We start from the raw sequence: 118,874 nt of genomic DNA on the forward strand, positions 1-118,874 counted from the left end.
GATTATTTCTGATTTGGAACCAAGAACGTTGGAATTTAAATGCTTATAAAGATGGAGGACACGTCCCCACTTCCTCCCACTACCCAGAAAATAAAGCCATGCACAGGAAAGTCCATATTCCATTCACTAACATGGAGGAGGGGGGGGTTATGAACTTTATTTACAGTTTGTGGTCTGGAAAGAAATCGTAAAATCATAGAAATGTTTTAAACTTAAGACGTATTAATGTCGATTCAAGCAAACATGGAAAAAAGTTGGAAAATAAAGATTTCATAGTTGAGTACGACTAACTAGATACACCAAAAACTATAATCCTATTAATAATTGTATAATATTTAAATAAATCTATGATATTGCATCCTAGCAATATAATGTGGTAAAATCTACTAAGGACTATCTACAAAGAATTCTCTTATTCATTGATAAATTACTCTTAATGTTCACAACTGGCTTTTCTGGAGCTTTTATCCACATTTCCCAACAAAAGTCAATAAATTGTGGAGCTTTATTTGAGATTTAAAATGTATTTCATATATCATATTGTTCATACTTGAGTTCTGCAACACAAGACAGGGATGCACGTATGATGGTAAAACATATGATGAAGGAATATGAGTTAAATCCCTGATGAGGTCCAGACAAATGTAACTTTATCTCCTGCGTTAATAAGTGAATTATAGATTCCTCTTTGAAACCCCGTGTGAGCAGCCATCAGATGTTGTTCTGCTACATCAAGCTGCCATCTCCACCATGTTTGTCTTTCATAATTGGAGTTTGTGCTCAGCAGATTATTCCACTCAGTTATAACGTTACTGTGCATCAGGCCAGAACAGCCCTGCAGCTGTTTGTTAAGAAGCCGCGTTTAGAAAACCAGCGCTTCGTTCTTCTAACCGCAGCCTGATGCCTTCTCCAGATGCCGGGCGATGGCCGCCCTGCTCTCCACACCACCTCAGAACATCTGTGAAACTCCGCTCCTCTCTGTGGGTTTGTCACCTCCTCGCCTCCTCGCCTCCTCTCTCCTCTCGTACTTTCTCCTCTCTTCGCCGCTCAGCATGTTCCCGCTGCTTTGCCTCGGTGTGTCGGCAGCGTAGCAGGAACCTAATAAGTCACGGTGGATTTCAGGTGGTCAGCGAAGTGAGATAAAACAAAGATGTTCCACTTTCACTCTGCTGCTGCTGCTTTATCAGATTTTAAAGCATTAAAATAGCAGCCAAGAATAAATCTGAAACTTTAAATATTATCATTTTAACGTTAAGTTAAAAAACAAACTTCTACTTATGTTTGGAGGTGGTGTCACTTGGCCGTGCAGGTTCAGGTCAGACGAAGAGGAAACAGGGAAACAGAACATATACGATGACAATAGGCAACAGGCCTGTGGAGCCAGGCCTCCAGCAACAGAGAGGAAGCACATATTTGTTCTCGTGGAATTCTTACAGAAGTTTAAAAAAAAACATTCTCTGCAAACAAACTGAAAATAGAACAAAAAATATAAAACAACTCTACGTAGAGACGCAGGAAAAGAGAACGTGAAGAAGAAACAAGAGTAGAAAACCTCGTCAGCTGTGTGTGTGGGTGCAGATCTGCTCTCCGTGCACAGAGGTAGTGTGAGTCTGTCTTGTTATGTACTGTGTGTAGTTATATAGGTCACATTTACACATGAAACCTGCAGGATCCTCGTTTCCTTATCTTATTTTGTCAGTCTGGTTTTTCCAGGTATCAACAGTTTCCTCTGTTTTGTGGCTTCTTAGGATTTTGTTCGTGTAACTTTTTCTGTTTTCAAGTATTTTTTTTTTTGTTTCATCCGGCTCGTTGTTGCTTCCAGGTTTTATATTTATATATTTTATTTATTTTTAGTACATTTCATGGATTGTCGCTGTTGCCCCATAAGATCCCATTGAGACGATCTACTGGTCTGATTCCAGAGGTTCATGCAAGTACCAGTCACTTGCACTCCCACACTTAAAAACATAGTAAATCCCCTTTTAACATTAATGGTCGAGTTTTACTTTTGCATAATTCGTTTTCCAGAAATGAGATAAAACTCATAATAAACAATATCGTTTGAAAGCATCATTATTTTTTTAATTATTGTGAGTTATTTTTACCATTGGAAACACTAACATGTACACAACTCATATATTTAATGAACATACTCTAAGAACGAGTAAAAAAGTAACTGTGCATGAGCTAGGTTGTAAAATTCAAATCCAAATAATCCACGAGAAGTAATGTGTCATGTTCGGGGGGGTGAACACACACGGTGCTTTGATTTGAATGTGAGCTGAACTGGAAGAGCTCCATTATAGAACCAGTCATTAGAAGCACAAACACAGATTAACAACATTTGATGGAGTTTCTCACTTCGACCAACAATGGCTGGTTTGTCCGAGGAACAAAAGACACTAATGTGGAACTGCACTGGTTTGTCACAGAGAGAAGTGTGGGTGTGTGGTAGTGTCGCTTCTGTGCACGTAAGGTGCAGCATGTGTGTTACAGCCTGTACGACACGTGTGCTGTTATACACGGTGAATCTCCAGAGGACAAACTGTGTGTTTGCATGTTTGTGTTGTTTAGTTATTGATTTGTTTCCAAGGAGAAGCAGCATCACCGCTAATGCTGAGTCAGTGAAATCGCACCAGTAAAAGAAAAGAAACACACAAATCTGACTTTCCTCTCTGCAAACATTTATGTTGTGCTGCCGTGGTAACGACCAGGTCCTTTGAAACGACAGATGTTTACAGTACAGATCCAAAACGGTGAGAATCCCAAGTTCCAAAATGATTCATTCACCTGTGCTGCTTCATCTTAATCCTGTTAACGCTTCACGCTGGTTAATCCCTGCTGCTTGATATCTAGGTCACAAACTGGATGTGAGCAGTGAAATATTGTGTTTGTGAAAGTCAGGTATTTAAAACAGAGCAGATGCTGCAGTTTTACATTCGCACTGGTCTCTGAGATGAATATGAAGGAACCTGATCATAAATCATAGACTGTAAATAAATATGAATTCCTCCCGCTATCCAGACATGAAGCCAGAATATCTCCGATACAAACGCTGCCATCTTGTGCCAAAGACGCCGTTAGAGACCAACCAATCGTGAGTCACTCTCGGTCGTCAATCAAGAGATAGCTAATTAAAACCCAACTTACTGGAGACGTGAACAAACAATCAGTGGGATAAGAACAATGCAAAATGACAGGAAGTTTTATTTAACTCATACTTTGACTTTTTAGTTTGTTCCATGTCCCCTCCACTAACATGGAGGAGGCAGAGAGTTAATGAACTAAAGTAAAAGGAGGTTTTGAGACATAATTTGCCGTCTGTACCCGACTATGAGTTTGATTATTCAAATCAAATTGTTCTCAGCGCTCACAGTCATTGGTTCACACCCTCATACACTCAATCCCCTCGTCTGTATCCTGGACGTTTCACGCTTCACACTGGAGCAGATGTTTCCTGTTGCACTGGAAGAAAGACGTGTTTCTCCTGGAACAGGAGCAACAGATGGTGGGAACGGAGCAGGAAACAGAAAGAAAGGTGTGCAGCCTGATAAGGCACTGAATCACGGGGCCGTGCAGAAAGAAGCTGTCTGTCCCTTCACAGGCTGATAACACGGGACATTTAGAGGTTTGGATCTGAGGAGAGGTGTGAAGCATCTGTGGTAACTGTCACGCTAATCATCTATGATTTACCTTATTATATCCTGAGCAACTTGCATTGTAATAAAAAATATGCAGGGGATGTGGCCAAATTATATACCCTGTATATTAAATGGGTTTTGCCTGAATTTGATACATTGCACCAAAGAAATAGTGACTTGATGATCAGGACCTAGCAAGATTTTGCAAAAACTGCTGGACGGATTATTACGAGACTTGGGAGAAGGAGTCGGTATGAGTCAGGGAAGAATCAATTAAATTTTGGTGGTGATGTGGATCATGGGGCGGATCCAGGATTGTTTTTAACATTGCGAGTTTATAATATATAATATAATTCATGCATGTTGATGTAAGAAATCAAACACATTTCTGTAACTGATAACTATGAGTGTGTACAATCGGGTGCAGCTTTATTGACTTTAAGGAGACCATTGGGCCTTGGCAGAGGTTTGTGCTCTACTTAGTTTTTAAAGTTATGTTGGTATAAGTTGATTTAAATGCACTTTTTCAAATTCAATTCCTTTTCCCCTTCGTTGAGAAAAAAGAAATCTGGTTCCACTGAAAGTAGGAGAAAAACTATGTTTTTAACGAACTTAGATGTACAAAGTACTTACGTATATAAAAACGTCAGGCCAGTTTAGGATTTCACAAGTGTCTCAAAGAAGAAAAGCTGATTTGGGATCAGTTCACACCCTCGTCTCTCCCTGCGCAGCGCCTATCTGAGTCTCTCGCGACGTTAAAGTCTGACGTGGTTCTTATCAGTCTGAGAAGTGTCGTGTGCGGATCAAAGTCCGGGGCTCATTTTATTTAAATCTCTCCCGCTCGGAGATATTCTCACTTCCCTCAGGAGTCAGGGGGATAAAGATTAAGTCGTGGCGGCTATGGAAGGTCTGATAAAGAGACGTTTTAGTCTGAAATCAGGGGAACAATCTGTGCTTCAGCGCTTGAGATGAACAGTTGGTGCACAGGCAGAGAGCAGGTGCTGACCTAGAGCTTCAGGTCCAATGTGCACTCGATCATCGCAAAAAAGACGTTTCACAAAAAATGCCATCTAAGGTCACATTGGGTCTCTCCCCTCCGCGTAAGCCCTTCACTCCTCCACCCTCCGCCGCCTGCTTCGTTTCCTGAGGTCTCTATCTTTTTTTTATGGAGCTTTTTATATCCCTCCTCTGCCTCTTCTCCATCTCGATCCGTCCTTTTTTAGTATCTGGCACACCCACCACATGTGCTCATTCACCTCCTGCACGTCAGGTCTCTGTCTGTATGGATTTCTCTCACCGAACCGAGCTGTCTTTCTAAAAGTGGCTCCACAGCAGAGTGTGACGGGTGAAAAGACGAGTTCTCACCCTGACGAGCAACAGATTGAACACCCGTTAGACGCACACGTGATGTTGAATGAAGGGGAGTGGCCTCAGACTGTTGGTGAAGATGATGAAATAAAAAGACAAGAGGTCAGGTCTCGATAAAATTAAATAAAAACATTAAAATAAAAAGTCTCTCAGTCAAAATTCATGAAATACTATCATAGTTGACTATTAGAATTTCATACAGACTGAAAATAGTGTCGATAATTACTCTGTGAGCCGTCATATGCAGAACCTGGGTATTGTGTTTTCTCTTGTCTGTTTGTACAAAATAACTCAACAATGCATGTACGTAATTTCTCCAAACTTGTTGGGTACATTACTTGGAGAGAAATCTTTAGATGGTCAACTTTTGAAGATGTTGGTCAAAGGTGAAAGGTCAAAAGTCAAGCTCAAACAAGGTGTCCTCTACAGCTGCATGATTTTTAAGTTGATAACAGTCAATGATATGTTGCATCATGTTGTTTTAACTGCGTGATATCATGTTCTTTTTAACTTCCATTTAACTTTTTACACACCAAACAGGAGCAGCACTCTCAAATTCAAAGTATTTTTGTCCAATACGATGACAATAAATGCTTTTCTATTCTATTCTAATCTATTCTGTTCTATTGTATTGTATTGTATTGTATTGTATTCTGTTCTATTTTATCCTGTTCTGTTCTGTTCTATAGAACAAATCATTTTCCTCTCTAAACATTCTCCACCAAACAAAACTTCCTCGTTTGGTTTGTCCTCTCCGCAGCAGCAGTTCCCTCTTTTTTTCGAACTGAATGTTTTGTTTCATGTAAGTTTGCTTGTAAAACTAAGGCCTGTGATTATGTGACACACACACACACACACACACACACACACACACACACACACACACACACACACACACACACACACACACACACACACACTGTCCTTGTGATTCCGCTGTGAGTCTGTGCTGAACTGTCTGTTCAAGTGTCTCTTATCAAGTGTATAGTCTTTAGAATTTGTTTGCATCAGCTTCAATCTAACTTTGTGTGCTTTGAACAGATTTAACAATCTGCATGAGGCTGTTACCGTAAGTGAGATAAGAAGGGTTTTCATGGCTATTTTTTGAAAAGCCAACAGATAAGAGCTCTTTGTTGTGGTCGGAGCAGGAGACAAAATACGTGATAAGTATTTGGGAGGATGAGGAGATGAAACCAGCTTCTAACACTCATCTCTGAGTGTTTGTGAAAACATGCGATGTCAGGGGCGTTTTATCAGAAGCTGATGGATCAACTGACTCCTCCTGTTACTGGCGTTGTCCAGGGAATAAATTATGTTTAAACTGGTAAATCAGTGTGTGTGTGTGTGTGTGTGTGTGTGTGTGTGTGTGTGTGTGCGTGTCAGACAGAAGCAGTGATAGTGTCGCAGATACAGGAAGTGGCAGGGTTATCTGGTAAAGTTGGTTTCCTGTTGTGGTTTCTCACTTCTGCTTCTTAAACAAGTTCAGCAACAACTCACACGATGGATTCTCCCCAAATGCAAATAACGACTAGACAATTTAAAGCCATTTAAAGCCTTTTAAACTCATCAAATAAAACGATATAGCAGCAAATATAATAGCATTAAACAATAACCCCTGTGACACGTTTATCAATAATCTTCATGTCTGCTTACATCTTATTTATCTATCGGGGAAATTACTGACATCAGATAATAATCTGAAATCTGAATGGAACACTCTTTGAGCAACTCGTGTAAACATCATAATCCAAATAATGTCTAAATAAGATCAAGAGTCAGATTATTTGTGTTCATGTCGACGTCGTCATTGTCTCAAATTTATTTTCAAAAGAAATTCAAGCGTCTGTCGTATGAGACGAATATTTCTAATCACATTAACACACAAATACAAATACAGATGGATTTATAATATTTCATGTTGTTTACTTTTTTTTTTCTACCACCCACTGTGTGGTGTGAGATCAGCTGTTCTGATAGAAGAGGCCTTTTTTCATCCATTACTCACACATGAGGTCAGTGCGACACTCATCCATTAGACAACAACACCCACAAATTCAGGCACAGTGACGAATGTGTTTATAGGAAGCCGGAGCTACTGTTAGACACCGCGTCTGGGGGGGGGCACTCACTGCTCTATTTTTATACATGTGATCACTGCTGTATTCCTGACACTTCGCAAGTATCTGCCTGATATCTGGTGACCTCTCAGGGTCCCTGACGGCCGTGTGTTAATAAAGAGGTGTTTTTTACATAACTGAGAACTCCATCACACACACACACACACTAAAACACACACTACAACACACACAGACACCAACACACACAGATGAAAAGGAAATGAGCTTTTGCTGATTGTTATGTCGAGTGTGTCGATAGAAAGAAAGTTCAGACTGCAGACAAAATCTCTGTCCCTCCTATAAGATGTGTGTCTGAATTAGTGTGTGTGTGTGAGTGTGTGTGTGTGTGTGTGTGTGTGTGTGTGTGTGTGTGTGTGTGTGTGTGTGTGTGTGTGTGTGTGTGTGAGTGTGTGTATGTGTGTGTGTGTGTTGTTGGACAGAGGTTCTTGGCAGCATTGTGTGGCATTCAGCACCTTGGGGGCCTGGGCTGGATTAGGAGAAAACAAAGAATGCTCCTCTGGCAGTGTTTGAAATATTCACATTTCTGATTTGTGAACAACTGTGAGAGATGTATGTTTTATTTATTTAATGCTTTGTGTTATTACTATTGCTTTATTATTTTTGGCTGTCATCCCATTTTCTGCATGTTGACTTTTCTATTTTGTGAAATGTTGATATTTAATTAGATTTTAAGGCAGAGGCCTTTTTGCCTCCTCAAATGTTATTTGTTATCTTGTCATTTCTATGTATTAAACCCATAGAACAAATTATGTTATGGGTTTATTAGACATGATTAATATTCAAATGTGTAGTTGAACACGAGCAGTAGAAATAGGCTTAAATAAAAAAAGGGCTTTAATTAACATACACTGACGTAATCCCTCTCAGTATTAACTCTTTACAGTCAGTGTGTTGAGTGAAGCTGCTGCAGCATCCATCACGTTTATTGGCTCTGAAACCGTCAGACGAGTAATGTTGATGATGATTATGATGATTATTATTGTTGTTGTTGTTGTTATTATTATTATGTTGTCGCTCAGATGTAGTCATATCATTTTCTGCATGTCAACTTTGTATTTTATATTTCTGTAAATGTTTTCATTTCTTATTTAATTAGCTCGAGGCCTCAACATAGCCCACTGGGATTTCTGCAACTGTTGTTATCTTGTCATTTTCTCTGTTTCTTGGCTGATTGAACATCAACACAGTTCAAACACGTAGTCGAACACGAGCAGTAGAGTTAAGTTTGAACACAAACGATCCTTAAAGTTAAGTTTAATTAAAGATAAGCAGTATTAACTCTTCACACTGAGCTGCAGCTTCCATCTCGTGAACCCTCAAACGGTTAACAGTTGCTGCGCGTGCACACGGCGGCGTCCAGAGTGCTTGCCGGGAGCGCGCAGAGCGGCGGCGGCGGGAGCGCGGATCCTGGAGCAGTGAGAGAGAGAGACAGGGAGCGCGCAGAGTCCCGGTGACCACACGGCTCTCGGTGTCCGCGGCGCCGCTTCTCTTCCTCCGGTTGTTGGACTATCGCTACGGGGACGTGGGTTTTTTTTTTTTTTCATCCGGCGACCGGCACACACACACACACACGGACGCACGGGGCCTCCAACGCTGTCCACCATGACGGGGAGCAGGGAGGAGGAGAGGAGGAAACTGGCCGACATCATCAACCACTGGAACGCCAACCGGCTCGACCTGTTCGAGATCAGCCGCCCCACAGAGGTAGGAGCCCGGCCCGGGCCGCCAGGAGAGGCCGCGGACCTGCGGGCCCTCTCCTGCGGGGAAGGTGGTAGTGGGGGCGGCGGGGGGGGTGGAGAACCGAAAAAACCGCGGCTGGTTGACGCCCGGGGTTTGAAATCTGCGGGAAGCTGTTGCGGGCAGCGTGGTTTGCTCGGTGGTGGGTCCCGGTACGTGCCTGGAGAGAACGAACGCCAGACTCCATTGAGAAATCTGGTGATTTACTCCGTCGGAGCACACACTCATTAAACATCTATCTGTACATTAAGATAACATTTTGTGTTTTGTCACAAACCGGAAAGTGTCCACCGATTTGCACAGTTTACTCTGAATAAATTCATCTTTATTTGACAAACACTTCACACAAACGTAGCTAGCTGCTAGCTACCGCCCACAGCTGTGCTTTTAGCTAAAAACAGGAATAATTCCCAGTGTTGACCCTTCAGAGGATAATAAACATCGCCGAATGTGAAAAGGATGCTACTGGTTTCTATTCGGCATGTTGGATTGTGTTTCCACGAGTGTGTACGTGTGGGAAACGAGAGGTGACACCGAAACCACCTGATTTCCGAATGGGAGTCTGGTGCGTTGTCTCCAGTTGACGAGGGGAACGGCACGTATCGGGGGGGGCCAGCCAGCCAGCTAGCTAGGAGGCAAGTGCATTTACCTGTGGAGCCAACACTAGCCGTGTGTACGAGGGGCCGCCGGGGGCCACTAATGCCTGAAAACACAGTCTATTCGTGTTTTTAAAGGAGAAAGTTAAACGGTGGCTCTGCCCGTGTTAGCTGTGTGTGTGTGTGCAGCGGGGCTCGAACTGCAATGGCTGACGAAACCCGGGAGCACGCCGAGGCTGTTTGATACGCAGGGCAAATAGATAAAAGCTTAAAGTATTAGCAACAAGCTGGAGGTGAATGCTTCCATCAGGGGGACGCGGAGGATGCCAAGCCCCCCCCAAAAAACCGTCCCCGTGCAGCCGGTGCAGAACGTGCAACCTGCCCCCACACGTCACGTCGTCCTGCATTGTCCTGGAAACGAGCAGGCGAGCTGCTGGTCCGACCTGCGATGATCGGACCCTGCGACGTGTTGAGGGAGCAGGGCTGCGATCAGATGACCCGCCTGGGACTCGAGCTGTTTACTACACACACACGAGGGGCACCAAGAAGAGACTCGATCCAGAGAGCAGGAGCCTGGTGATGGGTTCCAGTCCCTAAACGAGTTCATCAACATCTAAACCTGCACCTTTTTTAAACTGGTGCGTCTCCTGGATAAGTGGTTCTGATTCACAGCTCTGGACTGTGATTGTGTTCTTTCTTTCTTTTTCGGCGGGCAGCCCACCCCCCCCATCTCTCCTCCAAGGAGAGGGGGGTGCATGGGGTGGGGGGGGGTGGCCACAGGGTCCCCCACTCCTCTTCTTGAGCCGATTAATTTATCAGGATTGAAGCCGTTGGCCTGGGTGGGGAAGTGCACACACAACCTTTCATTCTGAGAGGAATGATTAACCCACTGCAGCCGTTCCCTCCGAGTCCCTCACTGTACAAGGAGCAGTGCCTCGCTCGTGCGGAGGAGGAGGACGGTTCAGAGTTTAGTCCAGTTGAACATGATTAAATGTAAGCAGATGCATGGTCTTCCCTTTGCCACGCCACACCCTCCCCATATGTCAGCTGGTAGAGCCCCCGCCCCCCCCAGGCTGCACAAGTGTCCTTCACACTGTCTAGACTGCTCCCGATCGGGGCTCTGACTGAAATATACTGTGCCTTTAAATTTACAGTATCATCTGTGATTGACGCTGACGTCAGATTTGATTTGCCGCCACAGGTTCGACATATCTGATGGTTGTTCAAATGTATAATTTCAGACGAAAACTTCCACTGTGAGAGGGGCGATCATTCGTGTGATTAGATTAGCCATGGATGGCTTATTAGTCTGGAGCAAAGGTTCTCCAACTTTTTAATCTTGCAACCCCAACTGAACAAGTCCTGCTGTGGGACTTATTGTGCTGCTCATTATAACATAACAGGTACTTGTGTCACGTGGGGATTCACAGCAGGCACAGACGTGGAACTTATCCTTTTTTTTTTTTTTGTAGAATTCAATAAACACTGCGATTGAAATTCACAGAACAATAGATGCACAGCGGTTTGTTTTACTTGGATAAAAAGATTGTGGGAAAGTTTACTTTGCTTCAGTTTTGTATTTATTCTCTAGGTTCGCACTGCCTGGAATTAAAAAGTGAACATGAACACAAAGAAAAGACTGGACATAGATATTGTTGGTTAGTTTTAATATCACACATATATCGTTGCCTTCAGTAGTGTGGTTTAATTTCTTCATCTCTCACGATATGACAGTATTTAATACCAGCTACGTGTCCCCAAAAATGACGTATTCCTTCCTGTGAGGAGAGGCTCACTGCTCTTAGGGGTTGTTAGCACAGTCGGCTCCGCAGCATCCGCAGGAATCCCTCTCAAAACACAGGGTTTCTATGTGCATCAGAGTCGGAGTGTTGACAGCTGACATCCAGCAGCTCCCTGTGCTTTGGAAAGCTGCGCATACGGAAGAAGTTGTTGTCAGAATTGTGCTAAATATAACTTGTGACACATAAACACACACAGTAGCAATAATTCAGGATGGGAGGGGCAGGATTTAAAAACAGAAATCTTGTTTTTTACACATTTGGAACCATTTAAAATGAATAAATAATGTCTTGATACCTAATTACACGCGATGGGCTTTTCATTTACAAGCTTTGGTACAGGCTGTGAAGCAAGACGACTCGTAAACAAAAGTACTGGAGGTGCATATCTAAAACATTCACTGTACATACTGACACACATTTTGCAGGACAAGTAGACCTTGTATACAAGAGACAGTGGAAGATGATAGAGACTCGATGATGCGTATCATCTTACAAGTGAACTCAGCAGCAGTTCGTCACCGTGCACTCAGGCTCTATGTATCTAGCAATACAATTATGCCGTAGGAAGCGGCTGTGGCAATTATCAGGTGGTACTGTTTAAGCCGGTGATTACATGTGATGGTGTTAATCAGGCAGGTTTGACGTTCTCCTCTGCAGGGGCCTTTAGAAGCTGTGATTACATGAGGATGTTGGTGAGTTCTCCCTCAGATTAGAGCTGATGCTGATAAATCAGGTTGTATCTTAATATCAGGCTTTGAATGGAAGTGAGGCAAAGACAAATCTGTTGAACTGCACCTTTTTTTATTTGCGTGACGCGGGCACGTTTTAAAGCTCCTCCACTCGTCCTGAGTGCTGACCTCAGGGATTTTGTTCCCTTTTCTTTCTCCGACCGACTCAAAAGAGGCTTACGGTTTAGAAGTGGAACAGTGTTTTTTTTTTCTGTTTTTGTTCGTCCAGTTCTTGATGGGTTTTGCTCGAGAACTTCCAGACCAGCTCACCTCACCAGACAACAATGTCAGTAATCTGAAGAATGGTAGCAGGGTGTGTTGTACATCACGTTTGTGATTGTTCTTTCATTCACAATGAGGCTTAATTGCTTTTGAGTTTCTAACGACAGACTTGAAGAATCCAATAGCACAGTGTCTGCAGGAGATAGAGGTATTAGTTCTCTACTACTGTATTTTTAAATACATAGATGGCTTAAGTATTACAAAGTTTTATTTCCAGTAACAGGGTAAAGACACTATATACATACTTGGGTTTTTTTCTTACTTTGCTCTGGTGTTTCCTGGTGTTATTTTATTTTAAATGCTTCTAACTTCAGCTTGCTTACAGTCTTGGACTTTTCTTTCTGAAACCAGCCGATGACATAATAAGATCTCTGACAGCCACCTAGCGTCTCCTGTAATTGCAGTTTGCTGTGACAGTCACGTGATGGAGTGAATGACTGAGCTGAACAACAAGTTTACTAGGCAGTGTTTCTGCAAGGATTTATTTCAGCAGCCGAGGGGGGCTCCAATGTTTCAATGCAATGACCCACTGGGATGTTTCCCAGTATGCCTAGTGCTCAGTCTGGGCACCTGGTTTGTGTGTGTGCCCAGTAGAAATCAATCTAACTTAATCTTAATTACTTACGTCTAACTTTCTTTATTTTTTCTCCTCTTCCCGTCTGTCTCTGTTTCACCTCAGCCGTGTGTTTCCACGCGACTCTGCTTCCTGTATCTGTCATTTCAAATTAAAAGTCCTCTACAGAGTGTGTTGCAGGTGCTGCAAATTGTACAAAGCAGAAACACAGCTGTGTGTGGAGGAGGCTCACATAACACTTTGCCCTTAGATTAATGGACAACTTCCAGGTTTAGGGATTTGTTGAGCAACGTAATAAGATGAAGAACTGTGTCGTTAACAGACAATTAGAATCACAAAAATCCTCAAGTCAATACTAACTAACGAACAAATTAAGAAAACCAGTTATTTTCAAGTCTGAGGTGAATTATATTCACGAGGCGGGAAGCTCATATCCACCTTCTTTCCCATAGGATGTGAAACCAGCATTTCAGCAGACTCGCCGTGACATCAGCGACCACTCCCTCCTTTCCCTGCCACAAAGGAAGCAGGAAACTGTGCAGGAAGTGTGTGTTGTGGCGAGATATTGGGTTTCCTGTGGTCGAGGTGGAATGACTGTTGTTTTTAGAGCGATGCACGATCAGATTTTATTTTATTTTACCAGTTATTTCCAGATGCTAGGGTTCATCTTAGTTGTTTGTTTTTTTTTTGGCCACTGACGCCAGTACTGATGTAGGGTAGTGGTGTCGGGAGGTTTTATTTTGTGCTTCACGTGGATAAGCCCATAAAGATCTTATACTTCGTTCAGATTTCCAACAGTGTCAGAATCACAAATTAATGATTTTAAGGAAAACTTACTTAGAGGCTCCTAATAACATGAAAACTTGTGTCGGTTAGGTGTGAACGGCAGGTGTGTTTGACCGGCATTAGAGGTCAAACAAAGTGTGTGCAGCAAAGTGTGTGCAAAAAAGAAACAACCGTGTCACCACAGAGGGATTAAGATTGGCGTCTGGCTTGCATTTGGCTTTAAAGGCCTGTGTCAGTCTGGTGTTTACCTGCTCGCAGCAGCGGGTGACAGTCGCAGCGTGTTTGGCAGCAGCACGGTGGAGGCCTGGTTAACCCGATCTGCTGGCCTCAGCCACAACTACAATACGAAGAGGACACACACAGACACACACAAACACACACACACAAACAGTACCTGACAGCTCTGTGCATTACTCTCTGATTGCATTGTCTGTCTGTGTGTTCACCGGCTGTCCCCCCCCTCACGCCCTTTACTGTCTTTCCTCCATCGTGTCGTGTGGCCACTGGCTGTGTCCCCATGGTAACGCTGTGGCTGTGATGGGTACAGGAGCCCAGTAAAGAGGCCACTCCTTCACACACACACAGGGGTAGTTGACAGTTTTGCAAAATAAGTGTGTGTGTCTGATTTAGTGTGCTGTAGTCAGATAGTTGTGATTGACAGTATTGTTAATACAGGTTGAAAAGGCCCTGATCAGTCGGTTTGACTTAATTGTGGCGCAGCTCCGGACCTGAGGAGAACACGACTCATTAACCTGCTGCGTTTGCTGCACTCGGAGTCGCAGGTGGTTGCGGTGACTCAGCTGAAGGCTAAATTTGTAGAATCTTTTATTGTAGAATCACACATCCATCCATTACCTATACCTTGTCCTCAGGGGTGCTGATGTAATTCCACTTGGGGCGAGTAAAGCTTGAGCATGTGTCTTGGACAGACAGATGCATTAACACCTTTTTAACATCTGGCTTGAACGCACCTCCAACCACCTCCTGAGTTACTATTTGTGACTGAGTGTAAATAGGGTCCAACACTTACCTCTTCAAGTGTGGCTCTGTCGAGATTGAGATAAGTCGGCTGCTGCTTTGTTTCTTTCCTTTTACGTGTCCTGGTTCGCTGGTAGTTTGTTTTTAGCATGAAGTCAAATATCTGGAATGACTGATAACTAGTGAGAAGGTGCAGGATTAACTTCCCTGTGTGAGAATGTTAATGGAAAGGAGCCTTATCGGCTCTGGACGAATGTAAACACACACACACAAAGCCGGTGTGAAGCTCATATCATTAGTACTGATGTGACTTTGTCCAGTTTCATTTAAGATTTCAAACTTTTATATTTACTTCCACCGAGGAGGTTATGTTTTCACTACCTGGGCGTTTGTTCACAGGAAGTTGAGACTGCATTAAACAGAAGAGGAAGAAGCTGGATTGCTGCAGTCTTCACCTCTATTGATATAATGTTTGAACGATGAGGACGTTCATTTGACGCATACAGACTAGTGTTGAGTAGGTGATGCTGGTTGTAATACCATAATAATATCATAGTGGCAAAGAAATGGGTTCTCCATTGAAACAGAAAGACTAGTACCCGTGAAAAACTGACAACGCACCGACATGTGACGCACTGCTGTCTACAAATGATTATACAAAATTCTTCTGTGTGATCCCTGAATTACAATGTGAAACTCAAACTAACCAGATCAAATGAACCTTGGTTCAGACTTTCAGGTGTGAAAACTACCTGAGATCATTTGTCTGCATGGGTCTGAGAGTCCGTGTCCACCTTTGTCGTCTCTGTTGCTGTGATCGTCTGCCGGGGGGTCTGCCGGGGGGGGGTCTGCCTATCAGCCCCACCAGATGAAGCCGTAAATGTGTGTCACACGTCACATTTCATGGTCAAGCGGTGGGTGTGCCCCTAGTGTGCATGTGTGAGAGTTATCGCTCCACGGCGGTTCATTACGAAGAGGTGCAGAGGATCACAACCGCAGGTCTCATAGCCTGTCCAGCAGAGTTATGACCCATCTCCATGACACACAAACACTTAGATACACAAACAGATGGATGGACGTGATTGCACCGACCGACCAGAGCCCACTCGTGTTCATATTCAGTCCTGAAAGAACCCCTCAGTGTTTATCAGTGCCGGAGTGTTTTGTGGTTTATCTCCCGTCTTGTAAGTTGTCATGTTCACTCAGCGCCGCGGTGCACTTCATTCTGACAGTTTCCTCCAGTTTTGACGGCATGAAAGCGACTGAGGCCGTTATTTATTCTTTTTGTTTCGACATCTCAGATAATTGTCTGAACCCACAATTACCCTGTAGTTGTTTGTGTGTCTTTCAGTCAGTCGCTTTCATTTACAAAAAATCACCACTGACGTTTTGTAGAGCATCAGGCTTCACGGAACCTCTTGAAACCTAAATTCATTGGCTGAATCAGCGATTTATTTTGATATAGAGAAATTCTGTGTCATTTGTGACACTTGGACATTTCATAGACTCAAAAATGTATCGTTCAATTGGTAAATCATGAAAAGTAAATGGTTAGATCCAATTTCATCGACGTCTTGTGTAGTATTGCGGTGTCTAACCCTCAGACAGTGTAATTGATGGAGCTGGCCTCGGTCTATTGGCTGCTGCCTGTTAACTGGAAGGATGGGGTCACGCTGCCTGGACAGCCACGATATTTATCACCACTATTTCCTGCACGTTGGGGAAACCCACCTCGGCCTCCTGGGCAGTGAGTGAGGCTTAATGTGGGCGATACAGTCTTGATTATGATACGTTTATATCTGCATATGTGAAATCTAATGTAGTTATGATATTAACAGAATAAAGGCTGGTCAGTGGGTTATTTAATATATCATTTGTATGTTAATATCTTGGGGGAAATGAGTATTATAGTTGCAGTGTAAAACCAAGGAAGGTAGTTTTAGTTTACAAACTGCAGCAGCAACAAGAGCTGGCGATCATGACGCAAATATACAACTAATTATAGGTAGTTTCCATTTTTCAGCGTGTGCCATCAAGCCCAGTGTTGAGCTGCCGTACTGAATTTACAGACGGTAGAAAAAACAAGAGAAGATTTAGAAACAAAACAGACGTGAGGTGAATCCCAAATCTACTTTAACTGGAACTCATCCCAGTTCCAGAGACTGTGCGTTCCACCGATTTTTTTTATTTACACATTTGTTTGTCCTGAGATTTATCAAATAATTGATTGTTGCTTTAATTTACAGTTTGTTTAGGCCTTAAATCAACGTCAGTGAAACCTGCAGAAACCCCGGCTCCTCGTTTGAGGCAGTTAATTTTCCTCGATGGGCTGATCAATATATGTAAAAGGCTCCTTTTTAAAGAAGCCTCCGTAAGCAATCCACCGTAACACATCAGCATGATCTGGGAGTGGGTTTTAGTGTGTGTTTGTGTGTGTTTTAGTGCGTGTGTGTGTGTTTGAGGATCCCATTGGGTAATGTGTCATAGGTTTCAGGGTTCCTACCGGTGCTGGAATTCGTGGAATGTGAACGGAGTTTAGAGCAGTGAATTCCAGACGCAGACGGTCGAGTAACTTGAGAGAGTCTCCCGGAAAGATTTTGGGGGGAAAGTCAGACAATTTAACAAGCTGTTAATTTTCAGAGGAGCGGGTGTGTTTTTCAGTTGCGGTTTGAGAGGTTTCTGTGAAACCTGGGTGGAGGACACCAGAAGAGAGGGACGTTTGGGGAAAGTCATGGAAGAGTTATGGAATTCACATTAAGGCCACAGCGGGGGTTTTCTCTCTCTCTCTCCGCGGAGGCATGTTAGTTGGGAAGCACCTGTGGTTCATGATGTGCTGCTCTCTCTCTCTTCTGTCAAACACACATTCCTTTTCTGTGATTTGGCCTCTCTCTTATCTATCTGTTCTCTTTTTCCTCTTGTTCTAAAACAAGCAGTGTATTGTGTGTGCTCAGCAGAGCAGCCCGCCCTCAAAGCTCAGTGTGTGTGTGTTGTGTGTGTATCTATAAATGTGTGTGTGTGTTTGTTCCAGCCAGCCTGTCAGACCACGTTAATCCCCTCAGAGGCCAGGCCCCGACTCCCCTCTGCCTTGCCCCTCCCCCTTTTTATTTCTCCTCCGCCAGTTGATATGCTCTCCCACCTGTCAGTCACGTCCCGCTCGCCTCCCCGCGGGCCAATCACTCGGGAGCTAACCCCACGTTGACCCTGCAGGGATCAGACAGCAATCAGGGACCAATGACTGAGTGCGTAGCGCCGCTCGCTAGCAGCTCCCATGGTGCTTTGCTGCAGATCAATGTCTAAGTCGTGGCCCACAAGGAGGGAAAGCATGGAGGAACGGTCTGTGCAATCACTGGGAGTATTGGGGAGTAAACTCCATGTGGTCAGAGAGGTGGCAGCACGGCTGCAGCCGCAGTAAAAATCCACTTTATAAACGTTGATATTTCTCATATTTGTGGCCATTTTCTTACTTTTTCTTTACCTTCTTTTGGTTCCTCCTTCTCTGTGTAGATACATGTGCAGACATGGAAACCAATGAGGCCACAGTTTTACAGATTTAGTTTACACCTCCCCTCGTTAGGATTGAGTTACAGTCTCACTGCACCTTTCTCCTGGAACAACGTACAGAAAGTTATGAAACTATCCGAGCTGATTACTGGTGGTGAATTTAGGTTATTTCTAAAGGATCTGGATCTTTGTGTTTTTGCTTTACACTTTTTATGTTTGACAGATCTTTGCTGTAGCAATTACTTGATTTTGCCCCCTTTTCTTTTGCCTTTGACATTTTAAGCTCAGTGAAACTTTTACCTGGTTAAATAAAGTTCTAGCAACTAAGTGTTGTCGCAATCTAAGATAAAAACAGTAGGTTGTTCGGTTCAGCTGTCAGTCCCTCAGAATTTAAACAATGTGCATCAGTGAAACTGGAAAATCCACGATAGAGGACACCCAGACACAGATTTCTACACTTTATGAATTGATAAACGTGCTGAAACTAGGAAATCAGAAACAAATGGTGTTGTCAGGTGTCGAAGCAGCTTAGGACACTGAACCATGGAGTAACTTTCAGAGGGCGGGTTGGAGAAGCTGCTTTAGACTATGATTCTTTTTCTCTTTTGGGAATTAGTTGAACTTAACGACCAACATAACAAACCCGCCTTTGCAAATACTCACAACCACACACACTCCTCTATGATAAACAACACAACGCACAAGTGACGTTCTGTAGATCATAAGACAGGGACCACACGTTTTTTGGGCGCTGAGTTTGTGTGTGTGTTGAAATGTTTCCTGGTTTGTCGGCCTGTGAAAAGTATCAGCACGACAAACGTCTGACTGCAGATGGTTCAACTTGACTCTTCTCAGAAAAAAGGGAGTGTGATGGAACTGGACCGTGTCCACCTTAACATGAGCTTATGCTCCTGGCTCGTTCAGCTCACCACTGAGTTTAAATCCCACATGGGAAATTATCAGACCGTGAAATGTTTCTCAGATGTCTTGGAAGGATCAGTGTCACTGGCGGGGGTGTGATCCATCTGTGAAAGTATTAGTATGGCAAGAAACGCTCTGTTAACGCTGTGCTGACTTATGTTTTACTTGAACAATAGATCAAATGATTGTGTATATTGTGACAGTTATTGCTTGTAGAGATAAACGTGTACGATTATTAAGGCTGTAACGATGCTCAAAATCCACGGTTCGGTTTCCGAAGAAGAAGTGGGGGGGGGGGGATTTCTGTTGGACTTGACATCACATAAAACTCCTTAAACAAAAATAACCAAAGAATAGGAAAGAGGGTGTGTGTGTCTCCCACAGTCTCAACATCCAGAGTTTAATATGTTTATTTACAAAGACCATTATGAGCCCAACACAGTTCAGTTCAGTCCAGTTCAAACAACGATGATATGTTATTTTCTTAAGGTTAAACTGTCACTGACTCTGTTAGCAAATTCACTCCCTGGTCGTTGAGTTGTGACTGATGGGGAATGAGGAAGCATCAAAAACGCTTTTGAACCTAAACAGGGTTTCAGACGTTCAAAAACTTGGTAGTGTGGACTGCAGGTGTAGATGAACATACAAATCTAGTAATGTGATGTATTCACTACCTGCCCAGCACCAAACAGCAGAATTAAGGGGCATGGATTTCACTGGTTGAGACCAAAACAAAGCTGAAAGTATCAGGTGGTCACGTGGCTTCATCTACCAGACATGTTGCTTGTTTACGTGGTTGCCACATTCGATTTTTTGAGGTGATAATATGTCAGATGTGGTGTTTTCACTGCGTTCAGTGCAGCTTTAGTTAAAGTGTTTATAGCCATTCCATATGTTGGAAGTAAAAGACTTGAACATGACATGCATGTTAAAATAAACTGCTCGCAGATTTATCAATCAGATAAATCGTTCCGGTAAAATGAAAACAAAGCTCATATCGATCGGTTAGCTAGCGAAGCAGCACGAATACCTTGAATAGCTTGCAACGTATTTTTGAGACGCGGCCACTGCTCAGTTAGCGATGAGCAGCCGGTCGACCAAACAGAAGCAGCTTCTGCAACTTGAAGTTTCATACGGACTCGAACAGGAGGGGTCTGTGTTTGTCCAAACTCCACTCCTCTCATCTGCTGCTTGTTATTCCCCCCAGTTGAGCTGCACCCTGTCCTCACCCCGTCTCTGCTCAACCCCACCCGCCTGGTGGAGGGTCTGATCAACAGCAATAAAAAGAAAGAACAATTGAGTAATACTTGATCATAGTGTCCTGGGGACTTCCCCCACACACACTCGCAGCTCCACCCGCTCATATTTGTTGATCTTAGCTGTCCACCCCATTCCTGAAGAAGTGCTTAGACCCTCGCATAGACAGACACACAAAGACAGTGATGGTGTGTGACTGGGGCTGGCAGCGCTGATGCAAGCCCAGTTTTTTATATGTGTGTCTCAATCTTTCTGTCTGTGTACTTGGAGTTGAAGGTTCGGGCGGAGAGCGAGAAACTTTGTCTGTAACTTGCTTCTCAGTTTGTGTTGGTTTGTTTTGTGTGTGTGGTTTGAGGCTGGCACAGAGGTTGGTGCATGTGGCCTGAGTGTGTGTGTGTGTGCGTTTGTGTGCGTGTGCATATTAAGGGAGAGGCTGCAGCCCGAACTACTGTGTCTGGTCAGTTGTTTGCCTAAGGAGGCAGCGCCTGATGCAAACAATCTACATCATCCAATCCGTGGCAGCATCCACCACATAACACTGTTGATACCAGGCAATTTAGCCAACCAGAGGAAAGTATTTGAAACCTTTCTGACAGACTACTGGGATGTTCTGGTTCACTTAATCCTGCGCATGTGGAAATTAAGCTCAAACCAGGGTTTCCTCTCCTTCTTGGAGCTGGCTTTTTTTTTCGTTGGTTGAGGCGAGATGATGTCATGTGCTAATTTGGATTCTTGTGGCATCAGTTGCATCAGTTTCAGGATATCTGCAAGTTTCATCAAGACGTTTCAAAGGTTTTAATGCCAGTTTGAAGGAAATGTGAAGCCTCTGCTTTGGCTATTTTCTGATTTAAGTCACGTTTAAAGGTCAAACAATTAAGTGAATTTGATGAGGTCGAAGATTTTCAGGCCCCGCAGGCGAACTGAACGTGTTTATATAAGGCACTAGTGTTCACAGTTTATGAAGGAAAGTTGTTAAAATAATTTCTAGAGTTCGTGACGTTCATAAGTTCTATTCATGCAGAGCTGCAGTCATCAGCATTCAGCCAAAGACTTGTGCCTGTTGCCGGAAAGTTCAGCGGTTCTTGTTCATTTAGACTTCCTGTAGCTCAGAACTCGTCCTCCCCGAGTCTGAGTCAAGACCAGATTAGTCAATTGACAGAAAACTCATTTGCAGGCAACATCTGTGCCGTGTGACCTTGATAATCCCACCCTGTTAATAGTTTAAGCTCTTTATTAAGCAAAACTGCCGAACATTTGCTGCGTCCTGCTATCTAACACGAGGATCTGCTCTATTTTTAGTTTAGATTGTTTTTTTATTGCATTTAATTTGTATTTATCTAATTTACCTTATTTATAATAAAGTTGGTGGTTAATCTGTAAAGTATAAAGCATGCCTCAATTGTATTTCTTTGTCATCGCGGATAACGACACCCTAGGAATCATTGCCAAGTTTTTAAAAATATCAACTCCCTCATATCAATACCAGCATTGGCCCCAAAAATCCATAAGGGCCGAGGAGGTAGATGAAAGTTCCTGGTGGATCTCAAGTGAGGTGGAGGAGGAGGCGTTTTCTTCTGACCCTAAGATACAGTTACAAATGTTGCCCCGTATCAGTGTTGATTCATATCTGTGATTTGAAGTTTGCTCTTACTTTCATGGTCATGTGGGATAATTATTTTTGAAATATGTTTCTTATCAAGATGAATATCTCTGTCTTGGGGGTATTTGTTACACTGTGCATGCTAGTTTAGCTGCAGCAGCATATTTCGCTTCCTCCTTTTCTTTTGTTCGTCCACCTGACACCCGAGAAGCCGACCAGCGCCATGGAAACATGACACCCAGCTGAGGTGGTCACCATGGCAGCCATCGGCAGCCCGTCAGTGTCTGGTATCACCGGCAGCTATACTCTTCAGGGGAGTGTCAGCTGTTTGTCTGAGGAGGCAGCGCCGAGCTGAAGTGGACCGTCAGAAGATCTGCACTTTAGTCATGGAAGATGTTTGGCAGAAATTACTGACTTGATGCTATCACATTTTATTAGATATTTAGAAGAACGTCACCTCACTTCAAATTAATACCATGATTTACGTAGATCACCAAATGCATAATCAAGAAACTAGTTGTCAGCTCCAATCAATAATAAATGGGATGGTTATGAGAAGCAGCCTTTTAAAAACAGCAGATGACCAAACTGTCTCATTTCAAATCAACTTATTATTTCTTATTGATGCTTTTCATTGTTTCATTAACTATCTGTTACTGAAAAGGAACTTTTTCAAGCAATAAATACCAAAACTTCACTGGTTACAGCTTTTGAGTTCTGTGCTTTTGCTGCATGTCTGCGTCTTGTATGATATCAAATTGAATGTCGTTGGGTTTTGACGATTGTGAGATGTCACCTTGGATTTTTGAGATGCTGTGATCATTAATAGTTTAGTAAAAGTTGCAGCCAGAGGTTTTTGAACTTACACCAGCTCTCTGGTTCTGTCGGGGCTTTCAGCTGAATCACATGGTCTTCAGCAGACTGAGTTTGCATGATTGTCCCTGAAATGTTGCCGTTGCTTTCATTTGTACGTGTGAACATTTACAGTTAAGAGTTTGCTTTGGACAGAAGACCTGAATGATAAAGTAATATGGCACCAGGATCATGAGATATGATGTGAAACGAGCACTTCACCTTTGAGATTGTTTTTCAGAAGCAGACTTTGTGTTTCATTCAAATTTACAGACTAATTGATTTGAATGTGCTTCCTCTTCCTCTCAACATGTAGCGAGTGTCTACAACGTGAGTCACCATAACTTGCACCTGACAAGCGATCAGAGCTCATTTATAATTCAATAACCAGAAGGAAGTAAAAGTGAAACCCCCCCCAAAAAAATCCTGGTGATAAAATAGTACGACCCATTTTACAGAAGTCTCACGTTCACGTGGGACGAGCGTTATCAGATGACCTCTGAATTTCAGCTAACTTGCGGTGGGATTTTTACTCTGCAGATTACCGACGTGGCAGATTCACACAGGATTAAGCGCACAGGCGACCTCTGTGGTTATTAAAATCTTAAAAGGACCCCAGATAATACGGGTCCCATGTGAACGGGGCTTTAAAAGCTACATTACACAGCAGTTAATTACTGCTGAGGCCTCGGCTATGCAGTAGGTAATGAAAAGAGAGACTTAACACTTCCTGCGGACCTGTCGACAACCCAGGCAGTGTCAGTGTGTGTCTGTTGTTGTCAGTCCTTGGTTGTTGTACTTGTGTCTGTGTGGACAGGCTGTTTTTGGTCAGTCTGATGTAGTTTGTCACTAGCGTCCCCGTTTGGAAGCAAAGTCACTCCCCAGGCTCAGAGAGAGGGAGATGTGGGCGGATCTGCATAATTCAATGCCTCATCTCCAGCGTGTGTGTGTGTGTGTGTGTACACGTGTGCACGCTGCATTCTTGCAAGCGCTTCTCTATTCTCCGCACGTTGGGACCTTCAAAAAATGCCTGGTAAGGTCACGCTCACGTGCGTGCGTGTGTGTGTGTGTGCGTCGGCCTGTGTTTGTGTGTCACTGCACACCCATGATCACAAGGTGCCGTGTTTAACCAGCCCCCTTGTAAACCACCGCAGGCTGTTATTGATCTTGTACAGTACGTACACACACACACACACACACACACACACACACACACACACACACACACACACACACACACACATAGAGACACACACACATAGAGACACACCCAGAAGCATGTGTGACCTTTCAGGCAGTTTCTGATGTCTCCATTTTCTCCTGCACCCTCTCTTCTTTTATAGCGACTGAGAGAATGAAAGCAAAAAATATCAGTAACTGGAGCAGAAGTGAACGCCTCCTCTCATTAGTTCGTTTCTGATGCTTTTACGTTTCCACTGGATTTAGTCTGATGTGACTTTTGCCCTGCTCATACAAATATATATTCCAATATTTATTAATTGCATTCGCTGATATGACATAATTCACTATAGGTTTGACTGATTTACTGCTAAAAGCAAGTTAAATGTGTTATCTCTCAAATATTGATCCATATTTACCCACACAGCTCAGTGAGTCAGGCATTCATTTGAAAGAGGATTTTATTACCTACCTAATATCCAAATTATCCTGTATTTTTAGTATATTTTATTACATTTTCTGATCTGGTCACCATGACAGCTGAGATATTTAATGGATTAACATAATCTGAAACTACTTTCGTAGTCGATGAAAGGTGATGTCCATTTTTAAGCAAAACTATTTGATGGTTCCACCTTCTCCAGTGTGAGGATTTGTCAATATTCCTCTTATGTAGTGAACTAAATAGTTGCGGGGTTTGGACATTTTGACAATATATTATATGTTCATATACCTAGTGCCCAGAGAGTCTTTTGATTTAATAGTCTGTTTTCGTGTCCCTATTCAATCTATAGGCGTCTAATTTGTCTGTTTTTTCATTTTGTGTTAAGATCAATCAGTGAAACTTGTCTATGATCTACTCAGACTATTCCCGTCAATATTGATTATTAATATTGCAAATCTTGGCCTGGCTCAGCCGTGTTGGAACAAAGGCCTTTGAAGGCAGCAGCACAGCGTGAACTTTTCTCACATCCATATTTGAATACCAGAGCCACACTGTGCTGTGTTTGTGTCTTAACTTTGAGCTGAATCGCTGATTTTCCCTGGAGAACAATGGTGGCTCTGTGATGGTCAGCGGGCCCCGGGGCCTCTACTTATTAACACAGTTTTGTGTGTTAATATCAAAATGGACAGCTCCTGAAGAGTGAAGCCAAAATATCTAGATTGTCTCCCGCTGATTGGGGTCATAAACTCTGCCCCCCCCCCTCCATGATAGTGGATTAAAATTAAACGGTCAAAGTCCAAGAATGCATTCTCCAACGAGGCCTCTTGCCATTTAAGTAGCTTTTGCCTCACTGGTGTAAATTTTGGTTTTAAAGACATCATGAATCGTGATTTACTGAGTCTGTGTACGACTGAACGAGACAGGACAGGACAGGAACTCGTCCCCTCTTTAACGGCCTTGTGCTCACAATTACCACTCTCTCACACACACACTTCCACATAGTGATTTCCTTCCAGCTGTCTGTGCTGTTACCCGCCGTGCTTAATCCCTGTATGGTTGCCCACGGAGGCGCTGAGGCTTCGAGCAGGTCTGATTTTGGGCCAGACGATTCATACCATACCTTACCCACAATGCCTCACTCAGGGTTGCACGGGACGGACGGCGGTCGGAGGCCGCGCGGCTCGATACCGAAGCTGAAACTCACCTGAAACAAAGAGGCTTTTCTTTGCGGCCACAGAGGAAATGTGTGCACTTAGTCTTTTTCATTCATTCGGTACAACAGGCCTCCGCTGCCTCCCCTTTGTTTCCCCCGGTGGTTCAGGTTGTTTGTAGTCCGCAGGAAATTCAGTGAGACAACATTCATTCCACATTAGTGCTGTCACCGTATGGGAATTTAGACTATGATTCAGTGCTCTGGCTTTAAGGCTTTTCTTTATTATAGTTAAGATGTTTGGATAGCCTTAAATTCAATTCATGCCGTCCTTAATGGACCGGGAGAGATTATGAATTTGTCTGCAGATAAATTAATCATTTACACATATTTTATTATTCTTGAAGCTGTGGCATCAGCAATGTTTGAATATAGTTATTAAATGTTGGACATTTCTGATGAGCAGCTGACTTTATGAATAATGCACAATAAGCCTTGCATCATTCGGCCGTTTAAAGTAAGATGAAAGTAATTTTCCTGCTCCATGTGATGGGATTCTTCGTCTCCACCCTGCTCCTCCTCATCCCCCTCTTCTGTCTTTCTCTCTGTCTGTCGGCGTCTCTGATGTCTTTGAAACGTCTCTGCTGGGATCCGATGTGGGATGAATTTCCCCCTCCCTGCGTTTGAGTGAAAACCTCGGTCCAGCTGACCCTTAGACACGGGCTTAGGCAGGAATCCCCCCATGTTACTGCAGGTGGGGCTGCAAAAATATTGACTCAGGAACTCGGTTCATTTTATTAGGCTCATGTTCGTCTGCTGTGCGTGTGGAAGATGACGCACAGCAGCTGGAATCTATTCTCATTTTCATATAGCCAATCATCCAGAAAGCTCCTCTCCTCCCTTCTCTTTTAATTCATCTGCTCAATGCCAAAGAATTCAGGTATTCAGTGTCTCCTCGGAAACAAATGTTTAACTTTTGCTCTTGGTTCGCCAGCACTTGTGTTTGATTTAAACAGTGCTTCAAGAGTTATCAGTCTTAGTAGATTCTTGGTAAACATAACACTCGAGAGAGAGAGAGGAAGCGCAAAACTACCCTGAGACGCTCTCCCAAAGATCGGGGGTTTCTCCGAGAGCCGTTGGACCACGACTGCGTAACAGGAAACATTTCATTGGCTCCAATTGTTTTCATATTGCATTTCCATCACCTCCCAATGAGCATTATCTTCACTAAACTGGGATCAGCACTCGAAGCCTGCAGGAACCCACAGCTCACTGTTACAGCAGATGTGTAATAAAAGTCCAGCTCAGCAACTGGCACCCTGCTCCCACTATCGAAAATCCAAAACCCTTCTTTAAAGTGGGTGGGAAGTGCAACTTGTATTTAGGGGAGTGAGATCTGAACCTAGTGGATTTACTTTGCTGAACAGTAACAAACAGGACTACAAACCTGGGACTGCGATAATGTGGATTCATTTGGGAATGAATAGTGTTTATGTGTCTTTAATATATTTAGAAATACGTCCAAACAAACATGATTTAATTGGGTGCAGAACTTAAGGGCCTTGAAGTGCTCCTCTGTGTCTTTCTAATTTTAGACTGTGTGAATAAAGATCAGTTTATCACACTGTTAAAAGACAGTAAAAGTTGGTACTGAATCATTGTGTGTCCACTTTTTTTAAATGGTTGTACACTTTATCCTCAGTGTAGTGTGTTGGGTTTGTACCAGAATCCACTCAGACATGCAGCAATGTCAAGTCAACGCAGAGACGCATCACACCAGAGGCCAAGAGTCGTTTAATGGCTTGGAAAGGAGCTCTGGTTAGTTTCCTTAACACCTGATAACCCCCTACCCTCCATAGACACACACACACACACACACACACACACACACACACACACACACACACACACACACACACACACCTAAAGAAGGATCAGTATAAAAAGGCTCTGGGCGTCTTGCTGTAAGCAGGGGAGGGAAACAAAGATGTGGAGGATTGATAAGAGTGAGTGAGACACGATGCAGAGATGGTTGACCGATATCTGTGAGCTGGTAACGGTAGTTGAAGAAGTTCTCTGGTCAGTCGAGGGGACTCACCTTTTAAAAGCAGCGTTTTTAAACTTATTTAAGTTCAGTTTAGTTTGTAAATCCACCGACTGAAGTTGTTTTTGGAGTCAAATGTTAAAAAATGTATAGTAGAACTCCGGTCGCACTCGGTACTTGTGTTGTTTTGGTCTGTCAGCGACAGAGTCCACCTCCATACGTTTCTTTGAGCGTCTCAGCAGCAGAAGTTGCACACAAGGCAAAATTGCAGGAAAGCGTAACGAGCTGAAAGGCAAAAACATGTTTATAGCTTTATGTTCGTCCTCAGGCAGCATCACATTTCTTTTCTCTGCACGTCTGAAGCTCTAATAAATGTTTTTCCTTTTTCGCAGACGAGCAGATTCCGGCGGTCTTTATGTTGCTTTGCTCTGGGCCCTTTTTCCTTTTCCGGTTTCTGTCAATAAAACCTGGATTCAAGGCATTTTGAAGACATCATTCTTGACTTATTTTGCACATCTAATAAAGCAAATGATCAGCAGATTAATAAATGAAATTAAACAGTCTTGATGTGTAATAAAGTCCAACGTTCATGGTTTTATAGAGACTTGTTTGGCTCATTTCACTGCTCAGACAATGAGAAGGACAATAACTGTAACTCATACTGTAATTCCAGTCGTGTAATACAGGATGTATGAAATAGCCAAAGTGATAATGTGACAGTTTCTTAGTGGGACTGTAGATCTTACGAAATGAAATGGGATCTGTTTACGTGTTTATTGTGGTGCAATGAAACGCACCTCAAAGTTTGAAATTAATTTGAATGCAATGAAGTGAATTTCAAAGCAGGAAAACAACTGTCTGCTTAAAGTTAGATTTTACCACTCGCACCTCTCTGAAACACACACACACACACACACACACACACACCTAAGTGACAGGCACCAGGTGGAGACTGTTGTTATTTTACAATCTGAGTGAAGTTCACTCACTTTCTCATACGCACACAGATGTGACCCTCGACCTCTTCTCAGGGAGACCTCTGACCCAGAGGCGTTGCTCAGAGAGCACGATGGGTGGATTTGGAAGTCAGCGTTATCTCTCCCATGAAGCGCACTTTCCTGTGTCACTCACATTGGGTGGATGAGGCGGTTTGTGTTTGAACTTAGTATAAATGGAGGGAAACTGAACATTCCTGAGCAGAGACGGAAAGAAGACAGAATAAAAAACGACTCATGGATGAAAGGGGATTTTTGTGAAATGTAAAAGGAAGTAAGGATGAACGGCCGTCAGATTTCTGATATCAGTTGTTTGATTACAGACAACTGACCTAAGACTGAACCAAACCTATTACTTTGTGTGTGTGTGTGTGTGTGTGTGTGTGTGTGTGTGTGTGTGTGTGTGTGTGTGTGTGTGTGTGTGTGTGTGTGTGTGTGTGTGTGTGTGTGTGTGTGTGTGTGTGTGTGTGTGTGTGTGTGTGTGTGTGTGTGTGTGTGTGTGAGAGAGATATGAATAGTCCTGTCTCACAAGTTTAGTCACAGGTATCAGCCACATATCTTTAGTCTCACTCTCTCTCTCTGTGTGTGTGTGCATGTGTCTTTCAGTCATAGGCTGAAGACCAGTTAATTGGGGACGACTTGTCCAAGTGGGGACAAAAGCTGTGACCCCCCCCCAATTGGGGGAGCAGCAGATTTGTGTTAAGGTTGGGGTTAGGTGGAGGTACTTACAAAGGCCGCGTTGGGACAAACTGTCTTTCTACACCCTCTGATGCATTATTAGGACAACACTCAGGAAGTATCTCTGTATATTTAGCCTGGCCTAAGGGTTCAGTCAGAAAAACCCAGGGTGGGGGTACAAAAATTGCACTCCAGTGTTAAAGTGTGTCAGCCAGGTCGCACTAACGTGACTGGAAAGTATGTGACAGTGTGTTTGACTGACTGTGCGTTCCAGGCCGTATCCAGGCTGTTGTATTGTGACACACGGACATTATGCTGCATTAGCATTTCCTGTCAGAAAAACAAACTGCTGGGGATTATTGGAACTAAAGCTGCAGAAAGGTTGAGGTGAACAGGGCGTTCTCGTTTCGCCCTCATGTCGAACAGTTTGCATTTTCACACACTCGAGTTGGATTAAAAAATTGCAAAGCAGCTGAAAATGGTGTCAGAGGTCAAGCTGGAGTTGTGGATCCAACTGAAACTGTCCCTTTTCCCCCGTTTCTGATATTTTTCACAGTTTAGATCGATTAGATGTCAATAATCAAATCCCCTGCATATTAAGTCATATGCACAAATTGTACATTTAGCTATAAAGACAAGTTAATCCTCCAAAATAACCATATTTGGAGGAGTTGGGGGTGGAGCCTGACTGAGAGTTTGAGGATATCGCCTGCCCGCCTGCACCCATTGGACGGTACCAGCTGTCAATCTCACTGTATCCACGCCCCTAATGTATATCGTGCTTTATCTTCTATTTGAATCATAATTTACAAAATACAATAAATTAAAGATTGAGACAATAAACTCTTTAGGAAAACGTTTTCTCAAGGACTTCTATAAAAACTGACTCCTTTATAACAAGTGTAGTCGCCCCCTGCTGGTAATTCAGACCAGTACGTTTCAGGCACTTACGCATTGGCTTCACTTTCCGGGCTCGGAGTCCATTTTTAATAAACAGTCTATTGTTTGAACAAATCCAGAAGCACATTTGTAAGGCATAGGGGTGTAGAACTGAAACCACGGCAATGACGTATGAAGTTTGACTTGTTTGTTGTGATCTTAAGAGTCGTCTAAATATGCATGTGCAGGATTGGACCATTGCCATGAATGTGGGGGTGTGGGAATGAATCACAACTGGTAGACAGGCTCCTGTAGGACTATACCAAGTCCCACAGGTATAGGGGCGTTTTGCTGTTGCTGCTGGACTTGAACTTAACGTGGTCGTACCAAGTGGCCAGGAAGGCGACTTTTGTGGTGTTAATTATCCACGGCCGGCTGTAAACTGGGCTTTGTTTGAACCCGAGTGGACGAGTGTCTCCACAGTAACAGTTACCAACGGTTACGCAAGCTTGACAACGGCAGCCCTCGATGACCCACATTCCAGCCGTAAATCACAACACACACATAGACACATTCCCGGCTCCACCCTCGCCTATCGAAACTATGCTCAGTCTTTCCACTCTGCCTGACCGAGTCTCTATCAAGTGAGGGGCGGGGGGGAGAGAGAGGGAGGAAATATCTCAAGAGAAAGAGGTGGAGGAAGAGGTTCTTGTTTCATGTCATGCCAAAAAAAAAAAAAAACTCAACTTGGCTTTAGCCGTCTCTCGCCTTTTCTTTTGTGATGCAAATTTCTTTCCTCTCTGTCTCAGGCCATGTTTATGAATCAGTCTTCACGTCCTCTTCGCCACGTTGTCTTTACCCAGAGGTGTGTGCGTGTGTGTGTGTGTGTGGTGTGTGTGTGTGTGTGTGTGTGGCCAATGACAGGCTTTAACAGGGTAGAATTAATCTAGTTTAAACCTTTGCCTCAAATCACCTCACTCGCTGTCCCTCAGCTGTAGGTTACACACACACACACACACACACACACACACGATCTGTCACCTTTCAGAGAGGCGTTTGGCCAGTTGTCTGCAGCTCTGAAATGCTGACATGGTGTCCCATTAAAATTCAAATTTAAAATTACTTTGTTGGCGTGCGGATAGGAATAAAAGTTCCGGCGCTGCAGAAGAACCACGATCGAGTTTTTCCCACAGCTGTGTTCGAAGACAGAACACACAACCAAATATAACCTTAAGTAATAAAAATAATTGTAATAATAAATAGCAATAATAGCCTTTATAGGTAGAGCCTAACAATTTTACTATATTCAAAATTGTCATTGATTCCTAAGATGTCCTTATTAAACCTTTTGGACAAAGAAATATAGTTGAGCCTTGGAAGTATAAATAAAAACAATGCAAATATAACCAAATATATTCTACTTTATTGAGAAAACATAAATATACATAAATGCACATCTTTTCTGCATTGTTCTTTATGTAAAATGCTGATACAAGTATGTGTATCTGGCAAAATTAACATCTGAGAATACTTTTTATTCAATGATCTATTTGGATTTTTGTATTAATGTTCACGTGTATAATAAAATAGAAACAAGCACAGTACTCATTCACCGTGGAAATGTTTGAAGCTTTGTGGCATCAGGGTCATTCGTGCCAGTTTCAAGCTGAACCTTAACATATGCATATATGCACGAGGCTGCGAGCTGCAGATGCTGTGTCAGCACTGTGCTACACATGATCATATCAGGACTGGATGTGATTATGTTTAAGACCTTGTTCTACACTCGACTGCTTGCAGAGGGAAATGTCAACGTGGAGGCAATAAATCTGTAGTGCAGCTCCTCTTGGGTGTGTTGTTGTGTTTTTACATCCCTCAATCTGTGGGACACGGGCTACGTCTGAGCTTTAATGGTGTGTGCATGTGTGTGAGAGAGACAGAAATGAGGTGAACTAGGTAAGAAAGCTAAAACAGTAAGTGGTAAGGCTTTATTTGATGGGTTAGGAGGTAAGAACGTTTCCTGGAAGGACGTGTGTCATTTGGTTCTAATTATAGAGAAAATGGGAATTTTATTGAAACAAACGCTGCATTTAAACCCAAGTAAATGTGAGTAATTAACTCAGAGTGGAGGTGAACTCTGTCTACACTAAATTACAGACTTTTTACCTTCCTAAATAATTTGAAAATGATTCTGAAATTACAGACCTGTAAAATAACGGGGCCATTCTATACTGTTTATCATGCAGATGTTATAATATATATTATTGTGTTTATACGCATATCTATTCATCTTGCGATAAATTGGTATTGGAAATGTTTTACTCTGAAATATTGGTATCTCACTCACACGGATCCTCATGAACTCTGTAAGACATAGTGTCCCTGGAGCTGTGGTGACCAGACGTTGTGTGTGTTGACGGTTCAGGTCGGTGAATGACAGAACAACCTTTTCCTCTTTTCTCTTGACCAGGACTTGGAGTTCCATGGCGTCATGCGGTTCTACTTCCAGGACCGGGTTGCAGGCAACTTTGCCACCAAGTGCATCCGAGTGTCCAGCACCGCGACAACGCAGGACGTCATCGAGACGTTAGCCGAGAAGTTCAGACCAGACATGAGGATGCTCTCTTCGCCAAAATACTCCCTGTACGAGGTCCACGTCAGTGGGGGTGAGTCCTTCAGACGTTCAGGAGTCGATGTTTCAGCATTAGGAATTATTATAACTAGATATAGTTGGATCTCAGACCTAATGGCGTGTGTGTTTGTGTGTGTGCATGTTAGAAGAGCGTCAGCTGGACCTGGACGAGAAGCCTCTTGTTGTTCAGCTGAACTGGAACAAAGACGACCGAGAAGGACGCTTTGTCCTGAAGAATGAGAACGACATCCTGCCCAAGGTCGGCTGCTCCTCCTGTTAACCTTTGTGACTACTAACCAGTCAGTTTACTTAGTGAGCGCACTCATCCACCAACAGTGTTGTCTTTACCAAGACAAACATTGAGCCGTGCAGCCTCCTCCCCCTGACAACTGTCTAGTAATTGTTTTCACGGAAAGTGGATTGTCTTCTGTTTGTTGATACAGAAATCGGTTTATCATTATTCTCTGTCGCTGCTCATGGTCACTCACTCATCTCTTTCTCTACCAGAAGAGTCAGAGCAACGGGCCAGAGAAGGAGGGAGTGATTCAGAACTTCAAGAGGACTCTGTCCAAGAAGGAGAAGAAGAAGGAGAAGAAGAGGGAGAAGGAGTTTGCCCGGATCCCCGATGGAGACGAGATGCTCAACCGGGAGGACGGGTAACACACACATGCTCATAGTTATCCATCTTACTGTCCTGCTCCCGCATCCTCTGTCCTTAGAGAGCATCTTGGTTTTTTTCCAATGCCAAGAAAAGCACAGAAGGCTCCAGAAGAGGAAAGAAGAGTGATTTAAACTTTGACCTTTCTCTTCCTCCATCTGTCTTCCTCTCCCTTCTACTTATTCCGTCTTATCCCCAGTCATTCATCTCATTCATCTTTGTGGTTTAGGGAAAACAGTCGTCTGGCGGCAGAGGTCTACAAGGACATGCCCGAGACCAGCTTTACCAGGACAATCTCCAACCCAGAGGTGGTGATGAAGAGGAGACGCCAGCAGAAGCTGGAGAAACGCATGCAGGAGTTCATGAGCAGCGATGGGAGGCCTGACTCAGGTACTTAAACTGTTGGCTCAAAGAAATCTTGTTTTCTCGTGTATTCTGATGCTTTTCTGCAAAACTAGGATCATCCTGACACACAAAAATCAGCTGCAAACATTTCTCCAGCACTCCTAAAAACCTGCTTCCAGATTCAGAATGACATCATGTAATGAATCATTACATCCAGATAAAAACCTGTTATCACACACACCCAGGGACGATGCTGAACTGGTTTTGCAGCAAGTCTATACGTCCATGAGCTGCTAAAAGCAAAACCTGATGTGACCCACAGAGAGAATGTGCAGAGTGACCTTAGCGTCACAGTTCACTGCCGCTCCTCCTCATTCTCACTCCCAGTGTGACAGGGAGTGAGAAAAATCTGCTGGAAGGAATCTGCAGTATCTGCAGCTGGAGTCAAACCTCTGAATAGATGAAGAAATCAGACGACAGTTAGAGGCGGAAGGCTTTATGGTTTTGAGTTGTGGTCCGAACGTCTCATTCTTGTGAACAAGATATCTCAAGAATGCTTTGAGGAAAATTCTTCAAATGTCGTACAAAGTACAAAGTTCCGCCCCAATCGCCTTCCATACTACACACCTGAAAAAGCAGCTGTGTGTGTGCAGGTGTAAACAGGAAGCAGGTTCTCTTCTCTGTAGCTGGTTGCTTTGTTAGAATACTACGAACAAGGAACAGAAAAGTAAGAGCAGGGATTTCTTTTGTTGGATCAGTAAGAAGCTCGAACTGTTACTGTCAGTGCACGGTGGCAACTCTAGTTCCATGAGTAACACATTTGTAAAATAGAACATGGCTGTAGATCCTCATCATGTTTACATCAGCTGCTCCTCTGAGGATGATCAGTATGTTGTTTGGGAACGTCGCCTGCTGACACGAACACAAACGCACAAACACACAAAATGTACCTGATGAACGATACAAACCAGCAGAACGGTTGGTTCGTTGTGTGACTCAGTTATTTCCTAATCACTCGCCCAGACAGATAAATGGACCAGCGGACATGCTTCTATAAACAGCTTTAAAACCACTGTTTACATACTGTACCCACACACACACACACACAGTGGGACAGGGTGGCTTGTGGGTAGACGCTGACGTTCTCCCAGCAGAGAGGGCTATTTTAGAAAAAGTCATTTTATGTAATGCTTCTGAAAACCCTGTGTGCTTTGCTGAAGACTCCCTTGTGGGATTAACTGAGGTGATCATTTGTAGGTGACACATCACAGCCACACAGCCACATGCTAGATGAGAGTGGGGGTCATTATACAGCCTCATGCGCACAACTGTCAGTCCCTTTTAATTTAGTTTTTTTTTGTGGAAACTTAACTCGGTGCTTAAGAGTCCCAAAGCACAAATGGAATTGTCATCTGTTTACACGAAGCTCACTCAGCTCCGTATTCCTGCACAAACAAAAGTAGGAGTCTGTTAACATGGGGTAATGAGTAAAAACCTTTGTTGTCCTGCAGGAGGTACTTTGCGGATATACGCAGACAGTCTGAAGCCCAACATCCCCTACAAGACCATCCTGCTCTCCACGAGAGACACAGCCGACTTCGCCGTGGTGGAGGCGCTGGAGAAGTATGGACTGGAGAAGGAGAACCCCAGAGAGTACTGCATCGCCCGGGTAACCATGACGATCTCACTACACCTACCTCACCTTTTTATATCCGAGGAAATCCAATCCTCCAGTCGCACATTAAACACCGAAAACACACATCCCTCCACATTCTTATCTCATCAAACGCATCCATCTTCTTTACTTTGACAGCACTTACGAGAAGATGTAATTTAGTGTCTTCTTACAACCAAAACGCTTCTACAGCTTCTCTGTCAGTGAAAACAAGAGTTTCCTCTTTTTATCACGTCGTTAAATTGATATATAGTCGGATGGAATGTGCTGGTATTTGATCACAGCATCGATTTCTCAAGGACGTTACATTTTCACGCGAGATGCTTGTTTGTTGAGTTGTCAGCAAGATTTTATAAAGATAACTGAACTGATTTCCATCACACTTGGGGAATTTATTAAATACTAATGCGGGCAGATCCAGGTTTTCTTTCTTTTGTATTTCTACTGTAAAGAACCAGACAATCATGTGTGGGGTTGTTGGGCCTCAGCGGAGGGATGTGCTCTACTGAGGGAACACCTACATTCTCACATTTCTCCACCAAACACAACCTCCATCCTCCTATCTCATTAATAAACAGCTCCATCATCCTTCCAAGAGGCCGCGGAGGGGACAGCCAAGGTCACGGTCACATGCACATACTCATAATTGTGTGTCACGCACACACGCACACACACACACACACACACTTCACCGGACAGGCAGATTGAAACAGAATGCTACTTGGCACAAAAACCTTTGGGAGGAATGCTATTCAATTGCTTTCAGACTGAGTGCTATAGCAGCAGCACATTCTCCGTGTCTGTGTGTGTGTGTGTCCGTGTGTGTCTGTGTGTGTTTGTGCCCTCCTCACATTCTCTTTCAACCACATGTATCCTCTCAGATGGACTCTGGCTACGGCCAATCATATGAAATAACTGCTGCCTCCACAGCCAATACAGTGGAAGACCCTCCAGAGAGCACACGTATATACACACACACACACACACACACACACACACACACACACACACACACACACAGTTGATAGTCGGTAGCAATTTGCTGATGAAACCAAAGCACTGGGAAAAGTCCATTAGGTTAGTGAGCATGAGAAATAAGCACGCGTGTGCTAGCTAGTAGCACGTCAGCCATGTTTACGTTCTGCGGGGGGGAGGGGATGTTAACTGAGATTGGACTGAGCAGGATGAAGAGATGTGGGACAGCTTCATACTTCACCCTGCGCTGTAAAGAAAGAACATAAAACTGCAATATTTATGTGGCCTGAGAGCAGAATAATGTCATTAGGAAAAGTAAACCTGTGGGGAAACGGCGCCGCTCTCTGTTCTCAAACACAGTTCATATACCGGTCAAGGACGATCACTTCTTCAAAATGAATGCTCTGCAATTACAGAGTCATCTTATTAAATTCAATGCATAGATATTAATATAATAACATCCCAAACATCTCCTACCTGGGAGGTAAAATAGAAAAGTTAGTTGTATCATCAAGTGGCGTGTTGACATTTCTCGTCTTCTGGTGTTGATCAAGTTCGAATGTACATCTCAGAGTAATTAACTAACCCTTTGGCTCTCATAGATCCCGCACATGCTCTAAGAAGGCATGTGTGTAAACTATTGTTTTGGCCGGTGGTGGATTTTAATGTTTTCCTGCTAAACTTCCTGCTTGTTTTTTCTTTTCTGTTTGTTCTGCAGCAAGATGATAAATCAGGCAAAGACGCGATTCTGGATGATGGCGAGTGTCCGCTGCAGATCTTCAGGGACTGGCCGGCTGACAGAGGTAACATATACACAAACACACACACTCACACGTCTTAGTCTCTACTGCCCCCTCCTGCTGCCTTACTGGCATTACAGCTCTGTTAGTACGTTCTTTTCTCTTGCTCTTTTTGAGCATCTTAGCTGTTGGAACATGAAATGAGTGAATAGGAATCGGAGAGTGATGAATCATAGCGTGATTACAAGATGATAAATATACTGACAGCACCTGTGTTACATCCTTTTTTTCCCCAGGAGCATTAGTTTTCCAGCTGAAGAAGAGACCCCCTGACTACCCGGGGCGGAAGGGAAGGAAGGTGGACGACAAGAGCCTCCGAGGGAAGGAGAGCAGCAGCAGCTCACTGCCGCCTGAGAAACTGCCTTATCTGGTGGAGCTGAGTCCAGGTAAAACCACAACACACACACACAGCACCACAATGTCCACTGCAGTATCACTGATTCTTGATCTTTAGGGAACCGTCAATAGACTTTAAACAGTTTCAGTGGCAGCAGTGACATCAGTGGTAATAATAGCACAGTGATGAAGACTGCTGTAATAACAGGCAGTGACCAGCAGGCTTCAGTGCAGCTGCAGTAAATATCATTTAGGGTTAACCAAAGGTGAGACCGACTTTCTTTCCATGCCAAGGTGAGTGATTCACATGTGGCCACATTATGGTTCCCAGCTGTTCTGTGGTTCCTGCTCCTACCAGCACACTCACTCAGTGAATAAAACCCACTGCAAGGGGGGGGAATGGATGAGATCTACTACTCATACAAACGCATCTGTATTTACCTCTGGATGAAACTGTTTCCAGCCTCTTCATGACTTCCATTCATCAACACCCCAGAGTAATACGGCTTCGTTCTATGTCCTGGAATCCTCCACAACAGATGTTATTGCTCTGCGAAGAGCCACAAAAGAAAAACACCATTTTCCCCCAGGCGATAATGTATAAAATCCTTTAACTAAAGCACGGCCAGTATTAATTATCAGCTTACGTAGAGGAATCTGTTCCGATTCTCTGGAAGAGCATCCTGAGGTATGTGCATACTCATGTGTGCACTGATAGTCAAAGCTAAAGCTCAGTAGAACCGTGATAGAAGGTAGTTGATTTATTTGGGAATTTCCAGAAGCCAGTGTGAAAAACTGAGGAAATCTAATGAAAATCTAAAAGTTTACATCGGTTAAAAAGAGTAGGTTGAAGTTCGACAATGAGGAGAACAGCACAAGGTAAGTTGCAATAAATAATAGTGTTTTAGAATTCAGTATTAACATCCCAGTATCAATCAAGTATGAAAATACACTTGTCCCTTCAAGTGTATGAAGTCCACCCTCACCTGAGTCTTGCTCGATGTGACATGATCCAGCCCGAACAGCTTGTTTCTTGCTACTGATCCTTTTTCTCATGATCATCCTCCGTCTGTCGCCCCCTCGTGCCGTTAACCTATCGGACGTGAGCGTGACCCAAACGCTTTGGGGAAAACCAGTTTGTCTCGTCCAGACATTTACTAACACATCTACTTCATCCACTGTCAGAATGACGGGTCTCAAAACAGCCAAGATGGGAACAGTTATTTGGTGCAGGGTTTCTGGGTGTGTGTGTGTGTGGGTCTGTGTGTGTGAGTGATTGTGTGTTTGTTCCTGTACCTTGCTTGGTAATTAATTTAGATAAGGAATTTGTTCTCGTCAGATGAAGCTTGTTTGTCTTCAAGTTCTTGTACTTGAAGGAAAACATGACAATAAAATGCCAAGATATTAGTGCAAGAAATCCACCAAACTCTTCATATTTTAAATGTTTCCTGCTGAATATTGGAGATAAAGTCTTCTCATGATATCCAGTAATATTTCCATTAAGTTGCAAAATAAGTATAGACAGTGAAAGGGCCACAGAAATATTGTGTGTGTGTGCGCGAGTGTGTTTGTTGGCCTTCCATGCGTTTAATGGGTTAACAAGGTAATGCTGCATATTTCCTCCTTGCTGCATTTTTACCCTCTGCTATGTCTGTTTTTTCCCCCACCTTCCTACGGCATGGTGTGTGCGTGAATGTGCGTGTGCGTGGCGTGTGTGTGTGTGTGTGCGTGCGTGTGTGTGTGTGTGTGTGTGTGTGTGTGTGTGTGGGGCCTTGTGCATGTGTCCTTCTCCTTCCTCTGCACCCGCTGCCTGTCTGCCTGCCTAGGGCGAGGGAATCACTATGCCTACTACGCATATCGCCACCACGAAGGTAAAACTCCACCACACCTCCTCTGTGTCCGTTGCAATGGCTGATGGGAGTTGTTGGGGTACTTGCAGTGACACCCCCCCCCCACTCCCCTTTGGCCGACATAGATAAAAAAAAAAACATCTTCCCCTTCCTCTGCTAGAAGTTGAACATTACCTTTTTTTTATAGTTGTAGTCCTTTGTGGGATTATTCATCTTACAAACAAAATAAAAAGATGATTCATTATCCTTTCACTGAATCTGCAGATGTTTTGTTTATGGTCATTTCCATAATGTACACTCAGGATACATGGGAGGAAAAAGCAGAAAACTGAGTCGCATACGTATTTCGTTACAGAATTACTTGATGCCACAGAGATATATTGGTATTTAAGTGTTGGCATGCAGCATCATTTTTGATTTAATAGCCCAGCAAAGTGGCTTCTTCCTTCTCAAGCCTCATTATATTACCGTACAAAGTCAAGCTTTCCTGGAAGCCTTGTAACATTAGCTGCCTCATGATTTCAGTTATTATCTTTAAAAGGGGGTCTGAGGTTTTTCTTTCCTCATTAAATGTAAATGTGTAAATGGATATTAGAAAAACCTCTAACCACCTTCTAAAAGGTGGTGCATGCATTTTCCCCACAGGATTTCCTTCCCCCCCCCCATGAACAGTGTTTTTTCTCAGTGAACTAATTTGCCGCTTTGCTTTTACTAAACTCCTGTTTACTAATAATCAATAACTGCACTGCAGCCACACACATTTCTGCCACATTAGCCGTGCACATCCCAGTACACACACCAGTTCTTATTGACTCTTTAATGTTTAAATGAGGGTAATGTGTGAGTGTTAAAGGTTGAATGTGTGGTACTCGTTTTAAAATGTTGATCGAGTGATTAATGAATGTTTTCATTTGTCCAGACGGGTCGGACTCACGGGACAAACCAAAGCTTTACCGGCTTCAGCAAAGCATCACCGAGGTCGGCTCGGACTGCACAGAAGACGGAGCCATTCAGGTACGAAACACACACACACACACACACACACACACACACACACACACACACACACACACACACACACACACACACACACACACACACACACACACACACACACACACACACACACACACACACACACACACACACACACACGGCTTGAGCTGAAATAACAAATGTTCTTGCTGTAAAAGAACGTAGAAACTAAATTAAACTAAACATAAAGCCCGGACCTGTCTTTCTTCAGTCCGTGTTATTAGTGGGAGGAGACAAATCAAACACTTAGGATCTAAAATGTTCGGATTTCTTTTCAAATATACATTTTCTGTTTCAGTTTGACTTTTAAGAGGAGCGTCACCTTTGCCCCTGTTGTAGTCGCTGTAATATTTGTGTGTAGTTTATTGTGCTGACGTCCCTTTTGTGTTTGTCTCCAGCTGCTCGGCCCGGGGATCCTTCCCCATCACTGCAACCTGATGCACAGTGAAGGGATGGTGACCGTGACGCCACACGGCCCCGACGCCGACACCTTCGTCGACGGACAACGCATCGCTGAGACGACGGTGCTGCGTCCGGGCTCCACCCTCCAGTTCGGTTCTGTTCACGTCTTCAAGTTCGTGGACCCGATGTTCGACCAAGGAGGGAAGAGGGAACCGGCGGCTATGATGAGGACCCGACACAAGTCTGGGTTAGTGTTGTGTGGATCCGTGTCCCTCTTTCTGTTTTCTTTCTTTGCTTTCTTCCTCCTCTCTTCCCCTTTTATCCGCCCACTATTCTTCGTCCTCATCTCCTGCACACACACACACACACACACTTGGAAAAAGGAGAGGGCGTTTTTTGTTGGAACAAGGGAGGAGAGGATGAGGTTTGGAGTTGGCAGGCGCTGCGAAAGATGAAGGCAAGGAAAAGGGGGAGGAGGCAGGTCTGGGGTTGAGAGAATGGGGAAATGAGAGGAGAGGAAGAGCGGAGGTCTAGGGTTATGGCAGGCGGGCTGCCCTCTAATCTGATCAACATGGTGTTGGGTGTGGCCTCAGGCTTGCTGTCGCTTCACACACTTAACGGCAGATAGAAAGAAAGAGAGCGCGCTCCAGATAAGAGGAGAGAGGAGAAGAGTGAGGCCGACGGGGGTGAGGGACATTTGAATTGAATGGCCCTTTAACCACTCAATGGATGGCTGACTGACAAACTGAGAGGTGTGTAAGTAATCAACGCTTTAACTTACTGCTCCGGTTCCGCATGAAGTAAATTTCTTATATGACCAGAAATACAAATACTGCTTTAGCTTCTATTGTAAACATTTAAAAGTTGTGCTAAAGATCTTTGATGATTATTCCAGTATTTAGAGGATACAATTGCAGTTCTTTAGTCAATATCACGGCTGAAGCTGCAGCATAGTTTGGTTGCATGTATTTTTAGAAGTTTATTTTAAATTGAACACCAAATAACAGATTTTATGTGTTTTTAACTATTTTTAAATCCCAAAGTGAACGATGACACAAAGATAATCATACGTTTAGATGAGGTCTGTAACAAGGCTCTTACATCATGTTGCTGTTTGAGCAATAGTTTTAATTCTGCACTACAAGTTTGCATCACAAACAAAAAAGACTCCCAACTGGTGATTTTTGATGAAGACTTTCAACCACAGACGAAGATGTAATCAGTGAGATGAGTGAGTTGGAGCTTTTCCCGTGAACATGCTCAGTTTGTCTTGTAACATTTAATTTGATTAGATTATGATATTTTGTGTATTATACTGAAACAAAGCTGAATATTTGTAGTTGCATGATGTTGACCACAAACAAATTGATGTTTGATCAATGACAAGTGAGCTTGAAGTTGAAAGAAAGTCTGTGACGTTTGAGAAACATTAACCCCACATGTCACTTGGTGCCGCTCGGTGACACTTCAGTCTGGAATCCGGGCCTGAAGCTGTGGATCGCTGTCATGTTCTGGGCTGCTGTTCAACTTTCTGCCGCTCAAACTTACAGAGAGATACCTTCTTTTCTGTCAAACTGGAGACGACTCGTCACGACGTTTAGGACGATTAGAGCCACGGTTTGGCACGACGACAGATTTTTAAAATTGGAGAGATTTGGCAGTCCAAAAGATGATCTTGTTCAGAACCTTAATCTGCTGCTTCTTAGTCGGGACCTTCACCAGAATTTAGAATTAGTCAGTGAGAGGGAGAAGCATGAGAGAAGGACAGAACACACGGAGGAAGTCTGGATAAATACAAGACATTCTCATGACATGAAAATATGAGACTATCACGTCCTTCAGAGTGAGTGGTCCCTTTCGGTTTCATGCCAGGTCACAGTTAGTATAATGAAACACACCCACTCCACCCATATCACGTGACATCGAGCATCATTACAGCTGGAAACATGCAGCTAAACTGGATGAGATACAAGGTGAACTGCTCTTGGATAAAGTTTACGCTCGTCTGTGGAGTTCAAATGACCAACAAGCAGACGGAGACAACGTTAAACAGCCAAGTTATCTGGGTAACAGATAGGAAGCTGAGCCCTCATTCACAAGGACAATGTCTGGGAAGTGTCTTGTTGCTGCTGGAACCGGGCGAAGTCAAGTTTTGCATTGTGTGCTTACACTCTGCATTTTTCTACCCTGGAAGTGGAAAAGCCGGCTCTGAAATCTGAATATGCTGGTGAGTCTTGCAAAAAAAAAGCCTTCAGGTATTTGCTGAGAGGTTTCAGGACACGAAAAGTAAACTAAAGTAATGAACATATTTGATATGGGATCATTTCATAAGCCTGAAAACCTGCAACATGAAATCATTAAAGTGAAAAGCGACAACGACCTCGAAGATAGAGCTCGACCAATATGGATTTTTCGGGACGACCTCCAGTTCTATAAACTGTGCACGTCCTGCAGATTCTTTCCAAAACCGACTCTTGCAAAGACCTAAACCGGGACAGTTGAAGGCGAGTAGCATCATCATCACTTCCATCTGACATCAGGCGGCCTGCCAAAGAGAAGCGGTTCCAGCCATCGCATTAGAGACATTACTGTGAAATATATCAACTGAATTGGCCCTTGTTTTTTCCCTGTGGTGTGTTAAAGAGAATCTCTGTCTCATTTCTGTCTGTGTGAGCGTTGTTATGTTGTCACTGGTTTAACCTACTTCTGCTGCTGCTGCTGGTGATTGTGTACGTGACCTTCACGTCCGTGACCGAGCACCAACGCTTTGTAGTTTTGTGTCTGTGTTGTGCTGTTTGTTTGACATTGATGCCCTCGTGTCATATGGGGCGTGAAAAGCAGAAGCCTGCCTTTTAAACCCAGCTGCTGTCACACTCAATTACTGTCTCACACACACACACACACACACACACACACACACACACACACACACACACACACACACACACACACACACACACACACACACACACACACACAGGACTCCTTGTGTGGCTTCTCTATACCTAATTAGACGGTTATGTAAGTGTGAGTGTGCATGTTTATTTAGTAAACTATCTGTCTGCATGTATTAGTAAGTCATTACTGCATCTTTGATCCAGCGCTCCTCCCTGAGAACGAGTTAGATAAGTTTCTGTGTGTGTGTGTGTGTGTGTCTGTGTGTGTGTGGATTAAGTCTGAGCGCTTGTCGTTGTCAGGAATGAAACGTCCGCTGTGGGGAGCACAGTTCCTCTTCTAAACTGGCGCATGTGTCTGTCTCTCTGCAGCAGCGTACCAGAAACCACCTTCGACCTTCACGGGACGTCCACGGTGGAGCGGCACTGCCTACCAGCAAGGTAACACACGCTTACACTCACACACACACACTCACTTTGAGTTTACAGGTGTCAAAATATTGTATAACTTGCAAAAAGCAGGTTTAACAGTAGTTTTAATGTTGGGATGCAAAACAAATGAAGCATAACATGAATACAGTTTTGCAGCGAATGACTGAAGCAGCTTCAGACATGTGAAACAATATATTAGAATCTACGATGTCTTTGCTCTTGTAGATTTTTATAAAAGAAACAAACAAGCAGCTTCTGTTCCACGTTGTATTAGTTCCTTGTGAGTCCTTGTGAGTTAATCTAACATGAGACGTCTCCAGCCACACGAGAACAACCCCCCACATCCACCCGCATAGAGTCTAGTTGTCTGTTTAGCATCTGGCTGCATTGTATATACAAACACATTGAAGCGTGACCGAAGCCTCATGGTACACTCGTCCTTATCCACGTGTGTGTGAGCTCTAAATTTGGGTTCATCTGTTGTAAATGAAATTAGAGTGAAATTAGATTTTGTCGACGCTGCTTCACGCTGCTGCGGTTTGTGTTTGCACAGAGCTCAGGAAAACTGGAAATGGAGCGAGGGATGGTCAAACCCATGATCAGAGGAGAGCAACAGGACAGCAGGTCAGACACTCCTCCTCCTCTTCATCCCCAGCTCGTCCTCCTCCTCATCCCCAGCTCGTCCTCCTCCTCGTTCCCCTCTCTGTCTACAGTTTGTTTCTACTCTTCCCTCCTCACTGTGTTATTGTGTCTCGTCAGGTCTCAGGACATTTCAGCAGACAGGACAGAGTTGACTCTGCCGGCCGGCATTGAGTTCAGAGACAACTGTAAGTGCTCATGTGTCTCCTTCCGTCTCTCTCTCTGTCCGTCCCCCTCACTGTGGCAGGGACCCAGTCAATAGCTGGAAACTATTGAACCCTTTTAGTTGTCTTTACAGTGAACAGGAACTAATGATGCCTCTGCAGTGGTTCACAATAAACATCTGTTAATAGAAAACAACAGTCTGGGAAATATAGTTAAAATTTGAGCCATGATTTAGTTCAGCACTGAATTAAAGTAATTTTCATATTCTTTTTTTTAGATATTGATTTTTATTACCAGAGACAGAAAACTTTCCTTCCTATTTAGCTTTAGATGCGGTTAATCTACTTAAAACACAAATAAAACAAAGTATACAGAACTTAAAGTGAGAAAATAAATATATTTTAAATGAAATTAAATGCACATCTTTTCTGCAATGTCTCAAAGTTTCATATCAGCGCATATTGTTCAACATAAACACTGATGTGTCTGTGAAAAGCTCATATCGGCTGATTTACCACATTGAATTCCATCTTCCAGATCATTTCTTGTCTCTGTCGTTGTCTAATTTCCGTTCAACACAGACTGGTCACTTAACTCCTGCTGTATTTATGCTGCTCATTCTTCAGTTAATTGTATTATATCCAATAGAAATAAAGAAAGCGTCAACTCGTCCGTCCCTCTGACGGAACAAATCAGTTTCTACGTGAACCTAGCAGCAGAACGTTAAACAAACTGATGTTTCGAGCACGACGTGGATTTGGTCGGAGCTGTTTTATTTCCTTGTTAAATTTGTTATAAATTAGTTCCAGGTTTCCCGCAGCCTGACGTTTCCCACACCCTCTTTGTTGCTCTAAGCCGTTTATTCCGTCTGTGTAACATTTCTGTTTATTGACTCTCTGTGTCCTCCGGGCCTTAATGTGTCTGTGTGTGCACAAGTGTATATATTTGGTATCGTGTGAGATCATCTGTTTTTCCAGCTGAAGCAGGGTTGTAATCGGTCATAGTGCCAATACCCACAATGCAGTAGGGGAAACCACACACTCAAAAGTCCCCGAGAAGTTTGTTTGGGAGGACGATGCACATGCGTCGTTAAAATGTGGAGACTCGCAGAACTCTGCTCCTCTAGTTTGTCGTAGAGCAGCTGCAGCGAGTTTGACTTCCACCACCCGAACTAAACTGAAAGCAACTGATACCACAGTCGGGCTCCGAGTGGTTTTCATCCCACATGAGCAGCCGAGTTCTGCGACCAGCCGACCGCCAATAGTGACTTAAACAAATCTGTTACAGTCCGTGTGCTTTACTTCAAGTGGATTTCACCGCACGTGCATCAGATGGAATGATCTAATAATCCGACTGTGTGCGTTTCCACCAGCTGAAGACACCTTCCTGTCGGCCATCATCAACTACACCAACAGCTCCACCGTTCACTTCAAACTCTCGCCCACGTACGTCCTGTACATGGCCACCCGCTATGTCCTGTCGCCGTCGTACCGGCCGGACATGTCGCCCTCCGAGAGGACGCACAAGGTCATCGCCATCGTCAACAAGATGGTGAGCATGATGGAAGGCGTCATCCAGGTCAGTACCGCTGCTCTTTATATCTTTTGTTGAATGGTGTCACATTAATCTCACAGGTCACTCACATTACCTCGGCGTGTTCTGCTGCCATTAGTTCAGCCGCTCTCCTCCACGGTGCCGTTTCCTGCTTGTGTTGAAATGTGACGTGTTATCTGATGTTTCAATCCCCCCCCTCATTAACCGAATTCTTACACACTACCACGCGCAGTAGTTGTAAGTTGTGTACACTCGTCTGCATGTTTGTTTCTTGCAGCGTTCTCTCCACAGTTACCTCCCACGTACCCGTCTGTGCTTCTGTCTCGTGTTTGTCTCCCTGTCAGTGTTTGAGGTGTGAAGCCTGCGATGCCACAGGATAGTGTGGATGAAACTTAATCTAGAACGACGTTATCACCGATCAAAATGAAATCAATGGGAGATATTTTCTACCTTGATGACAATATAAGAGATGTTTGTTAGATAACTTATTCTTCATAATTTTTTCAAAGCCGTCTTGGCCTTGACTCCCTTGCTTACTTCTGGATTTAACAAAAATTAAGTGTTTCAGAAAGAACTACATCCATACTCACATTTTTTTTATTTTAAAACAATTAAACATCTAGAACTATTTTCCAAACGTCTCAGTTTCTGCCCGTTGATGACAACACAGCCCCAGAGTTTTAGAACTAAAACAGCAACATTTCCAAACTTCAAAACTCCAGAGTAGTGTAGACGGCAGGGATAAACAGAGATGCATTTTTAGACTAAAACATGGTTGTATGGATCAAGGTCAACACGTCTAATAGCTTCCACCTCTCACTGTTGTTGTCATTGCTCCCGGTGGTTCTCCTCACTTGGCTGAAAGTTTTGCTGAAAGTTTTGCTGCGTCCTCCTTTTGTCAGATATTCAGAAGCTTCGAGCTTTATCCGGATTATCTGTTAAAGCTGAGCATGGTTTTCCTCTGACTAACTGAGAGGCTGCCTTTACTCCCATTAACGGCCGCATGATGCAGGATTTACTCATTTGTCCCAAACGTGTAAAATGTTATTGATGTTTGAAGTTAACTTATTCAGGCAAATTTGATGTAATTAACTGCATTTTGTTTAGTCAGTGATCCTCTGCTTTATATTTATACATTTCACACATTAACAGTAAGACTTGCTAAGCGGTATTTGTGTTGTTAAACAGTGAGAATAAGATTCACAACAAGCAGTACTAAGACTTATATACCTTAAATTCAGTTTTCAAAACCTCCAGATTTTCCTGAGTCTGTAAAATGTCAGCAGCCGTGCTAATGTACAGTCGTAGTAAAGTGTTAGACTTTCTTTAACCGATTCACCGGGGCGCCACATTGTAAACCATGACCATGTGTGTCATAGTGTGTGTTTGTGTTTGTGTGTGTGTGTGTGTTACACGGCTGTGTCCATACTGTAGCTGTTGACGTGTTTTCTCTCTGTCCTGTGAATGTGTCCTCCTCCTCCTCCTCCTCTTCTTCTTCCTCTTCTTCCCTCCATCCAGGAGATTCCTGAAGGGGATCAGGTAGGATAGCACACCATGATACGGCTGCTACAGACTCGTCTACCTCACTCGCTCTTTCTTTACCTCTCTCTCTCTCTCTCTCTCTCTCTCTCTCTCTCGGTTTGGGCGACATGCATAAAAACATTGTGCGAGAAAATCCAAGTAGCTTCCCTGCCAGTTATTGTTTGTAAAGCTTCATGTTAAGTGCAATGTAATAAAATAAATAGAAAAGAATATCACTGTAGAAAACCGTCTTTTAAAGTGGGAAATTATTGTGAGCTGCGAGTCAGAGAAGACTTATTAAATGATCTGTTTACAATTTAACACTTCAATTCATAAATTGGATCACATGGTTTAAAAGATATTGTTAATATTGTTTTGGGTGAATTTGAGTTAATTACATGGTAAAATATGCATTTTTAGGCAGATGATAAAAGTTAATTTTAGAAAACTGTTAAATGAATCATACTTTGCAAATTGCTAGAAGGAAATGTAAATTGTATTATGCTTATATCAGTATATTTATTAAGCAGAACGGACTGAGTGGCACTATTCATATAATCAGTGAATTTGGTAGCTAAATTAGAATTGCACAAATATGTAATAATGCCGTAAAACATAAGAATTAAAATAAAATTCTGTATTAGATTATTTTTACACATTATTTAACCTGAACTTTTATTTTCCCTGTCCCTGAAATATCAAATTCAAACTCGACAACTATAAGATAAACGAGATGCATCTAAAGATTCTCAGGGAATTCAGTATTTTATAAGTTATTTCTACATTTGCAAAACTGCCGGATATAAATATTTCTATTTCTTTCTTCGTGATGCACATTTCCAATCTTTCTGTTTTACAAGAAAACAAAATTCCTCTTGAAGGCAAATCAGATTTAAATCAGTGATAATGTGAGATCGTGTCGCCCAACCCTCTCTGCCCTCCTCTATTAATCTCCACCTCTCTTTACCTCTCTCTCTCTCTCTCTCTCTCTCTCTCTCTCTCTCTCTGCTTTTTGACCAGCCCTTCATTGTTGCTGCTGCTTCTTTTTCTCCATTCTAACAGAAATGTAAAAATAAAGCCATGATAATAACGCGTCCTACCCACAGCTGGAAAACTAAGCAACAACAGCAACATCCGCCCCAACTAATTCCATTCAGCTTCCTGGACCTGCCTGGTACTAAAAACAAACAAACCAAAAACCCTCTTTTAAAAAAAAAAAAAAAAGAGCACAAAACCAAAGCAACCCACTCTTTTCCACCGTTGCTCCATCTTTAATTCTGGCATCCATTTTGTCTGACATCACGTCTTGCTGCTGCGACTCAACAGTGTGGATGAGAGACGAGTCCCGCGTCCCTCTGAGCTCGTCCACCTCCTCTGCTTCACGTGTCTGACGTCCATTTAACGCGTGGAACCATCTGTCCGTGTTTTCAAATGTGTCCCTCCGTGTTTTAATGTCACGTTTTTCATTTTGGATGCACTTGGCTCCGTCTCTCATTCTCTGGCTGTTCTGAACGAAGAGGGTTGTGTTTCCTCTTCTTTGTTTTGTTTGATTTCTTTAAGTTTTTTTTTCAAGGCGGGGATAGATGAGTGCAGGGGAGGGTGGGGGCGGGCTTTGCACATTCCTCCCTCTGTGAGTGGCGGGGTTATTAACCAATCAGCTCACTACACACTGAGCTCTGTCCCCCCCTTTAAGACCAGGTAACTGTTCTTTAGACTGTAGACTGACACATGGAGCGTTATTTAAAGTATTTGTAAATGAAAACGTTGCTGCTTCTTTCACTTTTATCACTTTAATCTGCAACAGGCTCTGATTGCGTTTACGAGGTGATATATTCGACTTTAGTTCAGAGTTTCTGCAGGGTCTTAAAAAGCCTAACATTTAATAATCTAAGTCTTAAATAAGTGTAGGTAGGTCTTAATTATGTTGATGTTCATTAACTCTAATTTTTTAACCTTAAATTTCATTCTTTATGGTTTTAAAAGTCTTCAATTTAACTTATTGAAACCTGCAGTTCCAAAAACACATTAAATGTTTTTCTTTAATATGTTTTACCGTCTGTAAAAGTTAAAGAAATCGTAAAACTATGGGAATTATTCCACATACTTTTTTTTCTGTGAGAAGATTAATTCCTTCCTCATGTCTTTGTGAATAATTTGCTTTGCTTGGCATAAAAAGTAGGGAACAGGAAAAGTTGTTCTGTTAAAAGGTAGAAACAAAATTTAAATTTGTTTAATCTCTTCAAGACGTCACTGCTTCCAATCCAAAACACACAAACCCTCCTTAAAACCACAAATTATTGTTTTTATGGATTAAACAAAGACATTATAGCCGTTTAATTACGCAGCTTTAAATGTAGTTTTCAGTCTATTCCATAAGCTGAGCTAATTAACGGATTTCCACAGTCAGACGTGACCTGAAAGTGGTTAAACGCGTCTTTTTCTTCAGACTCTCGTTAAGAAAGCAAATAAACGTATCTTAAAGATTTAGATTTAAAAAGGAAACTTAAAAAATGCTCTACCGAAATAAATTGAGGGCTAAATGTTGGTTGGAAAAACAAATGTAGATATTTAAAACTTTTTTCAGCCACTTTACTCACGGATTTAAATGACGTTTTGACCAAACTTAGTCCCAGGAACTTTTTTCTAGGAACTCAAAGATTCCTGCAGAACATTGTTGGCCTGTGTTTCCACCACATATTTAAACGAGATTAGAAAAAATAAGCCTGTTGACGTGTGAACAAAACCACTGCAGCTAGTTGTTACCCACCAGTCCACCAGGTGGAGCTAACGCAGAAGACTAAACAAAGACAACAGACCTGAATATATGTGGTTCTCGGTGGAAGTCTACAGTCTAAACACTACAAACAAAAAGAAGAGAGACATCTGAACCTGTACAGGGGGCTGGTGTCTGGTGACCTGGTGAATGGACTTGTGTCTGGGAGTGAAAAGGATTGGTCACTATTGTCTCACAGTTTGTGTAAAAAAATTCAGATGTCAAAGGTATTGAGATGTGAAGAAATGACACTTTGCTTGAGCGTGTTATTGAAAGTGACAGTGATGACCACTCCTCTGGGTTGGCTTGGAGGGGAGGGGGGGGCACGAGTCTATCCCTGAAGTAACAAACTGCTCCTTCTGGCTGCCACTCAAACAGAAACCCCTGTCTTTCTTTATTTTAACTCCTCCTCCTTCGTCCCGCTGCTCTAACAACTTCCTCCGTGTGTCTTTTGTCTCTGTGCGTGTGATTGGTACGTTACAGAAGCAGAAGAACATCGCAGGAGCGCTGGCCTTCTGGATGGCCAACGCCTCGGAGCTGCTCAACTTCGTCAAGCAGGACCGAGACCTGAGCCGCATCACGCTGGACGCCCAGGACATCCTCGCCCATCTGGTCCAGATGGCGTTCAAGTCAGTCTGAGTGTGTGTGCGCGGTTGTGCGACTGGATGTTGCGGGAGTTGTGGGATATCATGGCACCAGGGAAAATCAGGGAATTGATCAGATCTCTGTGGAAGTTAGTTTTTCTAAGTCACGTCAAAGTATGTGGCATTATATGATGGATCAAAGCTAACTCCACAAATATGAGGAACCTAAAGAGGAACTTTCAAACTAGTTCCATCACAAACTGATCCTCACAAAGCAAGGAAGGATATTTTTATGTCGATGAAGTAAAGATGTGAGCTTTGTTTGTGGTTTGACGATGATGAATATTTGTTTGTCTCTAACAAACTGTAACGTGTGATTGCAGATACCTGGTTCACTGTCTCCAGGCCGATCTGAATAACTATATGCCTGCCTTCCTAGACGACCCAGAGGAGCACAATCCACAGAGACCCAAGATAGGTAAAATACACAAACAGAAACGCACAAAGAAGAGGTACAACTGTCCAAAACCGGTTTAATTTCTCCTGTATTGTTCATAACTTATTGATAACTCTTGGTTTGTCTTGCACTGCCTTCAGGAGTGTCTTGGTTTGGGAATCACTTTCCGACCGAAGCATCACTTTCACGCTTAAAACTCTGTGAACCTCTGTGAAAGCAAGAGTTTAATTAAACTTAAAATCCAAATCCTGGAGTTCAACATACTCTTATATCGGTGGTTTGACACAGGCACACAGATGTTTAGATTCTTGCTTTTTAAAACATTAAAGGGCGTTTTCTCTTCCAGAGGATGTCCTGCACACGCTGACGGGGGCGATGTCGTTACTGCGGCGGTGTCGGGTCAACGCCGCTCTGACCATCCAGCTCTTCTCGCAGCTCTTCCACTTCATCAACATGTGGCTGTTCAACAAGCTGGTGACGGACACGGACTCGGGGCTGTGCTGTCACTACTGGGGCGCCATCCTCCGACAGCAGCTCAGCCACATCGAGGCCTGGGCCGAGAAGCAGGGCCTGGAGCTCGCCGCCGACTGCCACCTCAGTCGAATCGTACAGGTAGGGACGGCAGGAGACGTGTGAAATGTAGCACACACCTACGGCTCTGTGTGAAGTTGAGGAATTCTAACTTTTCTTTGTGCGTGTGTGTCTGTTCCAGGCCACCACCCTGCTGACCATGGACAAGTACTCCATGCAGGATGTGCAGAACATCCACAACACCTGCTTCAAGCTCAACTCCCTGCAGCTCCACGCCCTCATGACCAACTACCACTGTGCTCCAGATGAGCCTTACATCCCGCCTGTGAGTCAAACACAGACACACACATAAACGTCTCAACTCGTGACACACTTATATTAAAAACACTTCTTTATTGTGGAGTTAAAGAACCCCAGTTTCCTGATGTGTGTTTCTTCTGCTGTGTGTGTGTGTGTGTGTGTGTAGGAGCTGATCGACCACGTGGTGGCGGTGGCGGAGAACACGGCGGACGAGCTGGCGAGGAGCGACGGCAGAGAGGTCCAGCTGGAGGAGGACCCAGACCTCCAGCTGCCCTTCCTCCTCCCTGAGGACGGCTACTCCTGCGACGTGGTGCGCAGCCTCCCCAACGGCCTGCAGGACTTCCTGGATCCGCTGCTGCAGAGAGGTAATGTTACTGGAACCTAGACCAGTAATCTGGTTGTGGAAATACATCCCACTGGGCATGAGTCAGCTGATGGTATTTAGTTTGGTACATTTTTAGCAAAGCTGTGTCCAAAAGCTGATGTGGTGAAGCTTCGGTGGAAATATATCTATTAAAGTCAATTCTTCTTACTCTTTGGAGCAAAAACAATCATTTGGTTTGTGAAAATTAAGTGGCGGTTATTTTGAAAATCAATAAATCTTTCTAGCAACAATGCGGACATAACTCTGGGCTGTAGGAAATTAAAAAAGAGATGATAATAAAAGATAATTGGCATAATTTGTCCAAAATGGATCACAGTATTTTCATGATGGCCTAGATGTGTTTTTATAATCACTGCAGCAGGTGTTTGATTTTTAAACTTGATTAAACACTTTTAAACTGTTTAAATTATATAAGCTTGTTATGATTTTACAATATTTATAACATTGTTGTGGTTATTTCAGGAGAAACAAACCTGCAGAGAAGCTCACTCTGCGCCACAGTTAGTTTTGTGAACCTGTACTTGTACTGTAAGTGTGTGTGTGTGTCTGTGTGTAACCTTGTGCGTTTTCTCTTACAGGATTTTGTCGGTTAGTACCACATCCTCGTTCGCCCGGCACCTGGACCGTTCACTTTGAAGGAGCCGAGTGTGAAACCCACTTCTCTGCACTCGACCAGTCTGAGATGGTAGGACATTCGCACACACACACACACACACACACACACACACACACACACACACACACACACACACACACACACACACACACAGGTTATCCCAGGTAAAGCGGGTACCACAGAGGACTCGATGCAGGTTTGATAATGCTGACTCTTGGAAACCGAGGAGAGTAAAGTGCACAGTGGATGTGACGGCTGTGACAGGCGTCTCAGGGCGAGGACACAAACTCTCGGAGTCTTTGATCACTGCAGAGTAACTTCAGGACACTAACGTCTTTCATCCTGCTCTGTTTCTCATTCATTCTCTGAACACTTGCAGGGAAAGGGTTAGGGTTCATAGTTTTTAATGTCTCCGTGTGTTGTAGTTCTTTCTCAGTGATGTGGATATTTGCACATTGTAATAAAACTACAAACAAGAACTACATGGAACTGAATAATTAAATTTAACTTGTTTAAACTGGCAAAAACCTTATAAAGAGATGCTTATTTAAATAATGTGGCAAGCCAACTAAAAAAGTATATTTAGCATCAACTAAGATACCAATTATGTTGTGAGCAGATTAAAGATAAACGTTAGTGTCAGGAGGAATTTAGGAATGTTGATTTAGCAGTAAAATCAGCTGTAAGTTATGAAGATGTAAATCATACTAGAGAAGACAGACAGACAGACAGACAGACAGACAGACAGACAGACGGACAGACAGGACAGACGGACAGACAGACAGACAGACAGACAGACAGGATTCAGGCGTCAGACTAAAAAAGGTAAAATTCCTGAGCAGAGACGATTTGACTGCACGACTGACTATTTTTAGAAAAGTCTAAATCTGGAAGTTGCTTTGAATTTGGATCTTGTGTGAGTATGTGTGAGAGTGTGTATTTATCTAGGTTTCCCTTTGAGGACATATTTCAGACTAAAAACCTGTCAATTGGGGACAAAAGCTTCAGATACGGCTCAAGGAAATGAATGGAAGTGTAATTAACAACCCTAAAGGTGACTGTGTGTGTGTGGTCGGTAGTTTGTAGGCAGTGATTACAGTTACTTCAGCAGAGGCGATTTACTTTTCATAACAACCTTCACAGATGCAACACACACACACACACAATGAAACGAACACTTCCACACACAGCCACTTCCTCTGTAATTGGTCTGTTTATCCCTGTTCTACTATTTCATGACTGCAGTCTCGACATAATGCAGGCATCACACACACACACACACACACACACACACACACGTTGATTAATGGTGTGTGTTCAAGCTCTTGTGCCCCCCCCATGAACACAGTTTTGTCCTGCATCCACATCAGCAGAGTTGATATTATGTAGTTTGTTTACATACTAAGAGTGTGAGAGTTTGTGTGTGTGTGTGTGTAGAAGTTGCACACGTTTACACAAATACTCGAGCACATGCGTTAGTCAATCAAAAAAAAAACAACTACAGGTCAAACTGGTTCTGTGGAGATGAGGCAGAAGCATCTTCTGAATGTGGAGCTTATTTCCTGTGTATTTAGAATTTGCATGGACGGCTAGCGTAGCACGTTAGCATCACAGCAGGCTGTGTTTGGTGTCCTGAGCGGGACTACGAGTGACTCCTGGTAAATTACACACATTCTAAAGTATTATTAGAAAAACAAATTGTGTTATAGCTGTTTTAAAGAAATCAAACCATAAGTAAACATCTGGTTCAGACAGAAGTCACAGCTGGGCGGTCGTTTGTCGTGTAGTTGCAGTCGGTGCGGTCTTGTTGTCGTCTAACTCGTCTTTTAGTTTAACTGCAGTGTTGTTGTAGCAGTAGTTGTATTGTCGTTGTCGTGTGGTTTCTGTTGCTTTGTGTGGTTCTGGGTGTTCCTGCAGAAGAAAAATGGACGTCTCTCCCCTCTGAGTGGCGTCCAGCCACACACACGGACGGCGCACCAGCGCACAAAAATACACAGTGCGATAGAGACATGTCAAGGTCTGACATGAGCTTATTTATGTTGGAGTCTCCTTTGTCAGAATACATTTTTTTCAAGATGTGGGAAACCTCGCTCTGGTCTTTGTTTCTGTCTCTCTTTCTCCACCCAGTCACCCAACCCAGGAGTGTGTGTATGATTGTGTGTCTGTGTGTGTGTGTGTGTGTGTGTGTGGGTAGCCATGATGTGGTTTCTCATTCTTGACTCGATTCCAGCGACCACAGGTTCCTCTGTGGTCTCCCCCGTTCCCCATTATCCCTCCTTCATTCCTTCCCTCCCTTTTCCCATCCCTCCCTCTTTTTACTCCAGTCTCATTTTTCTCATATTCCACCGTAGCATTTCAGAGGAAACACGCCAGAGGACGATCGTCGAGTTTCACCTTGGCTGTTCTAAAACCCATCGAAGAGGTTTCATCCTCACTAACAGTTGTTCTTTCCTGTCCATCTCTCTTTTCAGCCAATGAGGAAAGACCCGGAGGTTGTCACGGTAACCCTGAAGAAGCACAACGGCATGGGCCTCAGCATTGTGGCCGCCAAGGTAGGAAACGCCACCTGGAAGTGTGTGTTTATGTGTGTGTCTGTGCATGTAAAGCGTGAAATCAAACTTCAGCTGATCTGAAGAAATAAACTTCTCATAGTAAGTAAAGACAGAAGAACAGAAGTGTGTGAGTCTGAGCGACACACTGCTGTTTCTGAATGGACTGGTTTCACTGTTGAGTCTGACAGCAGAGCAGAGACTAAACAGTGTCACTGCAGAGAAACGTCTGGACGACTCCTGGACAACATCGTGGTCTGTGAAGGTTTTTAACGGCGGCGAGCGAGCAGCACGGTGTGTCGCCGTCTGTCCCCGTGTTTATTTGTTCACACACCTCTGATAAATTTCACGAAACGTGGGCGAATGAATCGTCTCAACACCGTGCGTCAATATTTAACTTCACAGATTCAGGGCAGCTGTGGAAATGAATTAAGATTCATGTGTTTTTCCTTCTTGTTTTTTGCAAATTTAACAAATTGTGTTAACTATATTAGATCGTATTGACGTGATGGTCCAGAGGGAACAGATGCAATTAGATTAGGATGATATAGGTTGGATGCACTTCAAGAGGTTTCACTTGTAATCTTGGTTTAGGTGCCGGTTAGATAAAGAAGTACAACAGGTTATCAGAGAAATGATCTCTAATTAAAAATAAATATGACTTACCAGTTAAAAAAAGTGACAGATTTGCACAGTTGCGGCACCTGCTGGCTAAAATCAATATCGTAGCACTCGCACAGAAAAGCAGGAAAACCTTTCTCGCTGTACATGTCTGTTAACATTACAACAGAGTGAGGAAATGCAGCCGCCGTTATAAAAGTGTAATGACAATTTAATGTTGCTATTTTAGAACTCTGTGGTGTTAATTGCGGCTCTGGTTTCTTTTGCCAAGGTCTTTCAAGCACATGTAACAGAGATGTAAACACAAGATCCATGAAATATGTCAAACTAATCCTGAAACCCACCAAAAAAACCTGTGGTCAATCCAGCCATCATCAATCATATGTGTTTAAAACAACATCAGCCTCAAGTTTCATATGGACGACAACGAGCTCATTCACCCCGAGCAGTTAAATTAATCATTATCCCTTCTCCTCGTCAATACCAGCTCACAGGTGTGTGTGTATCTGGATTAAATATATCAGGGATTATCTGAGCAGTTTGTGTGGAATCCCCCAAAACCCCAGAGCAGGTACACGTTGTGCACTGCGTCCCAAACCTCATACATTTTAATTAAATAAAGCACATAAAGGTGAAGCGAGGGAAACCCTGCGCTTGAAGGTCAGACGGTTGCGTAATTCTGTGTAAAGGACTTTTCCTCAGGAAATAGCTGGACTCTGGTGGTTGTGCTGTGTTGTTGCTGTTGTCAGAACAGCTGTGGCGATGCACCGTGATCTGAAGTTGTGTGCTCATGCTTCTTTAATGAAGCTTTCTGACCAGTGGAGTGTCTTCCTCTGACTTGAGAGTGGAGTGGAGTTTCTGCTGAGGGCTGTCTGAGTGTGAGTGTGTGTGGAGAGGAAGAGCAGGAAGGAAGGACGTACTGAGGAAACCTGCTCTGTTTACTTTTGAAGCTGTGTGTGTGTGTGTGTGTGTGTGTGTGTGTGTGTGTGTGTGTGTGTGTGTGTGTGTGTGTGTGTGTGTGTGTGTGTGTGTGTGTGTGTGTGTGTGGGGGAAAGTCAGGTAGGGAGAATTCTGTCGAACAGCTGCTTGAATTGTCGGTAAACTGGTCTGAGCTCTGTCCTGTTATATAACACTGTGGGTGTGTAGTTGTGTGTGTGTGTGCGTCTGAGCTGCAGCAGCGCTCCACCTCAGTCTGACCAGCCGGCTCCTCACCTCTGGATCTGCGCCTGGATTCTCTGTTTCTTCACAAACACTCGGTCATTAGGAGCCTGTGGAGGAATTCCGCTGCACTTGGGAACTTTTGAGGAATTTGCTGCAGCTTTTCTTTGACCACATACGCTGGAATCTTCACAGCGTCCGAACTCCACACTGCTTGTTTTTTAATACTTTTTAATACTTTTAAGATTCTCTCTTTTAAAAATGACCTGCATCACATTTCCACAACTTTTCGTACTTTCTTTATCTCACGTTTTCGTTTTTTTCGTTCGTTAATCGCGGGTTTGAACGGCAGCTGAATGGATCTCTGCCATCCGGCGTAGCGGGAAGCTTTCAGACGTGTAGCCGCCTGTGAACAGGTTGAAGTGCAGTCTGGGATTTAAAAAGTCTCCATACCGGACGTCCCAGTGTGAACTGGTCTGGACGACACTAACGAGCAGCTGCAGCATGTGGTTTTCTGTGGTGGGCAGGAAAGACCAGGTAACAGTGCTTTTATGATTGTGTGTGTAATAACAAAACCTATTTTATTATATCTATTATATTGTATTTCCCCTTGTTGCTTGTTTTCTCGTGCAAATAGACCCGACTCCTCCGTCTCTTCTTTCTTCTTCACCTCCTTTTCGCTGCTAACACACTCGTCTGGGTTGCACGGTGCAGCAGCGAGCAGCTGGTTGAACATTGAACACATGTGGATGGTAGCAGCCCGGTGTGGATTCACCCTGCAGTGTGACGGCCGCCTGGCTTGTCACTTTTCACTGTTTGCTTTCAGGGACGTTCTGATAATGGTTAAACTAAAGTACACACACGAACCACAGATGGTAAAAAACAACCAGATAGATCTGTGAGAATGTCCTCAGGAGGGTTTTTAATCTTCCTTTCACCGGTATCACTGAAACACACTGTTTGTTTTTTCTTAAGGACGATGCTGATTGAGGAACAAAATGTAATCTCGTGTGGTGAGAACTGCGGTTTAAAAATAGTTCTGCTGTCCCTCATTGGTAAAACCAGTTTATCAAAGCAGTGTTTGATCTGCACCGTTTAATTTAATGTGACAAATGTTTGAGAAGTTATATTGAGCTCTTTTTCTTTTTGTTTCTCTGGAGTTTTCTGTGTGTTTGAGCAGATTTGTACCTTTTAAACTACTTTGTGTGTGTGTGTGCGTTTGTGCAGTATTGTGTTTCTTTCCTCCGGACAGCTCCCAGCTGGAGCTGAGGACACTTTGGTCTCGCTCCTCCTCGTCCTCCTCCGCCCGTGTTAGTGTGTTTCCTCATTTATCCTTTCGCTTTAAAGAACAGAACAATCCTTCCGTGCAGGTCCAGAACAACAAGAACCTGGACCTTTTTCCTCCAAACTCAAAGAGCTGCACTGGTTCTGTGTGTTTGAAGTATTGGTTGTTTAGTGTGTGTGCAGAATCAAACTCAAAGTGGAACAAGACTATGAGAGCATTGCCCCCTGTGAGGCCTGGAACAATGGGAGGATGTACCGCACACACACACACTTGCACTGGCTTTCCTGTAGAGCTGCAAGCAGGAGGTGTTTACAAGGTGCAGGGATGAGAACATGTGTGTGTGCATCTCTGTGCTGTGTGTGTCTGTGGGGGAGTGACATTGTGTCAGGCTAGTGTGGAAAACCAGGGACCAACGTGCACTTTGTGGTTCCTGGTAAACGAACCAGCAGTGAGCTTTTACAGGGAATTATCACGTCAGCCGCTGCTTCGTCATGATGAAAAGTGCGTTGACCTGGTTTGATGTGATGCGTTTGAAACATGCAAAGAAAAGTTTAGAGCAAAACAATAGAGTAAGAAAAGATCACTACCTCTGCCAAGGAGTTTGTTTTCATCCATAAAGTGTTTGTTGTGGATCCAGATCAGGGGGCGGATCCAGAAAATGTAATAATAATAATTCATGGATCTTGATTGTTTTTGTTTAGGGATCTGATATCTTAGACTGTTTCTAATTTGTTGCAGATCCAAATAAATATCTGGATCTAGTGAACTTGACTGTTGGGCGTCGGCTCTACTGAGTGACATTCAAGTCGCAGTTTATTTCCTGAAGCTTGTTATAAATCACAAATCTTAGTATCCATCTCTCTTTATGCTTTTTGTTTCCTCCAAATTACATCAATTCTGCAGCAAAATAAATCTGAAACATCTTGCAGTGTGGCTGCAAATCAATAACTTGTGATTATTAGTGTGAATTTCTTCTGTCTCTCTCTCAACACTTGAGCTTATTGCATCAATCTTCCCTGAACTCGCCCATTTCTGCTCTCCACATGTTTTAAGGGCACATGCACCATCGTCTTTTTAGTCCTTCATCAATTTTTAAAAACCCTGCTTCCACTTCTGCTCGGTGTTTCTTATCTGATGAGACAACCTCAGCTTCAGGTCGGGAGCAAACTTCAGTTGTGCTGTGAAGAATTACAAAGGGGTTAAAAATAATCCTGTGCAAACAGATGCAGCAATAATTTAAAAAAAAAAAGGAGGATTACGGATGATGTCCATCAAAGTGACTGTGTGCGTGCCCAGAGATGTCTAATCCACCTAAATGACAGAGAACACCTCTGTGGCTGCACGGTGCCTTTTAAACACCTCTGGCTTTTCAACAACCTCTCGTGGGGAAGTGGTTCATCCCTCAGAGAGGCTCCAGAAAGCAGGTCGACGTGTTGAAAGCTGTAATCTCGGCGCGCTGCCAGTCGGCATTAACGGTAGTTGTGTCCGCCGCACATCACAGGCTGGTGACGGCGGCGTCTCCCCGACTCTGTGGCTCCGCTGTCGACGTTAGTTTCTCATCGTGAGTCAGACGCAGAGAGAAAAATGTCACGTCACTGTGACTCTGATGTTCGGAGGAAAACACTGAAGGATGTGTTTGTAATTTACATTAGTACAAGTTTTAGATTTGTTTATTTGCAGGGTCTTTTATTTCCTCAAGGACTTTTTTTAATTAAAACTTTCCACGCTGCTATTTTCATTGGGCTAATTGGACAAAACAAGACCTTTTTAAAGACGTCATCTTGTGCTTAGGGAAACAGTTTTAATATTTTTTGACATTTCAAAGAGCAAATGACGAGAAGATTGATTTTTGGAAAACAATCGTCAGACGGAACAACAGTGTAGTTAATCACATTGCAGTGAACTGATGTTTAATTCGGCCCAGTTGTGCAGATCTCGTGTCTGGTGCACTGTTTCTTTTAAGTGTTTTCCTGACATGACAAAGTTTACGACACAGTAGTTAAAAGCATTTAAGACGAATAAAAACCTATTACACTGTCGCCAGCGAAAAGAGCAGTCAATAAAAACTCAGGAACACACTCTGATAAACGAATGTGCGTGAAGAAGAGAAGTTACTGAGTGTAACCTGCGTCATGGAGGGACTCTGAATTTCTTTTTAAGAAGTCGTGGCGTCTCCATCGAGTCCGGAGAGTGAGGCGTGTTTGACGAAGCCCGAGGCCGTTCCTCTCGAACACAGGCCTGGCAGCTTTCAGGTGCGTTTGATTTGTTGTGTCAGGGCTCTTTAAAGAACCAGAGCTGCCCATTAACGCACAGGACATCAAACCCTCAACCTGCCTCAGGCGTTTTCAGCTTCTCTTACAGATTTAACTTATTTCTATAAAACACAAGGTTGTATATTCGCAGTGAGTGTTTTTTTGTCGCGGATGTTTTGTCGTCTTGAAGCAGTTGAGTGCGATTTTGTGTGTTTTTGTGTTGATCACTTGACGTTTCTGACGAGTGGCACATCTGGTTTCACTTTGACCCCACGCTCCAACATCTCTAAGCTCTAAGTTTTATCGCTCCACTTTGCCACCGACCTGCTGTGAGCGCACGCTTCAACAGGCCCACGTCTTTACAGCTCCACTCTGCGCTCGTCAGCGTCCGTGTGGCAGAAAGACTTAATATTTCACATTATCGACAACATTGTTTTTGGCCACAGCAGGCGGCTGTTTTCATAGTAAACGAGCTCAAATAGTCCTCAGAGGAGCTGGTGGAACATTTGGCTGATAAAAGAGCTCCCTCAGGAGTTTGTGGGTAATAAAAACCAGTAAATATTGGACTCACAATTCGTCTTATTGTTTCTCCCTGTCTGCTGGATAAAGTTACGTATTTATTTGCATCCATCGTCTTCTCAACCTAAACTTCTTCCTCCGTGATGCAGCTGATATGTGCTGCGCTGACTTCCACTGTCGAGCTTTGATAAGATCTTGCTCATATTCACATTTGAACTTTAATTGTGTTACGCTGACGGACAGGAAAAGTCCCACAAGTGTCTCCGGAGCCTGTTTAGTCTCGTCCGTCCTCACGAAGCTGTGGCTCCATTTGGAAAAAGGCTCTTCAATGTCTTCTGTAATGTTCAACAGACATAAAACAGTCGGAGTGATTCACTGTTCTTCTCTCATTTTAATGTCACTCACAGGAAATCCGTGCCTGCATGAATCCAGCCTCATTATTACATATACACACACACGCACACACACAAAAACACTAACGCACACATTCAGAGACGGAGCTGAAACATCGAGGGTCAAATAGTTTGAAGGACTGAAGTCTCTGCTGTCTTTTTTGTTGTGGAGCAACCGGGACACAGATCTGTGGACAATGGAGGGAGCAGCAAACAGAAAAAGTCTCTATTCACAGAGTTAATGACCCAAACCCCACATTTCATTAGTTCTGGAGCCAATAACACAGAAAAATGCAAGAATTGAAAGAAATGATGTGAAGTGAAAGTCTGAACTCCGTCAGTAACTTTCACCCGGAATATGTGGAAGCTCAGGAAAGTATTTGTTTCATTTGGATGTGGAAGCAGCACAAAGCTCATTGTTATTAAAAAACAAGCTTGATGTTTGAACCCAGTATTTATATTTTCCAGCTCATTGAAAAGTTGGTTCCTGCTGCAGGAAGAATCCGATCTGCTGATTATGATAATGTGTGTATATATATTATGATTATGAATATGATGCCCATTGTGGGCCAGAGTAATGAAGTAGTTTTTAAATAAAAATCCCCACTATTATTAAATGTGACCTGCAAACAGTAGGAGCCATTAGCCTGAGTGTAAACTCTTTGAATGGCTCTTTGCCAGGTCTGAGGAATGGCAGCAATTACCACTTTACAGACCTGCTGTGATTCTTAATGTGTAGGTTGTGTTTTCAGTTGTCTGTCTGAAATAGCTTTTCCTCAAACCTGCTTTAGAAAAAACGAAAAGCAAATACAACATAATTTCTCAGTTTATCTTCACTTAAAGCAAATCCAATAATGTCTCAGTGTCAGAAAGTTATCTAGTTTCATGTTTTGTGCCTCTGCAAAGAAAGATTTCTCAGAAAATGTTCCTCTGGTTTCTGGTTCTGCTGTTGCACAAACTCTGAGGATAAACATGTCAAGATGGTAAAGAAAGCGTGTGATTCGTCTGATAACGTGCCAGCACTTAAACCGCCTCCCCACTTCAGAGACACCACAGACACACACACACACACACACACACAGACGCTCTGGCTTGTCTGTGCATATTGACGTTGTCTGTGTTGCTCTGTAAAGAGAGGATTTGCTTTAGGGAACATAATAAGAATCTAGTGTTTTTCCAGTGGGAGATTTGATTGTTTGAGCATCAAACGTTGACACTAGATAATCTAAAAAGAAAAAACACTTGTGAATGTGTTAAACTGCTCCTGTTGCTCTACTAATATTTCCGTTCGACACGATGGTGAACTTGTTACCGCCGATAAGAGACCAGGTGTTTAGATAACCACCGTTTTGCAATCTGTCTCTGCTCTGTTCAGTATCAACGCTCTGGATTAGCTGTGTGTACAAAAGTGAGCTTTTTAAATTCCTGGTGGGGCAGGACTCCCTCCTGGTCCAGGTCATCATCAGTCAGCACGGCTGGATGTTAGCGGTGCTTCTCTATCTGGACCACTGCAGAACCTACAGTGTTGCCAGGATTAGACCAAACAGGTCAGATTAGGTGGTTATGGTGCATGTTGCACTGTAATTTGTGTCCTGAAGAGTCAAAGCTCACCTGCACCTCAGAGACTTCTGGGATCAGGACCCATCATGACCCTGTTCAGACCTGGTATTAAGTTGATATTAACCCAGTCTCTCTCTCTCTCTCTCTCTCTCTCTCTCTCTCTCTCTGTTTACAGGGTGCTGGTCAGGAGAAGTTGGGCATCTACATCAAGTCCGTGGTCAAAGGAGGAGCAGCTGACGTGGTTCGTAACAAACAAACACTAAAAACAATGACAGAGAAATGTGAGGAAGAAGCAACGCAGTGACTCACTCTGTGGTTTTTGTGCTCACGCAGGACGGTCGTCTGGCGGCAGGTGACCAGTTGTTGAGTGTGGACGGGCGCAGTTTGGTCGGCCTGTCACAAGAGAGGTAAAAACCCCAAATTGTCGGCGGCCGCAAATTTGTCAAAAGAGCCAAGAAAACCATGTGTTAAACGTACTAAAAGTCCTCTCGTGCTTTAATTTCCCTTTTTGAAACTGTAAATGGGAGGAAATTCCAAGCTGACACTTAAACATTATAATTAAACCATCGAAGAATCCGGTGATCCAGCCCAGAAACACCAGGGAGGAAATGTGGGTGGCACATGATGTGTTTTTCTCTCTTTTTATATTCCCAACCAGCCGCCGCACATCGACGGATTGACGTATTTATGGTCGTGCGATGATGAATCTCAGGTTTAATTCTATTCTGAGGATCGAAAACATTTTTGAAAAGTGAAGTTTGACGCTGTCGTGACATCGGAGAACCACAAACATCAGGGATGAGGCATCTTGAGGTTGTTGTGTCCCATTTGTCCGAGTGAAAAGAAAATAGAAGTGTTCAGAACACACAGCACGAGTAGAAAATGGGTGTGTTTGTTTTGGAAACAGCTCAGTAGCTAACGCCCCACACACATGAATCCAGTTATTCCCCTCGCTCAGCATGTACAGACTTGACGTGTTTAATGGTCTTTGGTGCGTAGAAAGCAGGTGGGATGAGGATGGTGTTTAGTATCAGCAGCGTCTGATAACTTTAAACGTCAGCGCCAGACCCGTCCAGCGGTCGTATCATCCTGTGGTCGTCTCCTGTCCGACTCCTACAGGTTCCACTGAGCGGGTTCAGATTGTAATTATGATTCACAGCCTCCAGGTCTGTGGTGTGTGTGTGTGTTTCAAATTAAAACACAGATCCTGTGATGTTTCCATATGTGGATGTTGAGCCTGTGCTCCGGCGAACGTCACATTCCCCGAGTTCCATCCAATCAAACACACATGGCTCATTACCTCATGTGATCTGCCCCTCAACTATTTTAAGGATTTGTTTAAAGCCGAGTGCACAGACGCACGGGGAATAACTGTGTGTGTGTGGGATTGTACTCAAATAACATATAATCCCTGCCTCCTCTCTTTTATAATACAAAAAGAATCATTACTCGTGGTTTTTAATCAACATAATGATTCGAAGTACTTATTTTATTGGTTGTACACTTTAACCCAAACATGAAATATCTGCAGTGCAGCTGAAACAAATAGAATAATAATCGGCTGCTGCTCTGATGAGTGATTATTGTTTTGAGCAAAAATACCAAAGACTTTCTGGTTCCAGCTTCTCAAATATGATCATTTTTGTGTTTTATATCATTGTTAATAAATAAGTTTTGGTCTGAGACAATGTGAACATGTTCCAATGTTGTCCAGCGATACTCAAGACCAATTAGCAGATTAATAGATAATGAAAGTTATTAATTTGTTTGGCATCAGTATCAAAGCTGAAACAATTTTCAAAGAATGTGTGTGTTTCAGAAATGTGCAACTTCTCATGAGGTAGCAAGCGTCTCCCCAGCTGAGACCCCCCCCTCTCTCTCTCTTTTCTGTGTGTGTGTTCAGAGCGGCCGAGCTGATGACGAGAACGGGCTCAGTGGTGACTCTGGAGGTCGCCAAGCAGGGCGCCATTTACCACGGGCTGGCTACTCTCCTCAACCAGCCGAGCCCCTTGATGCAGAGAGGTGAGCAAACACACACACACTAAAAGTTTAGTTTGAACACGAGGAAGTGTACGAATGTTTCACAGTTTCTTTTAAAAGTCAAAGTCAGGAATCGTATATATAATATTTCTGTTGTTGTACAGTCTCTATAGTTCTGTTCTTATTCTCTATTCTGTTTTTTATCTCACTCATTCTCTGGATTCAGGATTTTCAGAATTTGCTTTTCTTGTTCTTATTCTTATTTTACTTGACTCAGATTTACCAAAACATTGAAACATGTGAAGTGTGATGGGTATTTCTTACTTTTTGGGGATATTAATCTGCTTCTTTTCTCTTTAATTAGATTAATTAATGAATAAACTTCACTGAATGTCCTTAAACAAGAACCAGAACATTAAAACGTTTTAAAAGGTCATAAATGTTGCTTCTTAAACCTGCAGATTTCTGTTGTTAGACGGGATTTTCCGAGGTTTGCGATGAATGGACTATTGTTAGTTCCTCTATTAGTTAATGGCAGTGATTTAGTGTTGCAGATGATGGAAGAGAGGCAGACGTATCCAGACACTGTGTCCTTGTCTTCTCTGTGCAGCAGACTGAAGGATATAATGAGTGTTTGTGGCTGCAGCAGCTTGTGTCTGAGTGCGAGTCTGTGCATGAAAAGCTGCACATGTGAACTTGGCACGGAGTTTTACTGCGCGCTGGTCTTTGTCCGCTGGAATGTGACCCTAGCTTCATTAAGGAAGTCTTCCTGCCGGGCCCCGTCTGTGGTCCAGGATGACGCTAAACGGGTGTTTCTCCCAAAGCTCCCTCCACCGCAGTATTTTCCAGGCGGTGCAGACAGTGAGGTTTAACCACCGGGCAGCGTGAAGGACGCTGGTCATTCTTCAGTGAACCTCGCATCCAGAAACTGGACGAGCAAACATGAGCGTAGATTCCCACAGACTGAGGGCGTCGCGATAAGAGCAAACACAAGTCACTCACAGGGGAAAGAAATCAGTGCTGTGGCTCTGGGGGATTTTAATCACTGCAAAAGTAATATTTAAAGTAATTTTCCTGTACTTCAAGATTCATCTGAGATGTTTAAAAACACTGCCTTGCTCTCTTCTCTCTCTCTCAGCGTCGGACCGAGGCCGTGAGAAGAACGGGAAATTGCGACCAAAGAGCGAAGGCTTCGAGTTGTACAACAGCTCGGTGCAGAACGGCTCTCCGGAGTCTCCGCAGGCCGGCTGGGACTGTTACCCCGAACCAAAGAAGATGAGCAGCGAGGACCGGCTTCTGAAGAACCGCGCCGACCACCGCTCCAGCCCCAACGTAGCCAGTAAGACACCGATCCCAGTTTCATACACTTGAGAACTGCAACAACTTGAAATACCTTTTGTCTCTGGCTTTAAACGCAGTTATCAGTTCATTTTACCAGTTTAATTCTGTGTTGGTAAATGAGCTTGTTTTTAGCCATGATGAGATTTATAAAAAGTGGTAAACAAGTCATTGACATGTGTAGTAATGGAAACAGGAAGACAAACTAAAAGTGCACTAGTGTTATTCTTTACCAACTCCGCCCTGACATGGAAACACAGTGAGTGCCATAGTCTTTTTTTTTTTAAGCCTTTCACTGAAATGTGGTTTGAATCAGAACCACTGTCGGCACCATTTTTGATGAAATGTAAAAGTTCTCCCTCCGTCCTCCTGCTTCTTCAGATCAGAGCCAGAGTCCTGCAGGAAAGGCCGTGTACCCCGGAGGACCCGGCACGAAGATCACCTCCGTCTCCACCGGCAACCTGTGTGCCGACGTAAGTAACCGCTCGACTGAAGCCGGTGGCGTCTTAATGAGGAATGTTCCATCGCACTATGTGACTGTAGAGTGACACGGACACTCGAGGACCCACAGTATCTAGACCAGACATGAGAAATAATTTGTTGTATGTTTTATTCTCCAGGATGACCCCTCCCCTCCCCATCCAGAGGCCTACCCCATCCCCACCCAGACCTACCCCAGGGAGTACTTCACAATCCCGGCCTCCAAGAGCCAGGATCGGGTCGTGGGTCCCGGGCAGGGGCCGCCACAGCACTGGCAGGGCATGGAGGACAGAGAACGCCTCCCTGTGGTGGAGAACATCCACAACAGCATGCAGGTAGAGCAGCATCTAGTTGAAACCACTACTTAGATATGATCAGATCACAGCTGCATCATAAACATTTTTATTTAGAGAGTCTAGAAAAGCCTAAAGCATAAGCATCTGGTTTTTTTTTTTACTTGGTTGCTTTGTTTATTGTATAATTCTGCAGATTTTCTGAGCCTCAAGCTTTTCTGAACTAAACTAAAACAAAAAACCATCTTGGAGAAATAAGAGAAAGTTTAAAAAGCTCAACTCCCATCGGGTCTACCTCTCCTCCCCCTGTTTATCTCATTTTCCCTCCTCTCTCCTTCCATTAATCTTTCTCTCCGTCTCTTCTCAGCGGGTCAACCACTCTCAGGAGGAGCTGTACCCTCCCCCAGGAGGTCTGAGGCCAGACGAGCGCATGCAGCCACACTACCAGCAGGAATACCAGCTCCGGGATCTGGACTACCAGCACAGAGACGTTGACTACCAGCGAGGTCCACCAGGAGGTGAGAACCACCGAAAGATGGAGGTTACAGAGGATGAAACGCCAGAGTTTAGAGAAGGGACGACAGACAGAGATAAGAGGATGAACAGGCAGATTATGTGAGAGCTTAGTGCTCGACAACATCCAAATGTTTCCCTAAATGTAATAACATTTGATATTGTTGGTGTTTTTTATTTTTGCACTAGTTGAAAACGGGATAATTCCCAATTAGAGGACATGTTTGACTTTTCATAATAATGTTTGCAGAGGGAACGTTTCATTACTGAATCACAGAGTAAGAAATCATAAAAGGGCCTGAATGGACAATAATATAGGAGCTTGTTTAAAGAATGAACCTTGTAGTGTCCTCGTATCTGCATGTGACCGCTGACGTTGTTCCTTTGTGTCCTCAGGTATGATGGGTCCTGACCACTGGGCCCCTCAGCCTCAGGTGTCCTCCTCGTTGGAGTCTTCCACGTCCAGCCAGGAGCACCTCAACTTCTCAGCCTCCTCCTCCTCTTCCAACAAGAACCCGAACCAGAAGACCGGGCCGGGCCGATGGAAGACACCCAACGCCCCACACTCAGCGCCGCCGCATCCGGCTCAGACGCCCTCGCGCTCCGACCTGCCCCCTCCCCCACCTCCGCCGCCAGCCCCTTACCCCGAAGTGTACGACCCATACGACCCCCAGCCCGAACTGCCGCTCCCACCGCCGCCCGCTGCCATCACACCCGCGGCAGCTCAACAGGCGGCCGACCGCAAGAAACGTGAAGAGCAGCAGCGGTGGTATGAGAAGGAAAAAGCTCGGCTGGAGGAGGAGAGGTACCACAGTACAAAATGACACCGTTAACACAAACATTCACCGAACACATACTGTTGTAGAGATGATGCTAACGATGATGATGTTTATTTCCCAGGGAGAGGAAGAGGAGGGAGCAGGAGAGGAAGCTGGGTCAGATCCGGGCCAACCCCATCATGCCCGTCCAGCCTCACAACAACGGAGGATCCATGCCCCCTCCTCACCACCAGCCCTCTATGGCATCGGTGGCCCCACCTCAACCCTACCTGCCCCCCCAGCCACAACCTCCACCTCCTCCCGCCAGACCGGAGAAGCTGGCCACTCTGCCACGGTCGGCTGTTCCTCCACCTGCCAGTGCCTCCCACCCCACCGGTAACACGCTTCATTCAGATCCTTCCTCGAACACACAAATACACAATCATCTTATCTAAGTTAATAACAAACTTGTCGTGTAACTGTAGGAATGGACACAGTGATCAGGGAGCTTCTACCGCAGCAGCAGCCACGGACCATCGAGCGGCGAGACCTGCAGTACATCACCATCAGTAAGGAGGAGCTGTCCACCAGCGACAGTCTGTCCCCAGACCCCTGGAAGAGAGACGCCCGCGAGAAGGCGGAGAAACAGCAGCAGCTTCACATAGTGGACCTGCTGGACAAGGAGATCCAGGACCTGCAGGTGAGCACGGATGAAAATCGTTTGACGTTTTGATTTTATGCCAAAATATGTCCGATATTTTACCGTCTGGCTCAAACTATGTTTTTGTTTGTCACAATCTCATTTCAATACTGAAAATGTTTTTATTTTCCAGGCGAAGCCGGAGCGAACGGCGGAGGAGAGCGACCGCCTCAGGAAGCTGATGCTGGAGTGGCAGTTCCAGAAACGACTGCAGGAGTCCAAGCAGAGCGACGAGGACGAGGAGGAGGAGGACGACGAGGACGTGGACACCATGATGATCATGCAGAGGCTGGAGGCCGAGAAGAGAGCCAGGGTGAGACGGGTGGTGCAGGTGGAGGAAGGGGAAGGGAGAGACTGGAGAAAAGAGGAGGATTTTTGGCAGAAGTCAAGTCTCTCGTCCAGAACACGAGGAAGGGCGAGCGACAGGAAGTCGGGCTGATCGGGGGGGGGGTGGGACAGACAGACAGAGGCTGTCTTTCAAAAGCTGGACGTGGAAGTGGATTCCTCTGTGGCAGCGCTCCCACTATGAATGATCTGCAATGTGCATCTGCAACATGCTTCTGTCATCGCTTTGCCATGCTGAGCTGCTTAAACCTGATTGGCTGGAGGGGGGGGGGGGGGGTTCTGGCAGGCAAGCGAGGATGCTGTTAATGCTGCATTTGCATCATATGGTTGAATTATTGTTTTAAACATTGAAATATCAGGCGCTAAATCAAGCATTCAGGAAACGGTTGTTTCCTTCTGAGCTGAACTTTTGTTTAATCTGGTGACTATTATAGTTTTGTTTCTTATTTCCCTTTATGATGCAAATGCAGGATAAGTGTTGCAAAGCAAGAATGAGCCATGACCTCGACGTCTCTGCTCCTATTTCAACGAGGTTCTCAGCATCCCGACTGGAGGTCGATGACGGGTTTTATTTACTGACTCTGGGCGACGATTAGATGGAGCTGCTGCTATATTTCATCTCTCCTTGATTTATATCTTATTACACTTTCTAGATTCTGTAGTTATCACCAGAGCATCGTTAGTAAACGTCTAAGTTCTGTTCTGGCACTAAAATGTAAAATGTCCGACTTGCTTCACGCAAATTCTGTGGTCGACAAACTTTTAAATACTTCTGTTTTTTGTTTTTATCGGTGATACCCGGTTGTTTTTGTGTAAAATTAATCTTCGACCTCCATTTAATCTTCTGTTCTATCAAACTCAGCCTTGTTTACAGTCAACAGGCCAATCACAGCGGAGCAGCATCGGCTTAAGTTAATTAAATAGTTATTTAAGTTTAGATTTTGCTCACATTTATGGCATATACTTTCCTAAATAAATAAATATATTTAAATCTTAAAACTAGTTAATATTGGAGTCAAACAAAATTGTTCAATGGGTCCTCTCGTTTTATTTGGCCATTATTCTTAAATAACTGATAAAACAGCTGAATGTTAACTGTGTAGTTTTAATCAGGATTTGCTGCATCAACTCTCAGGAATCAACGTAATGTTTAGATTTTAAATGAGAAGTGAGGATAGTGAGACATGTGGAGCGGTGGTGGATTTTAAAATCAGCTCAGTGTAGAAAAACAATGTTTACTTTACTGTTTATCCTCCTTCTCCCTTTTCTAATTCTCTCTTACTCCTCAGTTTCTCCTTCCTCTTCCCTCCTTTGTTTTGCCAGATTATTTTTATCCTCCACACTTTCCCTTTCAGTATTTGGGTATCCTCCTTCCTCCTTCCTCCCTCCTTATCTCCTTCCCTCTCTCACTCTTATATCTCTTCTTCTTCTTCTTCAGCAGCAGACTGCTGTCCCAGCTATCTCTGTTCTAGACTTGGTATGTTCTTCCTGTTAATGACGAGTATCCTCCCCTTGCCCTTACATCACTTCCTGTTTTCTGTCTGGGCTGCGCACCTGCCCGTGTTTCCTCTCTGTCCCCCCCCCCCACCCATCTGGAGTATTGTCGTTGTTTCATGAGGGTGGGGGGGTCGGTGTTGGAGGCTGGACTGAGCCATGATTAGCTCCGGAGCAGTCGTTCATGGAGACGCCGTCCTGGGATGCTTGTTGTTGTTTGGCTGGGGGAAGCCGTCCATCTCTTTGTCCACTCAAAACAACTGCTGGGGGGGGCGGGGGGGTGTTGATGAGGGAAGCTGCTGCTGACCAGCGTTAAAACACTGGTGCTTCTCCAGATCGTAAGAACATACCCACGCTTAGATTAGCAGAGCGGAGGTGTTAGCAGCGATGTTTTGAGTGCATACTGAGGTGGCTCCTGCATGGCTGGATTCATCACATGGGGGGGGGCAGGTCGAAGTCTGTGCATGAGTCCTGTGGTCCACTCATCCATCCATCATCCATCCATCATTCATCCATCTGTGTGTGACCAGCTGAGCCTCTACATTAAAGAAATACAGGCTGAGCTCCTATAAAATTTTAGTACATGTTAAATTTTAATAGAATCAAGAGCGTCTGAAGCAGCTGAAATTAAGGTTGTTGTTGTTCTTGCACTCTGCCGTCTTCAGGTTGTTGCATGTTGTTTTTGCATGATTTGCAGTGTGCGCGAGTGTGTGTGTGTGTGTGTGTCTGTGCGTGTCTGTGTGTGTGTCTGTGCTACGTGTTTGCAGTGCACACTGCTCCTCCCCTCTGGAGCGGTCCTGTGAAACGAATCAAACCACTTCCCATTAAACACATGTCAGTGTACAACAGCGTCGGAGCAGTTAAACACACGTGGATGTGTGTTCAGGGTTTGTGTATGAATGACACACGATTCATGTTGTACTAATTGTTTTCTTGTTTGCATGTGTGTCCTTCCCCGTTTGGCCCGTTCTTCTGTGTGTGTGTGTGTGTCTGTGTGCGTGCGCGTCATCAGTTGCAGGACGAGGAGCGGCGGCGTAAGCAGCAGCTGGAGGAGATCCGTAAGCGGGAGGCGGACGAGCGAGTGAAGCAGGAGGAGGAGAGGATGTGGAGGGAGGAGGAGCGAGCCAAACGAGAGGCCGAGGAAAAGGTCGGTTTCTCTACGTCAAACGGTCGATTCCACGAATTTAGACTCGATGGGAAAAGAGCGACGGTGTCTTATTGATGTCGTGTTGAATGTCAGACAGGAGAGTTTACATCAGCCTGAAAAAGGTTTTTACTTCTCGTACTGAGTGGAAGTTAATCATCTTTGTTCGTTACTAGTTAGTTAGGATAATTGTGTGAAGTTGAAAAACAGCAGTGAGTTTTAGAAAGACGTCAGTTTAAATAGTCTGATTAATATGATATAAATCTGTTATGATATAGTTAAACCATTAATTAGTTATTACCTGATAATAAAAACATTTATCAAATTACATTTATAAAAACTACACCGTGGCTTTGGGAAGTTCACAGACGGATTTAACAGTCAAAGAAGATGTTTGTATGTTTTCCTTTGTCGCGGTTATTTGGTAAATATAATGTTTTATTCAGTGGAGACATCATGTTCTTAAACTATATCTCATACAACAGATCTTTAATCAACCAGTGGTCTGATCTGGTGTCCACTCATCCATCTGTGTGTTAAACATACTCCCTGTTTTATTATTATCCTGTTGTTTTACCATGATGATTTAACTGTGTTGTGCGTTTGTCCTGTGAAGCGCTCGAACCTCATCAGTCCACTGGTTGTTTTAAAAATCTAATCTCACTGAAACGTAATCCCTGTTGTTCCTCTTGTCACCGCAAGAGACTCATCTAGTTTAAAATATACTTTAAAATATAAAAAGTATAAAATATCATCATGGAAAGTGTCTCAGAAAGTAAATGTTCAGTTTAATTATTTATTTGTTGTAACATAACTTTCTTTTGAGACAGATAAATGTTTTTAATGCTGTAATGAATGTTGATTTATATATATTATTATATATTCTGATGCTGTTGTTTATTGTGAATATGTCCAGTTGCATGTCGTCACCCCCACCCCACCCTATGTGACGTGTTGCCGTGTCATGTTTCGTGCTCCCACCTCCTGAAGCATGGGACTCCCATTGTGTTGTTGGTCGTTGTCGGTGTGTTTGTCAGGAAGTTATCTTCAGTTGTTATTTTAAATGTTTTGGGGACCAGTTATGATTTTGTGAGGGTTTTTATTTACTTATATTTTACTTTTATTTTATTATTTTGTCGCCATCTCCATCCAGCATCGCATCAGATATGTTTAGGGAATGCTGCCAACCCCCCTCCCCCCCCCACCACCACTGTTCCCAATATCCTTTATATCCACACACACACACACACAGAGAAATCTAAACCCACCCACCTGCCTCATACTCCAGCCATCCATACTGTACATGATCAGAGACCCACTCATTCAAACCCACGCACCCACTAATCCCTCCCAGTTTCTTCAGATTCCTACTGGGCTGCTTCCACCACCACAGCTCCAGAGAGATTTCTGTGGCGGTGTCCTTTTTAGAGGCGATCAGGGTGAGGACGTTCGACACCGTGAGGATTAATCTCACATCAGACGCATCGAGGTCGAGCTCGCGTGACCCGGAGCCGCTGGTCCAGCTCCAAACCCAGAGATCCAGACACATTCCTGCAGCGTAGATTCATGTGTAACATCTCAGTGGGAGATACCAGAGCTCAGGGTGGGCAGCTCCAGTCAGACACCCACAAACCATGTAGTGTACACCGAGGATTCACAGAAAACCACACACACATGGAGACATGCACATGGTTTCACCGAGCGGAGGAGGGGGGGGGAGATGGTTGTAGACACGGTGGTCTGAGGACTTGAGGAGGATCAGTTAGATCAGGTTCTTCGTACAGAGGTTGTTAGGTTTTCTCAGGTCGGTAGTTTCATATTTTACAATATGTTTCTAACTTTGTGATGATTAGAAAGATAAATTCTTATTTCCAGTGTTGATCCTGGTGTTTGTAGATTAGTGTTGGAGAACTCGTCCGTCTGTCGGGCTCAGGGGCATCGTTTAGGTTTTTTATAATCTTTACTCATGAATTGATTTTTTTTTATCCGTATTTAATTGATTCCTTAAAAGAAGAAAAACATTCGGCTGAGTCCAGTGGTTTTTAAACCACATGTGGCTCAAGCAGATGTGGTTTTGGTTTCCAGAGCTGCCTCCTCTCACAAGCCAGAGAAATAAATCCAACAAATCACGATAAACTTTAAAAGTGACTTTGTTTCCTTGTAAATGTAAAATTAAGCTGTTTTTGTTGCACAGTTGGTCGAACACATTCATAATAATGATTTAAATTAAAGAACAGATTAACACGCTGCTCCTCTTTGGTGCAGTCAAAAAAAAACATTAATTAAATGAAAAGAACACATAAGATAAATAATATATAAAGTATTAACCTGAATATACCATGATAAAGAAATAAATAGCATTAATATGGTATTACACAAAAACTATTACAATTGATTCATACTAGAATTCATAGTTTTAATCTAATTAGTAAATGATGCCCCTGCTCGATGACTCGTGTAGGTCAGCTGTGATTGGTCGACACGGTGGACGTGTCAGTCAGATCAGGTGTGATCGAGCTCAGGTTCGGTGTGTGAGCGGACGGAGGCGATGACGTGTGGTCGTGCTGTAGTTGCCCCAGTTAGCTGATTAGTCAGTGAGTGTCCACTGCTGAGGTGCGAGCCAATGAGAGCGGAGCGTACTAACAGGTTGTCCCTCCCCTAGAGGAGACAGGAGACGGAGTACTACACTCGCCTGGAGGCCGAGCGGCGCCGGCAGCACGACGAGGCCGAGAGAAAGCTGCTGGAGCCCGACGACCCGGCCGGTCTGTATCGACCCCCGCTGCCCCGGGACTACCAGCAACCCGCCCCCAACAACCCTACTAACAACCCCCGCCCCCACAGAGAAACACCTCCTACCTCAAAACCCAGGTCGCCTCCCCCGACACGCTCTACACCGCCACGTTTGTCTCCTACGAAGGCGACGAGGAGGAAGATGAAGAAGGCAAGGAAGCCCCCCGAGCAGGGCGTGGCGGCGGCGGCGGCGGGCACTTGGGTCAGGTGAAGCTGTCGGCGACCCGGAAGTCGTACGGCGACCTCCCGGCCTCCGCCTCACCCAACCACAGCAGGCCCCAGCCGCCGCCCACTGCGCGCAAGCCCCGCCCTCTTTCTGACGGCATCTTCCTGTCTAGCTCGTTCCAGCCGCCAGTCAACAACTCCAACAGTACAGGCCCCCCCCTTCCTGCCAAACCCAGCTCCGTGCCCCCGGGAGGCTTTAAAGGTAGACGCAGAGAGAGGAGGGAGGAGTCAGGCTCGCCACAGCGCCCTCTACAGCTCCCACACCTCCCTCTCATTCACTCACCTCTTCATTTACTCCTTCATGGTGTAGTGCTAGTTTGTGTTTTCAGTAGAGAGGTGTTCTATCTCTTCATTTCCACCGTCTACCTTTTTTCCAACCTTTTTAAATGTTCGTCCAAATTTATGATTTTTTTTTTTTTCTCCAAATTTCTCCCGTCAATCAGTCATTTCCTGTTTGTTTTTATATATGTGGAAATTTCCCCTCCCTCTCCTCGAGTGAATCAGAATTTGTTTTGTATATTTCATGTGTAGTTCGAACTCCTCCCCCCCGTCCCCAGTAAATTATTTCCTTCCTTCAATCACCCCCCCACCACCACACCCCCTTCGATCAGCACTAGCGAACAGAAAAAGCAATCGATAATCACGCCACCGATTTTTGCTGCAGATTGAGACCCATCAGAGCCAATCATAGTACTGTTGGTGTTGTCGCTCGCCGCCTCCTTTGTGTCTGGTTGGTTGCTGCTTGGGACGGGGGGCGTGGCCAGCCGCCGGTCCGCCTGCCGGCCCCCTTCCTGCCCCGTGGCTCTGCTTAGCGGTGTTGGCTTTAAAGGGAAGGAGACACAACCATTTGGCTTTTTCACATCCATCCAATCAGCTCATCTCACCAACATTAACGACGCACACGGCAGCGACGTGTCGAGTGAACGGCTTCGTCTTTGTCTGTGGTCGATTAAAAGACTCTAGAGATCAAGTCAAACCACAGCGCCGCCTAGTGGCAGTAATTCTGTCTGATAGTCGAGGTTTCAAAAGTCAAGAAATAAACATTATTCGTGAGGTTAAAAGTAGTTTTTTCTACAGTTTTTCTTATTTCAATGTAATTTGAAGATATGAATCTTTTCTTCAGAATGTCATAAAAGTTTCAATCATTGCAACAAGCTCTTTGTATTATATCTAGATTCTCTCACATTAAATTAAACCTCAAAGCTGAAATGTCTGTTCAACAGAATATGAATAATTTTAAAACAACGCAGGCGTCAGATTTAGGATCAAATTCATAATATTGTTCATGTGATTTTTTTCAATTACATCCAGTTCTTAATTTAAGTCAAAATTTCAGACTTTTCTCAGCTGAATTCTCATCAGGACGTTTCTAATAATCATCTAATATTTTAAAAGTTAGCCTCGTTATTAAAGCGATAGAGTTTTTTTTGTAATTGGTGTAGAAACTTAATAAAAGCTGGTACAGAAAAGTGAAATAACCGATTAGTGTTGATCTGTGAACACGAGACGCAGTTTGATCCTCCACAGACAAACCGAAGCTTTTAATGCAGCACATTCTGAACGTCGTCACTTCCTGAGGTCCAGGAAACCAGCTGCCTGCACTTTCAAAATAAAACTCTCACCACCTCTGATGCTTATCTAACTTTTTTTTTTAAAAAAACCCCAGGACCTCGTGAGACCTTCTGTGTTGCATTTTCACTCAAATTCATAGAAACATAAAAAATAAAACACATCCCACTAACAGCCCACTAGGTTCCCTACCCAGCCCCCCACCCCCGGAGAACAATCTGCATGTTTCACCACACACACACACATCATGAACACTGCACTCTGGCTGCCAGCAGCTCCCCCCCCCCAGTAACCGGCTTGTTGTCTATTGCTTTTCACTGACTGTGCGAAGCTTCCACCGGCTGCACCCGGCTCTTTTTTTTATTTCTTTTTACTTCTGTCTCTGTTGGTTCGTCCGTTAATTTTCTTCCTGAGATCATTTTCTTTTCTTTAATCGTTTGTGCTGTGTTGTCTCGTCTCTCTCGGCTCTGTCAGCTGGTCCTTCACGTGTCTCTGCTGTCTAACGCTGCAGCTTGACTAAAACCTTCCCACGACTCCCACAGGGCAGCGCGGCAGGTTCAGGTGACCGAGAGTCGGGTCACCTGAGGCTCCCCCCTGACGTGTTTTCTGAATCAAACATGTTTTCAATGAATGTGATGTTGGTCAGCTGGCAGCTCCACGACGCTCGAGTCGGACTTTAATAAAACAAAACGTGGCTTCTTCTGGAAACAGAGGGTTTTTTATAATCGGGATAAAACCACAAGAAAAACAGTAATGACCCCAGTTTGCCTCAGAGATGGACGTTTGTAAGAAAAACAGAAAAACAATGTTTTAACGTCCACTGGCCTCTAAGATAACTCGACCAGAGGCAAAGAAAAACAGTCGCAACCTTTTGAGAATTCGTGAAAAGCCAGTGGACGACTTTTTTTTTTGTGAATCTGAAGAATTTTTTCGATGGCAGTGCCAGAAGTGTATAATTTTCCATCTCTGCCGGCTGCACGGAGGAATGTGGCCGGCCTCGAACGTTTGTTTCTCCGCGGTCACTTTGTTCTCTGCCAGTTTGTGCTCATGTGGTTTGAGGCTGATCCGACTTGATCGCGTCCCAAACTCCACTTCAGATCTCGACTCTGTGAGATCCAGAGAGAGAGAGAGAGGAGCTGCCAGCTGCAAGAATCCATCTGGGTTCACACCCTGTCGCTGAGTCTCCGTCTGAACTGGACCAGCTGAAACAAACCAAAGCTGCTCAGACCGGGTGTTTAACGTCGGTCGTCTCTGGGCCAACACCTGGAATCTGGCCGGATTCGAACCTGCGATGTTTCTGTTTCCTCTCAGCCTGTCGTCGCTGCACCATAAAGAGTCTGCAGGGTTTTATTCTCAGTTTAAAACATGAAACTCTTCCTTCTCTCTGGTGGAAGCTGTGTTGAAGCTCAACTCTTCATGATGAACACGAACCAGGAAGGAGGAACGTTTCTGTCGTGATAAACATCTGCAGACTCTTCGGTGAATCAGTTTTAAAGTCTGAGGACGAATCTGTCCGTCTCTGCTCCAGTTTGGAAGAGACACGGTGACGCATGAGCAAAGTGATTAACGTCTACTCTGGAGGTCAAAGGTCGAGGTCACCTTCTTCACTGTTAAATGAGCCCTGTTGTAAAAACATGTACATTTGGCTTTTAGTTCAAATGAATGAACGACTTTACCAAAGTAAGAGCACAGCTCCTCAGCGGGGAAGGCGTCTGACCTCGGCCTCAGATCCGACACTTCCACAGACCACCTGCTGCTCTGAATGGCTCCTCGGCAGCTTTTTAACGCTTTCTTCTTTCTCTCATCGGCTCGCTGCTTGAGTTTCATCAGATCTGATGGTTTCTGCCTAACGCTTGTCCAGAACTTGCCCCCTTCCTTCCTTCCTTACTTCCTTCCTTCCTACCTTCCCTCCTTCTGCTTAGGCTGGTCTGTGGGAAATAAAGTGAACCTGAGAAGCTGCTGGGTACTTGTGACCGAACCATTTATTAATTAAATCTTTTAGCTTTTAGATTGAACAGTTTTAATAAAAGTAGCTCGTCGTCCGTCACCCAGCAGCTTCTCTCTCCGGTGTTTTAAGGAAACGTGTGTGTGAACGATGCTGACTCGTGTTTCTCTGCTGTCTGTCTGTGTCTGTGGCTCCTGAACCTGGAACAGGATTTAACTCGTACACTGGAAACTCAGCAGGAGTTGTAGGATCGGGAGAAGTCTACAAGGACAAATGGACAAAGAGGTGAGTCGTCGTTGTCTACAGGTTTTTAACAGTCGGACGTTTTACTGGAAGAATACAAATATCTCAGAATGATGAAAGAGGAGCCGTACACGTAGAAGAAACAGACGACGAGATTCCAGATCTTTTAGTGACAAGAGTCAACAAAAACACGTGATTTATACATTATTGGTATTATTAGTATTAGTATTCCTTCGCTCACCTAAAGGTTCTGGACATTTCCCTGTTTTTGTGAAAGACAAACTCTTTGTAAATCCATGTCTGAGACTGTCTGGTGAACCTGTGTGTGTGTGTCACTGTGTGTGTGTGTGTGTGTGTAACTGTGTGTATCACTGTGTGTGTGTGTGTGTTGCAGTCAGGAGCAGGAGAACGCGAACCCCGGCAGCAATCCGGAGAGTATGACCTTCAAGGAGCGCCAGCGCCTCTTCTCTCAGGGGAAGGAAGTTTCCAACAAGGTCAAGGCGTCGCGCAAACTCATGGAGCTGGAGAACGAGCTCAACACCAAGTAGACCCCCCCCCCCCCACCCCCTCACCCTCCCAGCGCCACCTTAACACCAGCGTCACCACGGTAACGTTAAGGTGCTCCTGGGACGACAAAGAAAGAACGAGCACTGCGCTCCGAGCGTCTCCTCCCGTTTGTTCCCCCGTTTTTACTTTTTTTTTATTTTAATCATCAGATAACTGGACGGTTTCTCGACGTAGCTTTATCGTTGCAATAGAAGAGACGTTTAAAATTCCCTTCCCCTCATTACGGTCTGTCAAGGATGTATAATGATGAAGCACTGTAAAAAAGTTTTAATTATATCTAGTGAGAATTTGAGAACCACACGACAAAGGGGATATATTTTTGTTTGTAAAGTGGTTTTTGGGGCCGAGGGACAAATGTTTATTCTCATTTTAACTTTTTTTGTTGTTTTTTTTAAATAGCTAACTGAAATATGAACAATTTTATGGTATTGTTTTATGCTCTTTTTTTTTTTCTGCATCACGTTGTTTTCACACTTTTAATTCCTTCTCGCCCGAAGCGGAGCTCCTCCTCCTCCTCTTCATCATCATTATTATTATTATTTTTTATTTTCTTGTTTTTTTTTAAAAGATTAAATTCTCAGTGAGTGGAAACACTGTTATTTCATTCCGTAGCAAGAAAGCATGGGATTTTCTTTTTGTGATGTTTTAGATAAAACTCTGAGGGATTCTCCAGAGAAGGATCTTAAAGTGCACAACATTACTGTAAATATCTGGGTCCACGACTGTCTCACTCTTTTACTACTGTAGGAACCTGCCAGGCTTCGAAAAAACTGCTAAACTAATGTGATTCAACAGCATTTTGGCGACAGGAAGTCCAACAGGAAGTCCGTCCGCAGCTGGACGGGCTCCCTGCTGCTGGAGCTCCATTTTTTTTTTAAATGTTTCGCCCCAAAACCTGAGGTGACTGTAATTTTTATTTTGTTTTTAAATCATTTTTTTCTTGCCGAGTTGTGTGAAATTAATTGGACTGATTATAAATTCAAGCCAGAAACAGGAACTCACTTTCACTCACAATGTGATTCATGTTGGTTTTCACGATAATAATAATAAAAAAAAAAAAAACGAGAAACAAACAAACGCTCTTTAATTCTTTTGCTCCTTTTGCTTTACAGATATTTATTTCAAACTCTGTGGGGGGGGAAACGGCACTTGCACAAAATAACTTGTTTTAACTATTAAATGTTTCTGAGAAGTGGATCACACTCGTACGTCTGAAAAGTTGTTTTCACACCAGTCGCAGGATGTTTCGTGTTTTTAAGTTGTGATTGTGACAAATATACAGACACAAAAATATCCATAATGATATTCACCACCACCACAGCTGCTGTGCTGATGTAGAAAAGAAACGCTCCTCAAACCAAACACCTCCTCTGCAGTTTCCTCCAGTGACTCCACCCGCCGGTGGGTTTATTAGATTCTTCTCTCCCGGAGCCTCAGATTCTACACCAGAAAATAAGTGACCTGTAAAAAAAAACACCACATCTGTGTCTCCTCTCCCCCCCGACGACGACAACGACTCCTTTCCAGGTTTCAAAATGAACTGAATCATTGAAATGGTTTCATGTTTAGCCTTTTTGTAAATCATTAATAAATACAGATTTTTCAACAGTGCAGGCTGGAAGTGTGATCTTTTGTCACTGATGTTAAATTGTGTTGTTGCATTTACATGAATTGTCTTGTTTCACATTATAGTAACAAACTATCTCGAGATATCAAACCTTTGTTAAGAGTTAATAATCACAGGAGAACAGAGGAAATATAACTTATGATTCCACGTCCGTACTTCTCTTCATTTACTCACGAGTCAGCAACTTGTTTATGAGGAGAAATTATTTATTTTCAAAGTCAATAAAACAAGATGCAGGAACAAAAGTAGAAATTAAACTTTAACGTGTTTCCTCGGCTGCTTTACATTCACTTCTCTTTTCTAACAAAGGAACAGTTTAAAATCAAAACAATTAAACATAAAACATATTGTGAATGAACCTAAATGTAGAAATGAAAACAGACAATTTACATCTTTGAAAATATTTAAACTTTTCACGAACTCACTTTTCAGGAAAAAAACACGAATGTGAAGAACTCAGTCAACAAAACATAAATAAATAAAGTCTTCACAGAAACACGAGTTAAAGACAGAATCAGTCATGTGACGTCAAGTTAACGTGGTTCACTCATAAAACTGATACTGAAGCTTCATTGAATACCAGTCGTATCTCACAGGTTGATTTGACGCTGGCATCGAACAAAGTGCTGCACGGCCTCACTGCCCGTTTTACATCAAGCCACCGTCACATGACGTCGCCTGAAACACAAGAAGACGACCAACTGTCAACTGAGTGTTTGGCTTTGATGAATAAACAGAATTAACTTTACTGTGTCACCTTCACGTCCTTTAATTAAATACTTTTAACTTATAGCTAATTTCATTTAGGACTTTTAAATGTGATACTACTATTTACCCTCGTGCTCACAGAGGAAGAGAAAACCTTCAACCTCTCACTTTGCACCGATACATAAATTGTGTGAGAAACTTACATCGAGTGGATCCGGACAAAGAACTGAGTAGTTTCCTCCCCTCGTCTTCCTCAGCTGAAGGATCGGACGTCCCATCAGAGGCTTCCACTTCCTGTTCGCTCGCTCTCTCGCTGTCCGAGCTCAGAGGGACGAGGCAGGGGATCAGCTCCTGGAACCTGAGGACGTCACAAACATTTTAATGTGTTTTTAGTTTGAAATGATGCAAACATTTGACTTTTTCTCGTCCGAGCAGCAAAATTATTTACACTAAAAATACGACCTGATTTCCAGGTGATCAATTTAAACTGGTTCCTATATTTTACATTTCTAGACTTTCTGCAATGAATAAAGATGAATAAACTTGTTTTAGAAGAAATAAAGGTCTGACTGAACTTTAAGTATTAAAGACACAGGAGGAATCGAACCTGAGTCCCAGCATGACGTCCACATAGTCGGCGTGTCCGGCCTCCACCAGCTCCCTGGCCACATGGGCGCCATCTGCCAAAATGTCCACCTTCCAGTGAGCGTGTGACACGAACTCTCTGAAGAAGATCTGAAGGTTCTTCTGGTTCAAACATTGCTGAAAGAAATCCGCTGCCTCATCGGTCCACTGTGTGTCTGCAGCTGGCTTCACCCCCCGCAGGATGCAGGGGTAGGTCACCTTGGGGAGTTTTAGCAGCTCCTCTGGAAGCATCCTCAGCTCGGAGCAGTGCTTGAGTGGCACGGACTCACAATGCCCATAATCCACCAGGTTCAGCACCACAGCGGCGTCGGTATTCACGATTTCTGTCCTGCACCACTTGTTCTTGGAGTCTGATTTCAAAAGGCAACAGGTGCCCTGGACTATGTGGGCGTCAGGGAGAGGAGACATCTGCTCAGGGAGCTCCTCCAGCATCACGGACACTTTGTCCGTGATGAGGAGAAAATCCTCGAGGACGACGCTGAACTCACACGGAGTCGTCACCGCAGCAGCGAAGCCAAAGTATCCGGAGTCCAAGTCGATAGGAGCGAAGACGAGTCTCTGAGGACGACTTGTGTTGGGGTCGTTCTGAGTTCCAGCCTCTGATGGGATCCTCTGATCGTGTTGGTTCATGATGAACAGTCCGTTAACGACGAGTTCAACCATCCACAGGTTTTCAGCTCCTGAGAAACGCACAAACACGACGCTGACGTCTTTGCCGATCAGCGGTTTCAGCGTCTCACACCAGGATTTGTCGGTTTCCTCTCGCTCGCTGAACCCAAAGCAGTTTATTCTGCACAGCACTGCCAGGTTGGGGATTCTTGTCAAGTCTCCACACTGTCGTCGGATCGAGGCGTTTGGAATTTCCTCTGTAATTCCATGATCCACCAGTAGGACGTTGCACCTTTCCTCACCCACATGCTGAACAACAGCCCTTTGCCACGTGTTGTCTGTGGGAACCTGAACGAAGCACTTGAGGCCTTGTTTGACGTCCTCTTCCGCCACCGGCTCACATCTGCACAGGTTCTCAGCTGTGAATCTGTCCAGGGCATCGAGCAGGAAGCTGGTCCGAGCAAGTCGGACGTAGAAATCCCCGTCGCTCAGGACGGACAGAACTGTTCCATTCTCTCTGTCTTTGGCCTGAACACTCGGAGGAATGAAAGCATCAGTACAATCGTTCGTTTCCCTCCGATTCCTCTTCATCCCTCTCTTCTTTGTGATGCGACTCCTGAGGCGCCTGCAGGTTTTCACCTTCAGTTTGTTCGGCAGTGACACATTTTGACATTTGGCAACAGATTGCACGACTCTCTCGAAAGTTGTCGTTTCATTGACGCTAGTTTCTGCTCTGAGGTGGTTCTCTTCAGATGTCATTTCCTGCTCCATTTTAGTTGAAGTCACAGGAGACTCCTCTTCCTCTTCGTCTTCTTCTTTGTTTTCAGGACCGGTTTCAACAACCGCTTCAAGTGCTGCAGGAAGATCAACCTCTCCATCTAGAATCTGGAGCTTGACTTTCCACTGAGTTCCAGCTTGACGGACAAAGTCGACCATGACAGGCGTCTCCATGACAGCATCGGTGAAAGAAGCATCATTTTCAAACGCGCTCGTGTCCACCAGGCAGCAGGATAAACTGAATCTAGGCTGAGAGAGATGCTCTTCTGGTATCAGGTGGATTTTCTCCTTCTCCACGACTGCTGAGTTCCCATAGTCCACAAACTCCACTGCGAAGCTGGAGCTCCCTTCAGAGCGTTTCACCACAGAGCGATACAGAGCGCCGTCCTCCTCGTACACGGCCAGAACAAGGTCGTTGATTCTCACGGACACGACGGACTTTAAGGAACTTCTGAAGGTAGAAGAGTTCAGACCTTCACACATTTTCACGATGGCGGGTTCGTCATCTGCCAGGTGAAGGAAAAAGCTGTTGATTGAGTTGATGTGGGAGACGAAGCATTTCGCTCGGAGACCGGCACTAATGTTCTTGTCGGGCAAACATGGGAGTTGAGGGATTTCAATTTTTTGGGTGTTTTGAGGTTTTTCTGAATTTGTGTCCTTGTCTCTTTGTTGTTTAACCTCAGAGTTTCTCCGTGTTTTCTCAGCAGCGCTGCTCTTTGTCTTGTTGTCGTTTGGCTGTTTCATTTTCGTGTTCTTGTTCTGAACTTTCCCATGAACACAGTTTTTTGTGTCTTCTTTCTTTTTCGGGGGGGCATTACCAACTTGAGCACCTCTGTGGGAACTCGATTTCCCTTTACGTTGGCTCGTACTCTTGACTGGGATCTTTGCGTTTCCCTTGTGAGGAGTTTTAACTTCTGTCTTTTTTATCGTGGGAGCAGAACTAACAACAGTTTTTTGCTTCGGTGAAAGACTGAGAACGAGCTCCTTCACCTTCTCATTGATGTTCACGTCTCCGTCAAACAGCACAACATCAAACGAGCCATCTTCTCTCCGTCCAACTACGACGGCTCTGACCTGCTTGTTGAGGATTGTTCTGTCCAGCCATTCCTTGACGTCGGCATAGAGCTCCTCCTCGGACACTGAGGCGAGGCGACACCGGAGAGCCTGCATGGGGGTGTACAGCAGATCGGCACAGTCTCTGGGAATGAATGTGACCTGGGTTTTCTCAGATATGCTTTTGTTTCCGTAATCCACAAAGAAGACACTGAGATGCAGGGGGGACGGAACCGGATGTGCCAGCACTCTGTAACATTTGCCATCGAAGTATTTCCCCAGGCACAGCTTCCTCACCACAGCTCTTGTGCTGGCTTGCATCATTTTCTCGCTCTCCTCTGAGATCTTCTTCTCAAGCTCCTCGATGATTTCGCTGTTTCTCTCCAGGTGGCAGTAGACCTCCCACTGGTTACTCACGTGGGTCACGTACACTTGCTCTTCATTTCCAGGACTCAGATCATAAGAGGAGTAGACGAAAGTCTCAGGGGACACTGTTGATAACTGCCTGGTTGAGATTGTTGCCGCTGTTGCCAGACCCTGTTTAACAAGCCAGCTTGTTAGGTTCTGTTGGGTCTGGGTGTTGTAAAGATCCACAACATTGTAGAACCCTTTGTTTTGCACAATCAGATGAGAGACAACGTTACATCTCAGACCGCCAGCGCTGTCCTGGACGAACTTTCTCACCGAGCGACACGCCTCCGGGCCCCAGCTCCCACAGCTCTCAGGGTCAGTTGGTTCAATCAGGGTTGAAAAACTGCACCTGAACGCTTGTCCTTCCAAATCGACATATTCTGGCATTATTGCCTGAAGATGATGCTCCTGGACCCAGATGGATAAACCGTAGTCAATCAACATCACACTGGCATGATCGTTGTGTTTGTCTGTGATGAAGGCTCGGTACCATCTTCCATCTAGAGACTTAGCAACACAACACTCAACCCCTGACTCAACGGGCGACGTGCTGGTTGAGTAGTGCTTCTGAATTTTATCCATCAGTTCTTCCAAAGCTGGACCTTTATCTTTAGGTTGGCACCAGAAATCTGATGAAGACTCGATGTTAGTGCATTGAACAGCAAACTCAAACCCAGGTTTGACGCTTAAAGGTTTGAAGCTGACAGGGATCCGAGACTTCTTGATTTCATTTTTACACGCGTTCTCTTCCTCTTCATAACTTTCACTTTGCTTTGTTTTCCGACCGATGTCTGACGTCAGACGATGTCTTGGGCACTTTGAGTTTTCTGTAGCCTTTGTGTTGTTGTGCACTAGAGACTCAGTGGTCACCTTCCAGCATTCAACTTGTTCTGAGGTGATCAGGAGATCGCTGATACTCTGACTGTTGTCCTGTCCCATCTCATAGAGGTCGACCACAAACTTGTTTTTCCTCCTTTGGACCACGTGGACCAACAGAGCTTTGTTTGACACAGCTTGTCTGAAAGCGTCGGAGGACGTGCTCGTCCAGACTTCATCCAAAGGAAATACATTAACAAGAGTACAACAAAAGGCAAATGCTGATTTTCTGGCAAATGCCTCCGGTATTTTCTTGATCAACATGTGTGGCACTTTCTCAATGTTCCCAAAATCGATGAAGAGAACTTCAGCTCCGTGCTCCAGAGTGTCCGTGACCACGCCCCTGTAGAAGTGCATGTCCTTCTCATAAACTGCACAGCACTGGGCTCCGAGCTCAGGATCCACGAGCACGTCTTCCTCCAGCTTCACTTGACTGAAGTGATCTTCCATTTTCGTCATCATCTCTTCAAACTCCTCATTGCGTTTTTGTGTTCTGATCCAGAAGTGGTTTGGATTCTGGACGTGTTCAACATAGCCCACAAACACTGAGTCTTCCTGCACCTCTTCTGCTTCCAGTGTTTTATCAAGGGCTCCCCCCATGATGGTTTCATAGTACAGAAAACCACCCTGAGGTGACAATTCTTCTGCTTCAGAAACCGACTCAACTCCCTTTAGGAGACGCTCTTGCTCTGGTTCCTTCACATCAGCATCTTCAGCACCAAACAATGTCACGGTGTACAGATGCTGCTCTTCATCATAACTTCTGATATCCACGTCCAACTCCTCCCCCAGCAAACCTGCCCGGAGGAGACTCAGCTGCTGAGGTTTGACGGCCTCGTCCTGATCACGCAGACAGGAGAGCGAGCAGGGGAACGCCATGATGGGTGTTGAACAGAGATCGGAGGGCAACCTGAGGACGTTCTCAACTTTAATAGATTCAAAGTATCCATAGTCAATGAGGAAAACTCTGAGTTGAGAGTTGATGGGGAGACACTGCACGTAGCCTCTGTTCCATTTCCCGTCTTTGCTTTTCACTGAGCACAGTAAACCCAGGTTTTCTGGCGTCTTCTGGCTGTAATCTTTGGTTCTGTACTCACAGACTGAAGCCAGCTTGTTGGACATTTCCCAAAGATCGGTTTTCATACTGGCCATTTGACAGTGGAACAGCCTGGGGTTGACGGCAGCAGTTACTCGCACCTTTGCACGTGTCCCACAACTCAATCTCGGCCGACAGAAGGACAGAGTGTCTCTGAATCCCTGGAAACCCGCTAGTTTGAAGCGATAATCGTGTCCCCGTGGCTTTTCAATGAGTAAGTCAGGCACTGGTTCCATATTCTGTTTGAGCGGCAGCTCTGTCAGCATCTCAACCAGGAGGAGGAAGGTATCTGTGTCCACATGTCTCCCGAACCCATGTCTTACAAGGTCGCTGTTGATGTCAGGGGCTTCCAACAGGAGGACTTTGTGGGGAAGGAGGGCTTGAATGTCACCTGAGACGTTTCTTCCAATCAGGTTAGAAAAGTATTGCTCCACTACAGCATGAGAACAGCTCGGAAGCAGCAGCACATTTGCAAGGAAGCCACAAACTATTTTTGGAGGTAGGATGAACAGGTCGTTTGAACAGGAGGACACGTGGGTAACGTCCACGCTCAAGACGTTTCCGTGATCGATGAGGAATACGTCAAACAAGTCTTCTCGTCGATTCTGAACTCTTCCTCTGAACCAGCGGGCAGAAGTCAAATCCTCCACAAGGCAAAACTCTCCAATATCCACTGCAGCTTTTGTCTTTGGTATGTTCTGTATTTCCCCCTGGAGAATGGTATAGTCCAGCTCACAGATGGTGAGGTACTGTCCCTGGAAGTGAATCAGGGTGGCTTCCGGGTTCCAGTCCATGTGTGTTAATTTCAGGTCCACTGGCCAAAGGGCACATGATGCTGATGGACGTGGATTCTGAGACCTGAAAGTAAAGTGGTTTATATTATTCTTCAAAAAGTGGATTGAAGCATAAATTAGTTATTTTCTTGATTTATTGTTTAAGACACGAGAAAACGGTGAGAAGATATTAAATTAACTAGTTGATCAAAACAATTCTCGAAATAGTTGCCAATTACTTTTCTGTCAATCAACTAATCAGTTCATCCACAAAGAGGAAATACAAAATAATAACAGAATACAATAGCTTAATATACACTGAAAAATAATGAGAAATTAGCCTGAAAACTAAACAATACAGTGAAGGAGAGAACGTGTCAGCATCACTTATCATTGTTTTACTTACTCTTGATGCCTGGAGCCCAGCGACTGACCGGCAGCGGCATCAGTAACCGACATATTCCAACCAGAGCCTGAGAGGAAACAAACGATTAAATCCTTCAATCTAAAATTACATAAGCAGAAATCAAATAAGAGGCGCCACCATCAAAACATCTGAACACAACAGGGACAATATGAGGGAGTTTTACCAGACCGTCACCAGATGACCCAAAACAGAACAAGAATAAAAACATTAAAAAAATACAGAGAATAAATATATAATATACACCTTTCACTATGGATATACATATATTTTTTCTCATTTTCTCATATTAATTTGTGCTTGCACTAATACGCCCCAGCAAAATATATATATATATGAATGAAGTAGACATAGTATGTAAAGTTGGTGGGACAGTGAGGGGCGGCCATCTACTGAATAGCAGTATGTTATATAGAGTATAACTAAATACAGATGTATGTATGTAAATTAGATATGTAAATATTAAGTATATATTCGTAATAGTATGATAAATAAATAAAATGGTATTGAACTATATAGATATAAAAGAGTGAAGAGGCGTACATGTGGAGTTATATACATCATACAGATAATGTGCAATAGGAACATTAAATGAGTTAAATCAGTGCAGGTACTGGTGAGTGTTTGTGATATGGAAACATTGTGCAGCTTTTATGTTTTATAATTATATGCATGTTTTAATTTTATGTATAAATAATGTTTATTATCTGACAGCAGGAGCTAAACTATCCAGTGATTTAATATGTCTGCTAATGTGTGGTTAGCATTCAGTGACACTTAAATAGAAAATTACAGGATTTTAATAAGAACAAAACTATAAATTAAAATGTGAATCTGCAGTAAATTGTCTCTTCAGTAAAGAAACCGTTCAGATTGAATAAACAGGAGCTAGCATAGCGGCGGTGTAGCTTCACCTGTAGCTGCTAACATCCAGGTTAACTATGCTAACAGGAGCTAACAGCAGCTAGCTTCCTGTGTGGGTGTAGCAGCGGCCTCCAGCGGGCCGGCTCCAGCCCTCAGGCCGCCTCGCGGAGTGGGAGGAGCGGACATGCTTCCTCCGTCAGGCACCGAGTGTTCTCACCTGGTCGATCCGCCTCGCGAGCTCCACCTCTCCGGGAAACAGGAACCGGAGCTGACGCTGCTGCACCTGGATCACCGGCCGGGAGAGGGAGCACCGGAGACAGGGAGGCAGGAGCTGGGTTACCCCCCCAGTATCCACAGATAGCGGACATTAGTATGAGCTTGTAGTCAGTGAAGTGTTTTTATATCGTTCTCACATGTTATTGTAAATATAACTATGTATTTTAACAGATAAATACCTGGTAGAATATTGAAATAATATTTCTGACACCCCTAAAGTGGACGATACCATTTGTCTTCCCTCCCTCAGGTGTGTACATTGTCTCAGCCAATAGAAACACAGTACGTTAGCTAGCTAGCTTTTTAAATACGCTTCATTTTATTATATTTAGAGTTGATCGATGTGTTATTTAGATTGTTGTGGTGGTTAAACAATGACCTTTTTCATTCATACGTTTTTCTGTAATTATTTGGCAACAATTCTGAATATCAATAAATGATTTTCGTCAATAACCAATCAAAGTGCTAAACAACTGATTTGTGATTGTTTTTTATTGCTGAAAATATTGATTTTACTTGAATATTTTTGGGGTTTGTATTTACGATACTTTACAATATGATACGATAAGATGTGACACAATAAGGTTATATAAGATAGCTCCAGATTACACTTACACAATATATACAAAAATAAAACAATAGAATGTAAAGTCACAGAAATATAAGTGACAGTACAAATACAAATAAGTGAAATAGGAGTAAATGTCTAACTGTAGAAATGAAGTTAAAATTAGATGAGTAAAATAAGAATAAGTAAAAATAAGTAAGATCTATTCAAAGTATTTCTTAAAGTACAAAACATTGTATTTTCACTTTGGGCTTTAGGATGGTGTGATGGTCATTTTCTCTGGCAATTAAAAAACCCTATTAACAGATTAAAATGATCAAAAGATGAATAATTTTTCTTAAACTGTAAAAATCTAACTGGAATCAACTGGAACATTGTGACATCAGATCCTTTAAGGGTTTTTTGTTTCTGTGTAAAGGTCCAGCAGACTGTGGGAGGCAGCGTAGACGGATGGACAGATGGGTTCTTCTGTTAATCATTAATAACCTGGATTAGCCTTCTGTAAATATGATGAATGCATCCAGGGCTTCATTAGCTCGGCCTCCCCTCAGACGTGAGAGTGTGAGGAGGCAGCGTCACGTCCACCGACAGCTCCCAGGCCTTTTCTCCACTTTTTCCCCCTTCAGCTGCTGTAAACTGAGCCAAACGCTGGAGATGCTACAGGTGATGTTTCCTGTGTTTCCCTGGATCCGTGTGAAGGAGGATTGACAAACAGGGGTCCGAGGATTCGCTTGGTTCACGGTCTTCAAGGACAAATGGTCTTCGGGGTGTCTCTCCACAGCAAACTGACCTTTTTCCTCTCGGGTTGATTAGATTTGTATTTACCTTGAGGTTGATGATGCCGATGAAACGCAGCAGTGAGAGCTCGGGCAGAGACGAAGCGTTTCTTATTCACTCGTTGACCGAGACTCTGTGCAGCTCGCCGGACGCAAAGCACACAGAGTTCAATGGACAGACACTTTTCCCTCAGGAGGACGATTCTGGGATTAAATCAGGTAAAGAAGCAAACTCACTCAATTAATACGGTTTTATATGTAATCTTCAAAAGAAACAGAGCTCGGACATTAATATTAAAAACCCTCTTACAGTTTAATCCTTTCTCTTCTTCTCTTTTCTTCATTTAATTTCCTCAGAGTCTTTAAATCTGAATTTAAGGTGCAATTTTCTGAGGTAAAATAGTGACACTAGTCAACCACATGGTGGCGCTATACAGGCTCTATTGAACTAAAGATTAAATTTACTTCTCTCTCTTCTCTCGTAAAAATGATGATGATTAAGACACTCAAATAATAGTGAGTGTTTCATTTGTACGTGGCGAAAATAAAATTAACCAGCAAAGAAAAAAGATGAAAATGGAAAGAAGTGATTTTAAACGCAGCTCTACTTTCAGACTAATGTCTGTAAAACGTAAAAACTAAAAACTTTTATAACTTTTTTAAATTTTATGCAAGACTTTTTCATACAAAATCCTGCCACGAAGACTCGTCGCTCAATTGGACGAATGCACCGTCCGTCTTTTTAACAGTTTTATGATTTGTCGTGTTTTGTTATTTGATTTTATGTTTCGTGTTTCGCACTCGTGATTTGACACCGAGCTCAGCCTCAGAGAAAAGGTGCATCTGTCTCCTCATGTGAACCACGGGCTGTATTAGTCTGGTTATCTTCTCAGAAGCTGAGGACAGCAACGAGACGCCGTCCTCTGAGGACGACCAGGACCTGGTGGACTTCAACTCCGAGCTGACCATCAAACACAGCATCTCGTCCTCCAGGAAAACCATCAGTCAGATCATCAAGGACAAGAAGAAGCAGACACAGCTCACGCTCCAGTGGTAAGAGCTCTGGGAACATTGCACCAGCAAAACTGGTGACCTTTGACCTCTAAACTCTATTCAGGTCATCCATGAGTCCAATGTTTGGGCCCAAAATGAAATCCCCAAGAACATGAAGTCATCGTGAACTTGACCTTTGACCTTCAACCACCAAACCAATTCTAATGGTTTCATTTTTGAGTCAAACTAAATGTTTGTAGCGTTTGTACCAAGTGTAAAGAAAGTTCCTCCGTGTCTTTCTTGAGATGTTCACCCACAGGTCACATGTTTACCCGTAAAGACAACGTGACGTTTACAGCCTCCTCAAAGGCCTCTGGAAAGTACTTTTACCTGAGTACAGTACTTGAGTAAAAGTACTTCTCCCTGACAACAGGCTGGAGGAGAACTACATCGTGTGTGAAGGAGTGTGTCTGCCTCGCTGCATCCTCTACGCCCACTACCTGGACTTCTGCAGGAAAGAGAAGCTGGAGCCGGCCTGTGCTGCTACATTTGGGAAGGTGTGTGTGTGTGTGTGTGTGTGTGTGTGTGTGTGTGTGTGTGTGTGTGTGTGTGTGTGTGTGTGTGTGTGTGTGTGTGTGTGTTTTCTCATACTTTAAATCACCTCACTGTCCAAAATGTCTTGTTGACAGATACAATACTTTTAGTAGTCGTGGTAAAAACACTTTTTAGTTTTGAGTTCATTTCAATCGGAAACTTTATCCCACAGCTGTTTCAAATATCTCACTCAGAATTCAACAGTATAATTTACACACATTACATATTATACGTTTTAATGGTATTGTAGGAATCTAATAACAGTTTGTGAAATTTCCTGTTCTCCTCAGACGATCCGACAGAAGTTTCCTCTTCTGACGACCAGACGACTGGGCACCAGGGGGCACTCCAAGTAAATATTAACCAAATAAAAAATGATTTACTTACGTTTGAGGTGTTTGTTTTGTTTTGAGTTTAAATACAAGATGTTATTTCTAATCTTTGTTTTTTTTTATTGTAGATATCATTACTATGGAATCGGCATCAAAGAGAGCAGTGCTTACTATCACTCTGTGTATTCTGGAAAAGGTTTGACCAGGTGACGTTTCACTTTATTTACTATGTTTTATGTGAATCTTGTTTAATTCCATTCCATTTTGCTCTTTACATGTTGCACTGTACTTTTATTTTGATTTAAAATTATATATACTTTATTTTGAGACCACTTCTGTTTCTTTCTTCACAGATTTTCAGGGAGCAAACTCAAGAATGAGGTAAAAATAAGTAGATTGTGTGATTATCTAAATTCAAATAGAAACATACTTTTATCTATAACACATAAAGTGTATGTTTCAGGGAGGATTCACCAGGAAATATTCTCTCAGCTCCAAAACTGGAACTTTGCTGCCAGAGTTCCCGAACGCTCAGCATCTCCTGCTGCAGGGAAGCATCCCCAGAGAAAAGGTTGGTGATGAATATATTTATATAAGTTTGATTGATTGATTGATTGATTGATTGATTGATTTTTGAATGAATCACGTGTGTAATATCTCCTCTGCAGGTGGACACTCTGATCATGATGTATAAAACCCACTGTCAGTGCATCCTGGACAACGCCATCAACGTCAACTTTGAGGAGGTGATGATAATTCTATTGTTTCCACCGACGATGAAATCCTTCATAAAGAGAAAGTTTACCGTCCACTCTAACTAATACTGATCTTCTACAAACATTAATATATCTTCTTAACGCAGATCCAGAACTTCCTGCTGCACTTCTGGCAGGGGATGCCCGACCACCTGCTGCCGCTGCTGGAAAACCCTGTGATCGTCGACATCTTCTGCGTCTGTGACTCCATCCTCTACAAGGTCCTTATTAAATTATTTCTGTCCTGATGAAATCCTTCAGAAATAGAAACTCTCAAACATAAAAACTAATTTAACAGGCATTAAAATCACTGAAATTTAGATTATATCTTATATCTGGATGCACTGGGGCCTGAGAGTTTAAACTCCATCTCAACTTTGTTATGACTTCCTCTCTCTGTGTGTTGTTCTGTTTTACAAGTGAATCCTTTGTTTTCTCAGGTTTTGACAGATGTTCTGATTCCTGCTACGATGCAGGAGATGCCTGAAAGGTTCGTTTCTTAAACTTCACTTTCACAAATTATCCGAGGATCTTTTCTGACATCACTAGAATCCTTGTTAAGAAAAAACAATTTGAACCACAGTTCCCTTCCTGGATAAAAAGATAAACACGTTGGAAGGAATTCTTCATGTTGGCAGGAAGATATATTCCAGTTTATGATGCCTGGATTTCACTGTTGTAGTTTTAGACATAATTCCTGATAGTTTTCATTAAATTCTACTCACTTTCTTTTGTTAAGTGACACAAGAGTGGAGCTGGAAAAGTTTTAAACATCCGAAAGCTGTAACTTGTTTATGTTTATTCATTTAAAAAGGACAATGCACATTAATTAAAATCAGGTCCAACATGTTAATGCACCAGATTTATCCAGACAGGCTAGTTTTCATCTGCAGTACCTGACAGGTTGATGGTAAAAAATACTACAAATAGACATGTATAAAAACACAGAAGTACAAACACAGACACTTGACAAACATAATAAATCAAAGGTATCAAACATGGACCAATGACACACGCTTATCAAGCAAATGCACATAAACGCTAAAACAAGATAATAACCGTGAGAATGCTTCATCAGTCTTCTGGCAGATATCCGCAGCTTTGCCAAACACTGGGAACACTGGCTGGCCTCCTCCCTGGAAAACCTCCCAGAATGCCTTGCAGCTAAGAAACTCCCCATTGCTCGCCGCTTTGTCGCGTCCCTGAAGAGGCAGACCTCCTTCTTACACCTGGCACAGGTACCACACACCTGTACAGGACAAGCTAATATCCAAACATTAGAGTAAACACTGACTTTTGAGTTTCGTCTGTTGTTGCAGATAGCTCGTCCGGCGCTGTTTGACCAGACGGTGGTGACGAGCATGGTGTTGGACATCGATAACGTGGATCTGAGCAGCATCAGCTCACAGCCGCTGCTCAGCGTTAACTCGGCTGGAGACCAGGACCCGGACATCTACTCTGAGTGTAAGACAACCGCTGAGGGACGATGTTTTCTCCTCCCGTCACTACGATGGAACCTTAATATGCAAATATCATAAAGACACGTCTCCACTTCCTGTCGCTATGCAGAAATGAAGCCAAAATACCCGGATACAAAGCTGCCATCTTGTTTTTGACATCATTTGAAGCCAGATTCTGCTCTAACACAAAATGAGAATCTCTTTTCTCGTGTCTTCTTTTCTCCAGACGACTCCATCACCGTCTTCCAGGAGCTGAAGGAGCTGCTGAGGAAAAACGCCACAGTGGAGTCCTTCATCGAGTGGCTGGACTCGGTGGTGGAGCACAAAGTCATCAAGGTAACAGCCGCTCCCCGTCGTCACTCTGTGAGCTCACACTCTCAAACGAGCTGTCGTGCAACCGAGCAGTTTGTTCTCTCTCCTTCTGCGCAGCCCGGGAAGCAGAGCGGGCGAACGATGAAGAAGCGAGCGCAGGACTTCCTGCTCAGGTGGAGTTTCTTCGGAGCCCGAGTGATGCACAACCTCACGCTCAACAACGCCTCCAGCTTCGGTGAGGAACCCGAACCCGCTCCTCTTCAAATACTGAAACTGGGAGAATATCTGTTCAAAAATCAAAACGTCTGCAATAGTGTCGACAGGTCTTAAAACACAAGCTTCTTATAAAAGCTACAGACTGAACGTAACATGGTGATTATTGTTTGTGTATCTGTCACTTAGCTAATTGGTTTTGTGCTCTTTCTAAATCATTCAGTCCACAGGATGTGTTGACCCCACACACACACACACACACACACACACACACACACACACACACACACACACTGACACACACACACACACACATGCACAGTTTTAAGTGAGGCCAAAATGTCCTTATTACGTAAGGTCTAAATTCATAATGGTCCTCACAAAGCTGTAAGACACACCACACACACACACACACACACACACACACACACACACACACACACACACAATAGTGCCATAAATTGTAATGGCCAGACTCTCCTTTATTAAACAGTCTTATCTGAGGGTCGCGTGCTCTCTGTTCAAACACACAGGCTTCGTTTACGTGAATAAACATCGGCCATTCGCCGGCTCCCTCCCTGAAGCTCAAACGCTGCAGGTTTCAAACCCGTGACCTCGCAGGTCAAACAAAGATCAGCTGGGTCTGACACAGGAATCCTGAGTCTGAGCGCTCAGCTGGAATCCTGCTGTTTCACACTTTGACCTGTGGGGACGTCTCGTTCTTCTCCAGGTTCCTTCCATCTGATCCGGATGCTGCTGGACGAGTACATCCTCCTGGCCCTGGAGACTCAGTTCAACAACGACAAGGAGCAGGACCTGCAGAACCTGCTGGACAAGTACATGAAAAATGCAGGTATCAGCCATCGAGACAAACACACAGTTTTTATGTTTATTACACCCATCGACTGTAAATGAAGACATGACAGCTCCACAAAAGTGAAGCCAAATCATTTGTATCGCCCCCTGGTGGCTGGCTGCAGTTTTGGTCTTAAAGCTGCCTCCTCCTTGTTAGCGGGCGGGATTTGAACCATTTTGGGTTATTCTTATCACACTGAAGTTTGTTCAAGTTTGGTTTTATAAGTTATTTGATGCTATAAAAACAGGGTAAAAAGCAATGATTGACAGCTGAGATGATTGGTCGACGAACTGAACAGATAATCAATTAATTGGTAAACAGTAATAGACCTTTTTAACTCTAATTTGGTTAATCTAATTTAATCTAATCTAAATTAAAAGATCAACAGATTATAAATGATTAGTGCAGTTGAGTAAATAATGTAAAAGAAGATAAACTATCACAGTAGTGCGCCACCTACAGGACAGTATATGGTCCTGCAGTTCAGTAATGAAGAAACAAACTAGGACAGTTTCCTGTGTTGTGAGTTTTATCAGATGTTGTCGTTGACGAGCTGCTGCCCCCCTCAGATGCCAGTAAAGCAGCGTTCATGGCGTCGCCCAGTTCCTGTTTTCTTGCCAATCGCAACAAGGCCAACGCCGCCATTGACCAGTCGGTGAAGAACGAGTCTGTGGGGGAGCAGCACACCTACATGTCCCTGTCCACCAATCACCAGCAGAGTCTGGAGCCGGGCGCCGTCGTCTACCAGAGCTCAGACGCCGCTGGTTTCACCGTTTCAGGTAAAAACCAAAAGCTAAATGTGATGGATTCTTCCCCCGGCCCCGCCCCTTCCTGTCCTCCTGTGTTAATTCTCCGTCTCTGTCCGTCTCCACCGTCTCCACCAGGTGGTCAGTTGGACTTCTCTCAGGTCAGCGGGCCCCTCATGACGCCCCCTATCTCCCCAGCAGCGCTGGTGCACCGAGGCTCCGTCATCAACCAGGGGCCCATGGCGGGGAGGCTCCTGGCGTCCTCCTCTTCCTCCGCCTGCTCCTCCTCCTCCTCGTCCTGCCTCTCCTCTCTCAGCGCCATGACCCAGCCGAGCCCCTGCTCCGCCTACCCGGAGACCCTGTACCACTGCTTGGCTCAGACCAGCCCTGGTTACTTCCCCCCGGCGAGCGGCTCCTCGACCCCGAGCTACCAGCCCACACTCAGGTCAGACATGTTTTAACATTTAACCATCTTCATAAGGGCTAAAGTTTCATCTCCATATTAAGATTTACACAAAACTTTATATAAGATTTTCTTCTTAATTTGCCCTAAAATATAAAATAAATATAATATTTTTAAATGTACAAAAAGCTGTAATTATACTAATGGTATTGAATATATAATTTGTATGATTGTTTGATATTTATTGTAGGAGAAATTTTCTTTTATAAAATATTTTTCAGCAATATGCAGAGTTGGTGTCATTGGTGAATATTGATTTGACTTCTGATATTTGTGTGATTATGCTAATGTCTGATGATTTGTTTCATTCTTTACTTTCAGATCTCAGCCTCAGAATCAGTGTCTGTCCTCGGTTCAGTCTCAGACCTCGTCCCTGGCCTATCACCTCTCACGCTACCCGACCTTCACCGACCAGCAGCTGAGCAAAGACCTGTTCTACAACCACCACCCTCCATCGGTCCATCCCTCGTCCGGGGGCAGCAGCTGCAGCCTGACACCTTACGGCTCCGCAGTCCGACCCACGTCCAGCTACAGCTCGGGGTCGGATCCGGTTCAGACCGAACAGACGCTGGACGCTCAGATCCTGGACTCGGCCGAGGGGTTCGGCTTCGTGGGGTCTGGACTGAACCCCTCGGGTGGGTGTCAGGGACAGACGTACGCTGGACACACAGGACACACCGGTGAGGAGACCTACAGAAGTTTATTATAAATTCTGGTCAGGAAATCAAAGATCCCGTTTGCATTACAGGGAAATAAAGTGTGATTCGAGATGACAGAATCCAGTATTACAGACAAAAATAAAAACGTTTCCTGTGAATCAGAGATGAATATCAGTCATTTCTTTATTCCGCTAATGACCTCACTTCTAAACTTTCCTCCTGTGACAGGTTACTATGGCAACAGCAGTTACCTGGAGAGCCAGCGGATGACATCACTGGTCGACCAGCACGTGTCCGTCATCAGCAGCGTCAGCAGCCTGCGTCCGTTCCCCTCAGCGTACTCGGAGGTCCACGACCCGCTCAACATCCTGGACGAGCCCGGGAGGAAAACCACAGGGGCTTATTTCACAGAGACGGAAACTACAGCAGGTCAGACGGGTTCTTTAAAGTATCTTCAGCCGGGGCGACGGGTGGGAAATCAAGTTTAAAAGAAACAAGAATAATTAATCTGATCAATCAATCAATCAATCAATCAATCAATCAGTAAGAGGATAAGAGCTCACACCTCCATCAAGGCCCAACAGTCCACGTAGGAAACCTCATTTAAATTCAGTAGATCTGGATTTTTATTTGGAGCTACAGGTAATTACAGACACTCATACATATATATTCTCTAAAAATGCCTGATTCTTCATTATGATCCATGAATTATTCCCTTGGACATCAGTGAAAATGTTGAAAAACGAAGTTAAAGAAAGTGGAAACCTGTCCAGTAGTTTTGTGTTTACTTGACGTTTCCTCCTCAGATCACTCGCTGCCCTCGTCGGGATCGGCTCCCTGCATGTTCGGAGTTCCGTCTGCGTTCAGCTCGCAGGACACTCTGTTGTCTCAGCAGCGGGTGACGTCGTCCTCGGAGGTGCAGGACCTGGTGTCCTCGCTGCCGCCCATCAACACCGTGTTCATGGGCTCAGGAGGAGTCCAGTGAAGACTCCGACCTGCACTCGGGTCCAGACTCTGAGGGACAGTACGTCTGCTCCAGTGCTGCTGGATGGAAAGAGGAACAGTGAGAGAAGTGATGTGATGAGGACAATTCAAACCCAGGACACTGAACTGTGAGGTGCAGTATGAACCTGAGGAAGCTACCAACACACACTGAAGTCAAATTATTTAAAGACTGTTTAAACCTGGACAAACACCTGTTTTATTCACCATGTGTTGGACCTGGGGTTTAAACTTTTACAAATAAAAGACATTTAAAAGTATGAACTTGCAATTCAGATTGGAGGGGTCGTCTTTTTCTTTAAGTAAGAATAGTTATTGGTTCCAGTATCTGCTGCATCCATTCGTCTGTTTCTGGTTAAGTTTGTGTATTAATCTCAGAACTTTCCAGCCAAGGTTTTATTAAAGTTTATGACTATGAAGAAATACAAGTTTAACGATAAGTTGCTTGAGCTGTGTCAGAGCTATTTCAAACTAATGGACATAAATTAGTTTTTATGTTGGTATTAAAATGTCTTAAAAGGTCTCATCCCTCCACCAAGCGTCATATATCATATCTAACGTCATATCTCACATGTTCCTTTATCGTGATCTGCTTCAAAACTTTAATGGTTTCTTCCCTGAACCATTCTGCATCTGTTTCATTCAAAACCACAAACTTCATGGTGGTCGTGGGTGAAAAGCTGGAGCCATGAACGTCAGGGGGATTCATCCTCTGTGGGAATATGAAAATCTGTATGAAATTACATAATAATCAGCTTAGTTTTGGACTAAAGATGTGGATCAAATGACTTAATAACATGAATTCACAGATTAAAACTGAAACAAAGAGTCTTCAGTTGTTTTGATGAACGATAGATGGATTATTACATGTTCCCACTTTATGTTTTCCACTGTGATAATGTTGATTCTGAACAGAAGAACAGTTTGTGTTCTTGTCTTTGTCTTTTCCTCTGCGACAGATTGACCCTCAGTCAATAACAGAACCCAATAGAATCCTTATCTCCTTCCATTCAAAGAGCTGGTGTCAAACCAGTAAACACACGACTCTTTAATGGCTCGACTCGCAGATTACACCACGGGGGCCACAATTGAAGTCGGGAGGTTTTTATTTGTAATTATTTGTTTTTTTTCTGCGACACAATGGAGCGAGATACGACGGAGATAAACGTGTTTGCCAAAATGTTAGGAGAACCAACAGAGACGGACGGAGGGACGGAGGGACAGAGGGACGGAGGGACGGAGACTGTAAGAAAAGCTTTTAATATCCCCCCACGGTGACCTGAGGGAAACATGGAAGCACTCTCCTCCTCAGTGTGTCCGTCCTGGACCAGATGGGAAGTCATAAAACCAGGAGATCAGGAGAGGAGCCGCTTGTTTGATCAGCTCCTCTGACGAAAGAATCCAGAGTTTTATCTAAATAATCTTATGTCTGCCAAAGCTTTATTAAAAAGATATTTAAGACTGAAAATACAGATTTCTGTGGTTTCACTAACATTTTATACTATTATTATTATTATTAATTCATAAATATGACCACAACTAAACATTAAAACTCACAATCTGCTCAACAAACTGAGTATAAGACGTGGTAAAGCTTTATATTTTAGATCTGTCATTTCCCAATAATTTCATACAATGTTTTGCAGAAACATTGATGTAATTATAGAGAAAACATTTATTAATAAAGAAAAGATGAGCTCCAGTAATTGGCTCAGTTTACTATGAAAACGTATATGTTGAAATAGCACATTTTGACTTTATTTAGCTTCTATAATGTAGGTTTTTATTCTGTTGATATAAAAATATAATTTTGCTCTTTTAAACAATAGTTTTAACAACTATCTTTTTTTGGAAAGTGAATAATAACAGTTATAAACTTGAAGAAGAAGAAACTCGATGACAGAACATGGTTAAGACCAGTTTAATATCAAATTAATTCACAGTAAAGATAAAGAACAAGAATATTAATTCAGGTATTTTCCTGCTCTCTTATATTTGTCACATGAGAAACGATTCAAACTGGAGAACACTGTTGAATATTTATTAAAAACCTGGTAAATATAAAAAAGGGTATTTGCATGAGTCAGAGTTTTAGATGAATGAAAGCCGTGACGTGCTCCTCCTCCCGCCTCCTCCTGCTTTTTATACGTTATCTACTCAGGAGGAAAAATCCATTTCAGGTGCTCACGCGGCGTCACAGGAACAGATGGTGGCGTATGTAATGATTACAGAATCCCCACGTTAAAATACTTTAATTACTAAGTCAATAATGCTGCAACAATTGCTGGAGCTTCGGTGTAAAAACAACAGAAGGCGGAAGGCAAACTTTGGGCCAATGTTTAACCAGAACTTTGCATTAGAGGCCGAGTGTGTGTGTGTGTGTGTGTGTGTGTGTGTGTGTGTGTGTGTGTGTGTGTGTGTGTGTGTGTGTGTGTGTGTGTTGTGTTAATGTCGTACAAGCTGTGCTGCAGGTAAGATTGTCCTCATATACAGAGCACATACTGTGTCAATGAGAAATAATGTTATTGTCGTTCAGGAACAGCACATGAGTTTTGCGTTTACTTTATTTTATCCAACATATGTCAGAATATTTTTAGCAAATTAGATTTTGCAAACTAAATGTGACATGAATGACACAAATTATTTTTTGTCAGTAAATAGAACAAGAAGTAATTTCAACTATTTAAACAGCTACTTTTAAGTTTTTAGTTTTGAAGTTTTAAAGCTTCAAATAAGAAAATTTAATTAACTTTTAACGTTTTTTAATCCACCAATAAAGATTCTTTCCGAGCAAACTTCAAACCTGATTCGTCAAACTCGTCCCTCGACTGATGCAGAATCTGTTTGTGCAGATTATACTCAAAGTAACTTTTATTAATTTCAAACCATGTCAAACATTTTTCAACACAAAGTCAAAGTTTAACACCTATAACATTTAAATCATTTAATCTAATTTGATGAATCCTGTAAAACCTGAAACAACAGTTAGACGCTGCCCGGAGACATAAAATAAAACACGTGTTATTAAATGTTGGTTTTGTTTATTAGGACCAGGACTAATGAGGTAGAAAGTGTTTGGATCTTCTACCTGTTCAGACTCTGTCCGGCTGCACTTCTCCAGACGTCCACTAGAGAGCAGCACACTCATATTAAACTTCAGACTGTGAGAAAAGACTCAAACAAAAGTTGATTAATAGAAAAGTCTCAGTGCAGCAAAGTCAAGGTCTCGAAAAAAACGATTTACGACTTTACTGATTTTCTGTGATTCAGGTTTGTTGTGGTTCCTGAAGGCAGACGTCCCTTTAATCTGGCAAACCAATTACATCCAAACATATTTCAACATCTGCCAAGTCTGATATAAAATCCTTATTATCCATATTTCTGTGTATAAAGGTAATATATAGATGTACTAGTAAATACTTTAATGCAACTATTAGGTTGAAATATAACGATGTGATAAAAGGTACAAGCTCTGTTGCTGAAATCAGAAAATATGATTTATTTAAAGAAGAAACTGGGGCAGATTTCATTGGATGAAACTGTGTGTAAATAAACCTCACGCCCGTTTACTTTGAATGCCAGTATTTGCACAGCGCCCCCTGGAGCCTCAGTAAAGAGATGTTGATGTACAAAACCGCTGCACTTCCTTTTCACATCATAAATCTGGAGCCAGTCTTTCTTACCACAGTCAGATCTGTGTCCCTGAACCGGTGGAACATTCACTCGGCTGCTGTTTCCTCAATCAGGCGTCAGCTTCTCCTGGAACATCGCAGCAAAGATCAATGTTTTATTCAGTGGAACCTGAATTTCTCAAGCTTCTATTTGAAACACAGTCATAACTGAGCACTGACTGAGGATTATCAGACAAGCTGCTCGTGCTCTTGTTACAAAAGGTCAGGACGATGAATGAAGGATAATTAAATGGCACTTAGCTGCACACTGTACTTACATAAGCCATTTTACTTGCTAATGTACGAGTCAGTTATTAAAACGTGACCCGACTGAACCTCTGCTGAAATGATTCATATCACAAAGTGAAGAAGAATCAAAAACGACCTGAAACACAGAGTGAATAGCTCAAAGTACGGAGGATTAATGATGCCCAATTCAATAGAAAGATCTAAGGATGAGCAACAGGCTAAAATGTAACATAAGCAATATTTAGAATTATAATACGTTTAGAGCAATGAATTATGTTTACATTAATGTAAATAAAACAAATAATAATAATTATCCGACTGCATAACTCGTAACGAAACAGGATTATTTGTTTCTTTGCTGCGTAACGTGAATAAAACGTTGATACATTACAGTCGCGTCAGGTGGATTTTCTCAATTAACGATGGTAAAGATAAAAACTCCCATGATCCCACGCTTCATGATGTCATCAAGCTGGGTCTTTTGTTCGTGATTGGGTTGAGAGACCCCTAGTGGCCAAACTTATATTGTACGTTTAAAGACAAACAAAAAAAAAGTGTGATACATGCTCAACTATTGTTTGCAGGATTAAAAATAAACGTCAATAATATTTATTGTTTCATTTAGACTATTAAAGATATTAAAAAAGAAGGGATTTGATGGGATATCTTTCCAAAGCAACTGTGTTTTAGTTGTGTTGAGCCTCTTGCATTTGTGTTTTCAGTTCATGTGCTTGTCTCAGTCGTTTGGGCACCGTACTTGACCCTGTCCTTTATTTGTAGTGTGCTTTTATTAATAGACATTTATAAGACATACACACACAAACACACGCATATGTGTGTATGAGGACCGGTAGTTGGAGGTTATGGGAGGAAGAGAGCGGAGAAAGGTTAAGAGCTTGACCCTATTTCCTGCCTTAATGTAGATATTATAAGTCCTTAATGGAAACCTTATCCTTACGACTTATCCTTTAAATGATTAACGAGACATGTCCCCATAACTGTGCAAACAGATTCAGGTCCCCACAACATGAGCAAAACCTGGAGCACACACACTCAGAAACACATTCTTACAGTATAAAAGCATCAAATTATTCACCATAGTCGTCCCTCATAGACAAACATGAAAAAGAGACTCTTCCTTGACTTGACTCACCTCGGCGAGACCCAGAGACATTAACAAGACACCTAATCACGTCCTCAGCTGCGTCTCAATAGCTGCTTCACCGCGTCAGAGTTGAATTTAATTTCCGAGTCTAAATCGCGGCGGCTCTCTGCCTTTCAGCGGCCGACTCCGACTCTTCGGTTGTTTTTTGCGGCCTTGTAGTTAATTATTTATTTCTTTTAAACTTTTCTCAAGCCTCCTTTACTTCACTGAAGTGTGTGTTTAGTGTGAGTTCTTTCTTTAGGACACAAAGCAAAGCTGCTGTTGACGAAACGTCCCACGTTGTCTGAAGATGCACAAACGCTGAATAGACGTGTTTATTCGTCTGCGTTGGTAAGTGGTCGTGATGTTTAAAACGGAGCAGACTTCCTGTCATGCAGACGCAGGAGGAGGACGAGGACGAGGACAGTAACGCTGCAGTTTGCTCCTCACGTCTCCGACATGATGACTTGTTGCTTCATTCTCTCACATGAAAGAAAGATATTACAAAAAGCTGTGTAGGGTGAATTCAGCCCGTTCAAAGATCCAGGGAAAACGCTCTTTGTGGAAGTGATTGTACCTTTTATTTGGTCGTCTGAATGAACGTGAGAAGTTTTTTCGTGTACGGTCAGAAAGTACAACAATACGACAAGAAACAGCAGGAAAACTTCAGAGGAAAACTTCTATAAAATGTGACGGATGTGTCGTGTATCTGTATAATTTTGTTCTGTGAATCTACAGCGTAAATTACAAGCCGGTTGTTGATGACACCACGACAGAACCATGAAGATATATTGTGCTAATAATAATGAATTCAATCTGTGGTTGTAGCGGCATATTTGGTGTGTGTATTATAAAAACCTTATGGTTGACAGTGCCTGAGCAAGCACGTAACTGTACGATGCAGAAACTAAAGATTTCTTACATTATCACGAGAAATGTAAAAATATTTCCCTCCTGACGATGACCTCCACAGTCTAGTTATACCAGTAATACCTGTTCTTGCGTTTTTCTTAATATTCAAATCCTTTAAAAGTTAATTATATATGTTTTATTATTATAGCAAGAATTTCATGTGTGAGATTAGTTGTTCGATCCTCAAACGTGGATGTTTCATTTGGATTTTAGTCCCTTTTTCAGGTGGAATTAATGTTGTTAGTTTCGACAGATGTTGCAGATATTGCAGTAAATAGTCTGTTGCAGTTGCTTGAAGCCTTCATGAAACAAATCAGATGCTTTATTTTCCCCATCTACAATTCATCCTCCTTTTTATCCGGAGCTACGTCTTAGAAACCCAACGAGTGGAATTTCAAATCTGTCAAATCAAAACAGGGAAACATTCACGTTCTGTACATCTCAACCTTGATGCGTAGAAGAAGCGAAGACACGCTCCCTCGCTCGCACTCAAACCGTCGCACAAACTTTCAAGTTCAAACATTCTTGTTCAAACATTTTCCACCTCCTCCGAAGTAAAGAAGATGTCCGTCCTTTTCTAATGAGCTTTTATAACCTGGCGCCTTTCATGCAGCTGGAGTCAGAGCGCGTCGGCCTTTCCTTGGATCGGAGGAGACATTTCATTTAGAGTGTGGTCGTGTTGCTAATCAAACTTGGAAGTGGCTTCAGTGTTAAACTCAGTGTTCGACTGATCGACAGTAAATTCATCTATCTTGATAATTGATTAATTGTCGGTTCATCACCAGTTATTTGCTTGTTCCAGCTTCTGAAACCTGAGGATTTTATACATGTTTGTGTTCTTTACATTAAAGGAAAACTGGACATTTGAAAACATGGAGCTCAAACATCTGAAATTCTATCGACAAAACAATTAATCAATTAACTCATAGAGGTCACATCTCCTTAAAGTCAGTCAAGCTGCATCAAACTGATTTGATTCAAACTTGGAAGAAAGAACCCAAGAACTTTTTGGGCCAATTCAATAAAGGGGCTTGATTCAGTTTCTTTAAAATTGTGAGATTTAGTTTTGTCCTTTTCTTGATAGATAACACAAACATGTTGAGAGGACAGATATCTGTGAGTAACTTGGTTTGATTGAATTAAAGGGACTTTTACATTCTAGTAGGAGGATGGAGCCTGATGAGAAACCATTAAACATTCGGTGCTGATGTGGATTTAGAGGCGGATCCAGGATTGTTTCTTTCTTTAACATTACAACAGAACACTTTTGTTAATTTTCAATGAACTGATAACAATCAGACCACTTCCTTTCCTCTTCTATCTACCGACTATAAGAGCGACTCAATCATGTGCGGCTCGTTCGGCCTTGGTGCAGCTGTGCGCTTTACAGAGTCTCAATCTAGTTTCAGATAAACTGAATATAATCTTTCTTTCTGTCCCTAATGTGGACAAGGTGACGTGGACGTGACAAAGCCGTGGACATGCTGAGCCTCTGGTTGTTGAGTCACAAGGGCACAGACTCTTCACCGGCAGAGACACGTACGCGGCGACGGGTGGGTCGACCAGGTCCGAGCTCTGGAAACGCTCCTCGAGAGACGAACCGCCACAGAAGCTACGAGTAACTGAAGGAGTGAAGTGACTCGTCCTCTATACAACGTTATGATCATATGAAAGCAAGAATGAGAATTGAAAGAGAATTCACTTAAAGGAATATTCAGTCCAAGGGCGCAGCGAGTGCTGTTGTTCGCCGGGCTTTCACATGAATGGCAGAGAATCCTTACGGCCGAACCTTCTCTCCTGAACCTTGAGCAGATTGTTTCCATTTCTTTCCGCCACTTAATGCATCAGAAACACGTTTCAGCCCGACCGGCTAATGGACGCTGCTGACAGGAAAATTCAAAAAAACAAACAAACAACTTTTTATAAAAACCTATATACCCGATAGAAATGATTGGGGAAAAAGTGTAATCTTTGTTTGTTTTTTTAAATCGTCCTTGAGCAGACAACAGCCGTGTTTTCCTGCGGTCGCGGAGGAGAGAAGAAGAGGACACTTGTCGTCCGCCACCAGGAAGAAGACTCGTCTCTGAATAAACACCTGAACCACCAGCGTCTCCACAGAGCAGGACTTTCTGAGCAAGAGGAGAAACGTCTCTTTTAACAAACACACACACTCATCTCACCCTCATTTTACTCTATTTTATTCTATTCATTACTTATCATATTGGTTTATTAGAATCCCCTTGTCTCCTCATGTTACTTTCTGGACCGCTGGGCCAGTTTTACACTGGGAAATCACAATAAAGGCATTGAAATGAATTGAACTCCTCCACAAAGACCCAACACTCGTCTTATGGAACCATTTAAATTCACTGCAAACTAATTTCTATTTGAATCTGCACCTAATTGCACACACTTGAATCACGATCCACGAATGTTCCTCTGTCTCTCAAGACAATTTCCTTTTCTCACGTCACTTAAAGCCGATTTCAGACGAACTGGATCGGCCCCGACTTTGTCTTCATCACCAGAAGCTCCTGAATCTCTTTGTGTTTCCAGGTTTCGTCTGCGTCAGCTGTTCTCAAAGTTCTATCATTTATTTTCTATATATTTGAATCCATCAGTAACACACTCGCACGATATTTGACTATTTCCGTCTTGAATTTCATACACTTTCCTGTAATGAAACCTCCAAAAGCCTGAATCTCGGGGGTCTGAGGTCTGAGTGGTGTCCGTTGAAGGGTCCTTGGAGTTTGAGAACCACAGTTCTACATGTATGGTTCCTCTGTTTTATCTTTATGTTGCATTCAAGGACTCTCCCGGATGATTTCAGGAGAATATTTGGAGTTCAGTCGTATTTTCCAATTCCTACATCTGGATCCGATATTTAACTGCATCTATATTGTGTAACTTTTGTGTGTTTGTGTGTTTCTGCAGGTTTGATTTAACGCTGCAGGTCTAAAAACCCACTTTGTGTGTGTGCATGCCTGTGAGTCTCCTGCCTACCTGTCTGTCTGAGCATGAATACAGGAGTATTCTGTATTTCTGTATTGTCGGGTCCCTCCTCTCCTTCTTCTCTGACCTTCTATTGTGAGTTGCTTGGAGACTGACAGAAAAGGAAGCGCTGTCCAACCCTTTAGTGTATATTTCCCTGTCTCCCCTCCATCCCTCCATCCGTCCATCCCCATCCCAGCGTTTCCCTCCATTTCTCACCCCCTTCGTTTTTTTTGTTTCTGTCTTCCCCCTCTCCGGTATCAAACACGCTCTCGCTGTCTTCCAGTATTCATGGCACCGAGTCGCCCTCCTCTACAATGCTGGATGTGTCTGGGTAATAGGGTGTGCACACAAACACACACACACACACACACACACCCTTTATTCTCAGCTTTTCATTGCCCCCCACTCTCCGACTCACACAGAACGAGACGCTGGCCTTGGGAAAGACGCGTGTTAGACCCTCCCTGCCCTGTGGAACATGTGATTTCTCTCCATCTGCCTGTGTTTATGCACATGCAACAATTGCAAAGATAAAAAAAATTGAATTGATCAACCTCCCGGCTGAGTGGCCGTCAGTATTTGTGTACCAATACCAGCAGCAGCTATAGCAGGATTTGATTGATTCCCATTTGTCTGTAGTCTGCTTTGCACCTGTGTTACCGGGAATGAAAGGAAGGAATATGTCACATAGTGATCTTTCTCCTCTTAACAAGCCAATTTATCAGGTGGCTGCTGTGGGTCTTTTCATCACACAGCCTCTCCCTCTCTTCCTCTCCCTCTTTATCTGCCCATTCAAAGAAAAAACCTTCACAAAAAAAAAAAAAGAAACCTTCCTTATCATAAAGAAAAACAGAGTAAATGACAAGAAAGGCAACGCTGCTTTTCTTTACAGCCGGACAATGAGCAGAGTGTGAAGATGATTCTTCTTAATTAAGGAGCGGTGAGGATGCCGCTAACGAGGCGTCTCTAATTAAAGGCATCCGGCGAGGTGACGGGGTGATGCCGAGGAGGCGAGCCTCGGGAGACGAAAACAAAAAACGTTTTCAATCTCGCGTGGAAAAAAAACGCAGAGACGAGCAAAGATGAAATGCGAGAAATGTTCATCAAATGCTTTGCTCTTGCTTTGCATAATTACTGGTTTTGTGCCGTTTGAATGCTCTGGATGACTTCTTAGCGACGGCCCCCGCAGCCGGACTCCGGGGTGATGGAATATATTTCCAGCAAAGCGCGGCGCCCGTCTCTTCTCCCCGGCCGAGCCCCCGAGCCCCGACGCCTGGTAACGAGAATGTGGCTGCTGCCCCTTCAGCCTTTGTCCTCAACACCCATTCAGCTAATCAACGACAGGTTAGATGAGGAGGTATGAGAGCGAGGAATGACACGGGCAGAAGATGTAGAGCAGGGGGGATAATTAAAATTAAATGCGTCGTGATCGGAAATCCACGAAAAGAGCATCTTAATGAGCCTGTTTCTGCTCCTGTATTCACAAAGGATCGTCTTATCTTGTTTTCCTCTCGGTTTATTTGGCAAATTTAACACAATTACCAAGTGTTTCACACAATACAGGTGGAAAAAAGCATTAAAAATCAAAGAAGAATCATTTAGGACGGTTTCACTCGACCTTGTTTGGTCCGACCACCTCGGTCTGGATCCAACTGGACCACGGTTCGGTTTGTTTTCTAATTCTAAGAATAAGAAGCAATAGAAGTATAGTTTATAATCTTCACCTCCGACGACATCATGTTTGAATGACGGTAGAAAAACTATAATGATTTCACAGCCGTAACATAACTATCAAAGTGAACCGGTTAATTTATAATCATATTGTCTATGCGAAATATTTTCTAAAAACTTAAAATTGACGTAGGTGATGACGACAAACTTCTTTACAACGTGAAACCAAAACCAACCAGATGAAATGAAACGATGGAACAAACGCATGAAGCTCGGTTCAGACTCTAAACTGAACTTCTGTCTCATTCCGCTCGGAGCAAACGTAAACAACCACCGACTCCAAGTGAGTTTCACTGTAAACCTTCACATGACCTCAGCCTCACGCACACAAACACAAACACACACAAACAACAACTCTCCTCCATCCTCCACCTCCCCGTTCCCCCATATTCTCTCTGCGGTGGCTCGACTTAAGTTTCACTCCTGCATCACACACAGACACACACACACACACACTCACACACACACACACACAGTGAGGTTTCAGGGCCATTTCTAACTTGGGCGCATGAGACGAGGGGAACCACATGATTTGTGATTCATGAGGACGCTCATAGAGCTGTCACACTGCAGGCAGGTGTCTCTCTCTCTCTCTCTCTCTCTCTCTCTCTCCCTCTCTCTCTCTCTCTCTCACACACACGGACACACACAGACACACAAATAGAGAAAATGGGAGACTGACCTCATCCACAAACATTGCAAGATGGTGGTTGAATAACTGGCAGGAGAGTCCTGTTGCCAGTCACAGGACCTACGTGCAAACACATGTACACACGTACACACACACACACACACACACACACACACACACACTGTGAAACCTGATCAAGCTGGCGAAGCTGCAATACCATTAACAGGTTCGTCCGGTGGATTGATGAGAAGAGAAATCGGCTTCATTAGAAAACATCAGTGGGTTCGATCCACATTTCTTCACACACATGGAAACACTGACGACTGGTGAATCTGTTTTCTGACTAAAATCTGCTGCAAATGAAGGAAATTATGCTTTTCGTAGTTCGAATGAAGAAAAGAAGAAGAAGTTGTGAAGATAAACAAGTTAAAGTTAAATTAAGTCAATGGATGACAACGTATTTTGCGTGTTGTCTCTGCGACAGCACGTCGGGCTCACGTCTCCGTGTTCAGTTAACGACGTCGTGCGGTGGAGGAGATTATTTATAAAGTGCTGGTCTTGATGAGCTGGAGGTTAAATGGGCGAACTGGTAATAATAGAAGGTTCAGTTGAGATCCTGCAGCTCTGAAGGAGACAAGTGGGCCTCAGCAGAGAGAAATGTCATATTCACACGTCATGTTATTTTATTCTACTTTCATTTATCTTAAATGATTCTTTATTTATTTTTCATTATTCTAATGGTTGATTTTATAATTTAATATTTGCATTCTGTCCTGATCACTGTAAATAAAGATGGACGACATGACAGCTCCCGAAAAGTGAAGCCAGAGTAGCTTGATTGCCCCCTGGTGGCCGGCTGCAGGATAGGTTAAAAAAAACTGCCTCCTCCATGTTAGTGGATGGGACATGGATCAAACCGAAAAGTCAAAGTGCACGTCGAATAAAATTTGAATTTTTCTCATCACACTGATTTAAATTGTTTTGATGATATAAAAGTGGGAAGAAATGTCATGATTGCAGCTGAGGGTGACTCGTGATTGGTCGAGCAAACGTTTCCCATATTTTGGCTTCATTTCTGGACAGTGGGAGGAAGTGGAGACGTCACGTCCATCTTTATTGAGGACATTAGCATTTACGTCAAAGCAACACTGTGAGTAAATACTATAGAGTTGCTTATATAGATATATATTTTATCGTATAAAAACGATGTGAGTTGTTAAACAGCCTGAAACTTAACAATTATCGTCAGTGAAAAGAGGATCGGATGCATCCTGAACAACAGCGAGGTTATAAATCTTGTCAGCAGTTAGATTTCATGCATGTCATGTGTCGGTATGTGTGGGAACTTCTGGATGGATGAATGAGGGGGAATTTCTCCACAGTATTCTCTGCCTCCTCTCCACACAATCAAACTCAGGGAGCGAGCGAGCGTAGAGGATTCAGCGTCTCATATTCTCGCACAGAAATCAACTGTGACAAGCCGTGAATTCCTCCCCTCGCTGCAGGACCAGAATTCCTCATTTAGCCTACACGCCGCGGCGTTCACTTTATTTATTGAGACACCAGCGGAGGATTTGTGTCAGGAATCCGTGTCACGCAGGACGCAATCCGACAAATGTGGCACAGTTTTAACACCGGTAACCTCATACGGGAGCCGCCGCTTGGGTTTCTGAGCCGAACGTCCAGTCGTCTCCGCTCGTCCACAGTTTACACCCGGCGCTGCTAAGTCAACGTTAAGCTGGTGTCAGGTCAGTTCTGGAGACATTACAACTCCAGCAGACTCACAACTACTGAGAGAGGCCTGTGCCAGTTTTATACCAAATGTACTAAAAAAAAACATTTAACTTTAACAATCAATGTCTTCATCTGAATGTTTAATAATATAAACAGCTGGTATCCTGGGGAAAAGATCTGAATCAAAAAGTCAGAGGTCGGATGTGTGATGTTCAAACAATTATCACAAAATACATAGATTATAAATATATTCTCATTAAACACAAATTAAAAGAAAAGGAATCCAAACCAAATAACATTTTTAAAAGTGCTAAAAGTTCGAAGCTCAAGTTGTTTTATTGTCACAGGTGTGATACAAGTATTATCCTGTGGAAAATGGATGAAGCAAGTTTAGAAGGTAAAGTTTTATGTAATAAAAACACTTAAATAGACTTTAATAATATTACAAAATAATATACAGCTTATCTAAACTGACGTTGTCGTTCTGTCTGGGAGGAAACGACTGATTTGATAAAAGGAACAAACCAGTTAAAGATTTAATGTCAAAACATATATTCACATACAAAATTTTACACTAAAATCTTACTTTACTTTAATAAAAATAAACTTGTATAATTGTTATTAATAACTTCACTGTTTCAATCTCTCTCATTGGACAATCAATTCTAAATTCATCAAGTGTTCCATCTCATCTATTGCTTCTGCTGAGATTATTTATCTTCAGTAATTTATTTGGATATTAAATGAGTGTAACACTGTTGGAAAAAACTAAACTGGTGACTATTTCAAACTGGAAATAGTTTTGAGTGAAAGCAAATACCAAAGAGGGATTTATGAAATAAAAAATCAAGGGAAATTTGATGCATATTTTTGGACAATTTCAAGTCGTCCGACATAACTAAATATTTCTGTTGCCTTTTTTACGAGCATCATTTCCAAAAACGTCTATAATGGAAAAGTACTTTTTGTTGTGAGAAGTACTTGTGACAATCTGCCTCATTATGAACTCGCTATTGAAAGATTCCTTTTATTTTTCTACCTCACAAGTGTCTTTTGATGTTTACGACGCCGCTGGAAAAAGGAAATGTAGTTAATGTTTTTCAGAATTTTTGGTGACATTTCACTCAGATTGCCGTGGGATGGAGACTCGGCTCTAACCCCCTGCGATCAGCACTGAAAACAGTGAAAGCCGCGAGAGCTCAATCCGCTCCGAGCCGGGAGATTCTCAGGATTCCCTGCAGCATAGCAGCCGTGCCTGGCAGTGCTCCTGCAGCTTGTTAAGAGCGGATGCCAGGCGTGGTTCGGGCCCGTGTGTATTTTCATTTGGTCGGAATGCTTGGCACAGTCGGGTGGCAAACGCAAAGTGGGCATTGACGGCATAGTTACTTTGCACTCGTATGTGATGAGAGAGAACATTCATTAACAGATCTAATTTACATAACTACGAGGAGGAGGCGTGGGGGGAGCGTGGCTAGACGGACACACACACATTCACACACACACACACACACACACATACACAACCCTGTCCTGTAGTCTACATTGTGCATTTATTGTTCTGTAATATATCACACATGCAGTAGCTCCACCTGTATATTTATATTTACAGTTAAAACTGTGTGGAAAAAGGGCGGGAGCATTCATTTCGGACGAAAACAGACGAACCGCAGCAGTACCGATGGAAACCATAAGGGGGCAGTGTGATCAAAACTTCAAGTAACACAATCATAGGACAAGAGGAAGACATTTTAACAATGGCCGAACTTTTTGAGGAGAGAGTTTACGAGTTAATATTAGAGCAAATGAGCCGAATTATTTTTACAACCTTCTCCACCGCCGCCATGTTTGTTGTTGTCGGGAACTCTCGACTCTGCACTGCCCTCTAGTGGATATGTGCTTAACAACCACGCCATCATCAAACAGAAGTATGTGTGTAGTTTACGATCCTGTAAAACTCTAATTCATACGTAAAGGCAGCTTTTAGCTTTTAGCTTTTATATTTCTGCCTCCGTGTTGTTTTACAGGAACAGAAGATCTTATTATTTCACTTGTTGTGAATCGTGATAAAATATGAATAGATAATTATTTACAAGAGAAACAAACAGGCACAAAAAGCTCAATTAATAAATCTGTGTTTAGCCTTGTGATTCACAAGTTGTGTGTGAATTCTTACTCATGACTTCTGTGTCCTCTTATTCCGTGTGTGTGTGTCTGTCTGTGTGTGTGTGTGTGTGTGTGTGTGTGTGTGTGTGTGTGTGTGTGTGTGTGTGTGTGTCCGCTGTGCACCTCGTTTCCAAGTATGGTCACTATGAGGCAGCGCTGTCGCTCAGCGGCCCTTTGGTTGAAATTAATGAGCGACAGCCAAGGGCAAGAAAAGAGGAGACAGCTGGTCCTGTCAACACCGAGCACAGGAGCAGCGGCACCCGGGGGCCCCGGCATGGAGCCAAGGAGGCAAGGAGCCAAGGAGGCAAGGAGGCAAGGAGGCAAGGAGGCAAGGAGGCAAGGAGGCAAGAGAGCAAGGAGGCGAGCTGAGAAGGTGTGAGGAGGTAAAGATAATTTAATTTAAGTTGAGCTGATTTGACATCTGACAATATTCTTATAGATATTCTATCACTTTTGAACCATTCATTTTCACAAGATTTCCTCCATAAACAAGTTGAACACAGACACTAATGTCATTTGATTGACTCTGAGATTTGATTTATCACTTTTATTGATGTTTGTTTGTATTTCAGAACAGTTTTCAGTTGTTTCAGGGTGTTGTATTAAAGTAAGGAGGCTTTACTATATCCACTTGTTTCCTTTATCACAAGGTTATGATGAAAAACAGCTTTTGTGTCATTCATAGGTTTTATTAGGAGGAGGATTATTTTCTTTTATCGACTTGTTTTCTGTTTTATGTAATGTCAGAAGATAGTGAAGCTAAACAAGTTCCCTACGTTTCTTTCCAGAACCTCCCACACGATTAGAATCACATCAAAGAAAAACAGTATATCCTCAAAATAAAGACGCTGTAACTCGACATTGTTCGACTTTCTTATTAGTAAAACAGGATTCTAGTGATGTGGTCAGTGTTAGAGGCTTTATAATTTATATTTCTGCAGTTTTACTTCAAAAACGCCAAGAACCGCTGTGACACCAGAAAGAGTTTGTATCTCAGCAGCCCGTCTGCACTCTGAACGTAAAATACAAAACCTTAGCCGTCCCCCATTAAAAAGGAGATAAATGGAAATAGTTGAGTTGTTAATTATATTTAAAGTACTTGCATGGACCTAATTTTGTTCTGCGGTGATGTTTGATTAATTGAATTAAGCGTTGAAGTGAAAACCCTCCGATCGGCGCTGAACGTCACGGCCACACGAACAGTGCCGCCGTCTCTTAAAGTAGAAAAATGTTAAAAGGTAATTAGTCAGTGACGTTGAGTGTTTGAAGTGATCGACACAATTCAACTCTAAACATTTCCACCAATAAACTCCATATTTAAAGTAGCGAAGCCTCAAGTCCCGTCTTTTATTCTCCCGACTGTGATTTGCTGTAACAAGGTCGTGTTTCACTTCATCAAGTTTGGCTTCACATCGACGTCAGACCAGTGTTTGGTGGTAAAACATGTCTCACTTCCCCTGTTATGATATATTTCATTTAACTAATAATCTATGTTTGTTGAGAGACAAATTTAGAGGCTGACCACTTTCTTTCTGCTTTATATTTCAATAAGAAGTAGACGATCACGTGTTGGATGGACTGTTCAGACGTGGAGGAGGTTTTCTATTTTAATGTCGTTTGTTATTCGCTTGTTTAACGACGTTAAATGACTAAATTTCCAAGACGAACTTGTTTTGTATTTTATTTTATTTAATATCGCACGTCACTGATTTAATATCGCACGTCACAACCTAACAACTGAAATACTTAGAATACAAGGAACAGGTTTGTTGCAGCATGACGTAAAAACTTCTCCACAGATTTCCACAAAACTTGATGCAAGGATGCGTTATGGGTCAGGGAGTGGATCCAGGAATATTTAGTTTTCACTCTCTTCAATATTGTGAAGTTGGACTAATTTAATATTATAGAAAATAGAATAACTCATGAATCTTGATGAAAATCTAACATGTTTAGACGTCTGATTTTAATGAGTGTGTGCAGATCCGATTAAAAACCACATCTGGAGAATTTAAATGTGGTTTCATAACGAGACTGTTGCCATTCCAGTTTATATTTTAAATGCATTTTATGTCTTTTAAATGAATATCGTCTTTTCATATTTGTGATTCCTTAATTTTTGCTGTGCTCATGATTCTATGACGGGTCAGTTTTATTTCTCTGCCCTTGTAAAGCACTTTGCAACTTAGATTTTATACCATGACTCTATCGTCTTGTTGAGCCAGTGTTGTGCAGCGTATCATTTCCTATCAGGGTTAAAGAGATCAAGTTGAAGCAGAGTAACACAATCCTCTGCTAACTCTTCACAAATGCGTGTTTCTTATGTTGATATGAACGTATTCATTAGTGGTTAAAGCCTGCATCCTATACCTGGGTCGTCCCTTTATGCAACGCAGCCGTGTGCAATTATCTAAAACTCCTGTCTTTTCATGTGCTCGTCCTCACAGCCTTGTGTCGGAGAGCTCTTTTTATGGCCTGTAATGGTTTCTATGAAGGCATTCACACACAAAAGCTGTTTTCCTCTATAAGTTTTTTCAAAGTTTTGTCGAGCGTTAGCGGCAGCGAGCTGGAACGACATAAAGAGGAGACAGAGAGAGAGAGAGAGAGAGAGAGAGGTGTGAGATGTGAATGTTAAAAGGACAAGGAGAAACAAAGAGCGGAGGAATTAGGCAGAGAAAGAAAGACGCTCTTCAGTCATGATCCTCTCAGGTATGTCTGTCGGTGTCTGTGTTACTGCTGCTAATGGCTTCACACACAGGAGGTTTTCACAGAAGCGTCGGAGTGGACGAGTTTAAAGAGGCGAGAGTGGAGGCGAGAGCAAGGACGGCCGCCGCCGCCGCCGCCGAGGCAGCTCACGCTTCTTCAAACCTGTCAGTAACTTTTTCACTTACATCTTTCCCAGTGGATTTTATGAATATTTTCATATTTTTTATTGAATTTTTTTAGGCCCTGGTGTTATTAATGTGAACATCACATAAAACAAACTATTTCATCCTCATTCACCGATTCAGCGACGACATGAAGTCGATTCAACCAAAGCTTTGTCTGCGTTTCTCCTCTCGAACAAACTGCGACAACATAAATCTTTATTATTTTTATTACCTTTCTCTAAATCAACAGTTTTGAAAGAGGTGTTTTAATATCTTTGTATTTGTATTGAGAAGAAACATAAGTCAGAATCTCTTTTTAAATGGAAAATACTTGTGTATACATGTACTGAAAATATACATCATTCAGTTCACATTTCACCATTTTCTATTATAAGTAACTATAAAGAGAAAATACCCTCAAATGAACTGTAAAATTAATATTATTTGCATAAGTTTAGTGAAAGCGTGCACGTATTACGCAGGAGTTTAACGATATA

General features: G+C 43.3%; 3 protein-coding genes across 3 annotated transcripts; 2 read left to right on the top strand and 1 right to left on the bottom strand.

The window, feature by feature from the left end:
• The first annotated feature begins 8,530 nt into the window (after positions 1-8,530).
• afdna (afadin, adherens junction formation factor a) lies at positions 8,531-82,021 on the top strand. The gene is given in 41 exon segments (XM_047337962.1): positions 8,531-8,851; positions 32,602-32,797; positions 32,910-33,022; positions 33,271-33,419; positions 33,651-33,811; positions 35,278-35,435; positions 37,135-37,219; positions 37,453-37,602; positions 39,379-39,423; positions 40,322-40,416; positions 40,836-41,086; positions 44,106-44,134; positions 44,137-44,174; positions 44,719-44,789; positions 44,925-44,992; positions 46,342-46,547; positions 48,042-48,062; positions 51,301-51,446; positions 51,785-51,879; positions 52,205-52,470; positions 52,571-52,714; positions 52,856-53,054; positions 53,653-53,759; positions 56,162-56,242; positions 64,202-64,267; positions 64,360-64,433; positions 65,930-66,048; positions 67,145-67,345; positions 67,726-67,817; positions 67,965-68,159; positions 68,485-68,635; positions 69,027-69,435; positions 69,531-69,784; positions 69,874-70,088; positions 70,222-70,401; positions 71,875-71,910; positions 72,940-73,074; positions 75,734-75,893; positions 75,896-76,288; positions 79,810-79,885; positions 80,238-82,021. Coding segments are annotated over 41 exon segments (5,886 nt in total). The 5' UTR covers positions 8,531-8,749; the 3' UTR covers positions 80,392-82,021.
• Positions 82,022-82,222: 201 nt separating this feature from the next.
• Positions 82,223-90,556, bottom strand: tdrd15 (tudor domain containing 15). The gene is made up of 5 exons (XM_047337964.1): positions 90,491-90,556; positions 89,392-89,458; positions 83,353-89,070; positions 82,949-83,103; positions 82,223-82,715 (listed from the first exon to the last, which is right to left on the bottom strand). Exons 2-5 carry the CDS (start codon positions 89,442-89,444, stop codon positions 82,702-82,704), a joined length of 5,940 nt encoding a protein of 1,979 aa, XP_047193920.1. The 5' UTR covers positions 89,445-89,458; positions 90,491-90,556; the 3' UTR covers positions 82,223-82,701.
• A 1,399-nt stretch (positions 90,557-91,955) lies between these two features.
• rfx6 (regulatory factor X, 6) lies at positions 91,956-100,355 on the top strand. The gene is made up of 20 exons (XM_047338120.1): positions 91,956-92,112; positions 92,787-92,946; positions 93,320-93,443; positions 93,771-93,832; positions 93,941-94,018; positions 94,166-94,193; positions 94,276-94,383; positions 94,481-94,558; positions 94,675-94,788; positions 95,008-95,057; positions 95,646-95,805; positions 95,887-96,031; positions 96,254-96,363; positions 96,457-96,574; positions 97,283-97,405; positions 97,978-98,187; positions 98,293-98,599; positions 98,939-99,297; positions 99,505-99,705; positions 100,083-100,355. The coding sequence occupies exons 1-20, from the start codon at positions 91,956-91,958 to the stop codon at positions 100,259-100,261; spliced, it is 2,871 nt and encodes a 956-aa protein (XP_047194076.1). The 3' UTR covers positions 100,262-100,355.
• Positions 100,356-118,874: the final 18,519 nt, after the last annotated feature.

Source organism: Hippoglossus stenolepis, chromosome 20 (assembly GCF_022539355.2).
Source record: "Hippoglossus stenolepis isolate QCI-W04-F060 chromosome 20, HSTE1.2, whole genome shotgun sequence".
NCBI lineage: Eukaryota > Metazoa > Chordata > Actinopteri > Pleuronectiformes > Pleuronectidae > Hippoglossus > Hippoglossus stenolepis.

Excerpts from the sequence above, each read along its gene's own strand:
- rfx6 (XM_047338120.1), top strand. The coding sequence starts at position 91,956 with ATGCCGATGAAACGCAGCAGTGAGAGCTCGGGCAGAGACGAAGCGTTT. Across the intron at positions 97,406-97,977 it reads CAAGTACATGAAAAATGCAG|ATGCCAGTAAAGCAGCGTTC; the intron begins GTATCAGCCATC and ends TGCCCCCCTCAG. Across the intron at positions 98,188-98,292 it reads CGCTGGTTTCACCGTTTCAG|GTGGTCAGTTGGACTTCTCT; the intron begins GTAAAAACCAAA and ends CGTCTCCACCAG.
- tdrd15 (XM_047337964.1), bottom strand. The coding sequence starts at position 89,444 with ATGTCGGTTACTGATGCCGCTGCCGGTCAGTCGCTGGGCTCCAGGCAT. Across the intron at positions 89,071-89,391 it reads CTGGGCTCCAGGCATCAAGA|GTCTCAGAATCCACGTCCAT; the intron begins GTAAGTAAAACA and ends CTTTACTTTCAG. Across the intron at positions 83,104-83,352 it reads GACGTCATGCTGGGACTCAG|GTTCCAGGAGCTGATCCCCT; the intron begins GTTCGATTCCTC and ends TGACGTCCTCAG.